This window comes from Rhinoderma darwinii, chromosome 1, assembly GCF_050947455.1.
Source record: "Rhinoderma darwinii isolate aRhiDar2 chromosome 1, aRhiDar2.hap1, whole genome shotgun sequence".
NCBI classification, from domain to species: Eukaryota; Metazoa; Chordata; class Amphibia; order Anura; family Rhinodermatidae; genus Rhinoderma; species Rhinoderma darwinii.
Genome location: NC_134687.1, coordinates 134,034,943 through 134,179,121, shown reverse-complemented (window position 1 = coordinate 134,179,121; position 144,179 = coordinate 134,034,943). Strand labels below are relative to the sequence as shown.

The 144,179-nt window shown below is 43.3% G+C and overlaps 1 protein-coding gene across 1 annotated transcript; it reads left to right on the top strand.

Moving 5' to 3' along the window:
- The first annotated feature begins 31,301 nt into the window (after positions 1-31,301).
- On the top strand, positions 31,302-132,436 carry LOC142702217 (uncharacterized). The gene is made up of 13 exons (XM_075848199.1): positions 31,302-31,384; positions 37,837-37,998; positions 51,340-51,501; positions 74,730-74,783; positions 94,148-94,180; positions 104,826-104,858; positions 105,314-105,367; positions 106,437-106,490; positions 114,449-114,481; positions 117,315-117,347; positions 119,817-119,896; positions 121,409-121,480; positions 131,965-132,436. The coding sequence occupies exons 1-12, from the start codon at positions 31,348-31,350 to the stop codon at positions 121,478-121,480; spliced, it is 807 nt and encodes a 268-aa protein (XP_075704314.1). The 5' UTR covers positions 31,302-31,347; the 3' UTR covers positions 131,965-132,436.
- Positions 132,437-144,179: the final 11,743 nt, after the last annotated feature.

Genomic DNA, 144,179 nt, shown 5'->3' with positions numbered 1-144,179 from the left:
TTCGGACTCTAGGCACCCCTGGGAAAAAAAAAATGTCCTCAGGGCACCCCTACCAAAAACTGTTTTGAAAAAGACAGAAAACGGCTAAAAACAAGCACTACACTCTTAGGGTATGTTCACACAGCGTTTTTTATATGGCAGAAAATTGAGGCAGATTTTGAATTGACAGCATTATTTGACTTTTTCTTTTGCATGTTTTTTAAGCTGTTGAAGCTAATGCAAAAGACGCAGGCAAAAAAGCACTCCAAATGAGCGCGGCAGGTATTTTCTACCTCCTATTAAATAAAATTGGACGTCAGAGATCGAACCCAGCTCGCCACTCACAGTAAAATGACCATCACCCCCCACTCCCAGTAAAATAACAATCAGCACGCCACTCATAGATTTCCCCTGTAGGTAGTGTCGCACAGCCTCCTTGTAGGTAGCGCCGCACAGCCCCCTTGTAGGTAGCGCCGCACAACCCCCATTTAGGTAGTGCCGCACAGCCCCCTTCTACGTAGCGCCGCACAGCCCCCTTGTACGTAGCGCCGCACAGCCCCCTTGTAGGTAGCACCCCCTTCCTGTAGATAGCGCCACTGTAGCTCCTTGAAGGAGTGGAATCCCCCTGTGGCCGGGGATTCCGCTCCTGGATGGAGCGCTTGATGTCTCTGTCCATACATGGACAGTGACATCAGGGGCAACTCTTCAAGTGGAATCCCCGTCCACTCCAGGAGAACACCCTGACGTCTCTGCAAATTCCTTGAGGGGTGTAGTTTCCCTAATGGAGTCACTTTTGGGGATTTTCAACTGTTTTGGTCCCTCAGGATCTTTTGCAAATGTGACATAGCACCCGAAAACCATTGAAGCTAAATTTGAGCTCCAAAAGCCAAATGGCGCTCTTTCCCTTCTGAGCCCTGTCGTGTATCCAAACATCAATTTATTACCACATTTCTACTTTATGCCTTCTAAAAATTGAAAATTTTGTTTGCCAAAAGGTGTCTTTTAGGGGGGTGTTTCCACTGTTTTGGCCCCACAAGACCTCTTCAAACTTGACATGGTGCCTAAAATATATTCTAATAAAAAAGGAGGTGCTCCTTTGTTTCTGAGGAGGGGGCTTCAGTCCAGTAGCACACTAGGGCCACATGTGGGTTATTTCTAAAAACTGCAGACTCTGGGCAACAGATATTGAGTTGCGTTTCTCTGGTAAAACCTTCTGTGTTACAGAAAAAAAATGGATTGAAACATATTTTCTTCCAAAAAAAAAAATGAAATTTGGAAATTTCACCTAAAGCACTATCAAAGTGCTTTAATTCCTGTTAAACACGTAAAAGGGTTAAGAAACTTTCTAAATGCTGTTTTGAATATTTTGAGGGTGTAGTTCTTAAAATGTGGTGATTTATTAGGGGTTTCTAACATATAGGGCCCTCAAAATCACTTCGGAACTGAACTGGTCCCTAAAAAAAAGGCTTTTGAAATATTTTCTTGAAAATATGAGAAATTGCTGCTAAAGTTCTAAGCATTGTAACATCCTAGAAAAATAAGAGGATGTTCAAAAAATGATGCAAACATAAAGTAGACATATGGGATATGTAAACTAGTAACTATTTTGTGTGGTTTTACTATCTGTCTTACAAGCAGATACATTTAAATTTATAAAAATGCTAATCTTTACAGATTTTCTCTACATTTTTGTTTTTTCACAACTAAGCACTGAATGTATTGACCAAATCTTACCTGTAACATAAAGTACAATGTGTCACGAGAAAACGTTCCCCGAATAGCTTTGATAGGTGAAAGCATTTCAAAGTTATTACCACATAAAGTGACACATCATATTTGAAAAATGGGGCCACGGCCTGAACATGCCAACTAGTCGACGTCCTTAAGGGGTTAAACCCTGTTATTAGTTAATATTGTAACTAGTAAGAAAGTATAGAAGGTAAAAATGGTATGCACAAAGTTTATCCATGGTGCACTCGAGTTCCACATTCCTCTAATTCTTCTGTTTAACATTCCTCCGAGGATTATCTGCTGACATCAACCAATTAGCAAGCGCAGAATTAAAAGTTATTGAGCATTTTGTTATCAGTGGAAAGCAACACACTGATGATTTTGATACTCTACGTGAAGACACAGAACAAAAGGTGTGCCCCTAATCTTACTTGAAATGTTAGGGGGATGTATTGGATGGGGAGGATCATAACTGGGATGGATAAGTCTGGAGCAGCTATCGTTACCTATGATGCCGAAAAGGCATTCGACAATGTGTCCTGGTTTTGGCTTTTTCAAGTTCTCCATCGTACGTCTTTGGAGCGACTTCCTGCAGTTTTTAAAAGATATATACGATAGCCCCCAAGGCACAAATAAATATCTTAGGGTTTTTATCAGCATTTTATCAGAGTTGAATAGTGAAGGGAGGGAAAGTGATGTATGGAGAAAAATACAAAGAAACAATAACAAACAAAAAATAGACAGAAAACGCATCAAAACCACATCAAAAGTTAGTGCAGCTTTAAAAAAACAAAAACAAAAAAAAAAAACACTTTACAGTACAGAGGATATGTTCACAGTGAGTTTTTTGCAGGCAGAAAATTCTGCCTCAAAATTCCGTTTGGAATTTTGAGGCAGATTTTGATCTGCCTGCACGCCGTTTGCCGCATTTTTAGCGGCGTTTTACGCTCGTGCCCATTGAGCACCACGGGCAAAAACACCTCGAAAGACACTTTCTCTGCCTCCCATTGATGTCAATGGGAGGTCAGAAACGTAAACGCCCGAAGATAGGGCATGTCGTGGAAAAAACGCCTTTGCCTCCCATTGAAATCAATAGGAGACATTTTCGGACATTTTCTGGCGCGTTTTCCGACGCGGTTTCCGCGTCAAAACTCTGTGTGAGCTGACCCTAACAGCTTTATGCGTTATCTAGGCATTTCCAACATGCATTATTCTGGCTGTTTCTCTACAGAAAAGAACCTGACCCTGTGAACTTACCGTAATTTTGGTCAGCCAAGAGCAGGAGGAGTTGTAGTTTCCAAGCACCATGTCTACGTTTTTATGGAAATGTGGATGTAATGGCGCAAACAAACCAACTAGTGGACTTGTCCCCCCACCCCTGAAAGCCACAATAAAAAAAAGGTTGTTAAAATGGATGTGTAAGGAGAATGATTTCTTCTGGGATCTGTTGACAGATGTGGATTACTGCAGATTGTGTTCAAGTACTCTCTTATTGCAGTGCTGTCTCATCTCTGGGATTACCCCTTTGAGGTTGTCTTCTACTTGTGTCTGCCTTCCGTTTCATGCGGTCGACTGCCAGCAGGATGGAGGATCGAGTCAGCTGCCAGATCTGCAGGAAGTCTCTAAAAGCAGTGTCAGCTGCTGGTATCTCGGACGTATCAGGCATCGGGAGAGGAATTCGTGGGTGTTGGCAATAGACAATGAAAAACGGTGTATTCCTTGTGGACTCGCTGGTGTGATTATTATATGAGAATTCAGCTCACGGAAGCAACTGCACCCAGTCACCATGCTGCTTGGAGATGAAGTTACATAGGTAGTACTCCAAGATCTGATTGATCCTCTCGACCTGACCATTGGACTGAGGATGGTAGGCTGAGGAAAAGTCCAACTTCACACCAAGGAGTCCGCAGAAGGGGCCCTTCTTATAGTCCAGGGTGCTCATGGGCTAATTTTAACATTAACTTCAGGTGCGCGCTCTGGCCCTTTAAGAGCGGGCACGAGCCTACGGGACCCGGCCGAGGTAAGCAAATGTGAGCGCTGTCGTCTCCAGAGGAGGAGACTGGGGCCAGCGCTTGCAGACCCATGGCTGCGGCCATCATGAGGTGAGTGAGCCTGACGGCCCACGGCCATGGACAAGACAATTATGCTGTGGTTTTTATTAGCTATGGATATTATCAGCAGTGAAGTGGCCTGAAATCTTCAGCAAAATGTGCATGTTTTTAACCCCTTTAGGCCACAGCTGATTTTTTACAAATCTGACGTGTTACTTTATGTGGTAATAACTTTGGAATTCTTTTACCTATCAAAGCGACTCTGAGATTGTTTTCTTGTGACACATTGTACTTTATGTTAATGCTAAAATTTGGTTGATACAGTCAGCGATTGTGTGAAAAACAACAAAATTTAGGGATCATTTGCAAAAATGTGCATTTTTCTAAATTGAAATGTATCTGATTGTAAAACAGATCGTAATACCACACGAAATAGTTACTAGTTAACATTTCCCATTCCTGCTTTGTTTGCATAATTTTTTGAACATCCTTTTATTTTTCGAGGGCGTTACAAGGCTTATAAGTTTAGCAGTAATTTAAAATTTTCAAGAATACCTATTTTTTTATCGACCAGTTCAGATCTGAAGTGATTTTGGGGGCCTTAAATATTAGAAACTCCCCATGAATGACCCCATTTAAAAAAATACACCCCTCAAAGTATTCAAAACATCATTTAGAAAGTTTCTTAACCCTGTAGGCGTTTCACAGCAATTAAAGCAATGTAGAGGTGAAATTTACAAATTCATTTGGAATAAAATAAATTTCTGCACCACAGAAGGTTTTGCCATAGAAACGCAACTCAATATTTATTGCCCAGATTCTGCAGTTTGTAGAAATAGCCCACATGAGGCCCTAGTGTAGTAATGGACTGAAACACAGGCCTCAGAAGCAAAGGAGCACCTAGATGATTTTGGAGACTCCTTTTTATTACAATATATTTTAGGCACCATGTCAGGTTTGAAGAGGTATTGTGGTGCCAAAACAATGGAAACCCCCCAAAAGTGACACCATTTTGGAAACTACACCCCTCAAGGAATTTATCTAGAGGTATAGTTAGCATTTTAACCCAACTGGTTTTTTACTGAATTTATTGGAATTTCTGAAAAAATATAGAGATTTTTAATTTGTACAAGAAATAAAGGAGAAAAAGCTCCCCAACATTTGTAAAGCAATTTATCTAGTTTACGGCAATACCCCATATGTGGTCATAAACCGCTGTTTGGACTCACGGCAGGGCTCAGAAAGGAAGGAGTGCCATTTGGAGCACAGATTTTGCTGGAATTGTTTTCGGGTGCCATGTCGCGTTTGCAGAGCTCCTGAGGTAATAGTACAGTGGAAACACCGAAAAAGTGACCCTCATTTTGTAAACTGGACCGCTCAAAGATTTTATCTAGAGATGTGATCACTTTAATGACCCCCTAGTTTTTTTTCTGAACTTAGTGGAAATCTGGCGTGAAAAATAAATTTTTGGATTTCTCACATGCGTCATTTATAGGACAGATTTTTCAGACACAGAGCATGTAAGTGAAGGAAAGTATCTAAACATTTATGGGCTATTTCTTCAGTTTCTTCAGAGTTCAGAAATACCCCCAAAGTGGTCTAAATATGTTATCTGGACACATAGCAGTGCCTGGAAGTGAAGGAGAACCACAATGATTTTGGGGCCATATTTTTACTTGGATGATTTTTGGGCATTGGCCTAAAAATTTGTGCAGATCATACACATTTGTTATAGTATTAGGTATTCATCTAGGGGTATAATGAGAATGTTTAGTTTTGTTATAGGGTTTTTTAAGTGACCAATTTTAAAAATGTGTAAAATACCAGAATGATAAAGGGAGGGGGTGGAGATGAGTGTTTTAAAAGTAGCACATTTTTAACCTAGAGAGGTGTAGTAGATGCGGAAGCAGTCTTTCATGTCCGGGTTTGGAAGAATTTGGGAAACACTACTTGGAGGAGCAGAGGTTTCTCCCACCTCGTCTCCAAGTAAAATTATTTTAATACTTTTTTCTTGGTACTCTAAGTATGTATCCGGGTGGCCAGCTTACCTGTAAATTAAAAATGAATTGTATAGTGCCATTTGCCATTTCATGTACCAGATTTTGCTTTTTCGCATGCCACTATACGTTTTTAAAACATGATCATTCAGATCCACCCCCCCCCATGAATTTATTATATGCCTGTATGCACACAGGCTTCATCATGGATGATGTGAAGCCACGTGTGGGGACAGGGGTGCAGCTGGCATCATGAATAGATGTCAACATGCAGACATCTTTTTTGTCTCTAAATTTGAGACACAGGATCCCATCCTGCAGCAATGCCCTGCTTTTGCCAATTTGCAGGGATTCGCTGATGAGGGTCTTGGGAAGGTACCTCTGATTTTATTGGACCGTCCCACATGCCACTGTCTTTTTGTCTGTTAGACATTTGAACAGGGGTACACTTGTGTACTAGTTGTCCAAGTACAGACAAAAAAAAATCTCCCCTATACACTGGGAGGTGGTGGGGTCAGTCACTGGGAACATGGAGGAGGTGAAGAGAGGCATGGAAGGGGTTAATAGGTGCTTTTTTTTATATACTGAGGGGCAGACCAAACGGCCCAGTCTCTGATCTCTTCTACTTTACTTTAACAAATAAGAGATCAGAGCCTGTTACAGGGAAAAATGCACTGTGATTGGTGGGTCTGGAGAGATCTCCCAATCACAGCAATCGCCGGCAATGGACCATTGCTAATGGTCCATTGCCGGTCACATGGGACATGGTGCAGGTGGGGAGACATTCTAGTTATCGTTGCCTGACAATCCTACAAATACCAAGAACTGTTTTAGATGTAAATACAATGTAATCAGTGGATCTGTACAGATCCACCGATCACATCGATAGCTGGCATTGGACCGCTATGATGGTTCATTTCCGGTGACAGGGGAGTGTCAGCTGTCAGGGAGAGCTGATCTCCCGGTTCCCATTCACTGTCCATTAGGACTGTATTGGCCATTGTCACGAACCGCAGCCTTCCCTTACCTGCAGACGCCCTCTCTGTGGCGGACATCTCCTTCCCCAGAGACGTCAGAGCATCCGGCCATTAATGTAATTAATAAATTATTTCCCAGACCACCCTGGACTAAAAAAGGGCCCTGTCGTTCCACTCCTTGTTGTTGTAGCCTGTTTAGTATTGGAGCCGTGTCGTGCCGCCTGCTGTTATAGTCCACTCCTGGGTATCACCCGCCACGTCTGGCACAACTTGCCATGCCTGCTGGTATACACCCCGTCTGGTGTCATATGCCACTCCTGATACCATACGCCACGTCTGGCGCAACCGGCCACATCTTGCCCCATCTGTGCCAGAGCCCCTGCCACCATCTGGACTATCTCAGGTACCCTTGTGCTACGAACTTATATAGACTTTTGCAGAGACTTTGACTTGGCCAGCTGCCTCTCCCCTACGGGGGAGCGGCCTAGTGTATCCACATACCCCCAGATCGTGACAGTACGCTCAGGCCATGGAACCCGCTGGCAAGCCTAAGACCACTGTTCAGGTGATACAGACGGATATGCGTGACCTACGTGCCTGCCAGGATCAACTCCTGGTGGCTTTAAACTCCTTAATCGCCTAACTGGATCAACTCCCTGCTCCTCCTCCGGATGCTGTAGCTGTTCCACTGCCCGTTACTCCTCCTGTCTGTTCCGAAGCCACAGTTGCGTTGCCTCTCCCTCCTCGCTATGACGGTGACCCTAGAGCCTGTAGAGGGTTCATCAATCAATGTACTATTCAATTAAGAGTGTGAGCTCATCTCTTCCCCTCCGAGGAGGCCAAGGTAGTGTTCATTATCTCCCTCCTTGCTGGCAAGGACTTCACATGGGCGAACCCCATCCTGGAACGACAATGGCCTGAAATCTTGGACCTAGCCATGTTCTTGCAGACTTTCATTGCCGTGTTCGAGGAGCCTGGTCGAACATCCCCTGCAGCGGCCACTCTGATAACCCTCAAGCAAGGAGGGTCCACATTAGGAGAGTATGCCATCTCCTTCCGTATCCTGGCAGCAGAGTTGGCATGCAACAATGAAGCGTAGGTGGACAACTTTTGGCAGGGACAGTCCTCATACATCAAGGACGAACTAGCAGCCCGCGACCTCCCTTCCACCTTGGATGCCCTTATCCTGTTGGCTACCCAGGTCGACTTGAGGATCCAGGAACGTGATGAGGAGGTTCGGCGGGATAGACCCTTTCACAGATTGGTGCCCTCGTTCCAGAGACCACTACTGCCCCCTCCTGTTGCTCTACCTGAAGAAACAATGCAGGTTCTTCATGTAGAGCAACATGTTGTCCGAGCAGGAGAAACAGCGCAGATGCTCTTCAGGTCTGTGTCTGTATTGCGGCCTTAAAGGCCATTTCGTCTGCCAATGTCCAGAAAAGCTTGGAAACTCCAGCCCCTAGGGTTGGTTGGAGAGGCAGCTCTTGGGGAGACGACGCCAAACGTCAAAACCTCTCCAAATTATCTATTCCTGTGACCATCCTCTCGGGAGAGACATCACACTCCTCCTCTGCCTATCTTGATTCCGGGGCAGCTCCAATTTTATCCAGCAGGATTTAGTGGATCGCCTACATCTACCAACAGTTCTTCTAGAGAGACCCCTGGCTGTTGCTTCTGTAAATGGACTACCATTGCCCTATCCTATTGTGTCTATCACTAAACCACTGACGTTACAAATCTGAGTTCTTCACTCGGAACAGATCACCTTCCTCGTCCTGCCTAAAGTCATCAACCTCTGCTGCACACCATCGACTTCAGGTACCTTGCCAGGTACTTTCCCATGCTGTAGGGGGTGATCGCTGCTCGTATTTGGGAGGACTCAGACCGGAGCGGCCGCATGCACCAGGGTGTGCAGTACAAAGATAATCCACTTCCATCTGGCGTCCCCTTCCTCATGTATTGACATCCCTTCACCTAGGATCATTAAAGATTCTCCCAACAATAATTTAGAGCTCATACGCCGCTTTTGCATCATATTTGTGGGACATCTTGCTGCGGCCTAGTGTGGCCTGTGAAGCACCGGTCTAAATTTCACACTGGACCTACACATGTGCTCTATGCAGACTTACACTGTATAAACAAGTTTCAGTAAGATATTAAAAACGTTTTCTACTCAACTGGGACAAACTTGTGATCCTAAACAAGGTGTTTTATACTGATGCAGAGTTTATTGCAATAATTGCTGAAGAAACAGGCTAAAGCAGTCAAAAGTGATAACAGTAACATCACCCTGTCTTTAACTGCTTTTCCATTGAACACGAAGTTGGTGTAACACAGTCAAAGTGACTTCATAAGCAGCGATACATATCTACATTGACGTCACACTTTCTTGCTTTATATTCTTAAATTGACAGGCACCATGACTAAACGCAAAAGTAAAGTCGCTCCCCGGAAACTTACGGAATACTTTGGAAATTCAAACCAACCATTGGATGAGGTCTCTGTGTCAGCCACCTTACCTACACATACAATGGGGCCTATTTCACATTCACAAGAATTATTCCAACGACAGGAGGTTGATCGGACACACTCTGGGGAGCAATCCCTAGACTCAGCAGATGGTAAAGAGGGCCACAATAGAAGGTCTGACCTCTCGCCTACAGCCTCTCCACTTAGTAAAGGCCTGGCTGGGAAAAAAAGTATGCAACTAGACGAGGTCATATTATCTCATGCCGCTGTAAATTCTCAATGTGACCTGAGTCAGTTTCCCTCCTCTGATGCTCCTATTACAGTGGACACTCTCAAAAACATGTGGGTTCTACTGCAAAATGGTATTAACAGCAGTGTGTCTTCTCTAGTCCACAAATTGCAATCCAATGTCAATGCGTTCGGAGATCGTACTGATCACATGGAATATAAAATGGAAGATTTTTCAAAAGCACACAATGAACTTGTGGATGCACATAATGCCTTAGAGGAGGAGGTTTAATGGCTTAAGACCAAAGCAATTGATACTGAAGATTCTTCACGACGAAATAATATTAAAATTAGAGGTATCCCTGAGGAAATACTGCCCTCGGAACTTTCACTGTATCTAAAATGTCTATTCCTCACTATTGTTCCTACCTTATCGGATCTGGACTTGACTATTGATAGGGCCCACCGGGTGCCTATATCCAAAGCGGCCCCAGAGCGAGCACCAAGAGATATCCTAGCTAGGGTCCATTTCTTCCATATAAAAGAGCGCCTTATGTTCGAAACTAGAAAAATTGGTACTTTACCTGCTCCTTTTACTGCAATATCTCTTTTTCCAGACCTCTCAGCGGCCACCCTGCAAGCTCGCAGAGACTTACTCCCAATAACGAAACCACTGAGAGAGCATAATATCAAAGACAAATGGGGATTTCCTACTAAACTCCTTATTCCACAGAATGGTACCTCCTTTACGGCTTCCTCACCTAAGGAAGGCTTGTTACGGCTGCAAAAAGGGAATATCTCCACTACTGGCTCTTCCTCTCGTCAGTAGAATGCTCACCCACCTTTGCCCCTTCCTGCAGAATGACAATCAGTGGGATCCTGTAACCATCCTACCTGAACAACTTCCCTAATTGTTGACAACTGATGTGGTCATCTGTTGATGTAATATATTCTGCTATGTTGGCCTACAATAATTTCTAATGTAATTTTATTGAGCCTTTTCTGATGAGTTCTTTCTTTCCCGCCTGGAGACTTCAGTGCTTAATTGGCACTATGATATTTCATTGTTTATCTTTGTTTATGTTATCTTGTTCTATATTACTGCGCAACTGATTGTATATTATGGCTGCTATTCGTCCTATACTGGATGTGTAAAGGATCTGCCTGACACAGCTTCTGTGTCGACGCCCGTGATTAATCAGTCTGCATCTGCTCCTAGGTCTGATGGAGTGACTCCATCTACTACCACTCAGGCTGGTAGGCTGAGGAGTGGGAGAACCTATCACAGCCTGGCCAGACGGAGCTAGCTCCCGCCCTCTGTCTATTTATACCTTCATTGCCTGCTCTTCCTTGCCTGTGATTCTGTCTGGTTTCCTGGCTCTGCTGTTCCTGCTAGTACTATTGTCCTCTGCTTCAAATTGACCCTGGCTTTACTGACTACTCTCCTGCTCTGCGTTTGGTACCGAGTACACTCCTGGTTTGACTCGGCTCGTTCACTACTCTTGTTGCTCATGGTGTTGCCGTGGGCAACTGCCCCATTTCCCGTAGTTTCTGTGTACCCTTGTCTGTTTGTCTCTCGTGCACTTATTGAGCGTAGGGACCGTCGCCCAGTTGTACGCCGTCGCCTAGGATGGATCATGCAAGTAGGCAGGGACTGAGTGGCGGGTAGATTAGGGCTCACCTGTCTGTCTCCTTACCCCGTCATTACATAATCACAAGCCTATGTACCTTTTCTACCCTGGTTCCTACTACTATGGACCCCCTTGAGACCCTGGCTCAGCAAATGCAGGGTCTCCCCCTACAGGTCCAAGCCCAAGCTCAGAGGTGCAACCAGTGTGATGCTAACCAGGTAGTGCCCTCCACCTCACCTCTTGAACCCCACCTCAAGTTGCCTGACCGGTTCTCAGGGGACCGGAAGAATTTTTCTCCTTTCGGGAGAGTTGTAGGCTCTATTTCCGATTAAGACCCCACTCCTCAGGATCTGAGAGCCAGCGAGTGGGTATAATTATGTCCCGGCTCCAGGGCGGCCCTAAAGAATGGGCCTTTTCCTTGGCTCCTGACGCCCCTGAACTTTCCTCTGTTGACCTTTTTTTTTCTGCTCTCGGGCTTATCTATGACGAGACTGACAAGACTGCCTTTGCCGAGAGTCAGCTGCTGACCTTACGTCAGGGTAAGAGACCCGTTGAGGAGTACTGTTCTGACTTTAGGAAGTGGTGCGTAGCTTCTCGGTGGAATGACCCTGCTTTGAGGTGCCAGTTTAGATTGGGTCTGTCGAACGCCCTGAGAGACCTATTAGTTAGCTATCCCTCTTCTGACTCTCTAGATTAGGTTATGGCTTTAGCGGTACATCTTGACCGACGTCTCAGGGAACGATGACTTGAACGTTTTTGTGCCTTCTCCTCTGGTTTCCCCGTGATGCCTCCCGAGGATTCGTTGCTTCGTTCTTCCACGGGAATCTCGGATGACCCTATGCAACTCGGGGCCTCCGTGTCTCCCCAACAACGTAGAGAGCTCCGCAGGAAGAATGGTCTGTGCTTCTACTGTGGGGATGACAAGCATCAAGTGAAAAACTGTGCAAGGCGTAAAAATAAGCAGCCGGAGAGACTTCCGCGCCTAAGTGACCATCGGGGAGGTCACGTTGGCGCACAGGTATTGCCCTTAAATATAAAACCTAATAAGATCTTGCTTCACTTTCAGGTCTCTTTTGAAGGGAGGTCTGCCACCGGCAGTGCCTTCGTGGATTCAGGGTCTTCTGCTAATATTTTGTCTGTGGAATTTGCTATGTCTCTAGCTATGCCATTGCTTGATTTGCCTAAACCTGTTCCGGTAGTGGGTATCGACTCCACTCCACTTGCTAATGGTTGTTTTACGCAGCATACCCCTGTTTTTGAACTCATTGTTGGCTCCATTCATTTGGAGCAGTGCTCTGTTCTGGTGATGCAGGGATTATCGTCCGATTTGGTTTTAGGCCTTCCCTGGTTGCAGATGCATAATCCCACGTTTAACTGGAATACTGGGGATCTTACCAAATGGGGTAATGAATGCATGACGTCCTGTTTTTCTGTTAATTTTATTTCTCTCCCTGAGGAGGTAAACACTCTACCGGAGTTTATTCAGGACTTCGCTGATGTTTTTTCTAAAAAGGCCTCCGAAGTATTACCTCCTCATAGAGAATACGATTGCGCTATCGATTTGGTACCAGGAGCTAAGCTCCCCAAGGGTAGGATTTTTAATCTCTCTTGTCCCGAACGTGAGGCCATGAGAGAATATATCCAGGAAAGCCTGACCAAGGGTTACATTCGCTCCTCTACTTCTCCGGTAGGTGCTGGCTTCTTCTTCGTAGGGAAGAAGGATGGTGGTCTTAGGCCGTGCATCGATTACCGAAACTTGAATAAGGTCACTGTAAGGAACCAGTATCCCCTTCCTTTGATTCCTGATTTCTTCAATCAGGTTCAGGGGGCCCAATGGTTCTCTAAGTTTGATCTTCGGGGGGCTTATAACCTTATCCGAATCAGAGAAGGGAATGAGTGGAAGACTGCGTTTAACGAATACCTCGTCATGCCCTTTGGGTTGTGTAATGATCCCGCGGTCTTCCAGAATTTCATAAATGAGATTTTAAGAGACTACCTGGGGGTACTTCTTGTAGTGTACCTTGATGACATACTTATGTTTTCCAAGGACTGGTCCTCCCACATTGAGCATGTCAGGAAGGTGCTCCAGGCCCTTCGAGAAAACAAACTCTTTGCTAAATACGAAAAATTAGTGTTTGGGGTGCAGGAGATACAATTTTTGGGTCAAATCCTCACTCCTAATGAATTCCGCATGGACCCTGCCAAGATTCAGGCTGTGGCTGAATGGGTCCAACCTGCCTCCCTGAAGGCGTTACAGTGCTTCCTGGGGTTTGCTAATTATTACAGGAGATTTATTGCTAACTTCTCGGTCATCGCTAAGCCTCTTACGGATCTTACTCGCAAAGGTGCTGATCTCCTCCACTGGCCTCCGGAGGCGGTCCATGCTTTTGAGATCCTTAAGAAGTGCTTTATCTCTGCCCCAGTGCTGATTCAGCCTAACCAAATGGAGCCATTCATCGTGAAGGTTGACACCTCCGAGGTGGGAGTGGGTGCTGTCTTGTCCCAGGGTACCAGGTCCCTCACCCATCTCCGTCCCTGTGCCTACTTCTCCAGGAAGTTCTCGCCCACTGAGAGTAACTATGACGTGGGCAACCGCAAACTCTTAGCCATTAAATGGGCATTTGAAGAGTGGTGCCACTTCTTGGAGGGGGCTAGGCACCAGGTAACTGTCCTTACCGACCACAAGAATCTGGTTTTCCTAGAATCTGCCTGGAGGCTAAACCCGAGACAAGCAAGATGGGCGTTGTTTTTTTACTAGATTTAACTTTGTGGTCACCTATAGGGCTGGGTCTAAAAATGTTAAAGCTGATGCACTGTCGCGTAGCTTCATGGCCAGACCTACTTCGGAGGAAGATCCTGATTGTGTTTTGCCCCCAGGTATAATCATATCCTCTGTTGATTCTGACTTAGTCTCCGAAATTGCAGCTGATCAAGGTTCAGCTCCCGGGAACCTTCCTGAGAACAAGCTGTTTGTTCCCCTGCAATTCCGACTAAGGGTACTCAGGGAAAATCATGACTCTGCATTCTCTGGCCACCCAGGCATCCTGGGTACCAAGCACCTCATTGCTAGAAACTATTGGTGGCCTGGGTTGCCTAAAGACGTTAAGGCCTACGTCGGCGCTTGTGAAATTTGTGCTAGGTCCAAGACTCCCAGGTCCCGAACAGCAGGCTTACTATGTTCTTTGCCCATTCCCCGGAGACCTTGGACCCATATCTCCATGGATTTTATCACCGATCTGCCTCCATCTCAAGGCAAGTCGGTGGTGTGGGTTGCTGTTGACCGCTTTAGTAAGATGTGCCACTTTGTGCCCCTCAAGATACTACCCAATACCAAGACGTTAGCTACCTTGTTTGTCAAACACATCTTGCGTCTCCATGGGGTGCCTGTCAATATTGTTTCTGACAGAGGGGTACAATTTGTTTCATTGTTTTGGAGAGCTTTCTGTAAAAAGTTGGAGATTGATCTGTCCTTCTCCTCGGCCTTCCATCCTGAAACTAATGGCCAAACTGAGAGGACTAATCAGTCTCTAGAACAATATTTAAGTTGTTTTATCTCCGACTGTCAATATGATTGGGTCTCCTTCATTCCCCTCGCCGAATTTTCCCTTAATAACCGTGTCAGTAACAAGTCGGGGGTCTCCCTCTTTTTCTGTAATTTTGGGTTTAATCCACGGTTTTCCTCCGTTTCACCTGGTGGTTCCAACAATCCTGAGGTAGATGTCGTTCATCGGGAACTGTGCACAGTCTGGGCCCAGGTTCAGAAGAACCTAGAGGCGTCCCAGAGCATACAAAAGACTCAGGCAAATAGAAGACGTTCTGCTAACCCCTTGTTTGTGGTAGGGGATCTGGTGTGGCTATCTCCAAAAAATTTACTCCCCGGTATATAGGGCCGTACAAGGTCATTGAGGTCCTTAACCCTGTCTCCTTCCGGCTGGAGTTACCCCCGTCTTTTCAAATACACGACGTGTTTCATGCCTCCCTCCTGAAACGCTGCTCCCCGTCCTTGGCTACCTCGAGGAAACCTCCGGTCCCTGTTCTCACCCCTGAAGGGGTAGAATTCGAGGTGGCCAAGATTGTGGATAGCAGGATAGTCCAGGGCTCCCTCCAGTACCTGGTCCATTGGAGAGGATACGGGCCTGAGGAGAGGACTTGGGTACCCTCCCGGGATGTTCACGCTGGGGTATTGCTCAGGAGGTTCCATCTTCGGTTCCCCAATAAGCCAGGTCCACCTAGGAAGGGTCCAGTGGCCCCTCATAAAAGGGGGGGGGGGTACTGTAAAGGAACTGCCTGACACAGCATCTGTGTCGACGCCCGTGATTAATCAGTCTGCATCTGCTCCTAGGTCTGATAGAGTGACTCCATCTGCTACCACTCAGGCTGGTAGACTGAGGAGTGGGAGAACCTATCACAGCCTGGCCAGACGGAGCTAGCTCCCGCCCTCAGTCTATTTATACCTTCATTGCCTGCTCTTCCTTGCCTGTGATTCTGTCTGGTTTCCTGGCTCTGCTGTTCTTGCTAGTACTATTGACCTCTGCTTCAAATCGACCCTGGCTTTACTGACTACTCTCCTGCTCTGCGTTTGGTACCTCGTACACTCCTGGTTTGACTCGGCTCGTTCACTACTCTTGTTGCTCACGGTGTTGCCGTGGGCAACTGCCCCATTTCCCGTAGCTTCTGTGTACCCTTGTCTGTTTGTCTCTCATGCCCGTATTGAGCGTAGGGACCGTCGCCCAGTTGTACGCCGTCGCCTAGGACGGTCGTGCAAGTAGGCAGGGACTAAGTGGCGGGTAGATTATGGCTCACCTGTCTGTCTCCTTACCCCGTCATTACAGGATGGTTGTTCAATAGTGCTCATAAGATGACTTACAGGTCTTTATGTTTTGTTTTTCAGGCGTTTCCGTGCTGGCATTTCCACTCATCTCCTTGGCATTTTTATTACCCTCCTCATGGTTATCTGTCTATCTTCCATGAATGTTAAGGGACTAAATAGTCCCTTTAAATGCAATTTATTATGGAAAGAAACTAACAACCTTCGTTGTGATATATTATTGATTCAGGAAACACACTTTCACAAAGATAAGACCCCTAAATTCTCCAACAAACATTTTCCCCACATTTATACCTCTTCGTGTTTAGCGAAAAGAAAAGGATTTATGATAGCAATTAAATACTCAGTCGTTTTTAACGTTAAATCACTTCTACAAGACCCGCAAGGTAGATACCTGGGGTTAATCTGTGTGATCAATAACATACTCTACACGTTCTTTAATGTATACTTCCCTAATGGGATTTGCATAGGGTCTCCTGGTTATTGGAGGGTACTTTAATATGATTCCTGGTGCCGCTGTAGACTCCACTTCTAGTGGCAGACAAACGTCTAATTTTTCCTCGACCTTATTGGAGGAAGGCTTGTTTGATGTGTGGAGATTCCAGCATGGGGGAGAGAGGGATTATACTTTTTTCTCTCAACCTCACCTTTCATATTCCAGGCTTCACATATTCTTAGTGGATAATGGAACACTCCTACAATCCCATTAATCGAGTATCAGTAATATCACTTGGTCTGACCATGTCCGTATATCGTTATGTCTATCTGAAAAATTCTCCTCGCCTTCGCCTTCTCAATGGAGGCTAAATGATTATATTCTACATCACCCTGACCACAGAGACTTTTTATGTAATGAGTTATCTAAATTTTTCTCCACTAATTTGAACTCAGTCTCCTGCCCCCACATACTCTGGAACGCTCATAAGGCATTCATGAGAGGACTGTTGATTAAGGCGTGCTCTTTAGTTAAACGTAGAATGGAAAAATATGTTTTTGACTTAAAGAGGCTCTGTCACCAGATTTTGCAACCCCTATCTCCTATTGCAGCAGATCGGCGCTGCAATGTAGATAAGAGTAACGTGTTTTTTTTTTTTAAAACGAGCATGTTTGGCCAAGTTATGACCATTTTTATATTTATGCAAATGAGGCTTTCTAAAGTACAACTGGGCGTGTTTAAAGTAAAAGTACAACTGGGCGTGTATTATGTGCGTACATCTGGGCGTTTTTACTTCTTTTACTAGCTGGGCGTTGTGAATGGGAGTGTATGATGCTGACGAATCAGCATCATCCACTTCTCTTCGTTAACACCCAGCTTCTGGCAGTGCACAGACACAGCGTGTTCTCGAGAGATCACGCTGTGACGTCACTCACTTCCTGCCCCAGGTCCTGCATCGTGTCGGACGAGCGAGGACACATTGGCACCAGAGGCTACATTTGATTCTGCAGCAGCATCGGCGTTTGCAGGTAAGTCGATGTAGCTACTTACCTGCAAACGCTGATGCTGCTGCAGAATCAACTGTAGCCTCTGGTGCCGATGTGTCCTTGCTCGTCCAACACGATGCAGGACCTGGGGAAGTGACGTCACAGCGTGATCTCTCGAGAACACGCTGTGTCTGTGCACTGCCAGAAGCTGGGTGTTAACGAAGAGAAGTGGATGATGCTGATTCGTCAGCATCATACACTCCCATTCACAACGCCCAGCTAGTAAAATAAGTAAAAACGCCCAGATGTACGCACGTAATACACGCCCAGTTGTACTTTTACTTTAAACACGCCCAGTTGTACTTTAGAAAGCCTCATTTGCATAAATATAAAAATGGTCATAACTTGGCCAAAAATGCTCGTTTTAAAAAAAAACGTTACTCTTATCTACATTGCAGCGCCGATCTGCTGCAATAGGAGATAGGGGTTGCAAAATCTGGTGACAGAGCCTCTTTAACAAAACTCCTACGGGAAACAGACTCCAAAAATAAGATTGCCCCCTCTCCCATTTTAGCCTCTGAGCTCCGATCTTTCCGTTAGAAATTACAAACTATATTGGCTTCCCAACATGACATTTTCCTTAAACGTCTACAAATGCAAACCTATGTGCATAACAACAAAGCAGGGGCTCTCTTAGCTAAGAAAATTAAACAGACCTCCTTACGTTCTCGGAGAGCATATCTCTTAGGGTCCACAGTAGGAGAGTTTCATCTCCTTCCATTCCCTGGCAGCAGAGTCGGCATGGAACAATGAAGCGTAGGTGGGGAACTTTTGGCAGGGACAGTCCTCATACATCAAGGATGAACTAGCAGCCCGCGACCTCCCTTCCACCTTGGATGCCCTTATCCTGTTGGCTACCCAGGTCGACTTGAGGATCCAGGAACGTGATGAGGAGGTTCGGCGGGATAGACCCTTTCACAGATTGGTGCCCTCGTTCCAGAGACCAATACTGCCCCCTCCTGTTGCTCTACCTGAAGAAACAATGCAGGTTCTTCATGTAGAGCAACATGTTGTCCGAGCAGGAGAAACAGCGCAGATGCTCTTCAGGTCTGTGTCTGTATTGCGGCCTTAAATGCCATTTCGTCTGCCAATGTCCACAAAAGCTTGGAAACTCCAGCCCTTAGGTTTGGTTGGAGAGGCAGCTCTAGGGGGGGGGGACGACGCCAAACGTCAAAACCTCTCCAAATTATCTATTCCTGTGACCATCCTCTCGGGAGAGACATCACATTCCTCTGCCTATCTTGATTCCGGGGCAGCTGCAAATTTTATCCAGCAGGATTTAGTGGATCGCCTACATCTACCAACAGTTCTTCTAGAGAGACCCCTTGCTGTTGCTTCTGTAAATGGACTACCATTGCCCTATCCTATTGTGTCTATCATTAAACCACTGACGTTACAAATCTGAGTTCTTCACTCGGAACAGATCACCTTCCTCGTCCTGCCTATAGTCATCAACCCGGTCCTGCTGGGCCTGCCTTGGCTTCGTCTACTCACCCCGGTCCTTGACTGGAATTCTGGAGAGGTTCTCCAATGGGTGCCAAGATGCCTTAGCCTCTGCCTGCCACAGGTTTATCCTGTCTTGCCTCCACTGCCTCAGTCACTCTCCAATCTACCATCTCATTATGCTGGTTTTGCAGACGTCTTCAGTAAGAGGGAAACAGAGACTCTTCCTCCTCAACGCATCTACGACTGCACTGTTGACTTACTCCCTGATGCTTTGAGGGCGCGTTTATCCCCTTTCCCTGCCAGAGACCCTTGCCAAGTCCGCCTAGGTTAAGGAGAACCTCGAGAGAGGGTTCATCCGGAAATCTTCCTCCCTGGCCGGAGCCGGAATCTTCTTCGTGAAAAAGAAGGACTGATCTCTTCATCCATGTATTGACCGGGGTCTGAACCAAATTACGGTTAAAAATAAGTATCCTCTGGGGCGGAGCCTGGACGCTGAAGTGAATGGCTGCCAGATCCTACTGCTCCTGCTGTATCACTGGCTCTAAGCGGCACACAGCATAGCTAACACAGTACCTTTAGCTCTCCTGCACACCATCGACTTCAGGTACCTTGCAAGGTACTTTCCCATGCTGTAGGGGGTGATCGCTGCTCGTTTTTTGGAGTTCTCAGACCGAAGTGGCCGCATGCACCAGGGTGTGCAGTACAAAGGTAATCCACTTCCATCTGGCGTCCCCTTCCTCATGTATTGACATCCCTTCACCTAGGATCATTAAAGATTCTCCCAACAACAATTTAGAGCTCATATGCCCGCTTTTGCATCATATTTGTGGGACATCTTGCTGCGGCCTAGTGTGGCCTGTGAAGCACCGGTCTAAATTTCGCTCTGGACCTACACATGTGCTCCATGCAGACTTACACTGTATAAACAAGTTTCAGTAAGATATTAAAAACTTTTTCTACTCAACTGGGACAAACTTGTGCTCCTAAACGAGATGTTTTATACTGATGCAGAGTTTATTGGAATAATTGCTGAACAAACAGGAGGCTAAATGATTATATTCTACATCAGCCTGACCACAGAGACTTTTTACGTAACGAGTTATCTAAACTTTTCTCCACTAATTTGAACTCAGTCTCCTGCCCCCACATACTCTGGAACGCTCATAAGGCATTCATGAGAGGACTGTTGATTAAGGCGTGCTCTTTAGTTAAACGTAAAAGGTAAAAATATGTTTTTGACTTAACAAAACTCCTACGGGAAACAGACTCCAAAAATAAGATTGCCCCCTCTCCCATTTTATCCTGTGACCTCCGATCTTTCCGTTAGAAATTACAAACTATATTGGCCTCCCAACATGACATTTTCCTTAAACGTCTACAAATGCAAACCTATGTGCATAACAACAACGCAGGGGCTCTCTTAGCTAAGAAAATGAAGCAGACCTCCTTATGTTCTCGGATAGCATATCTCTTAGATGTCCGAGGTACTAAAATAATTGATCCTAGGCAGATTGCTAATCAATTTCAATCCTATTACAGTTCCTTATATAATATAGGTCAGGACCCCTCCAAAATACAACCCTCTGAGACTGATATCAATGAATTCCTGGATTTAGTGTCGTTGCCGCAGATAACCTCAACTCACATGCAAACTCTGACAGCACCCTTTACTGTCGCTGAAATTACTAAAGCTATCTTCGCTGAAATTATTTAAGGCAACAAACCCTGATGGTTTCACGAATAATTATAAAAAATACTATGGATCTATTTTAGCCCCACACCCCCTTGAAGTATATAATAAAGCAGCTGATAGTGGTAGCTTCCCTCCGGAAATGTTGGCTGCTACTATAGTTACTATCCCAAAACCTGGGAAGGAACCTACCAACCCGGCTAATTTTCATCCAATTTTCCTCTTGAATTCAGACGTTAAAATATATTCAAAGATCTTGTCTGCTAGACTTTTTCATATTATTCCCCATTTAATTGACCTGGATCAAGTGGGGTTTGTGGCTGGTCGACAGGCCCTAGATGGAACATGTAGGTTCATGAATCTCATCAGGTGGGCGGAGATTTCTCGGGTGCCTTCTTTGCTAATCGCCTTGGATGCGGAGAAGGCATTCAATAGAGTTCACTGGGGATATTTGTCTTGAATTTTGGATAAATTTGCTTCAAAGGGTTTATTAAGTCAGCAATATTAGCCCTATTAGCATTATACTCAAATCCGTCGGCTGGGGTCCTAACCTCGGGATTCCTCTCTGATCCCTTTACAATTAGCAATGGGACTAGACAGGGATGCCATTTGTCCCCAATTATATTTGCTATGGTTATGGAACCGCTAGCAGAATTGATCCGCACTAACCCTGATATAACTGGTATTCAAGTAGGCCTTTTAGTCCACAAAATTGGACTTTATGCGGACGATGTTTTACTGTCAATTTATCAACCTCTGAATTCCTTGCCTGTCATTCATGAATCTATCTCTAAATTTGGTAGGGTTTCCTATTACAAGGTGAACTCTTCGAAATCCCAAGTATTAAATATAGGGGTTAATCCGCGGGATAAAGCAGCACTACTTGATAAATTTCCTTTTAAATGGCAGGATAATCATATTACTTACCTGGGTGTCTCCCTCACAAGCCCAAGCTCAGCTTTATTTACCAAAAATTATTTACCTTTACTCACCAAAGTTACCAAACTATTGGATAGTTTCTCTAAACCCATGATTTCCTGGGCAGGTAAGATAGCCATTGTCAAAATGATAGTTCTCCCTGTTATACTGTATATATTTCGTACTGCAAATACTTACCTCGCAAAACTCCAAAGAATCCTTACAAATTTTATTTGGGCTGGGAGAAAGTCCGAATAAGATTTACTACTATGGTGAGAGCTTGGGCATCCGGGGGTATGATTGTTCCCGATGTGAAGAAATATTATTATTCCACAATTCTCACTCATTTAAAACAATTGTGGATAGATCATAATAAACTTTGATGGGTGGAAATTGAAAAAGAGTGGCCACTGGGTTTCCTCTCATCACTCTCTTGTCACTTGACAAACCCGGGCACAACGTAATACATAAGTGTATCCCTTCAATTGCAGCATCACTCCCTGCCTGGAAATATCTTACAGGGTCTACACCTACATCAGAATGTATACAGTTGACCAAGTTACCACTCCGTTATCTTTGTTCCTATTCCCCTGATCTTAATTTTGATGGTTGGGAGCAGGCGGGGATACATAAAATTGGTTCCCTTTATGATTCCACATCCCTACTCTCATTTCAGACTTTCATGCAACAGCACAATTTACCCAAACAGGATTTTTATAAATATTTGCAAATCCGACATATCCTACAGTCTGTACGATTGGATACCCCGATGTTCCCCTCTAGTGTCTTTACATTCTTTACCAGTATATATTAAAAGATTAAGGGGATTTTTTCATTTTACTCTAATGTTACACACCCTCACACATTAGTAAAACCGGTCTACCTTCAGAAATGGGAAACAGATTTAGCCCTTGATATTTCTCTTCAAGACTGGTATTCTGCAATTCATTGGGTTAAAAAAATCTCCAAAAGGCGCTAGTCATTGGGAAACTGCTCATAAAATTTTACTTAGATGGTATAGAACACCCTCTCAAAATGCTAGAATTAACCCATTATTCTCTCCCTTGTGTTGGAGGGGATGCGGTAAAGTAGGAGCTTACCTACATGTTTGGTGGGATTGCCCATTAGTATTATCCTTTTGGACAGCCACATTTGCTTTTATTGGCAAAGTAACTAATTTCAATGTTTCCTTGTCCCCGGCCCCAGCCCTTTGTTTAATTGGTCTTTGTGAAATTCCACGGGATTTACGTTATGTAGTAGGTCATATAATTTTTGCAGCTAGATTACTCATTGCTCGGACATGAAAATCCCATGTTCCCCTGACGGAAGAAGGTGATTAATCCGGTTAATTTCAACTACACCATGGTAAAAATGGTGGCGATTTGGCTTAATTCTGTAAGCAAATTTACAAGTCAATGGTCCACATGGTTTGACTTTGTGACATAGGGAGCTTCTGTGCCTGCTCTTACCTCAACTTAAATGATTCGCCCTTCGTTTATATATGTAAATCTGTGTAATTAAAATGCGGACCTATTTATTTATGTGATTCTCATGTATAACTATATGAGCCAACATATTATAAGCTCTTGAGAGACCTGTTCCCCCATGTTCTTCTTTTTAGGGCCTTTCACTCTTTGATGTGGGAATCTATCGACCTGACGATTTGTATAATTTTAAGTGCCTGATTATAGGACATACAATCCTTTTTCTCTGTCTAACTACATGTGTAAGCAGCCATGAATGTTATTTTCTTTGTTCCTTATTCTTTGTTTGCATATATTGCATTGTATGCTTTATAATGTTAATTCAGAGTAATACTGCTTTTGTAAGCATGTTGGCTAAACCGAGGTATACATTCTCTGTTTATGTAATAGTAAAAAATTCAATAAAAACAAAATTTAAAAGAAAAAAAATAAGTATCCTCTGCCACTCATCTCAGAACTTTTTGATAGAATTCGTGGGGCCAAGGTATTCACAAAGCTGGATCTACGCGGAGCTTATCATTTGATCTGTATCCGCATAGGAGACTAATGGAAAACCATGTTTAACACCTGTGACTTCCATTAGGAATACCTTGTGATGCTCTTTTGACTGTGTAATGCTCCAGCTGTGTTCCAAGAAATTGTAAATTAATTTTTTTGGGATCTGCTTTATGTCTGTGTGGTGGTCTATCTGGACGACATACTGGTTTACTCACCTGATTTGACAACACATCGGAGGCACGTTCGCCATGTTCTGTTACGAGAATCCCCTTTATGTTAAACTTGAGAAATGTGTGTTCGAGAAACTCTCTGCCCTTCCTGGGCTACATTGTATCTGACCGTGGCCTCAAGATGGACCCAGATAAGGTGAAATCTGTCTTAGATTGGCCACGCGCACAGGGTCTTCGGTCCATACAAAGATTTCTGGGATTCCCGAACTTCTCTTCTCTAACTGCTCCAATCTCAGCTCTCACCAAGAAGGGGGTAAATGCAAAGGTTTGGCCTCCAGAGGCAGAATCGGCATTTACTAAGCTCAAGAGCGCTTTCAACATCTGTTCACCACCCTGATGCCTCTCGACAGTTCTTTCTGGAAGTGGACTCATCTTCCATTGTTGCTAGAGCACTACTATGTCAAAAGAACTCTAAGGGCAAGATGGTGGACTGTGGCTTCTTCTCGAGATTGTTTTCCCCAGTAGAGCGCAACTATTTCATCGGGGATCGGGAGTCGCTGGCAGTCAAATTGGCATTAGAGGAATGGAGACACTTGCTGGAGGGCACGGTTCACCCTATTGTCATTTATACGGACCACAAGAAGCTTACATACTTACAGTCAGCACAACGACTAAATCCTCGCCAAGCTAGGTGGTCGTTGTTCTTCGCCAGGTTTCAATTCTTGCTTCACTTCCGTCCTGCTGATAAGAATGTGAAGGATGGCGCCCTGTCCTGATCATTTGAGACTACTGACTCTGAGGTAATTCCTGTTTTATAGACCCATCTAGGATTATGGTCACTAGCCCATTGCAAATTAGAGACATTCTTCCTGGAAAGACTTTTGTCCGCCTTGCCGACAGGAATAGAATTCTCCACTGGGTACACAGCTCCAAATTGACGGGGAACACAGGTGTTCGAAAGACTCTGGACTTCATAGCCCATCAGTACTGGTGGCCCACACTGCCGAGAGATGTTGCGGACTATAACTCTTCATGTACGAACTGTGCCTCGAACAAGTCTTCCCGCTCCGAATCTACTGGACTGCTCCTACCCCTGCTCTTGATGCCCCTTGGCAGCCCATTGCTATGGAATTTATCATGGATCTTCCTCCTTCAATTGGGTGCACTACGATCTGAGTAGTAGTGGATCGGTTCTCTAAAATGGCATATTTTATTCCACTGACTGGCCTCCCGTCTGCTCTTCGCCTGGCTAATCTATTTATTTTGCACATCTTCCAGCTACACGGACTACCTCTGCATATTGTCTCAGTTCTCTCCTGGAGCCAAGGTCTGGCTTTCCTCAAGGAACATCCGTTTGAAGGTGCTCTCATACAAATTTGCCCCACGTTTCTCGGACCCTTTGAAATCCTACAACAAATAAACCCTGTCTCCTATAGCTCCGGCTGCCTTCTACCCTCAGAATCCCCAACTCCTTTCACGTGTCCCCCCTGAAACCTGTGGTTCTGAACCGCTACAGTAAGACTAGTAATCCTGCAGTGGCTCCCAGCGGTTCATCTGATGTGTTTGAGGCGAAGGAGATCCTGGACTTCAAGAGGGTAGTAGGAAGGACTTTCTATTTGGTGGACTCGAGAGGGTTTGGTCCTGAGGAGAGGTCCTGGGAGACAGAGGAAAGGTCCTGGTAGCCAGAGGAGAACCTTAATGCCCCTACCCTCGTTAAAAAATTCCTCTCTCACTCTGGATTCAAAAAGGGGGGTGTAAGGGGGGGGGGGGTACTGTAATGGCCACAGCCTTCTCTTACCTACAGACTTCCTCTCTGTGGCCGATATCTCCTTTCCCAGAGACGTCAGCGCATCCGGCCGCTATGTCCTGCAATGGCTGCGAGGGAGCGCGCGCGCATGCTGGTTCCCGGCCTTAAAGGGCCAGTGCGCATATGTAATTAATTAATTATTTCCCAGACCACCCTGTTCTATAAAAAGGGCCACACACTTCCACTCCTTGCCTGAGCGTTGTTGTCGTTTTCCCATGTTCGTATTGCAAAAGGTCCCTTAGTGTTTTTCTGCTCCCAGTGTTCCCATGCCCTGCTACCTGTATCCTGTATCCCCTGCTGAGTCTTGTTCCCGAGACTGTTTAGCATTGGAGCCGTGTTGTGCCGCCTGCTGTTATAGACCACTCCTGGGTATCATCCGCCATGTCTGGCGCAACCTGCCACACCTGCTGGTATACACCATGTCTGGTATCATCTGCCACTCCTGATACCATCCGCCACGTCTGGCGCAACCGGCCACATCTAGCCGCATCTGTGCCAGAGCCCCTGCCACCATCTGGACTATCTCAGGTACCCTAGTGCTACGAACTTGTATAGACTTTTGCATAGACTTTGACTTGGCCAACTGCCTTTCCGCTACGGCGGAGCGGCCTAGTGGGTCCACATACCCCCAGATCGTGACAAGGACAGTGAGCTCAAGGAGCGGTTCAGTGACTGTACATCCTGGTGTGGGAAGTAACCTCGTGTGAGTCGTGTGGCTAGGGATTATGCCACAGATTTCAATGTGGATTTTGCCATGGATTTCACTAATTTCAAATTCAGAATATCTGTGACAGATTAGGCATGCTATGGATATGAAAATCTGCAGTATGCCCTTTAAAATCCACACAGTTTTTTTCTTGCAGCATGTGTATGGGCTTTTATTCACATGCATTGAACTGAACTTTAATGGAGGATTTTTTGCAAGGATATTGCAACAAAGGGCTGCAACTAATAAGGGTATGTTTAGACGTACAAAAAAAAAGTTGATGAAAATCACGGAGCTGTTTTCAAGGAAAAACAGCCTCTGATTTCAAGGCGTTTTTTTAAGCTGAAAAGGAAGCTTTTTTTTATTTGAAGCTTCTTTGAGGCGAAAAATACGCCTCATGTGAATAGCACAGTGTGTTTCCCATTGAATTCAATGGGAATCTGTTTCTAGGTGTTTTGCTAGTGTTTTTCCAGGTGTATTTCAAGGCGTTCACGCTCAGAAATACGCCTAAAAAAACTACGTGCGAACACACCCTAAGGGCTTATTCAGACGAATGTATAATACGTCCGTGCCACGCGCGTGATTTTCACGCGCGTCGCACGGACCTATGTTAGTCAATGGGGCCGTTCAGACTGTCAGTGATTTTCACGCAGCGTATGTCCGCTGCGTAAAACTCACGACATGTCCTATATTTGCCCGTTTTTCGCGCATCACGCACCCATTGAAGTTAATGGGTGTGTGAAAACCGCGCACGGCACATGGACGCACTTCCGTGTGCCGCGCATGCTACAGTAGTCAAAATTGTGAATGAAAACAGAAAAGCACCACGTGCACCACAAACATAAAAACACAGTGTCATAATAATCACGCAGCCATGCATCATATGCTCATGACACACTTTTGTGGACCTTTTGGGCGCGCGAAACGCATACGCTCGTGTGAATCCGGCTTAAGGCTACATTCACACGAGCATGACAGATTTACGCGCATAAAAAACACGCGTAAATCTATCCGTGTGCATTTTTGTATCAGTGTGCTTTGCGTGTGGCATGTGTTATTCACGCACTTGCAAGCACTACTTTTTTTATGTAATTGATGTCTGAAACACTGACAGCACACAGATGTGCGTCCACGTGCTGTCCGTGGTTTTCACGCACCCATTGACTTCAGTAGGCGACTAGGTGCGTGAAAACGCACCAATATTGGACATGCAGTGAGTTTCACGCAACGACCACATGCTGCTTGAAAAACAACGCATGTGTGAACGGCTCCATTGAAATCAATGGGTTTGTGTGCTGTGCGTTGTTTAAGCAGACAGAAAAATATATTGTGAGTTTAGTGATTATATCTTCTGTTAGAAAGGAATAAAAGCACAGGAAGTGGTGAGGCTGGAGTGTAAGAAATGGAAATGAGGTTATATTTTCAGAGAATTTAGTAAACCTCGAAAAATGCTTGCATTCACATACAGTGATTAATTTGATTTTATTGCAATTTATCCAATAGCCAAAATGCTAATTCTATTCTAGTAAGAAGGATCAGTATTAATGTGTCGAGCACATCCACATTTGTGTTAATTGCCTTTCACTTTAGGCCCCTCCATTAATAAACTCATACCAAAAATCCTGCCCTTGAAATGGACTGTATGAATATTTTTCATCAAGGATGGAAACCTGGAAAAATAAATAAACTTCATAATATAAAGTACCTTTCATCAGAATTCCTCTTCTGTTCTCTGCCATCGCTTACCCATTGTCCAGTGTGTAACTAGGCTGAAGTGACATTGCACCTACTATAACGTGACGTCATGTGATCATGTAGTCCAATGACTGAAGTGGGACATAACTATGGATGAAAAGTCAATAGGGCTTATCACAATTAGAGGACTCGTTCGCAAAAAGTAGTGTCACAACGGACTGTTTTAATTCCCAAACCATCAACTACAGTATAGTTCCTTCCTTAACCTTCCGACAAAAATTTGCCTATATATTCAGTGGTCTCAAGTTTTAGTATTAGTTTGTTTCAGGACAACATTGAGACTATATCTGTATGGAAAACTGGTAATTGTCTCCAAAAAAGAAATCTTAAAGACTAAATAAAAATAAGCAGATAACTAATATAGAGATAAAAAGATAAATAAAGTCCTTACATATAAAAGCCATAAAGAGTTGCTGGAAACTGAGCAATGACTTTCTATGAAGAGAACAGAAGCTTCTTCTTCGGGGTCCTGAAAAGTACACACAGTGTATCATAAAAATAAAAGGGAGCGGTCCTCGCGTGGTACTCAAAGAAGCTGCTCATCCTGGCATAGGTAGACTCCAGTAGAGCAAATGTAGCCATGTACAATGCCTGTGGCATTGTATGTTGAATGTCATTTTTGGTTACTTTGCCCTAAAACAAATTGTAATTTTAAGTTGGAAGCATTATAACCTGAGGACAATGTAACTTGAGCGATGATTGTATTTTATTCATAATTTGGCCTTTCATCTCATCTTTCATGTGCATAACATCATTCATTAGGATCAGCTGGCTGTCACGGCCATCCTAGAGGCCCATGACAATGTTAGTTGAACTTTACAGAGGTCCTCTGAAAAATTGTCAGATAAGTGGGGTCCTAAGTCCTTCTTTTCAATGCAGATGGGGCTGCACATATGTAGTTCTCTCCAATAGGAATTACAAAAAATTCTATTAATGTTAATGGATTTTATTCCAGTCACAAGCCTCCTTTTCTAAAACATTGGATCTCCCAAGCTAACAAGATAGTGCTCATAGAAGATTTTATTTCTTCCTTAAAGGGCTATTCCAATCTTATAAAGTGATGGCATATAGCTAGACTGTAGGCCATCACTTTATCATCGGCGGGGGTTGGACCTCTGGGATCCCCCCTATCCTGAAAATGACAGGGCCGCAGCACTATTTTAGCGCTACATCCCCTTCACTGTTCTTTCCTGCACAGTGGTGCCCCAGGACATTTGCTGTGCAGGGATAACTTAGTATCCGGGAGCAGCGCTGTGCAGAAAAAATGGAGAAGAGGACGCAGTGCTAAATCAGCACTGCGGCTCCTTCATTCTCAGGATTGGTAGAGGTCGGACCCCCACCGATCATAAATGGCAATAAACCTTTTAAGGATAAACAGAGTAACACTGATTAAGCTTTCTTTGGTCCGCTAAATATTAAAATATGCTACAGTTATATCCTTCCAGGGCAAATACTGGATGTTTACAGGGTTGTTTCCAATTATATTGGTGTCCACTGTCAAGGCAATAAAATGCCCTTGCCATTATTTTTACATATATGGACAGTGACATCAGGATTTCTCTCTAGGAGCAGAATCACCTCAGCCTATGCTCTGCCTGGGGATTCCGCTCCTAGAGGGAGTCCCAATGGCGCTGTCTACAGGGGGTGGTAGGTCTATATACAGGGGGCGGCGCTATCTTCTAGGGGGGGTGGCACTATCTACATGGACACCGTGGCACTATCTACAGGTGACACTGGCGCTCTGTACATGGGAACTATCTACATGGGCATTGTGGAACTATTTAGAAGGGCACTGGCACTTTATATGTGGGCACTGGCACTAGGGGCAGCTAAGGGGACATTATAATGTATGGGGGCAGCTATAGGGGCATTGTACTTTTGGGGCAGCTGTGGGCATTATACTGTATGGTCGCAGCTAAAGGTGCATTATACTGTATAGGGGCAGCTATGGGGTATTATACTGTATGGAGGCATCTGTGTGGGCATTATACTGTATGGGGCATCTGTGTTGGCATTAAACTGCATGGGAGAATCTGTGTGGGCATTATACTGTATGGGGGCATCTGTGTGGGCATTATACTGCATGAGGGCATCTGCGTTGGCTTTATACTGTATGGGTGCATCTATGGGGACATTATACTGTATGGTGGAAACTATGGGGGCATTATACTGTATGGTGGCAGCTATGGGGGCATTATACTGTATGGTGGCAGCTTGAGGGTATTATACTGTGTGAGGGCAGCTATTTGGCATTATACTGTGTGGGAGGCACTTTGGGAGCATGATACTGTGTGGGCTGAACCGGGTGCATATAGGCGGGGATTGGGTGGGATTAGAGGCATGGCTTAAAATTAAAAAAATTGGCATGATGCGATGCGCATGCCGCATCGGTTGTCCCTCTTTGTGATACTTAAAAGTTGGGAGGTTTGCTTCTGTCCAGAAATTTACAGACAATTGGTAACTCTAGTTAACACCTAATATTACTGGTGGATTTGCATGGGGCAGTGGATAGTGCAGGTGTTTTAGTATATAAATCTTTATAAGGGTCGGATTTCTTTTTTTTCTGATATACAGTAGAGCTCCAGATCCCCTGCACACAGTCATAGTTACATGATAATCTGTTTACCAGTAGCCACCACTAGGGAGAGCTCACTGCATAAGGATTTATACTGCTCTTGTTAAATTCAATAATAGATCAGTATGCAGTGAGCTGCCCCTAGTGGCAACAGAAAGAATTTTAATATTTACCGTAACTTTGCTTCTCAGGAACTGTATGTAATAGAAAACCCTCCCTTAGTGCACCCCTGCCAAATGTACAGTCTAATATAAAGGCCCTAATACAAAGAACATTAAAGTATTCCTACTAAATGCAGAACTTGTGGTGGAGAAAAAAAAAATATATAGCTATGTAAAATAAAAAGTATCAATGACAGCATTGTACACATGAATACAACAATAATTGTCATTCTTTGCAGAAAATATCATATTTAGACAGCAGAATAATAAAATATTTAATATTCTGGAGAGCACATGAGATACAGTTAGCAGGAAAATTTAGGCTTTTGTGTGCAACATTCAATAACCTTTATAGATGTTGCAGATTAGGGAACAGTACTTGAGTATGAATATTTTTTATGTTGTATATGATACATGCTTTTTAAGTTATATATGTTACTATGTTGTCACATTTTAATTAGGTCTATCTGTCATTTCATCTATAACCTTATAGTTTTTTGTTTAAATAAAAATACATAGGTACCCAAAAAAGAGCAATGTTTGAAGGTGACGTAGCCATGGCTTTATCTTTCCTGTGGCTAATCTGCACGCTGCTGCTCATCTGCGTACCCGCCTCTGTGGTTGATCAAGACACTACTTGTGATTGGTTGACAAGTTTCAGTTACATGTAAGTAAAAAAAAATAAAACGAAGAGAGCTTTAGGTTTCAGTTTTCAGTAATCAAGTGTCATCTCTTGGTAAAGGACGTTCAGCGGCTTTGTCAAGATGCGACAAATTACATGTATTTCACTTTTGTATTCAGGTACGTATCAGCTTTAATCTTAGAATTGTGCGCTGTGTATATGGTAACTATTAAGTGTAGCATGTGACTATACATTTGATATTAGAAATGTAACTTTTCTTTCTCAAAGATTCATATGGATTCCCAGATAAGATTTTTTTTGTCTTTATGCAAAGGGGGTTATATAGTTATTAAAAAAAACCTGACAAGATTCTGTGAATTTAGTTACAAAGTTAAATACAGAACTCTCTGCACTATAGCAGTAGTAATATACAATAGCAGCAATCCTGTTGTGTAATATGTTTGTCATTTGGGTACGTCTGCAGATCGAATACCCTAATTTTCAATACACAGAACCTAAGGACATAGCTGAAGACTCATGGGCCCCGGTACAAAAAATTTTCTTGGGCCCCCAACTTCTCTTAATGCAGGACGCCCGCAGCCCACCCGTTACTTTCAGCTGCATTGCTGGGTCTCAAGTGACCCATCAATGTAGCACTAGCAGCCAGGGGCATTGCTAGGGTCTTAAACATATGTTTTCCCCCTACAAAATTTATATATATATATATATATATATATATATATATATATATATATATATATATATATACAGTATGTGCATCCGTGAGTGGTTTTCAGGCATCCATAGACTTTAATGGACATGTAGGTGCGTGAAAACTCGCGCATGCGTGAACAGCCCCATTGAGATCAAGATTAGATAGAGCAGCTCAGCAGCCAGTAAAATACGATAGGCTTAGATACCATGGCTCAACAGACAATATCACACATTATACGATTAGCTACAGTGGCTCAGCAGACCGTATCACACATGATTAGATATATCCGCTCAGCAGGCAGTATCACAAATGATAGGCTTAGATACAGGGCCCCAGCAGACTTTCATACCTAATTGGCCTAGATACAGGGACCCAGAAGAGTATCACACATGATAGGCTTAGATACAACGGCTCAGCAGACCATATCAAACATGATACTATTAGATACAGGGCCCCAGCAGACAGTATCAAACATTATAGGATTAGATACAGGGGCCCAGCAGACAATATCACACATGATAGACTAATATACGGGGACCCAGCACATAGAATCACACATAATAGGCTTAGCTACAACAGCTGAGCAGACAGTATCAAACATTATAGGATTAGATACAGCAGCTCAGTAGAGAGTATCACACAGGATTAGTATATCGATTCGGCAGCCAGTATCACACATGATTGGCCTTCATACAGGGCCCCAGCAGACAGTATTACACATGATAGGCTTAGATACAGGGCCCCAGCAGTAAGTATCTTTGTACTTACTCTCTCTGCTCCTGAATCGGGTCCTCTTCATCTTCAAGTGCAGCACTGGATCCTGACCCCATTCAGCGTCACAGCGTTTTGTGTGCCACGTCAGGACCCAGTGCTGCGCCCGAAGAGGACCCAACTCAAGAGTGAGAAAGGCAAGTATATTGTTACTGTCGTTTACTACTCAGGATACAGTTACTGCAGTAACGGAGTCTGTGGACAGACCTGATGTAACGTCCTATAGCAGGGGTGGGGAACCTTTATTCGGCCAATGGCCATTTAGATATTTATAACATCATTCTCGGGCCATACAAAATTATCAACTTAAAAATTAGCCTGCTATACATGGTCAAACATTTATTTAACTCAGCCCTAATGTGATGTCTGGAACTGCTTCTCTTTGGTGAGACGTGTGATGTTAGCCGGTATTGATGATGTTGCTACTGCGTCGGTCAGTCTGGAGTGCAGTCGACTCTTAACAATGGTAAGTTCTGAAAAGAACTGCTCGCAGCAGTAACTTGTTCTGACTTACTTACTTAAAGGGGTTTTCCCATCAGGGACATTTATGACATATCCACTAGATATCAGAAAAAAGGAGATTTTTGAAGCAGCACTAGTCCCGAGTATGGTGCGGTGCACGCTGTCAAGCCAGGCAAACCAACTCCAGCACGATGTATATCCAAAGAAGTAGTAGGACAACAGCACACGTCTTCAAATCATCAAAGTGGTTTTATTGTCAAGACATCCACAAACGACAAGCAACGTTTCGACCCATAGTGAGTGAAGGGTTGACAAAGACCCTTCACTCACTATGGGTCGAAACGTTGCTTGTCGTTTGTGGATGTCTTGACAATAAAACCACTTTGATGATTTGAAGACGTGTGCTGTTGTCCTACTACTTCTTTGGATATCCACTAGATATGTCATAAATGTCAGATAGATGCGTGTCCTAACTCTGGGACCCGCACCTTTCTCTAGAACGGGGCCCCCTAAACCCAGTTCTATTTTTCTCTTTTCACTCTGCGACTTGTAATTAGAAAACGTAACTTCCATAGAAGTGAATGGCAGTTACCATCCAGTGGATATGTCATAAATGTCCCTGATGAGAAAACCCCTTTAAGTAAGTAAGTCAGTACAAGTTACTGCTGCGAGCAGTTCTTTTCAGAACTTACCATTGCAAAGAGTCGACTGCGCTCCAGACTGACCGATTAGTAATGACTGCTTGTGTAAATGAATACTTAGTGAACATGTAAAATTGCAAATGTATAATAACCATAGCAATATGTGTGTATATTACATAGTATAGTTACATAGTTACATAGTTACATAGTTACATAGTTTGTACGGTTGAAAAAAGACACATGTCCATCAAGTTCAACCAAGGGATGGGAAAGGGGAAGTAAAAAATTTCTACACATAGCAGTTAATATTTTTTTGTTCTAGGAAATTATCTAAGCCTTTTTTAAAGCCATCTACTGTCCCTGCTGCGACCAGCTCCTGCGGTAGGCTATTCCATAGATTCACAGTTCTCACAGTAAAGAAGCCTTGTCGCCTCTGCAGGTTGAACCTTTTTTTCTCCAGACGGAGGGAGTGCCCCCTTGTTTTTTGAGGGGGTTTTACATGGAACAGGATTTCACCATATTTTTTGTATGCGCCATTCATATATTTATATAAGTTAATCATGTCCCCCCTTAGTCGTCTTTTCTCAAGGCTAAATAGGTTTAGTTCTTTTAATCTTTCCTCATAACTTAGATTCTCCATGCCCCTTATTAGCTTCGTTGCTCTTCTTTGTATTTTTTCCAACTCCAGGGCATCCTTTCTATGAACTGGAGCCCAGAACTGGACTGCATATTCTAGATGAGGCCTCACTAATGCTTTGTAAAGTGGTAATATTACATCCCTGTCCCGCGAGTCCATGCCTCTTTTTATACACGACAATATTTTGCTGGCCTTTGAAGCAGCTGATTGACACTGCATGCTGAAATTTAGTTTATGATTTACAAGTACACCCAGATCCTTCTCAACAATTGACTCCCCCAGTGTAGCTCCCCTAGGACATATGATGCTTGCAGGTTTTTCGTACCCAGATGCATAACTTTACATTTATCTACATTAAACTTCATTTGCCATATGTGTGTGTGTGTGTGTGTGTGTGTGTGTGTGTGTGTGTGTGTGTGTATATATATATATATTAATTAAAAGTATAACTTACAATAATTAGTAATGACTGCTTGTATAAATTAATACTCAGTAAACATGTATAATAACCATGGCAATATGTGTATACATATGTGTGTGTGTGTGTGTGTGTGTGTGTGTGTGTGTGTGTGTATATGTGTATGTATATATATATATATATATATATATATATATATATATAGTAGAAGTTACAATGATTATTAATGACGGTTTGTATAAAGTAATACTTAGTAAACATGTAAAATTACAAATGTATAATAACCATAGCAATATGTGTGTGTATATATATATATATATATATATATATATATATATATGTGCGTGTGTGTGTATATATATATATATATTTATTTATTTTTTTACACATATGGCAATTTTTCTCCATTTGACAGTTAGTTTTTATCAGTACTGAGGAGGCACAGGGTGTGTTTACACTGACAGGGCAGAGATAAAATGACCCGCAGACTTGCTTTTAATTTCCTTACATTGCTTACTACTATAGTTATGTATGTTTTTTTTAGAAACTATATTATAACATAAGGCATAAAGAATTTCTTACTATAAATTTATGGATATTACAAGTCCCTGTAGGGTGTTTTTTTTTTTTTTTTTTTTTTTTAAATACAGGGGCACAGTGGAAAAAAAAAATACCTATGAATTTATGTTTAAAAATAGGCATCACAATTCTTTACATCAGAGCAAAAATAATAGTATGCATCAAATGACATATTGCTACCAGGGCTCGATGATGCTTAACTAGGACCAATATATGATACTATAAGCAAGGGCGTTCATCAACACCTTAAATGCAGTTTTTCCTAGTATCTACGAAATTAAAGGGTCTGCGTTAATTATTCTTTTGTGAAATTCAGCGAATCTGGCACAACATGAAGCATCTGTTAGACTGGTTTCACATCTGCGCTGCCGCTTTCTGTTGCCCTGCTCTGACTGAGGAGCAGAACAAGGGAAAACCGGAAGTAGTGGCTCAGTTGCATCCAACACCACGGTGGCCGGCAGAACCCTTTGACTTTAATGAGTTCTGTCAGCTTCCCATCGGGTTGTCCGTGGTTTTAACAGAAACAATAATGCAGCGTTCTGCGCCCTTGTCTCCAGTAATCTTGGCCAGATCAGTGACGGAGACCCCTAATGCAGATGTGAACGAGGTCTAAGGATACCAAGTAAAGGTACTTTTACACCAGACAAATTTGGCCGGTGCAACGAGCGCCGATCAACGAGACAACTTGTTAATCGTTTGCTCCATTCACAAGGATCTAGTATGGGGACGAGGGCTCGTTACTCCGATTGCTCATCCCCATACATTTGTATCATGTCAGCAGCTCGTCTCCCTGTTTACACATAGATGTGCTATCGACAACGATAATATTTTACACATTTAAAACAATACAATCAGCAGATGATCGAGCGCTTCCTCGTTCATCTGCTGATCTGTTTACACATCGTTTGCCCGATATTTGGCCGGTGTAAAAGGACCTTTAGGCCTCATTTACACGAGCGTAATATACGCGCGTGCGACGCGCGTGTTTTTCACGCGTGTCGTACGCACCTATATTACTCTATGGGGCAGTGCAGACGATGCGTGAATTTTGCGCAAAGCGAGTGCGTTGCGTAAAACTCACGACATGTTCTAAAATTCTGAGTTTTTCGCGCATCACGCACCCATTGAAGTCAATGGGTGCGTGAAAACCATGAAGGTCGCACGGAAGCACTTCCGTGCGAACTGCGTGATTCGCGCAAGAGCTGTCAAACTGAATGTAAACAGAAAAGCACCACGTGCTTTTCTGTTTACAAACATCTGAACGGAGTGTCTTACACATGAGCGAACCGACCTTTACCGGGTTCGGCCGAACTCGTTTTGACCGAACCCGGCAGGAGACAGTCACTGTGCAGGGTGCTGAAAGAGTTAAACTGTTTCAGCACCCTGGACAGTGACTTCCGATCCCAATATACGTGAACGTGTAAAAAAAAAAAAAAGTTCTGACTTACCGATAACTCCCGGCTTCTTCCTCCAGTCTGACCTCCCGGGATGACAATTCAGTCCAAGTGACAGCTGCAGCCAATCACAAGCCAAGCACAGGCTGCAGCGGTCACATGGACTGCCGCGTCAGCCAGGGAGGTGGGGCCAGATGTCAAGAGAGGCGCGTCACCAAGGACGCGTCACCAAGGACGCGTCACCAAGGCAACGGCCGGGAAGTTCTCGGTAAGTACGAACCTCTTTTTTTTTCAACAGCTTACTCGATATGGTGATCGGAATGCACTGTCGAGGGTGCTGAAAGAGTTACTGCCGATCAGTTAACTCTTTCAGCACCATGGACAGTGACTGACGTCGACTAGCCTCATCTCTATGATGGCGGCTGCGCGAAAATCACGCAGCCGCGCATCATACACGGATGACACACGGAGCTGTCAAGTGCCTTTTGCGCACGCAAAACGCTGCGTTTTTTGCGCGCGCAAAACGCACACGCTCGTGTAAATGAGGCCTTAGAGCCAGTCAATGAAAAACATCTCTCTTGAAAAATCAGTAATTGGACTGCAAGGAGCTCGAATAATCTCCTACCTATGTTTGCCACTGATATATACAGTTGACATTGAACCAAGATATTCAATTGATACGTACTAGCTCTAAATATACTGTATAGAGGTAAATAAAAGTAATTCCAAATATAAAGGCGGGCCTTAGGCTGACATCATTTATGTGACACCCAGTTGTAACTAGATTAGGGTAAATAAAATAAAAAACCTCAAACCCCAGGGACCTTAATTTTTAGATTTTACCTTCTATATGCTTGTATTAGATAAAGTTAAAAAAGTGTCGAACATAAAACCAGGATGAGTTGTGATAACTTATCAGAGGTAAAGTAGATCTTCCACCTAACGGTAATAATGTAGGATTTTAAAATGTGTTGCCTCATTTTCCAATTAACTAGTAGTTTTTGCTTTCTATAGGTCTTCTCCTTCTTGGAATCTCACATATTTTACATGTAGAAGGATCAACGGCAACCAATTCAAACAGTGTCGCAATAACGGATGCAAATGGAATGCACACTTCAACGATGTCTTATGTTCCTACGGCTAAAATGACGATACCGAATACATTACAAAATAGTAGTAAGTAATAGAGGATTAAACTGATTTTACTTTGTTAAAATACTCCGATGGTCTGAGTATTTCTAGATACTGAACACTACCAAAAAAAGTAACGTTAAATGGACCGTTCCATGCATTCCAACAAGTTAAAAAAATCTCTGTACAATAACTAAAGGTCTTCTTCTTCCTAGAAAATAGAAGGTTGGTTCTCACAGCACATACACTAAAGGGTAGATCTAGACTTTTAGGCTGGATTCACACAAGGTCATTACGTCCGTAATTGACGGACGTCTTTCGGCCGCAAGTCCTGGACCGAACACAGTGCAGGGAGCCGGGCTCCTAGCATCATACTTATGTACGATGCTAGGAGTCCCTGCCTCGCTGACGGACAACTGTCCCGTACTGTAATCATGTTTTCAGTACGGGACAGTTGTCCGGCAGCGAGGCAGGGACTCCTAGCATCGTACATAACTAGGATGCTAGGAGCCCGGCTCTCTGCACTGTGTTCAGTTCAGGACTTGCGGCCGAAATACGTCCGTCAATTACGGACGTAATGACCTCGTGTGAATCCAGCCTAAGGGTTCACACATAGCGTAAATACTGCGGATTTACGCTCACACATGTGCATTTACGTTCACACATGCCCATAATACAGTATCATCAGAGGATGAGATTTATAGAAATCTCATCCACACGCAGCGTAAATGCTGGGCCTAAAAAACGTTTGGAAACTCGCCTGTGGTGCGTTTTTTTAATCTGCAGCTTATCAATTGTATTTGTGTAATCGCTGCTTGTTGCAGGTTTTCCCCATTCAATTATATGGGGAGGTAAAACCCGCAACAAATAACACCTATTGCCTTTTTTTCGGCAGAAAAGCAGCGATTCGGCCGCAAAAACTAAACTCGGAAAAAAATAAATCTTATTCTTACCCAGAATTCTGTATTTCTTCGTCCAGGACGGCCTCCTGGGATGACGTTTCATTCCATTTGACCACTGCAGCCAATCACAGACTGCAGTGGTGACATGGAATGAAACGTCATCCCAGGAGGCCGGTCTGCAGGACGGCGGAGGGAGACGTCGCCGTGGCTAAGTAAGTATGAACCTTTTTTGTTTTATGTGCAGTTTTCCGCAGCGGACACTCTGGCTGAAAACCTGCGCCACAATTTGCTTTTTTTTTCAGCCGGAGTTCTCTGTGGCGCACAAGGCCTTTACGCTGTGTGCTTTTAGGCAGCGTATCCGCCTTTAGTGAACATAGCCTTAGGCCCTAGTCACACGAACTTGTGTGCGTATTGCGCACGTAAAAAATGCAGCATTTTTCCTGCGTTGCAGTTCCGTGTGGCTTCCATGTGCAGTGCATATCTGCGTTTTTTACGCGCGTATGTAATCCCTATCTTACGCGTTTTTATGTCAGAAAAACCAACTGAAGGAGGTGTTTTTCTTTTTCTCATAAATTCTTTAGCAACTGTTGCGTGAATCACGGACAGCACACGGATGTGCGTCCGTGTTCTGGCCGTTATGCACAAAAAAACGCACAAGTATAGGACATGCAGTGAGTTTCACGCAGCGGACACATGTGTGACATCTATTTTTTTAACGTGCGTAACACGGACGTGATATACGCTTGTGTGAATAAGACCTTAATGTTAGTGGAATAGAAATGTGCAGCACGTGTAACACCACACTGCAACATTTACAGTCCTTTCTCCACCCATGATCAAATCATTTCACTTATAACTACAGTGCTGTGAAAAAGTATTTGCCCTTTCCCAATTTCTTCTATTTTTGCATATTTCTCACACATAAATGTTTCAGATCACAAAGTGATCACACAAAGTGCAGTTTTTAAATGATGGTTTAATTTTTTGAAGGAAAAAGGCTGTGTGAGTATATATATATATTAATATTCTAACTTGCAACAGTTAGTAATGACTGCTTGTGTAAATGAATACTCAGTAAACATGTAGAATGGCAAATGTATAATAACCATACCAATATGTGTATATATGTGTGTGTATATGTGTATGTGTGTATATATATATATATATATATATATATATAGAGAGAGAGAGAGAGAGAGAGAGAGAGAGAGAGAAAAACATAGAACACAGTAACGGCACCAGGACTTCGAGGTAGATGCAAAGATTGGTGAAGATCACCTGTTACACAATATTGTATCGTGTCCAAGAGACCACATTGGTGTACACCACCAAGTTAATTTAAGTTAGATCAGGAAAAGGAAAGGGGGAAAAAAGCATGTGGTCTGTGAAAAAATTTAATTAATAAATAACTTTTATTGTTTATACATTAAAAGGAACAAATGATTAAAAGGTCCAGTGGTGCAATTTGGTATGTGTGAGTGACCCCTCAGTTCACACACCCTTGGCTATGAATTATATGATAAGGTAGTATATAATATGGCTGTCAGTATGCTCCGTTAGCAGTGCTTGGTAATTAGACTGTAACTGCCACAAATTGCAATGCAGATGAATGAAGCTCTTGAGCTATAAATTATGCCGATCACTCTGTCTTGAATTGAGACTGACTGTGTTACTTAGGTTGTGGTTATGTCTGTTGCACTATGCAGCAATTAGCGCAGCTGGGCCAGTGTTGATATGCCCTGCTGCGTGTTGGGAAGGAAATTTGTGATGTTATTGTAATAAGCGAAGTGAGGCCCCGCAAACCTTACTCCCCTGCGTTAGTGTTGGTGTAACAATGTGAACAGTCACTTAACCGCACCCTCACGCTGGTGTCCCTGCGAATCAGAGCAGCAGCGTGGGGAACGGCCGTGTGTGTAAATAAGAATACTCTCAGCTGTTAGCTAAGAGGCAATGTGAAGGAGTCATTCACGAGAGTGACTCTGCTATTGTAACGGTCGTGAGCAATAGTGGCCGTACTCAGCTGTCAGCCGAGAGGCAGTGTCACATTGACCGCCTGCAAGTTACCTTTGTGCTAAAGCAGAGTATGCCTCAGCACAAACCTGGGCAAAAGCAGAGCGGCAAGGGCTAAGGTCCGGGACCGAACCTCACCCCAAGAACGACTGTATGTGTGCGGCGGGGCTGCTGTCAGTACCCGCAGGTGAATGTGAATCACCACCGGGAGCCGGCACTAAGCCAGACAGAATTCAAACACCCAGCGAATGGTGGAGCCTGGACAGCTAGGGCCAAGTAGTGCACCAGAGGATTTGTTAAAATTGTTGCTAAGCACCCGACGCGCGTTTCGCCAGAATTCTGGCTTCTTCTAGGGGTGACTGGATCTGCTTAATTTTTGTATATCGTTATCGCCGCTGGCGCATGCGCAGTAGGAATGGAACGCATGTTCCGTCTCTGCGCATGCGCAGTGGCGATTTGTTCCTCGATGCGTTCCACCGGACTAAACATCCAGTTTGGACGCCATCATTGGAGCATGCGCAGTAGACACGCGCGAACTCGACATGCTTATATCTCCCTCCCTGTATGAATTGATTACTAAACAGTAAGTTTATTCTTATGTAAATCGAATTGGCCTCTGCTCTGTTTTCCAATTATCCTAATTGCCCTATTTACACTGTTTATGAGTTTTATATTTCACCAAACATGCATTTTATATTGCCTATGTATGTTTTATATTGAAAAAATATGTGCACTCCACAATCGATTTTTTTTATACACTGGGATGTATATGTGTGTATGTTTGATTGGAACTGTACACATGATTACTTTATTGCTGATTAATGTATGCTCCTCCTATTTATACTTGACACTTTGTTCAGCTTTTGATGGCTTGAGAAAGGTTCCTGTTGAACCGAAACGTTGCTGTCACCCCTAGAAGAAGCCAGAATTCTGGCGAAACGCACGTCGGGTGCTTAGCAACAATTTTAACAAATCCTCTGGTGCACTACTTGGCCCTAGCTGTCCAGGCTCCACCATTCGCTCCACGATCCTCTCATGTGCGCTCACGGCTGCTAGCTGCCTGCTGGTTGTCCGTGCTCGTGGCTGCAGTGCGCCCTGCTGTTGCTTCCAATCAGCTGGGTGTTTGAATTCTGTCTGGCTTAGTGCCTGCTCCCAGTGGTGATTCACATTCACCTGCGGGTACTGACAGCAGCCCCGCCGCACACATACAGTGGTTCTCGGGGTGAGGTTCGGTCCCGGACCTTAGCCCTTGCCGCTCTGCTTTTGCCCAGGTTTGTGCTGAGGCATACTCTGCTTTAGCACAAAGGTAACTTGCAGGCGGTCAATGTGACACTGCCTCTCGGCTGACAGCTGAGTACGGCCACTATTGCTCACGACCGTTACAATAGCAGAGTCACTCTCGTGAATGACTCCTTCACATTGCCTCTTAGCTAACAGCTGAGAGTATTCTTATTTACACACACGGCCGTTCCCCACGCTGCTGCTCTGATTCGCAGGGACACCAGCGTGAGGGTGCGGTTAAGTGACTGTTCACATTGTTACACCAACACTAACGCAGGGGAGTAAGGTTTGCGGGGCCTCACCTCGCCTATTACAATAACATCACAAATTTCCTTCCCAACACGCAGCAGGGCATATCAACACTGGCCCAGCTGCGCTAATTGCTGCATAGTGCAACAGACATAACCACAACCTAAGTAACACAGTCAGTCTCAATTCAAGTCAGAGTGATCGGCATAATTTATAGCTCAAGAGCTTCATTCATCTGCATTGCAATTTGTGGCAGTTACAGTCTAATTACCAAGCACTGCTAACGGAGCATACTGACAGCCATATTATATACTACCTTATCATATAATTCATAGCCAAGGGTGTGTGAACTGAGGGGTCACTCACACATACCAAATTGCACCACTGGACCTTTTAATCATTTGTTCCTTTTAATGTATAAACAATAAAAGTTATTTATTAATTAAATTTTTTCACAGACCACATGCTTTTTTCCCCCTTTCCTTTTCCTGATCTAACTTCAAGGTAGATGAAAGCAGGGTGGATTTATTCACCTCAACACAGCAACGTTTTGGTTCAACAGGAACCTTTCTCAAGCCATCAAAAGCTGAACAAAGTGTCAAGTATAAATAGGAGGAGCATACATTAATCAGCAATAAAGTAATCATGTGTACAGTTCCAATCAAACATACACACATATACATCCCAGTGTATCAAAAAAATCGATTGTGGAGTGCACATATTTTTTCAATATAAAACATACATAGGCAATATAAAATGCATGTTTGGTGAAATATAAAACTCATAAACAGTGTAAATAGGGCAATTAGGATAATTGGAAAACAGAGCAGAGGCCAATTCGATTTACATAGTAATAAACTTACTGTTTAGTAATCAATCCATACAGGGAGGGAGATATAAGCATGTCGAGTTCGCAAGTGTCTACTGCGCATGCTCCAATGATGGCGTCCAAACCGGATGTTTAGTCCGGTGGAACGCATCGAGGAACAAATCGCCACTGCGCATGCGCAGAGACGGAACATGCGTTCCATTCCTACTGCGCATGCGCCAGCGGCGATAACGATATACAAAAATTAAGCAGATCCAAGGGGAATCATAATCATAACCGGACATAGTCCAGATAATTCAAAGGACACAACAATGCATCACCCAGGAAATTTATTGGGTTTTGCACTGTGGCGTCCGTAGAGAAAGGCAAGTGTGATTGAAAATGACAATACTGTCAATAAAGCACTGGCTCCCTTTTGGAATGATTAAGTATCGCAACCAGACTCGTCCTAGCTCAGTATAATGTGACTATAGTCACCATTAGAACAAGTAGAGCTACAGTGAAGGAAATAAGTATTTGATCCCTTGCTGATTTTGTAAGTTTGCCCACTGTCAAAGACATGAACAGTCTAGAATTTTTAGGCTAGGTTAATTTTACCAGTGAGAGATAGATTATATATATAAAAAAAAAAAAGAAAATCACATTGTCAAAATTATATATATTTATTTACATTGTGCCCAGAGAAATAAGTATTTGATCCGTTTGGCAAACAAGACTTAATACTTGGTGGCAAAACCCTTGTTGGCAAGCACAGCAGTCAGACGTTTTTTTGTAGTTGATGATGAGGTTTGCACACATGTTAGATGGAATTTTGGCCCACTCCTCTTTGCAGATCATCTGTAAATCATTAAGATTTCGAGGCTGTCACTTGGCAACTCGGGTCTTCAGCTCCCTCCATAAGGTTTCGATGGGATTAAGGTCTAGAGACTGGCTAGGCCACTCCATGACCTTAATGTGCTTCTTTTTGAGCCACTCCTGTGTTGCCTTGGCTGTATGTTTCGGGTCATTGTCGTGCTGGAAGACCCAGCCACGAGCCATTTTTAATGGTGGAGGGAAAGAGGTTGTCACTCAGGATTTGATGGTACATGGCTCCATCCATTCTCCCATTGATGCGGTGAAGTAGTCCTGTGCCCTTAGCAGAGAAACACCCCCAAAACATAATGTTTCCACCTCCATGCTTGACAGTGGGGACGGTGTTCTTTGGGTCATAGGCAGCATTTCTCTTCCTCCAAACACGGCGAGTTGAGTTAATGCCAAAGAGCTCAATTTTAGTCTCATCTGACCACAGCACCTTCTCCCAATCACTCTCAGAATCATCCAGATGTTCATTTGCAAACTTCAGATGGGCCTGTACATGTGCCTTCTTGAGCAGGGGGACCTTGCGGGAACTGCAGGATTTTAATCCATTACGGCGTAATGTGTTACCAATGGTTTTCTTGGTGACTGTGGTCCCAGCTGCCTTGAGATCATTAATAAGTTCCCCCCGTGTAGTTTTCGGCTGAGCTCTCACCTTCCTTAGGATCAAGGATACCCCACGAGGTGAAATTTTGCATGGAGCCCCAGATCGATGTCGATTGACAGTCATTTTGTATGTCTTCCATTTTCTTACTATTGCACCAACTGTTGTCTCCTTCTCACCCAGCGTCTTACTTATGGTTTTGTAGCCCATTCCAGCCTTGTGCAGGTCTATGATCTTGTCCCTGACATCCTTAGAAAGCTCTTTGGTCTTGCCCATGTTGTAGAGGTTGGAGTCAGACTGATTAATTGAGTCTGTGGACAGGAGTCTTTTATACAGGTGACCATTTAAGACAGCTGTCTTTAATGCAGGCACCAAGTTGATTTGGAGCGTGTAACTGGTCTGGAGGAGGCTGAACTCTTAATGGTTGGTAGGGGATCAAATACTTATTTCTCTGTGCACAATGCAAATAAATATATATAATTTTGACTATGTGATTTTCTTTATTTTTTTTTTATATAATCTATCTCTCACTGGTAAAATTAACCTAGCCTAAAAATTCTAGACTGTTCATGTCTTTGATAGTGGGCAAACTTACAAAATCAGCAAGGGATCAAATACTTATTTCCTTCACTGTATAGTGATAGAAGGGAAAATTATCATCTCAAACAGGGATATCAAAAAACTCCCTAGAGAAACCGCATCACGGAAAAAACGCATAATCTGAACATAACAGACATGCGTTAACTATCAATATAAGCTCGCTTTTATTAAAAAGAATATCTCATTTCAATTATACAATCCATATAAAGACACATATGCAAACTGCCTCACTGTATTATAGATTGAATCAATTATTCTTAGGGATCTGTTGATATATACTTCCAATAAAGAGACGTTATAGTCCCAAAGACAGGGCCTCTGCTGCTTTCCAATAACCCACATATTGCTTGACATACAATTGTGTATCTAGAAAATATTGAAAAAAAAAGGAAGAAAAAGATAAAGATTAATACATAATATCTGTGAATATAAAAATAAGCATAAAATATGTATATTCAAAAGAGGTCAAAATAAGACCTCAAGTTATTTATACATACAAGACACAAATTATACCATCAAGGACGTAGACCGGTCACATCCCTATAGTTATTAAAGGAGGCAAGTTACCCACTTCTGTATTAGATATGTGGGCCACAAGAATACTCTATATTTAGCCCCTTAGGAGACATAGTTTCCAATCTAAAGATCCACTCTAGCTCTTTTCTTTTAAGAGCCAAGCCTCTATCACCGTCTCGTCTCAGTTGAGGCACCGAATCAACTGTGATAAACGATGTTTTTTTTCAACAAAGTGTCTTGACACCGGTAAATCCTGTCTCTTAATGTTGATGTTTGATTTGTGATTTCTCATCCTGAGACATACTTCTGTGGTGGTCTCACCAACATAATACAAGCCACAAGGACAGCTCAACAAATAAATAACAAAAGGATGATTGGCACGTAAAAAAAACTTTGATGTTCATTATTTTACCTGTTTGTGGATGGTTAAAAGTGCCACCCTTAATCATATTGTCACATATGTTACATCCTAGACATGGGTAACAACCATGTTTCAGAGGGGCCAGAAACATTTGACTTTTCCGATTTGACCCAATATCGGCCTTGACCACGCTATCTTTGATTGTTCTACCTTTCCTATATGCCATCATAGGCCTCTCTTGAAATTCAGCAACCTTTGGAAAAGCTCTACTCAATATCTTCCAATCTTTCCTCAAAATCTCACCAACTTGTGAGCTTAAAGAGGAAAAGGTGGAGATAAAAGGTAATCGGACATTTTTGTTCTCAACTACCTGTCCACAGACTCAATTAATCAGTCTGACTCTAACCTCTACAACATGGGCAAGACCAAAGAGCTTTCTAAGGATGTCAGGGACAAGATCATAGACCTGCACAAGGTGTGGAATGGGCTACAAAACCATAAGTAAGACGCTGGGTGAGAAGGAGACAACTGTTGGTGCAATAGTAAGAAAATGGAAGACATACAAAATGACTGTCAATCGACATCGATCTTGTGCTCCATGCAAAATCTCACCTCGTGTGGTATCCTTGATCCTGAGGAAGGTGAGAGCTCAGCCGAAAACTACACGGGGGGAACTTGTTAATGATCTCAAGGCAGCTGGGACCACAGTCACCAAGAAAACCATTGGTAACACATTACGCCGTAATGGATTAAAATCCTGCAGTGCCCGCAAGGTCCCCCTGCTCAAGAAGGCACATGTACAGGCCCATCTGAAGTTTGCAAATTAACATCTGGATGATTCTGAGAGTGATTGGGAGAAGGTGCTGTGGTCAGATGAGACTAAAATTGAGCTCTTTGGCATTAACTCAACTCGCCGTGTTTGGAGGAAGAGAAATGCTGCCTATGACCCAAAGAACACCGTCCCCACTGTCAAGCATGGAGGTGGAAACATTATGTTTTGGGGGTGTTTCTCTGCTAAGGGCACATGACTACTTCACCACATCAATGGGAGAATGGATGGAGCCATGTACCGTCAAATCCTGAGTGACAACCTCCTTCCCTCCACCAGGACATTAAAAATGGCTCGTGGCTGGGTCTTCCAGCACGACAATGACCCGAAACATACAGCCAAGGCAACACAGGAGTGGCTCAAAAAGAAGCACATTAAGGTCATGGAGTGGCCTAGCCAGTCTCCAGACCTTAATCCCATCGAAAACTTATGGAGGGAGCTGAAGATCCGAGTTGCCAAGCGACAGCCTCGAAATCTTAATGATTTACAGATGATCTGCAAAGAGGAGTGGGCCAAAATTCCATCTAACATGTGTGCAAACCTCATCATCAATTACATAAAACGTCTGACTGCTGTGCTTGCCAACAAGGGTTTTGCCACCAAGTATTAAGTCTTGTTTGCCAAAGGGATCAAATGCTTATTTCCCTGTGCACAATGCAAATAAATATATATAATTTTGACTATGTGATTTTCAGTTTTTTTTTTAAAATATAATCTATCTCTCACTGGTAAAATTAACCTAGCCTAAAAATTCTAGACTGTTCATGTCTTTGACAGTGGGCAAACGTACAAAATCAGCAAGGGATCAAATACTTATTTCCTTCACTGTACAGAATTTTGACAATGTGATTTTCTGATTTTTTTTTAATATAATCTATCTCTCACTGGTAAAATTAACCTATCCTAAAAATTCAAGACTGTTCATGTCTTTGACAGTGGGCAAACTTACAAAATCAGCAAGGGATCAAATACTTATTTCCTTCACTGTACTTGACACTTTTTTCAGCTTTTGATGGCTTGAGAAAGGTTCCTGTTGAACCGAAACGTTGCTGTGTTGAGGTGAATAAATCCACCCTGCTTTCATCTACCTTGAAGTCCTGGTGCCGTTACTGTGTTCTATGTTTTTCCCTATTTTGAATTGGGGAATTGATTCATCCCCTGGTGACGAGCAGATGGCCTGATTTTGGAAGTACTGGAGTGCTGTGTTCATCTATCTTTGGGCTGTATATATATATATATATATATATATATATATATATATATATATATATATATATATATATATATATATATATATATATATTATAACTTACAATAATTAGTAATGACTGTGTAAATGAATACTTAGTAAATATATAAAATTACAAATGTATAATAACCATAGCAATATGTGTATATGTGTGTGTCTGTGCATGTGCGTGTGCGTATATATATATATATATATTTTTTTTTTACACATATGCCAATTTTTCTCCATTTGACAATTAGTTTTTATCAGTACTGAGGAAGCACAGGGTGTGTTTACACTGACAGGGCAGTTTATAAGTGCCCTATCTCCTACATAATGAGATCGGCGCTGTAATGTAGGTGACAGTAATGCTTTTTATTTAAAAAAACGATCTATTTTTACCACTTTATTAGCGATTTTAGATTTATGCTAATGAGTTGGTTAATGCCCAAGTGGGCGTATTTTTACTATAGAACAAGTGGCCGTTGTACAGTGGAGTGTATGACGCTGACCAATCAGCGTCCTGCACTCCTCTCCATTCATTTAGGCAGCGCATAGGGATCCTTTTAGATCGCTATGTGCTGTCTTATACTAACACATTAACAATACTGAAGTGTTAAGACAGTTAATAGACATTCCACGGGATCTCTATTCAGAATCTGTGCACTTCGTTACTCTGTCTGTGGTAGTTACAGCAGAGGAAGCGTGATCTCGCAAGATCTCGCTGTAAATGACAGGTTACAACGAGACCACGCTTCCTCTGCTGTAACTACCATAGAAACAGTAACGAAGTGCAGAGATTGTGATTAGACATCCCGTGGAATGTCTATTCACTGTCTAAACACTTCAGTATTGTTAATGTGTTAGTATAAGACAGCACATAAGGATCTAGCAGGATCCCTATGCGCTGAGTAAATGAATGGAGAGGAGTTCATGACGCTGATTGGTCAGCGTCATACACTCCTCTGTACAACGCCCACTTGGTCTAAAGTAAAAATACGCCCACTTGGGCATTAAGCAACTCATTAGCATAAATCTAAAATCGCTAATAAAGTGGTAAAAATAGATGTTTTTTTAAAATAAAAAGCATTATTGTCACCTACATTATAGCGCCGATCTCCTTATGTAGGAGATAGGGCACTTCTAATGTGGTGACAGAGCCTCTTTAATTTCCTTACATTACTTACTACTATAGTTATGTATGTTTTTTTTTTAGAAACTATACTATAACAGAAGGCATAAAGAATCTCTTACTATAAATTTATGGATATTACAAGTCCCTGTAGGGTGTTTTTTTTTTTTTTTTTTGTTTTTAATACAGGGGCACAGTGGAAAAAAAATAATACCTATGAATTTATGTTTAAAAAAAGGCATCACAATTCTTTACATCAGAGCAAAAATAATAGTATGCATCAAATGACATATTGCTACCAGGGCTTGATGATGCTCAACTAGGACCTATATATGATACTATAAGCAAGGGCGTTCATCAACACCTTAAATACAGTTTTTCCTAGTATCTACGAAATTAAAGAGTCTGCGTTAATTATTCTTTTGTGAAATTCAGCGAATCTGGCACAACATGAAGCATCTGTTAGACTGGTTTCACATCTGCGCTGCCGCTTTCTGTTGCCCTGCTCTGACTGAGGAGCAGAACAAGGGAAAACCGGAAATAGTGGCTCAGTTGCATCCGACACCACGGTGGCCGGCAGAACCCTTTGACTTTAATGAGTTCTGTCAGCTTCCCATCGGGTTGTCCGTGGTTTTAACAGAAACAATAATGCAGCGTGCTGCGCCCTTGTCTCCAGTAATCTTGGCCAGATCAGTGACGGAGACCCCTAATGCAGATGTGAACGAGGTCTAAGGGTACCAAGTAAAGGTACTTTTACACCAGACAAATTTGGCCGGTGCAACGAGCGCCGATCAACGAGACAGCTTGTTAATCGTTTGCTCCATTCACAAGGATCTAGTATGGGGACGAGGGCTCGTTACTCCGATCGCTCGTCCCCATACATTTGTATCATGTCGGCAGCTCGTCTCCCTGTTTACACAGAGATGTGCTGCCGACAACGATAATATTTGACACATTTAAAACGATACAATCAGCAGATGATCAAGTGCTTCCTCGTTCATCTGCTGATCGCTGCCCTGTTTACACATCGTTTGCCCGATAATTGGCCGGTGTAAAAGGACCTTTAGAGCCAGTCAATGAAAAACATCTCTCTGGAAAAATGAGTAATTGGACTGCAAGGAGCTCGAATAATCTCCTACCTATGTCTGCCACTGATATATACAGTTGACATTGAACCAAGATATCCAATTGATACGTACTACCTCTAAATACACTGTATAGATGTAAATAAAAGTAATTCCAAATGCGGGCCTAAGGCCTCATTCACACAAGCGTGGCGTTTTTGCGCACGCAAAAATGCGGCGTTTTGCGTGCGCAAAAGCTACTTAACAGCTCCGTGGGGCAGCAGCATATGATGCGCGGCTGCGTGCTTTTCGCGCGGCCGCCATCATTATGACACTCCATTTGGATGTTTGTAAACAGAAAAGCACTTGGTGCTTTTCTGTTTTCATTCATCCTTTTGACAGCTGTTGTGCGAATCACGCTGTTCGCACGGAAGTGCTTCCGTGCGACATGCGTGGTTTTCACGCACCCATTGACTTCAATGGGTGCGTGATTCGCGCAAAACGGCCAAAGAACGGACATGTCGTGACTTTTTTTCAGCAAACTCACGCTGAGTAAAAATCACGGACATGTCTGCACGGCCCCATAGACTAATATAGGTCCGTGCAAATCACGCGCGTTGCACGGACGTTTTTTCCGTTCGTCTGAATAAAGCCTTAGGCTGACATCATTTATGTGACACCCAGTTGTAACTAGATTAGGGTAAATAAAATAAAAAACCTCAAAACCCAGGGTCCTTAATTTTTAGATTTTGCCTTCTATATGCTTGTATTAGATAAAGTTAAAAAAGTGTTGAACATAAAACCAGGATGAGTGTTGTGATAACTTATCAGAGGTAAAGTAGATCTTCCACCTAAAGGTAATAATGTAGGATTTTAAAATGTGTTGTGTCATTTTCCAATTAACTAGTAGTTTTTGCTTTCTATAGATCTTGTCGCTCTTGAAGCCACACATATTTTACATGTAGAAGGATCAACGGCAACCAATTCAAACAGTGTCGCAATAACGGATGCAAATGGAATGCACACTTCAACAATGTCTTATGTTTCTACGGCTAAAATGACGATACTGAATACATTACAAGATAGTAGTAAGTAATAGAGGATTAAACTGATTTTACTTTGTTAAAATACTCCGATGGTCTGAGTATTTCTAGATACTGAACACTACCAAAAAAAGTAATGTTAAATGGACCGTTCCATGCATTTCAACAAGTTAAAAAAATCTCTGCACAATAACTAAAGGTCTTCTTCTTCCTAGAAAATAGAAGGTTGGTTCTCACAGCTCATACACTAAGGGTATGTGCACACACACTAATTACGTCCGTATTTGACGGACGTATTTCGGCCGCAAGTACCGGACCGAACACAGTGCAGGGAGCCGGGCTCCTAGCATCATACTTATGTACGATGCTAGGAGTCCCTGCCTCGCTGCAGGACAACTGTCCCGTACTATAATCATGTTTTCAGTACGGGACAGTAGTTCCACGGGGAGGCAGGGACTCCTAGAGTCGTACATAAGTATGATGCTAGGAGCCCGGCTCCCTGCACTGTGTTCGGTCCGGGACTTGCGGCCGAAATACGTCCGTCAATTACGGACGTAATTAGTGTGTGTGCACATACCCTAAAGGGTAGAGGTAGACTTTTAGGGTTCACACATACGGTAAATACTGCGGATTTACGCTCACACATGTGCATTTACATTCACACATGCGCATAATACAGTAGCATCAGAGGATGAGATTAAGAGTATGTTCACACGGCCAAATTTCAGACGTATACGAGGCGTATTATGCCTCGTTTTACGTCTGAAAATACGGCTCCAATACGTCGGCAAACATCTGCCCATTCATTTGAATGGGTTTGCTGACGTACTGTGCAGACGACCTGTTATTTACGCGTCGTCGTTTGACAGCTGTCAAACGACGACGCGTAAAAATACAGCCTCGTCAAAAGAAGTGCAGGACACTTCTTTGGACGTTTTTGGAGCTGTTTTCTCATAGACTCCAATGAAAACAGCTCCAAAAACGGACGTAAAAAACGCCGCGAAAACGGCGCGAAAAACGCAGCGAAAAATGCGAGTTGGTAAAAAAACGTCTGAAAAGCAGGGTCTGTTTTCCCTTGAAAACAGCTCTGGATTTTCAGACGTTTTTGTTGACTACGTGTGAACATACCCTTATAGAAATCTCATCCACACGCTGCGTAAATGCTGGGCAGAAAAAGCTCTTGGAAACTCACCTGCGGTGCATTTTTTTAATCAATCAATTGTATTTGTGTAATCGCTGCTTGTTGCAGGTTTTCCCCATTCAATTATATGGGGAGGTAAAACCCGCAACAAATAGCACCTGTTGACTTTTTTTGCGGCAGAAAAGCAGCGATTCGGCCGCAAAAACTAAACTTAAAAAAAAATTATTATTATTCTTACCGAGAATTCTGTGTTTCTTCATCCAGGACGGCCTCCTGGGATGACGTTTCATCCCATTTGACAACTGCAGCCAATCACAGACTGCAGTGGTCACATGGAATGAAACGTCATCCCAGGAGGCCGGTCTGCAGGACGGCGGAGGGACACGTCACCATGGCTAAGTAAGTATGAACCTTTTTTGTTTTATGTGCAGTTTTCCGCAGCGGACACTCCGGCTGAAAAACTGCGCCACAATTAGCTTTTTGTCAGCCGGAATTCTCTGCAGCGCACAGGGCGTATATGCTGCGTGCTTTTCCACAGCGTATCCGCCCTGAGTGAACATAGCCTTAGGCCCTAGTCACAGCATTTTTCCTACGATGTAGTTCCGTGTGGCATCCATGTACAGTGCACGTCTGCATTTTTTACGCGCGTATGTCATCCGTATCTTACGCGTTTTATACGTCAGCAAAACAAACTGAAGAGGTATTTTTTTTTTTTCATCATTTCTTTAGCAACTGTTGCGTGAATCACGGACAGCACACGGATGTACGTCCGTGTGCTGTCCGTGATTTTCACGCACCCATTGACTTCAATGGTTGCGTGATGCGCAAAAAACGCACAAGTATAGCACATGCAGTGAGTTTCACGCAGCGGACACACGTTTGTCGTCCGTTTTTTTAACGCGTGTAACACGGACGTGAAATATGCTCGTGTGAATAAGACCTTAATGTCAGTGGAATATAAATGTGCAGCACGTGTAACACCACACTGCAAAGTTTTCAGTCCTTTGTCCACCCATGATCAAATAATTTCACTTATATCTACAGTGCTGTGAAAAAGTATTTGCCCCTTCCCAATTTCTTCTATTTTTGCATATTTCTCACACTTAAATGTTTCAGATCACAAACTGATCACACAAAGTGCAGTTTTTAAATGATGCTTTAATTTATTGAAGGAAAAATGCTGTTCAGCCTTACCTGACAAAGAAATTGCCCTCTTAGCTCCTTAATTGACCAGTTAAACAATTTCAGTTGACATTTGGGTTAAATTTCACTAGCCACACCCAGGCTTTACTGCCAAACCTGTTGAATCTAAACCTGTCTGGCAATGTGAAGCGGCTAGAATTTCTCAAAAAGCAGCACATGATGCCACATTTTAAAGAGACTCTGGGACTCCAGCAAACCACAGTGAGAGACATTATCCACAAATAGAGAGAACCTGGAGCAGTGGTGAACTTTCCCAGGATTGGCTGGCCTACCAAAATTTCACCAAAAGCGCATTGACGACTGACTCAGTAATTAAATAGAATTCTTTATTAGTTTTCAAGATATACAATAGAGAATAAAACATGTACAAAATGTCCATATACATGCATATATAATACATTGAGATACACAAGAGAAAATACCCCCCCTACCTGCCCAACCCCCACGGTACCAAACACCATCTCTGCACACCGTAGTGTATTTAATCAAATGGCCGTTCCCTACTTTTCCTTTCAAATTTATGAATTTACTCCCTGTATGTAGACAACAACCTTCCATTACACAGATTTGTTAACGTTACCCTACTTTCAGTTATAATTCACTGTATTAGACGATACATATAATTTGTGCTCCCACAACATAGGAAAATTAATAAATTCACTGAAGTGATATATGAGTAAAATATAACTTTATTTCATAACTCTCTAAAACCAGGGGTACAATCACCACTGTGAAAAGCCCCACCGTGTGTATTAAAAACGTATTAAACAATAACTACCAAGTCCTGATTCAGTTGTGAACCCTCTATGACTGAGTATATTATAAAGATATCAATCTGGAATCAGCATTTGAACATGGGTATAACAGCAGTTTTGACCCTAAAACACACTGGAGCCCGCGATAACCGCACCAGAAACTCCTAATGCTAAGGTATACAACAATGCCACTGTCCCCTATCCTAAGATTCCTAATATAACCCGACCCTACGCGTTTCTATACTTATCATCAGGGGTCTGTAGCTTGGTCACTCTGGCCAGGATGCCAGCGATATTACTTCAACAGCAGATATTCTGCTGTACACCATGGAAGCATGCTCGCATAGATATCAGCGGCATGCTTCACTACGGGACTCTGAGTTACTATAAACACCTAACTCCTCCCCCTGTCCTCGGCAGCGCTCTCCGAACCAGCCAATCACACTCACCCCCCAAATTTGTGACGCCTGTCCATGTGACTCCCGGCTGTCAGCTGACATACCCGGAAGCAACACCGACCGCATCAAAACGAACGCGCAGGAGCAGTGGAAGGCTGTAGGCGCATCGCTTATGCTGCACAAAAACTAACCATGATTGAGGAAGGAGTCTAACGATATTAAGAATTTGGATAAGTATTGCGGATCAGCTCAAGACCGCAACTGGACTACCATTGATAAAGCACCTTCCCTGTAAATACATATTGTATGAATGAATGAATGAATGAACGATGTAATGTCTATCACACTTCGAAATTTTTTGAAACACCTGCTGAAAAGGACCATGCCTGTTAGCCTAAATGGCAAAATGAAAATTGCTGTGTAAAGACCTGGCACAACGGCCATATATCTATCTGCCTTGAAAATCAAGAGGATAACAGACGATAAAAATGCATATTTAAATGAAACAGGCATAATTTGTCTGCTCGTTTAAACCTTCTGGTTGTACACACGCCAATCTATAAATCCATTGGGCTTCTTTACGCAGAATGAGGTTGTCCCAATCACCTCCCCGCTTAGGAGGCCTTATTAGTTCAATTGCCTGAAATTTCAAACATTCTGCTCTGCCTTGATGTTTTGCATGTACATGTTTGGATATAGGAGTGTCTCTCGAATGAACAATATCTCCAACATGCTCTCTGATCCGGCGCCGAAACTGCCGCACCGTTTTGCCCACATAATTCAGTGGACATGGACATGTTATCAAGTAGACCACCCCTGCTGTTTTACAATTGACGAAATCTCGAATATCGTACTCCACCTTCGTGGCAACACTTTTGAATTTATTTCCTCTCTGAATGAAATCACAAGCTTTGCAACTGCCACATCTATGTGTACCCGGTATCTGCCTGTCCAGCCATGTTCCTTTTTGTGTAATGGGGTCAAAACAGCTCTACATGACCCTATCCCTAATGTTTTTACCTCTACGGAACGTGACTGAAGGCCATTGTGTGATCTGATCTACCAAGTCTGCATCAGCACTTAGAATACACCAGTACCTTTTCAAAATTTGCATAATTTCACATTGTTTGGAGTCATAAGTGCCTATGAGTCTCGTGACTCTTTCCTCTTTACGTTTTCTAGGGACAAGAAGACTCTGCCTATCTGCATCCCTCGCTCCCCCATAGGCCTTTCTGATTACCCCCATGGGGAAGCCTCTGTCCTTCAATCTATTTGTGAGGTCCTGCGCCTGTATCTCAAAATCGTCCATCGAGCTACAGTTCCGGCGTACTCTCATGAACTGGCCTCTGGGGATACCGCGTTTGAGGGGATAAGGGTGGCAACTGTTCCATTGGAGGAAGCTATTGGTTGCTGTTTCCTTACGGTGTACTTTAGTACGTATTGTACCTTCCGTTGTTTTAATGATTTTAAGATCTAAAAAAGACAGTTCCTGATTACTGATTTCACATGTGAACCTTAGCCCTAGATCGTTTATATTGAGGGCTGCTACAAAGCTATTGAATTCCTCCACTGTTGAATTCCAAAACAGCAACACGTCATCAATATATCTGATCCAAATCCCTATTGATGAAGTCCACTTGGCAAAACTATCCCCAAAAACAATTGTCTCTTCCCACCAACCAAGAAATAAATTTGCATAGGTGGGAGCAGTAGGACTCCCCATTGCTGTACCACGTAATGGACGCAGCGAAAAGCGCCTGCACTTGCCATTACGTCTGAAATTCCGGAGCTGTTTTCTCCTGAAAACAGCTCCGTGATTTCAGCCGTTACGGACGTGTACGTGTAAGCATACCCTAGAGGTCAATGTACATGATTCCACAATAAAAGACATGAGTCAAAAATTGCATTTATGGTGGAGTTGCAAATCACAAACCACTGCTAATCGAAAAAAAACACAAAGGCTCGCCTTGCATTTGCCAAAAAACATCTAGATGACCCTGGAGACTTCTGGGATAATATTCTGTGGACTGATGAGTCACAGGTGGATCTTTTTGGAAGACATGGGTCTCGTTACATCAGGCGTAAAACTAACGCCGCATTCCACCATGAGAACATCATACCAACAGTTAAACATGGTGTTGGCAGCGTGATGATCGGGGGCTTCTCTGCTTCTGCTGGACCTGAACAACTTGTCATTATAAATTAGATCCCATTTTACCAAAAGTTTCAGATGCAATGAAATCTGAAACTTTTGGGGGTCGCAACGTACGAATTGTCAAAATGGCGAGCGCCGGTTGCCAATTTGCAGATTATAGGGTAAAAAAGGGAAGAGAAAATGTTAAAAAAATAATAGAAAATAAAATAAAAAATGCCATATTCACTACCTCTTCTAGTCTTCCATAGCAACGTAGTTTTGTCCCATGTGAGCTCTGCAGCTAATCACAGGCTGCAGCAGTCAAATGAGACAAAACTACGGCATGGCGTAGTTGTCCCATGTGACCGCTGCAGACTGTGATTGGCTGCAGCAATCACATGGGACAGCTACGTCATCTCAGGGATGCATTGCTACGGAATACCAGGGGAGGTGGTGAGTATGTTTGCTTTTTGTGCTTTTGTTTTGTATAATCGCAATTCCCCCGATTGACAGGACTATTGGCGGACTTGTAATTCGTGGCGAATTAATTCGGGCTGAAACAAATTTCAGGCCTGATTTGGTAGGAACGGCCCCAGAATGAATTTCAGGAAATTTGATTATCATTACTTGTCATAATTGATGGATCCGTTTTTAGCAGGAGGAAAATTCTGCCTCAAAATTCCGTTTGGGAGTTTGAGGCAGATTTTGACCTTCCTGCACGCCGTTTACCGCGATTTTCGCCGCGTTTTTTGCTCGCGCCCATTGAGTGCTACGGGCAAAAAACTCCGCAAAATACGCTTTCTCTGCCTCCCATTGATGTCAATGGGAGGTCAGAGGCGTAACCGCGCGAAGATAGGGCATGTCCCTTCTTTCTCTCACTAGGCGGTTTTACCGCTCGCAGGAGAAAACCGCCTCCACCTTCCATTGAAATCAATGGAAGGCATTTTCGGGCCAGTTTTTGACGAGTTTTGCGGCGCGGTTTCCGGATTCACACGCTAATGTAAAAACTGCTGTAAAATACGGAGCTGATTTCAAGGGAAACCAGCCTCTGATTTTCAAGCACTTTTCGAGGCGTTTATGCCCCTGAAAAACGGCTGAAAACACAGCGTGTGAACAGAAAATCCTGAAGGAAAATGTCCACCATCAATTTGTGACCTAAAGCTCAAGCGCAATTGGATTATCTGGCAGAGCAATGATCCGAAACACACAAGCAACTTCACCTATGAATGACTCAAAATAAATAAAGGTTTTGGAGTGTCAAAGTCCTAACTTGAATTCCATTGAGATCATGTGGCAAGACCTTAAACGGGCAGTTCATGCACGAAATCCCTCCGATGTACCTGAATGAAAAAAATTCTGGAAAGAAGAATGGGCCAAAATTCCTCCACAGAGATGCAAAAGACTCATTGCAAGTTATTGCAAAAGTTTGATTGCAGCGGTTAATGCCAAGGGTGGCACAACCAGTTATTAGGTTTAGGGGGCATTTACTTTTTCACAAAACGTGATAGAGGTTTTTATTGAATCTTTATCCTCAATAAGTTTAATAATCAAACACACACCTTCCTGCTGCAGACATTTTTTGGGATTTTCACTTTTGTTTCCTCCTTCCCACCTTCCAAAAGCCATAACATATATATTTTTTCCTCAATATTGCTGTATGAGTGCTTGTTTTTTTTACAAGGAAAAACCTGATTGTTAAAAATAAAATTTTAGTTTTGTTGCCATATTCTGAGAGCCATAACTTTTTTTCTGTTGATTAAGCGGTATGATGGCTTATTTTTTGCAGGGCGATCTGTAGTTTCTATTGGTAGCATTTTGGGGTACATGAGACTTTTTGATACCTTTTTTTCCATTTTTTGCTGGAGATGAAGTGACCAAAAAACAGCGATTCTGGCAATTTAATTTTTTTACGGCATTCACCGGGCGGATGAAATAAAGATATATTGTCAAAGTTCAGACTTTTACTGACGCGGCGATACCAGTTATGTTAATTTTTTGACATTGTGCTATTGTGCTTAAGGGAAAATGGGAAAAGGGTTTTTTCTTGGAACTTCTCATATACCGTATTTTTCGGACTATAAGACGCACCCATGTTTTAGACAACAGAAAATAGGATTTTTTTTTATATTTTACTACTTTTACAAAGAAAAAACTATTGGTTCAAAAAAAATCATTTGTTCAGTTTCTCCACATTCTGAGAGCCATAACTTATATTTTTCCATTGTTTGAGCGGTGTGAGGACTTAGTTTTTGCAGGACGAGCTGTAGTTTTTATTAGCACCATTTTTTTGGTACATACGATTTTTTTACCACTTTTTATTTAATTCTTTTTAGCGATATAGTGACCAAAAGACAACGATTCTGGGGTTTTAAATTAGTTTTTTTTATGCTGTTCACTGTGTGAGTCAAATAATGCTATATTGTAATCATTTCGGACTTTTACGGACGCAGCATTACCAATTTTTTTATTTTTACATTGTGCTTGGGGGAAAATGGGAAAGGTTTTTTTTTTTTTTTTTTTACTTTTATAATTTTTTTACACTCCTGAAAATGTATCTAATAATTCTTTTTTACACATTTTATTAGTTCCCCTAGGGGACTTGAACCAGCGATCATTAGATCGCTAGTGCAATTGTGAAGGATTTTCCTGACACAGCTTCTATGTTGACGCCCGTGGTTAATCTGCCTGCATCTGTTCCTAGGTCTGCTAGAGTGACTCGATCTGCTACCACTCAGGCTGGTAGGCTGAGGAGTGTGAGAGCCTATCGCAGCCTGGCCAGACGGTTCTAGCTCCCGCCCTTGGTCTACTTATACCTTCATTTGCTGCTTGTCCTTCTCCTGTTTCCTGGCTCTGCTGTTCCTACTGTTACCATTGACTTCTGCTTCATATTGACCCTGGCTTGACTGACTATTCTCCTGCTCTGCATTTGTTACCACGTACACTCCTGGCTTGACTCGGCTCGTCCACTACTCTCTGTTGCTCATGGTGTCACCGTGGGCAACTGCCCCACATCCCTTGCTTTTGTGTACCCTTGTCTTGTTTGTCTTTCGTGCACATATTGAGCGTAGGGACCGTCGCCCAGTTGTACGCCGTCGCCTAGGACGGGCTGTGCAAGTAGGCAGGGACTGAGTGGCGGGTAGATTAGGGCTCACCTGTCTGTCTCCCTATCCTGACATTACAGCAATACACTGCAATACATGGATGAGTTACAGAAACATACTAGTGAATGGCAGTTACGGAAACTGCGTAGCTCAGAGAGTTACGCTGTTTCCATAACTCGACCATGTAACCAGGAAGTGGCCGGAAGACAGTGGAGCCGGGTAAGATAGAACGGGATTTAGGGGGCCCCTTTCTAGAAATAGGTGTGGATCCCAGAGTTGGGACCCGCATCTATCTGACATTTACGACATATCCTATGGATATTACAAACAATCCTATGGATATGTTATCCTATGGATTACTGATATCCTATGGATATGTTATAAATGCCCTTAATGGGAAAACCACTATAAATGCCGCGGTCGCTATTGACTGCGACATTTAACAAGTTTAACGGCCAAGAACAGCTCCATCTCTGTTCCTGGCTGTTAGAGCAGTGTGCCGGCACATCACGGGTCAGGAAGGGGTTAAGTAAGAAGTGGTCGGGAGTCCGGCGCTATAAGATGCAGGGATTTTTTAGCAAGATTTATTCGTGCTAAAAACTGTGTCTTATAGTCCAAAAAATACGGTATATTTTTTTTACATTAAGAAAAACTTTATTACTTTTATTTTTTTTCTTGTCACCCTAGGGGATTTGAACCAGCGATCTTTAGATCGCTTGCATGATATACGGCAATACTAATGTATTGCAGTATATCGTTTTACTGACATCAGGCCCCCAGGATGCCATGCCATGCCAACCATTGGCACACCGTGATTGCGTTGCAGGGGGGCGGTTGCAATGTTACAGGGGGCCGCCCCTCTGTTTCTAACCACTTAAATGCCGCGGTCATTATCGACTGCAGCATTTAACAGGTTAAATGAGCTGGATCGTGCTCGAGCCTATAAAATGCTGGGACAGTATCCCTGCGAATGCCGGCGCGCTGACGTCACGGGATCGCAAGGATCCTGTCTTGGCGCCTCATAAGCTGCAGGGCTGAGGAGCTCCGTTCATCGTGGCAATGGAGCTAGGTGCATGGCCGGTCTTAGATACGTTCGACCAGTGCGGTCGCACAGGGCGCCAGCCGCCACACTGCAAGAGGGGCGCAAGCGGATGTGTGTATCCCCGCTCCATTGCAACTACCAGCGGGTCAGGTGCCACTCACTAACTGCACACAGGGCCAGCCTTAGGCAGTCGCCTTCCCGCCCGGGCGCTTCTTCACTTAGTGGCCGTCGCTACCGCTGTAGCGGCCATAACGGCTGCTAGCGGCGACACAGGGCTTGAGGGCCATGTGGCCGGGGATTCCGCTCCTGGAGCGCTCCTTGAGCTCTCTGTCCAGAGGAAACTCCTGAAGCAGAATCCCCGGTCACAGCGATGCGTGGCCGGGATTCCACTCCAGGAGAAGCCAATGACGTCATGTACACAAACGACAGGAGCTTCTCCAGGAGTGGAATCCCCGGTCACAGCATCGGCAACGCTGTGGACGGGGATTCAGTTTCAGGAGTTTCCCTTGATGTCACTGTACATATATGGACAGAGACATCATGTAGCGCTCCAGGAGTGGAATCCCCGGCCACACAGGGATTCCGTTCACTCAGGGAGCTACAGTGGCGCTATCTATACTGGGAGGGGTTTGCTATCTACAAGGGGGCTGTGGGCTGTGTGGCACTACCTACAAAAAAGGTCAACTGTGCAGGAGCACACAAAGTACCCAGCTTTCCCGAATATCAAATAAATGTGTGGAAATAAACTAAGATATAACTTCTATTTTAACTAGCTAAAAGGATTAATCCTTTTAGCTAGACTAATTAAAAGTTATATCTTAGTTTATTTCCACACATTTATTGAATAGCTGGGAAAGCTAGGTATTTTGTGTGCTCCTGCACAGTTGTCCTTTTTTGAATGTCTATTGCCCGGCAGCTATCAGGGTCATTTCGTAGTCCTTGCACTGCTGTGGGCAGTGTGGCGCTACCTACCAGGGGGCTGTGGGCTGTGTGGCACGACCAACCAGGGTGCTGTGGGGCACTAAAAATCAGGGGGCTGTGGGCTGTGTGGCACTACCAACCAGGGGGCTGTGGTCTGTGTGGCACTACCAACCAGGGGGCTATGGGCTGTGCGGCACTCCCTAGCAGGGGGCTGTGCGGCACTCCCTAGCAGGGGGCTGTGCGGCACTCCCTAGCAGGGGGCTGTGCGGCACTCCCTAGCAGGGGGCTGTGCGGCACTCCCTAGCAGGGGGCTGTGCGGCACTCCCTAGCAGGGGGCTGTGCGGCACTCCCTAGCAGGGGGCTGTGCGGCACTCCCTAGCAGGGGGCTGTGCGGCACTCCCTAGCAGGGGGCTGTGCGGCACTCCCTAGCAGGGGGCTGTGCGGCACTCCCTAGCAGGGGGCTGTGCGGCACTCCCTAGCAGGGGGCTGTGCGGCACTCCCTAGCAGGGGGCTGTGCGGCACTCCCTAGCAGGGGGCTGTGCGGCACTCCCTAGCAGGGGGCTGTGCGGCACTCCCTAGCAGGGGGCTGTGCGGCACTCCCTAGCAGGGGGCTGTGCGGCACTCCCTAGCAGGGGGCTGTGCGGCACTCCCTAGCAGGGGGCTGTGCGGCACTCCATAGCAGGGGGCTGTGCGGCACTCCATAGCAGGGGGCTGTGCGGCACTCCATAGCAGGGGGCTGTGTGGCTCTCTTTACAGGGTGCTGTGTGGCGCACTCTACAGGGGGCTGTGTGGCTCTCTTTACAGGGGGCTGTGTAGCGCTATCTACAAGGGTGCTGTGTGGCGCTACCTACAATGGGGCTGTGTGGCACTATCTACAAGGGGGCTATATGGTGCTACCTACAAGGGGGCTTTCTGGTGCTACCTACAAGGGGGCTGTGTGGTGCTACCAAAAGGGGCTGTGTGGTGCTACCCACAAGGGGGCTGTATGGCGCTACCTACAAGGGGCTGTGTGGCGCTACCTACAAGGGGAATCTGTGAGTGGTGGGCTGATGGTCAGTTTACTGTGAGTGGGGGGCTGCCTTACAAAAAACGTGTGTGAACAGACCCTAAGAGTGTAGTGCTTGTTCTTAGCCGTTTTCTGTCTTTCTCAAAACAATTTTGGTAGGGGTGCCCTGAGGAAATGTTATTTTTCCAGTGCTGCCTCGAGTCCGAAAAGGTTGGGAAACTCTATACTAGGCTACAGGATCATGCCATGGAGCAGCTCAGTTCGTCATGGAGCAGCTCAGTTCGTGATAGAGCAGCTCAGTTCGTCATGGGAACGGGGCCTAGGTGAGTACAATTTTTGTTTTTGTTTGGGGGCACTGTCTACAAGGGGAGGTGGGGGAGTTGTATGGCACGATCTACAAAAAGGAGATGGGGGATTATGGCACTGTCTACAGGAAGGCTATATGGCAAAATCTACAGGGGGCACTATACTGTGTGGGGGCCACAAAGCGGACATTATACTGTGTAGGGGTACTACAGGTGGCATAATAATGTGGGCACAATTAGAGGACAAAATACTGTGTCCTTGAAGAGATGGTAATATATTATTAAATATTATTATTATAATGTATGGCACTAAAGGGGCATTTATAATTTTTTTATGGGGCACTTTTTTTTTAATGATGGGGTGGTGCGCCGAAAGATCATTTCGCACAGGGCGCCATCTATCCTAGGGCCGGCCCTGGCTAGGTGAGTATGTTGTTTTTTTTTGCAATTTGTTTTGGGGGCACCCAGGCACTATATACAGGCTGTGTGGCACGATCTACAAAGGGAGGAGTGTGGCACTATCTACAGAGAGCACAGCGGCACTATCTAAAAAGTGGGCTGTGTGGCACTACCTACAGGTCATCTGTGTGGCATGATTTACAGGAGGCACTATGCTTCTTGTAGATAATGCCAGTGTGTGGCACTATCTACTGGGGGTAGTATGGGGCACCATAAACAAGGGGCAATGAGTGTGGCACTATCTACGCTGGTTTTTATGCTACCAGTAGTGGTCAGCACATATCGCCTAGCAATAGTGATAAGGTGAGACATTACCTGCCTGTATTCAACCAGATAAGCAAAGAGATATACTGGCCACCATAGTAGTTGTCAGTCAAACAACAACAACTTGTCAAAAAAAATTTTGTTTATTTGTATGCAGAAATTCTGGGAAGAAAGCCACTGCCCCACACGACATACCCACCAGATAAGCCACACCGTATGTGTAACTGGATTTTTTTTTTAAATGTTGCCTATTATTCGTTACTGTGCTGTTGCTGACCACGGCTAGTCTGAATGCTCTACCTGTCCACTGCAGCTGCCTGGTAAGAGCAAGATATATTTTCCAATAGGGTTCAGTCAGGGTCTGCTACCTAGATTCCTGATAGTCTGCTTTAGGCAGGTCCCTAGTTCCTTCAGTGTCATCACAGGGTCCGTTCACAACCTCTTGCCGAATCGGGCAGTGGGTGTGCATTTGCTGGACTGGTTACAAAAATTACCATTACAAAAATGAGGATGGTGATCTGAAATATTTTAATTTGACAAATTAGCAACAATAGAAGAAATCAGATGAGGAACAAATACATTTTCACAGCACTGTATGTAAATGAATATTCACAAAATAATACCGCAACACAGATTCCAAATAATACTACCATAAAGAACACCAACATATATGTGCAGCTCCCATTTCAGACTGTGTAAAAGGATAGGGGGCCAGCGGGGGAGGGGGGCGTGTGTGCTTGCAGCATGCAGAGAAGATAAGCTGTGCTCCTCCTCCTGTCCCTGTATGACTGTGGATGACCTCAGAGGGGGGGGGGGGGGTTACATGAACTTTTTCCGTGTGCAGTTTATATTTTTAACAGATTTGTGGATGACTAACAAATATTGCATGGCCTCTGTGTCAGCGTTTTGAGAGCGAAAGCTCTTGTTTATGTAGGCGTATGTAGTATATGAATATTGCACAGTTTGATGTATTATTTTTACATTGTTTTTGTGTGTAAACCTCTGCTTGTATGTTCATTTCTAGGCGCAAATTTGTGTTATAATTATTTTTATTTTTTTTTAATAATGACACAAAGTTATTTGAAGGTGGACATGGCAGCCAACAGCATGTCAAGACAATTGCAATCATTAAGTTGTCTGCTTTCAGAAAATATTTAGGGTCTGGTGGTGCACTAACTTTTGTAGGCGTGTAGGTTCTTTACGGGTTGTTACTTTTTTAACGTTTTCTATCTTAAAACCAGATTTGTAATCTGTTTCATTCTGGTAAATTTTATTGAGATACTGTATGTGCATGAAGACATAGGCATAAGTGGTATGTATGTGCATCTAATTTTCTGCTTGAGTCACACTTTTAGCCACAAATAATAGATTTGCATGGATATTTATGACAAAATTACATGATGGTGCCTGTATGTATAAAGTGTTGAGTGGCAATTTCACAATGTGCCAGGTGTCTACTTTCAAAAAATATATAGGTATGGGGGTTTAGTATAAGGGTATGTTCACACGCAGTGACTAAAAACATCTGAAAATACGTTTTTGGAGCTGTTTTTCAATGGAGTCAATGAAAAACTCCTCCATAAACGTCCCAAGAAAGAACTTGCACTTCTTCTGACGCGCCATCATTTTACACGCCATATTTTGACAACGACGCGTAAAATTAAGCCTCGTGGGAACAGAACACCTATTGAAAGGGCAGATGTTTGTAGGCGTATTAGGGGCATTTTTCAGGCGTAAATCGAGGCGTAAAACGCTTGAATTATGTCTGAAAAAACTGCATGTGAACATACCCTAACTCTTTATTTTGTCATTTAGTTTTTATTTGTGCATGTAAAAAGTGTAAACATTTTCCTGGCTACTAGAGGTGCAAAATGTCCTAAAACTCCTGGCAGCGAAACGTTTAAATATATATTCCACATCGTCAACACAAGATAGAAAATAAAAGTAGAACACTGAAACATATAATATTACAGTCAGGGATAGGCGTACACTCACAATTTCAGTCAGGGACAAGTGTGCACTACTACTATACAAAAATAATTATAACCAATAAGGCCGCCATATAGTGACCATATAATGGTCAGATACCTGATCCACACAGGCGGTCAGCAGAGCATTATCATGCTGCAAGCGAATACAGTATTGACCAGACACAGGCAAAATAAATAAGGCTGGATTCACACGAGCATGTTCGGTCCGTAAAGGACGGAACATATTTCGGCCGCAAGTCCCGGACTGAACACACTGCAGGGAGCCAGGCTCCTAGCATCATAGTTATGTACGACGCTAGGAATCCCTGCCTCGCTGCGGGACAACTGTCCCGTACTGTAATCATGTTTTCAGTACGGGACAGTAGTTCCACGGAGAGTCAGGGGCTCCTAGCATCGTACATAACTATGATGCTAGGAGCCTGGCTCCCTGCAGTGTGTTCGGTCCGGGACATGCAGCCGAAATACGTTCCGTCCTTTACGGACCGAACATGCTCGTGTGAATCCAGCCTAACCCTTAAATCCATAGACACACAGGTAATGTCTTCTCTGATTGAAGTCGTTCTCTTTCCTTATTGACAACTGCAGAATTTGCTGCCTGGACATCTTTGGCCCCTCGCTTCTACAGCCCATTCCCATTCTTTGTCGCAACACAATTTGCGATCGCAGACCCCTAAATTAATTCAGACCCCAGACCAGACTCTTAAATCAATTCAGGCCTCAGACAAGACCCCTACATTACTTCACACCTAAGTCCAGACCTTTAAATCAATTTCAGGCCCATGACCAGACTCCTAAATATCTTCAGATCCCAGACCAGACTCCAAAATAATGTAGACTCCAGATTAGATCCCAAAATTAATTTAGACCCCAGACCAGACCCCTATATTACTTCAGACCCCAGACCAGATCACTAAATTAATTCATACCCCAGCAGAGGCCCATAAAGTACAACAGACCCCAATCCAGAAAACCACAATTTTCAGACCAAATACCAGACCCATACATTAACTTAAAACCCCAAACCACTCCTCAAAATTACTTCAGATCCCAGACCAGACCCCAAAAGTTATTTAGACCCCAGACCATAACCCTTACATTACTTCAGACGAGTAAATTAATTCTGACCCCAGAAGAGGCCCCTATATTGTTTCAGACCCCAGACTTCTAAATCTGTGCAATTATGACATAATAGCTGTTACTTTTGTGATCAAATCTGCTGTCTTAGGGTGTGTTCACATCAGTGTTTGGTTTCCATTGATGGGTTCCGTCAGACATTTCCGTTGGAGGAACCCATCAACGTATGGACATTGATTTCAATGGTAATGCTTCAGTTGTTAATGTTTTCCGTTTGTCATCGTTCTATAAGGTTTCCTTTCTTTTTGGCCAAAACAATAGCGCAGTCGACTGGTCTGCTGGAACCTATCAACGGAATGTGAACAGGCCCATATTCTACAATGTACTTGTGTATTGCAACCTTCTTTTATTGTTTTTCTTTTGTTGTACACGACCATTGTTTATTGTTTTTCTTAGATTTAACGAGTTTAACAAAATGTAACAAAAAGTGACCAAAAAGTCATATGTGCTGTACCCTAAGGCCCCATGCACACTAACGTATTTTTTTCCTCCCGTAAATACTGGCGTAAATACGGGTCCTTTGTCACACGTATTCGACCCGTATTCCACCAGTATTTACGTACGTGTGGCCGTAAATACGGGTCCGTTGTCACCAGTATTCCACCCATATTTATGGACCTGTTTTCTCTGCATTAATCGGCAGCCCCTTCTCTCTATCCAGCACTGATAGTGAGAAGGGGCTGCCGATTAGTGCAGAGAAAATGGGTCCGCAGCGATTGAAAGTAAAAGAAGTTCATACGTACCCCGGCCGTTGTCTTGGTGACGCGTCCCTCTTTTAACATCCAGTCTGACCTCCCTGGATGACGCAGCAGTCCATGTGACCGCTGCAGCCTGTGATTGGCCAGTGATTGGCTGCAGCGGTCACATGGGAGGAAACTACATCCCGGGAGGCCGGACTGGAGGAAGAAGCAGGGAGTTCTGGGTAAGTTAACTTTTAATACTATTAAACTCCAGCAGTAGTCACTGTCCCGGGTGATGAAAGAGTTACTGCCGATCAGTTAACTCTTTCAGCACCCTGGACAGTGACTATCCCCTGACTACGCCTAGCAACGCTCCCGTAATTACACGTAGCCACCTGTAATTACGGGAGCCCCATAGACTTCTATGGGCCTGCCCGTGCCGTAATTACGGCCTGAAATAGGACATGTTCCATATTTTTCAATGGACCGGGCACCTTCCCGTAATCAAACGGGAAGGTACCCATGGCCAATAGATGTCTATGGGCCCGTAATTACGGATAGAATTTGATTTGAGTAAAATCTATTTGCTCATCTATAATCACAATGACTGCTGTGGAAAATAGTAAGGCCTTAGTCACCCAAGTAAGTCAGATTTGTGTTTGCATAAAATGGATTGTTTTTCATCCGTATGAACGTCAGTGAGTCAGTTTTTTACATCTGTATGTCATCCGTTTGTCTCGCCTGAGAATAACGGAAATATTGTAGGTTTAGTCTTATCATGGTTGCTGAAACGCCATTTACTATTGCCTTCACAGTATAGACATATTGTTTTTCTCCATCGTTTAGCAACAGATCCATGAAAAACGGACTGTACATGGATGTCATCCCTGTTCCGTCCTGTTTTCTTACGCACCCATATACTTTAATGGGCGAGTCTGATCCGCAAAAATAGAATAGGGCATGCTGCGAGTTTCTCCTAATGGACAACCGATCCATTGAAAAAACGGATGCGTGAATGGCCCCGTTGACTTGTTTGGGTCAATATGCTGTCTGCTGTAAAAACGAATAGGACACAGATGAGAAATATGTTTGGGTGAATAAGATCAAAGTGTAAAGTTCAGATAATATTCCCCTAATAAGGCTAAACCCAATCCCTTCAAACATATGCCAAGACATTTGCAACTGTTTTTTGTATACCGTTGTATTGTAAAGCGTACTTGACTATGATTTACAACACAGTTGGGGCTCCAGATTCCCATTGTATACTGGTCAATTGTTTGCCAAAAGACATACAATTTTGGCAAATGTTTAGCTATGAAAGTCTATGAAAAAGTGCAACACAGACATGGTGTGAATTGAGCCTAACATCTAGAAGTTAAGAAATCGATAAAGGAGGATTGGGATGTGTTAAATCTAGTCCATAGGAAGGAGTGTGATATCCATTTCAATTTGTTTTTTGATCCATTATCATCAATTTATCTTCATATACATATCCATAATCACTGACTTTTAAATGTTACCCACCAATACATTTTCTTTTATGTGCTGTGTTCTTTTCAATAAATATAAAGCTTTTATTCAGTTGTCCCAAATGGATACAAATTCCAATGGGAAACAGGGACTGTCATATAGAAACCGTGCAGGAAAAGCATTTATAGAAATGTTCAATAGAATTCACACGGACAAATCTCACTATTCTAGCAAACGTTGTGCATCACACTTTTGGCAAATTTACAGTCAGTAAAATAAGTGGTCATGTAGCTATATGTAGGAAAAACCATCCCGATGCAAAAGTGCAAAGACATTTATGGCATATTCATATCCTATGTTTGGCGAGTCTATTTGGGTTTCAGTGCTGGTGAGCGGGCCATAGTTTACTGTATATTGGGAAGTAGTATGTATTTTCAATAAAAGTCGGCAACTGGCCTTTTTAACCAGAGGTTCTTTAGCCTTTATTGAATTGTTATGTACCCATGAGACGAACGCAATTCATAGAGCGTTATGTACAGTTAGGTCCAGAATTATTTGGATAGTGACAAGTTTTGTCATTTTAGCTGTTTACCAAAACATATTGAATATACAATTATATAATCAATATGGGCTTAAAGTGCAGACTCTCAGCTTTAATTTGAGGGTATTCACATCCTAATTTGAGGAAGGGTTTTGGAATTACAGCTCTTTAATACGTACCTGCCTCTTTTTCAAGGAACCAAAAGTAATTCGACAATTATCTCAAAAGCTATTTAATGGGCTATTCCCTCATTAATCCATCATCAATTAAGCAGGTAAAAGGTCTGGAGTTGATTCCAAGTGTGGCATTTGCATTTGGAAGCTGTTGCTGTGAATCCACAAAATGAGGTCAAAGGAGATCTCAATGCAAGTGAAACAGGCTGAAGAAATACATCTGAGAGAAAGCACAACTGTTAGGAGTGGCCAAATTAACAGTTTGATACATTCTAGAAAAAAAAGAGCGCACTGGTTATCTCGTGAACTCCAAAAGGCCTGGACGTCCACGGAAGACAACAGTGGTGGATTATCGCAGAAACCATTCCATGGTGAAGAAAAACCCCTTCACAACGTTTAACCAAGTGAAGAACACTCTCCTGGAAGTAGGTGTATCAGTATCTAAGTCTACCATAAAGAGAAGACTTCATGAGAGCAAATACAGAGGGTTCACCACAAAGTGCAAACCATTAATCAGCCTCAAAAATAGAAAGGCCAGATTAGACTTTGCCAAACAACATGTAAAGAAGCCGGCCCAGTTCTGGAACAGCATTATTTGGACAGATGAAACTAAGATCAACCTGGACCAGAATGATGGGAGGAAGAAAGTATGGAGAAGACTTGGTACGGTTCATGATCCAAAGCACACCACGTCCTCTGTAAAACATGGTGGAGGCAGTTTGATGGCATGGGCATGCATAGCTGCCAAAGACACTGGGTCACTAGTGTTTATTGATAATGTGACTGAAGACAGAAGCAGCCGGATGAATTCGGAAGTGCTCAGGGATATACTTTCTGCTCAGATTCAACCAAATACAGAAAGGTTGATTGGACGTCGCTTCACAGAACAGATGGAAAATATACTGCGAAAGCAACTCAGGAGTTTTTTTTTAATGAAAGAAGTGGAATATTCCGCAATGGCCATGTCAATCACCAGATCTCAACCCGATCGAGCTGCATTTCACTTGCTTAGGACAAAACTTAAGGCAGAAAGACCCACAAGCAAGCAACAACTGAAGACACTGCAGTAAAGTCCTGGCAAAGCATCACAAAGGAGGAAACCCAGTGTTTGGTGATGTCCACGGGTTCCAGACTTCAGGCAGTCATTGCCTGCAAAGGATTCTCTACAAAGTATTAAAAAAAACATTTTATTTTTGGTAATGTTAATTTGTCCAATTACTTTTGAGCCCCAGAAATGAGGAGGCTGTGTAGAAAAATGGTTGCAATTCCTAAACGTTTCACAGGATATTTTTGTTCAACCCCTTGAATTAAACCTGAAAGTCTACACTTCAATTTCATCTCAGTTGTTTCATTTCAAATCCAATGTGGTGGCATCCAGAGCCCAAATCAATAAATTTGGTGTAAAATACTCTAACTATGTCCTCCACTTTGACTGGCATAAAATATGCCAGTCTTAGTAAAAGTTACATACTCAATACATGCATGAGCAGAAAATATCCTGATTCATGGTCTCTAGATCACACTACTATGCCACTCTAAACACTAAAATTGTGCTGACTCTTATACCCCTCTAGCCAAATAGTACTTTAACCTCAGTCTATTAGCTGGTTGGAGAAAATGCTTCATATAAAGATGGTACTGCTATTATTCCCAAACTAAGGCCCCATGCACACGACCGTGCCCGCAATCACGGCCCGCGATTGCGGGCACGGACGGCCGCCAACTGACAGCCGCATTTTCGGGCCGTGCTCCCATACAAAGTATGGGAGCACGGCCCGCAAAATGCAAAAGAACGGACATGTTCCATAATTCCCGGAACATTTCCATGGCACGGACACCCTTCCGTAGTGCTACGGAAAGGTGTCCGCGTTCAATGAAAGTGAATGGGTCAATTTTTGCGGACCGCAATTGCGCTCCGCAAAAACGGAGGTTTTTTACGGTCGTGTGCATGGGGCCTAAGAGTGTAGTTAACAACTTATGACATGCCCAATGTTGTGTTTGTGTTTTGTACAAAGGTCGGCCCTTTTACAAATGTTCTGGAAACTGTCAAAATCAATAAATTGTCAGTCTGAGCCTGTGTACACTATAAGGCCGAATTCAGATGACCGTAGTATACGGTATGTTCGAGAAATGGCCATTAAAACAACGGCCGTCACACAGACGCATGTATTTCAATGGGGCCATCCACACGGCCGTTGTATTAACGGACAGTCTGAAGGGTCTGTGGAGAAATAGGACATGTCCTATTTTCTTCCATTTTCACAGATCCCTCGATAGACTGAAGTCTATGGGGATCTGTGAAAACGGGACCCGCACGGGTGTAACTCGGACGTGAAAAACAGCAGTTTTTCACGTTCGAGTTTGCACTTGTTCGTCTGACTCTGGCCTTAGTCGCATACATATCGTCTACATATTTGCATTGGTTTTGGCTGAAAAGAGTAAATGTCACCACCAAATCCATTCACAAACTTTATTGAAGGCATGCCAAAGACTGGAGTGATAGATACTATACCCCTGATCGATATCTGTTCACAGCAGTGTTCAGTAGCCCTTGTTAGCCCATTCTATATTAGAATTAAAAAAGTTAATGCGTGAAAAATGTTTTGTCCTTTTAGTGGTGTTTGTTCATTTCTTAGAACAGCCAGGACAGGAAATGAAGGTTTAATTGATATTTATGTTGAGAAAACGAAATATTATTTATGTAAAAATTTTATTATAGATATTTTTTTTATTTCTTTTTATAGGACTATCCATAGTTTAAAACAATGCAAAAATATTCCTGTTTTTCACACTTGCCAATGGAGCACAAGCAATAAGCTGACATTTCCTTTTTTTCTGCAGCTTATTTTTCTTCCATGCAGTGCACTGTGACAGGCTCAGCAGAGTCATCTCACATTACCATTAGAGAGCATAGAATTTAATGACGGCTCTATTCTACTGCTGGAAACCTAGACAAGGTTCTGTATGAAGCTCTGCTGACACCCTGGGGGGAGGGGCTGTGTTTCATCTCTTCCTTGAGACAGTATTAATCTATTGGCATTAATCTATTAGCATTAACTTTTATTCATTGCAGCTGTTATAATGCACACACACCCTGCTGTACTGTCTATTCTATACATAAATAAGGTTCCGTATGAAGCTCCCCTGACACATCCTGGTCTCTGGGGGAGGGGCTATACTCTATACAGGGGCATAGCTAAAGGCTCACGTGCCCCAATGCAAAGGTTCTTCTTGGGCCCCCCCCCAAACTTCTCATGGCCGCCGGCCCGCAGCTTTCAGCTGCATCGCTGGGTCTCCTAAGTGACCCAACGATGCAGCACTAGCAGCCAGGGGCGTCACTAAAGTCTTGAAACATCAGGGGAAATAGCCCCAATACAAATACCCCCAAAAAAATGTGCGTGTATGTATATGTGTATATAGGAGACAGCATATCTATAGCACTACGACATTATAGCTATGGATAGGATTAGGTACAGTGGCTTATCAGAAAGTATCATACATGATAGGATTAGACATAAGGCCCAGCAGATAGTATCACACATGATGGGATTAGATACAGTAGCTCAGCAGACAGTATCACACAGTATAGGATTAGATACAGTGGCTCAGCAGACAGTATCACACATGATTGGATTAGATACAGTGGCTCAGCAGATAGTATCACACATGATTGGATTAGATACAGTAGCTCAGCAGACAGTATCACATATGATGGGATTAGATACAGTAGCTCAGCAGAAGAGTATCACACATGATAGGATTAGATATAGGACTCAGCTCGCTAACATTGCGGCTCCAGCGCTGGACCCAGGAAATGTAAGAATAATAATTGTTTTGCTTTTTTATGTCTTACTAATTATTTTTGTGTGTTTTTTTACAAGTTCAGTTGTTGGACTACTTTAGATTCGAGGACTACTTCAATGACTGAGTTTTTTTTATTCTCAATAAAATGGATAACGGGGATTGTGTGGGATTTTTATTTCAATGAAATATTTTTCCTATGTCTTTTTTCTAAACTTTATTACTACCAGCTTAGTAATGGCCGCTAGCTTATTGACAACGTCCATTACTAAGGCGAGGCTTAATGTTAGACATGAAGAGGCTAACACTAACCCATCAGGCTGGTATTAGGCTGGGAAAGGCCAAAAACAGTGGCCCTTCCCACACTGGTAATTCTAGCCTGCTGCTGCTGTGTTGTATCTGGCTGGTTCTAAAAATGGGGGAGCCCCACATCGTCCTTTCCAATTTTTTTTATTTTTACTTTTTTTTTAAATGACGTGGGGTCTTCTCCATTTTTCATAACCAACCAGATACAACATAGCAGCAGCCTAGCGTTTTGCAGCAGCTTCTTAAAACTCTCCTGACTAAGCTATGGAAATATAGGAATAATTCTCTAATCACTAGTTCCAAAAGCAGGTATTGTCCACTTTGATTATTTATTATTTTTATGTGCTTTTTTCATGTATTGGACAAAATAAATATTTTTTTTAATTAATGACTATATCTGTTTTTTAATTAGTAACATTTTTTTTGTGACTATTTTGTTTATTTTCAGGACCAACAGGGAAACAACATATCCCAACGACTGCATCAATAACTGAGAAAGATAGTAAGTGCAAAGTTTAGATAATGTGCTAAGGCTAAACTCGATCACTCTAAACATATGTCAAGATGTATGCCTATGCAATTTTATACCTTTTGGTATACTTTTTTTTGTAAAGTTATATTTAAAAGCACAGTTGACTACAATTTACAATACAGTTAGGGCTCTGTGGGATTCTATTATATACTGATCAAATGTTTGCTAAAGGAATGCAATTTTGTCATATGTTCGGCTATTAAGACAAACTCACACAATGGCTTAACTTACACAATGTCTGAGATATTGTATGAGTTGAGCCTAACATCTGCAAGTTTAAAAGCTCACACAAAAGGAAGAGATTGTATTAAAGACCCTTTAAAAAAAATCCCTTTCAAAGGTTAAGGCCCCATGCACACGAACGTGCTTTTGCGGCCGCAATTCCCCCGAAAATGCACGGGAGAATTGCGGCCCCATTCATTTCTATGGGGCCATGCACACGACCGTAGTTTTTACGGTCCATGCATGGCCCGGGAGCCCGCACCGCAGAAAGAACGGACATGTTTTATTACGGCCTTGTTCTGCGGGTCGGGCTCATTGAAAATAATGGCCGCGGCCATGTTCATGGCCCGCGATTTGCGGGCGGCTCGCGGCTTACAGTCCACAGCCAGCCGACCCGGAAATCACGGCCGTGCACATGGCTACGGTCGTGTGCATGAGGCCTTCCATAGCCTTTAAAGGCAGTCCACAGGAAAAGAGAAGCATGGGCCCCCATAAAAAACAAATAGATTCCTGATCTTTTTTTATCATTCCCCTGTGCATTTCAATTTGTTTTTTAAACCATTATTATCAGTTTATTTTCATATTTCATATTATCAGTTTTATTTTAAAGGGGTTGTCCACTAATTACAATACAATTTACAATACAGTTAGGGCTCTGTGGGATTCCATTATATACTGATCAAATGTTTGCTAAAGGAATGCAATTTTGTCATATGTTCGGCTATTAATCCCTTAGTGACCACCAATACGCCTTTTTACGTCGGTCACTAATGGGCTTTAGGCTAGGCTGACGCCTTTTCACGTCAGCCTAGTCTAAGTCCTGCACGGGTCTCCCGTGCAGGCAGGAGCCGGGGCTCTGCTGTCTGATGACAGCTGAGCTCCTTCTCCAACGCCCGCGATCGAAGTTTACTTCGATCGCGGCCGTTTAACCCGTTAAATGCCGCCGTCAATAGCGACCGCGGCATTTAACTTTGTTTACAGAGGGAGTGAGCTCCCTCTGTCACCCATCGGCGGCCCGCGAATGCAATCGCGGGTCTCCGATGGGGTGTCATGGCAGCCGGGGGCCTGATAAAAGCCCCCAGGTCTGCCCTGGACATGTGCATGTTAGGACGCGCCGGAGGCACGTCCTAACAGATTGCCTGTCAGATTTACACTGACAGACAATAATGCTCTGGTATACGAGCGGAATCAAAGTGATCTTTGATTCCAGCTGTTGCAGTGAGGTGTCGGCTGCGTAACACAGTTGTCATCCGCTGTGTATGGCGCGAGCTCAGCCCATGAGCTCGCGCTATACTTCCCATACATACCTAACCCTTATCACATACAGTTACGTGCATGGGCGTAACTAGGAAAGACTGGGCCCCATAGCAAACTTTTGACTGGGGCCCCCCCTCCCCTGGGTGTCACGCAACCCCCCCTTGTAGATAGTGCCTTTTTTACAGTCCCCCCTGTAGATAACGCCATACAGCCCCCTCTGTAGATAGCGCCATACAGCCCCCTCTGTAGAGAACACCATACAGCCCCCTTTGTAGATATCTACAGAGGGGGCTGTATGGCGTTATCTACAGAGGGGGCTGTATGGCGCTATCTACAGAGGGGGATGTATGGCATTATCTACAGAGGGGGCTGTATGGCGTTATCTACAGAGGGGGCTGTATGGCGTTATCTACAGGGGGGGCTGTATGGAGTTATCTACAGAGGGGGCTGTATGGCGTTATCTACAGGGGGGCTGTAAAAAAGGCACTATCTACAAGGGGGGGTTGTGTGACACCCAGGGGAGGGGGGGCCCCAGTCAAAAGTTTGCTATGGGGCCCAGTCTTTCCTAGTTACGCCCATGCACGTAACTGTATGTGATAAGGGTTAGGTATGTATGGGAAGTATAGAGCGAGGTCACGGGCTGAGCTCGCGCCATACACAGCGGATGACAACTGTGTTACGCAGCCGACACCTCACTGCAACAGCTGGAATCAAAGATCACTTTGATTCCGCCCGTTTAACACCTTAAATGCCGCGGTCAATTGCAACCGCGGCATTTAAAGTGTTAGAATCAGGGTGCGCCCCCTGAAACAAGCCATCGCATAGGCTGTTAACAACGGTTGTTATAGCAGCCTGGGTACAGGTCTGCCATCTTTGTACTCCTTTGAAGCTCTGCCTCCAACAGGGTTTCAAAGGAGACTATCAGTATCACTATATACTGCAATACATTAGTATTGCAGTATATCATGCAGTGGATGATCATTGCAGTGGATCGCTGCTTCAAGTCCCCTAGGGGGGACTAATAAAAAAAGTAAAAAACAGTTAAATAAAGGTTTTTTTTATGTTCCAAAAAAAAAAAGAAAGTAATAAAATAATAAAGTATTAAACGTTCAAAAAACCCCCCTTTTCAAAAATTTTTCCTAAATCAATGTTAAAAAAAATAAAAGTTAACATAACTAGTATCGCCGCGTCCTTAAAAGTCCGAACTATCACAATATAGCGTAGTTTAACCCACTGGGTGAATGCCGTAAAAACAAATATATAAAACATGCAAATTGCTGGTTTTTGGTCACCATAGCGCTCCAAAAAAGTGATCAAAAAGTCGCATATACCCCAAAATGGTATGGGTGAAAACTACAGCTCGCCCTGCAAAATTTAAGCCATGACATCGCTAAATTGATGGAAAAATTAAAAAGTTATGGCTCTCAGAACATGGCGACACAAAACATTTTTTTAATTTAGCAAATAGTTTTTTTTTTTTTAAATATTTTTTAAAACATAAAACAAACACATACCTCCCAACTTTTGAATTCGGAAAAGAGGGACAATTTTAAGCCACACCCCTAACCACGCCCAATATCCCGCATAAACACATCAAATCACGGCCAGATCCTTCTGCAAATAACAAGAGCATATTCTCACTCCAGATCTCTAGACTGTATGGATATCACCAATATTATGGATCAGGATCTTTGTGTTACTTTTCCTAACTTGGGTATAACATTTGCTCATCACGGCAGCAGCAGCTGCAGGACAAACCAAAATACTGAGAACAATGAAAGTCAAGAGGGAGACCCTCTGGTTGATGACTTTTCAATTGACAGGTAGCAGAGTTACATGATGGGGATTTTTTTTTATGCTCCCAGTTGTGTAACTCTGCTACCAGTCAATGGAAAAATCATACACCAGAGCCCCCCTGTAGATTGCTCCACACACAGGCCCCCTGTAGATAGCTCCACACACACAGCCCCCTGTAGATAGCTCCACACACAGCCCCCCAGTAGATAGCTCCACACACACAGCCCCCTGTAGATAGCTCCACACACAGCCCCCCAGTAGATAGCTTCACACACAGCCCCCCTGTAGATAGCTCTAGACACAGCCCCCTGTAGATAGCTCAACACACAGCCCCCTGTAGATAGTGCCACACACAGCACCCCCTGTAGATAGCTGCAGACACAGCCCCCCTGTAGATAGCTCCACACACAGCCCCCCCTGTAGATAGTTCCACACACAGTCCCCCTGTAGATAGCTCCACACACAGCCCCCCTGTAGGTAGCGCAACACAACCCCCTTATACTTTGTGCCACATTTCCTGCCAGAACGGAGAGCGGTAGAGGTAGCAGACCCTACTGCTGCCACTCTCCGCTCTGTTTTGATGTCACTCACCATCAGAAGAAGGCAGGAGTCTTGCAGCGGCGTTCTCACTGGTGTCGATGCCGGCCCGGTAGTGGACCAGTCCAGTCACCTGACCTGTCACCTGACCGGTGAGGTCAGGTGACTGGACTGGTCCACTCCCGTGCCGACATCGATCCCAGTGAGAACACCGCCGCAAGACTCCGGCCTTCTTCTGATCGCTGCTGCAGTCGTCTGGCATGCAGGGCGCCTGTGAGCAGTGATCAGCTGTTTTGATACAGCTGCAGCGCCCAGCGGGACATTTTGCAGACCGCCCGGGACGGCGGAACAGCGGTGAGAAGCCGGGACTGTCCCGCCTGATCCGGGACGGTTGGGAGCTATGCAAACATATAAACAAAACATATACATTTGGTATCGCTGTAATCGTATCAACCTGTAGAATAAGGTGAATATGTAGTTTTAAACGCCTGGTGGATGCTGTAAAAACATAACCCACCAAAATATGGCGTAATCGCTGTTTTTTGCCCATTTCACCCCATACATTTTTTTCCAGCTTCCCAGTACATTCTGCAGTACAATAAATGGTGCCATGAAAAACTACAACTTGTGCAGCAGAAAACAAGCCCTCATATAGATATATAGACTGAATTTTTTTCTACAGCTTTTGGAAGTTTGGGAGGAAAAAACAAAAGTGAATATCCGAAAAATGGCTGAGGAGGGAAGGGGTTAAATCAGCTGCATGCCTATTATGTTGCAGAATCGTAACATATTTCATCCTTTACAATGTAAGGGGAGAGTTTACACAGAGTTTTTTGACTAATTTTTTGACGAGGAAACCGCGCTGCAAAACGTGCCAAAAATAGGCCGAAAATGCCACCCATTTCAATCGCAGGAAAAAGAAGGGACATGCCCTATCTTCGGGCGTTTACACCTCTGACCTCCCATTGACATCAATGGGAGTCAGAGAAAGCGTATTTAGTGGAATTTTATTTGAGCCGCAGGTGTTTTATTGAGCGGAATTTTGAGGCAGATTTTCCTCCTCCAAAAAACTCTGTGTGAACCCAGCCTAAAGGGTTAATTTGCTGTAAATGCCCAACAAATTCTGTAACACACACATTGAGGAATTTGTTGCACAAAATCCGCATCAAGGGGGCGTGGCCAGCTATGGGAGAGTGAGGATGTGTTTCTCAGAGCTCCTCCACCGGCTTACCTGCATCGGCTCTCATCTGGCATCTTCAATGGGGAAGGCATCCAAGAAGCCCAAGGCGGCATGCTCTTTACGTCCTGCATCCCCACAAGGGGACATCGGGGCGTTTTTCGGGAGACAGACCCCTCTGCAGCCCCGGGCTGTCCTCCGGTCGGATGCATGTGGGCAAGATGGTCGACTGCCGTCCCCACCTAGGTTGCTCCAGGGCTCTGAGGATGAATTGCCTGCGCTGGCAGACATCTCCCTGGTCTGTAGGGAGGGAAAGCAGGGGCAGGCGAGCACCTCACTCCGTGCTGGGGCCGCTGATGACACTGAGGCCGCAGATGAAGCTGGGCTCCGGGCGGCCCGGCCAGCCGTTCTCCAAGATGGCCGCCAGAATCTCGTCGCGGCCTCTCACGGGCCTACCGCAGTACTCCGGACGTCCTTTCCTCCGGGGTAGCCTGCAGTGCGGGGACCCCCTTGAATAGCCCTGCAGTCGCTGGGCCTGACTCGGGAGCCGCCGCTCCTCTTCCAGCCTCGTGTGAGGCGTTTCAAGATGGCCGCCGGCACTTCTCCTCAGGGCCGCAGCACCCGGAAATAAGTGCTAGGCCCTCTCTGCTGGATGCATCCCTGCCGACCTGGCCTCCACTGCATGCGGTCTCCACGCTGTCACCAGCGACCTGCCTGCTGCCTGCACCTGGACCGGACTCTTCCAGGTGGGGGGATTCTGGATCCGCTAACACAGCCCAACAGGACCTGCCTGGATATGCTGCTGCTCCTTCCCAGGAGGCCTCATCCCAGCTCCACATGAACTGTGAGTACGGAGGCCATAGACCTCCCGGCCCTGTGCCCACTGTTGCGACCTCAGGTTCCCAGGTCCGGGTCTCCCCGCAGAAGCATCAGAGCCCCATGCCCCTAGGAATTGACCCCTCGTGGCCCTCAGGCTCCTTGTGGGGTGACCCCCTTCCTGGCCGACTGACCACCTAGCTCTTGTTGCCCCAGAGGTCCCCCCCATGCCAGCGGCTTCTGTGATCCCCCCATGAGCCACGTCAAGACCTTTTATCCTCCAGTCTCTCGGTTCTGGATTCTGGATTAAGTCATCCAGACTCTTCATTGGTACCTGTATGTGAAAACCGCCCGGCCACTCTCTTGGATATTCGTCAGATGGTTCAACTGTTACCCACCAGAGCTGATATGTCTTCCTTTGCTAGGCAGATTGTGGATGAATGTAAAGCGGAGTTCACCCAGTTCCGTGCTGAACTTTCTTCACTCTCCACAAGAGTTGATACTCTCGCTCAGGATCGTGTTACTGATTCTGCCACGCTGGCATCTATGCAATCCACCCTGCAACAACATTCGGCTCATCTGTTTACGCTGCAACAACATATGGATGATATTGAGAATCGTAATCGGAGGAACAATCTTCGGGTTCGGGGCCTGCCTGAATCTATCCCTGCAACGGACCTGTTCTCTACTCTGCCATAATCTTCAATAACTTACTGGGTCGTCCGCCAAATACGCACATTGAGATTGATCGTGCTCATAGAGCCCTACGCCCACTGAATCTGGATGATCAGCGGCCCAGAGATGTCATTTGTCGGATTCATTTCTACGCCATTAAAGAATCGATTCTGCAAAAAAACAGACAACAATCTGTCATCTTCCATCACGGTACACAGATTCGTATCTTGCCGACCTGTCCAGACACACCTTGGCACAATGCTCAGCACTCAAACCTCTTCTGGAGGTATTACGTAACCGAGGCATCATCTATAGATGGGGCTACCCCTTTGCCCTCATGGTTAGACAAGAAGGTCATATCTACACGTTGAGAGCTCCGAGTGACCTGCCTGCCTTTCTGAGGGATCTAGGCCATCCTCCCATCGCTATCCATGAATGGCCCTCGCTGCTATCATCTGCTGACAGAGGTTCCTACACTGGACGCCCTCCTGCTTCGCACCCGCCGCAGGATGGGGGTCTCCCTCCGAGGGGCCCCAGAAGACGGTCTGGTCGTGGACGCGACAGAGAGCCTACGCTTCCTAGAGATCCTGCCCATTCAGCCTGATAGTTTGGGTCGTGCGCGGTTCTGATTATACATTCTGGGACTTCCCTGGTTACCTGTCAGTGATTTGCTAGGTTTTGGAAGTCATCTCTTGTTTACAATATATTGTAGGATGTCGCAATGGTTCTATGCCTTGGGTTTTGTTTTTCCTGTGGTATTAACATGCCTTTCCCTCTATTATACATGTTTATAATAATAGCCGTTTATTGTTATATTTCAGTCATCATACACTGGGGAGCACAAGTTGCTTTTCTGCGTAGCTGTCACCTTCCCCGTCTAGGTACGGGACCACCGAGGCGTGCAATTGACGCTTTTGGGTCCTTCACGATTTTTTGTTTAGTTTGTGTGGCAGTCTCCATTTTGCTGCCTTTTTTGTTGATGCTTTTGTTTTTCTTTAACTGGTTGCCGACACAGGATGAGTATGCTCGTCCTGAGCGGCGAGCACTTCGTGCATTAGGACGAGCATACTCGTCCTGTGTGACAGCCGTCCCTGCACGCGTCTGTGCGTGTGATCGAGAGCGGGGCAACGGCTGTAATACACAGCCACGGCCCCGCTCTGACAGCGGAGAGGAGAGAAACATCTTCTCTCCACTGTTAACCCTTTGAACGCTGCGATGACAGCTGATCGCGCCGTTCAAGGAGAGGGGACTGCACATTGATCGCGTCACAGAAAATAACTGTGACGCGATCAAAGCCCACAACTCATATGGCCAGACAGCCCAGGGTCCAGTGAAGGACCCCAGGGCTGTCTGAACATATTTCCTGTTGTTAGGGCATACTGAGGTATGCCCTAACAACTGCCTGTGTACAATCAGTAACAGGCTAATGTACTGGCATATAGATCTATGCCAGTACATTACAGTTACAAAATAAAAATCAAAATGATAAATCCCTTTATGGGATTAAAAAAAAAAGTTAAATGAATGTAAAAAAATAATAATGGGAAATAAATAAATAAAAAGTAAATAAAATACACAGAAACACACATTTTTTATAATAAATAAACTTTTTAAAATATAAGTCCCAAAACATGAAATAATATAGACATATTTGGTATCGCCACAACCGTAACAACCTGTACAACAAATGTATACCATTATTTATTATGATCGGTGTATGGTGTAAAAAAAAAAATATTAAAACTGCTGCGCAACTGCTTTTTTTCTGCATTTTAATCTAATTAAAAATTTATAGAAATTAAACGATAATGTATTTGTACCAAAAAATGGTACGTACATAAAGTACAACCCGTCCCGCAAAAAACTAAGTCTCATACAACTACGTTGTACAAAAAATAAAAGCGTTATGAGCGTCGGGATGCAAAGAGGGAAATGTAACAAAAATTGCTCTGTCCGCAAGGCTAAAATTGGCCGTGTCCTTAAGGGGTTAATGCTGTGATTTCTCTCCCTAGCCTGCCTATTCCTTTTCTTCTCCTTGTGGCGATCCTGGATTCCTGCTTTTCCTGTTCCTTTTGGAGCGTCTCAGAGAGCGGTGCTGCATGCGTTTATGGCTGACCTCACAGTTGCCTCCTTCAATGCGAAGGGGTTGAAAACGCCTGATAAGAGAGCGCAAATCCTGCACCACATGTATAAGCGCAGGGTACAGATTGTATGTTTCCAGGAAACACACTTTAAAGAAGGTCATTCCCCTATTATTAGACATAAAACTTACACACACTGGCATTTTAGTAATAATCCCCTTGCCCGATCTTGTGGAGTGGCCATAGCACTTCATAAATCCCTCACTTTACAAACACCCTTCTGATAGAGATTATAGTTTTTACTCTCATCCGCATGGCACCTACAGTCGCCTGGACTACATCCTAATTCAACACCATGCCCTCACATGGGCCGATTCCACGTCCATTGGCAACATATTATGATCTGATCATGCCCCAGTGTATTGTACCCTCCACCTGCCTTTCCTCACTAAAGGTCCTTTGTCCTGGAAGCTTAATGAGTCCCTGCTCCTTGATGGGGTTTGCAGTGCGGAACTGTTGAAAACAGTGGAGCACTTCACATCCGATCACGCTCATGATACCACATCTCCGATGATGCAGTGGGAGGCCCTTAAATGTGTACTCCGAGGGGTCCTTATAAAACATGGAGCACGCCTCAAAAGGGAAAGGGCCCATTCCTTGAAACTTGCTCTTCAAAAAATTAGTTCCCTGGAACTGGCTCACAAGCGTGCGCTTTCTCTGCCGCTCTTACGGGAGCTACAAAGTGCCCGACAAGATGCCCGTCGTTTGTTGGACTCGGCTCAACAGCGGGCCCTCCACGTGTGTCGGAGCAAGTTTTACGAATTTGGCAACAAAAGCGGACGCATGTTGGCAAGAGCTTTAAAGGCTAGATTGGCACAATCCCATATACCCAGTATTAAATCTTCCTCTGGCCAAGTGGTTCATACGACCCCTGAGATTGCAGACTGTTTTCACGCCTTCTATTCTAACCTCTATAACCTTAGGTCTTCCACGGACTCCTCACCCCCGGATCGGGCCTCTTTGCCCTCTCCTTTCACGCCTTTATCCAGGGAAGTGTCGGAGGAGTTGGAGGCGGAATTTATCTTTCCAGAGGTCCTTGCTGTCATAAGGGACCTCCCAGGGGGAAAGAGTCCCGGGCCGGATGGATATACGGCCAAATTTTATAAATCATTGACTGACGGTCTAGTGCCCTTTCCTCTCCGGGCCTTTAATTCGATATCACCTGACGTCTTGTTCCCCCCCGGCTCCACCCTGGCCCATGTGACGATTATCCCTAAGCCGGGTAAAGACCCCCAGCTCTGTCCCAGTTATCGCCCCATCTCCTTGCTCAATGTCGACCTAAAAATTTATGCCAAGTTGTTAGCTAACAGGCTGAATAAACATCTCCCTGCATTAGTTCACCCGGATCAGGTGGGGTTTGTGCCGGGTCGGGAGGCGAGAGATAACACTCTTAAAACTTTTGATATTGTCCACCATGCCCAGACTCATCACATCCCCCTCATGATCCTGTCCCTAGATGCCGAAAAGGCGTTTGATAGGATATCCTGGCCTACCCTCCACCAAACTCTTCAACATATAGGATTGGGACCTTCCCTTGTGAGTAAAATAATGGCCCTCTATCATTCTCCGTCCGCCCAACTAAAAGTAAATGGCTCCCTTTCTGCTCCATTTGTTATTTATAATGGTACCAGGCAGGGGTGCCCTCTATCCCCTTTGCTATATGTCCTCGTTATGGAACATCTTATAGCCTCCATTCGGAACAGCTCGGATATTAAGGGCGTTGTCATTGGTGGGACTGAATATAAGTGTTCTGCCTTTGCTGATGACCTATTGGTTTATCTCACGGACCCGCATATCTCGCTTCCCTCATTGATGTCCGAGCTGTCCCGCTTTGGAGTTTGGTCAAATTTTAAGATCAATTTCTCCAAGTCGGAGGCGCTGAATGTAACCCTACCATCCTCGACACTATCGCTCCTCAAACATAATTTCCCCTTCTCCTGGCCTGCTAGGGGTATTACATATTTGGGTATGCGCATTAGCTGTGATCTCTCCCAACTGTTCCCCAATAACTTTATCCCTTTATTAGCCAAGTTTCACACAGACCTGGCCTCCTGGAATAAAAAGGAATTCTCTTGGTTTGGCCGTATTAATATCGTTAAAATGTCACTTCTCCCCAGACTGTTGTACCTCCTGCAGACTATCCCTATCTCCATCCCATCCTCTTATTGGCTACGTATCCAACAATGCTTCAGCTCCTTCATATGGCCAGTGGGACGTCCCCGCTTGAGTAGGATGATTCTTACTCGCTCCAGGGGTGCTGGTGGGGTTGGTCTGCCGGATTGTCGCCTTTACTATTTAGCGTCCACTCATGCGCGGGTCCTGGACTTCTTCCACAATCATGACTCTAAACTCTGGGTCCATTTAGCCCAACAGTTGTGCACTCGTACCCTTTCAACTTTGACTTGGACCCTGCCTGGGAATAGACCGACTTCCACCTCTTTTGTCATTTACCATACCCTCTTGGCACTGCGGGCCTCTGGGAAGTCGGGCTCACTAGCTGACCCATTGGGTCCTTTGACTCCCGTCACTGACAACCCCGCCTTTCCGGCTGGGGAGGCGCGTCTCTCCTTCCTGGGTAGGTCTTCCACCAACCCCAAGTATTTCTCTCAGGTTCTCTCTGATGTATCCCTGCTCCCATTGGCCACGATCTGCCCAGCTGATACTCCGTCGCCCCGTCATATATTTGCATACTCCCAATTACAGCATTTTTTAAGTGTCACTAAGCGTAGTGCTCATCTTCACCGGCCGCTTACTGATTTTGAGCAATTGTGCGTTACCACTCGGTTCCCGGAGCACGCCATCTCCACACTATAAACTTCTCCTATCCCAGCGATCCCCTCATCTCCCATCCTTCTGTAGGGCATGGGAGACAGAATTGGGCGCGACCTTTTCTGATGCTCAATGGAGACGGTGTTTCACCCTGTCCCAGAAGGCATCCATAGCCGTCAGAGCCCAGGAAACCAGCTACAAAATTATTTCTAGGTGGTATAGAGTTCCTGCAGCCCTGCACAGATGGTACCAGTCGGTCCCTGATGAGTGTTGGCGATGCGGGGCGTCGGGGGCCTCCATGTCGCACATTTGGTGGAGTTGCTCTAGTTTGCAAAGTTTTTGGGAGGCGGTTTTTAAAATTATAGTGGAAGTGACTGGGGTTTCGTTCCCTAACTCCCCTGAGGCGGTCCTTTTATTTATGTTTCCTATGCCGCTTACCATTTACAAAGGTTCCTTAATTAGACATTTACTCCAAGCTGCCAAATCCGTTATCCCTCGTAAGTGGAAAACAGCGGTTCCTCCGCTGCTGGATGAGTGGTTCCAGGAGGTCGCTTTGATACAGCGAATTGAACACCTTCTGGCTCATTCCATGGCCTCTTCTAGATGGTACAAGGATACTTGGTCTCAATCAGTCGCGTAGCTATAGGGGTCGCAGCGGTCGCAACTGCGACCGGGCCCCGTAGCTAGGGGGGCCCGCAGGCCCCCCTCACCACACTAGCGCTGCAATGATTGCTCTACATTGCTGGGTCCCTGCTGTGGTACAAAAGAGACCCAGCAAAGTAGCTTAAAGCATTGGTGGCAGCTCAGCTGTCAGAGAGTCATTGCACGGAGGGGGAACAAGACGGTGGAAAATGAATGATAAATGAATCCACTCATTTTACGAGACCCAGCCCCGCCCACTGTACTGTCCACCCAATCAGCTCACTTCTTGCTGTTTCCCTCTTCCTCGTGACCTGTTCAGAGGGAAAGGAATGGCTACAGCAAGAAGATGGTGTGCGTGTCTGCTGCTCCCCTGCAGTACGAGCTGCTCTCTGACCCCACAGCAGATGTAAGTAGCAACTAGTAATCCAGCTCTTAACCCCTTCACTGTGTGTACGTATGTCTGTCATGCTGAGCAGTCACACCTCAGGGCTGACAGTTTAGCATAACAGACAAAGTATCTATCTCTCTATCTATCTATCTATCTATCTATTTATCTCATATCTACACTGGCGTAGCTATAGGGGTCGCAATTGCGACCGGGCCCCGAAGCCAGGGGGGCCCACAGCCCCCCGCACCACATCAATAAAAAGTTACTATAGTAACTCGGGCCGCGGGCCCCTGATACTATAGTAACAGACTGACCTTACCTTCCTGTTTCCGGATCGCAGCGGAGGTCCTGACGTCACAGCGCTATGTACCGCGCACAACATCGAGAGGACAGAACTTCCGCCGCGGCTGAAGAGGAAGGTAAGATTAGTTGCCCTGACTGGCGGGGTCCGACTCCCGGGACCCGCCAATAAACTGTTTTGAAGGGGCCGCAGCACTCGTACGAGAGCTGCTCCCCTTCATTCCGGTCACATTGTGAATCAGTGTCGGCGATTCACAGTGTGAGCAGGTAGTGAAATGAAGAGGAAGCAGCTCTCGTACGAGTGCTGCGGCCCCTTCAAAAGCTGATTGGCGGGTCCTGGGAGTCGGACCCCGCCAGTCAGGGCAACTAATCTTACCTTCCTCTTCAGCCGCGGCGGAAGTTCTGTCCTCTCGATGTTGTGCGCGGCGCATAGCGCTGTGACGTCAGGACCTCCGCTGCGATCCGGAAACCAGGAAAGTCCCGGGAGTCGGACCCAGACACATCAGCTATTCATGGCCTATCCTGAGGAAAGGCCATCAATGTTTAGGGACTGGACAACCCCTTTAAGCCTACGATGTAGCAGGCTTAGAGGGCCCATGAGACAGGATCACAGATTGTGTGATCCTGTTTGCTGGGCCCTGTATCTAAGACAATCACATGGTAGGCTTAGATACATGGCCCATGTGTGATCCTGTCTGTGGGACCCTGTATCTAAGCCTACCACACTGTCGGTTTAGATACAGGGCCCCAGCACACAGTAATCTTATACTGTATAAGATTACTGTCTGCCTACGTTGTGGTAGGCTTAGATACAGGGTCCCACAGACAGTATCACACATGGGCCCTGTATCTAAGCCTAACACACGTGTTACTAATCATTTTTTGTGTGTTTTCTTACAGGTTCGGTCGTTGGACTACGGCGGATTCCAGGACTACTTAGATGACGGATTTTTTTTTTGTTATCAATAAAATGGTTAATGAGGGTTGTGTGTTTTTTTTTTTATTTCAATAAAATATTTTTTCTATGTCTTTGTGTTTTTTTTTAAACTATATTACTACCGCCTTAGTAATGGCCGCCGGCTGATTGACAGCATCCATTGCTAAGGCGGGGCTTAGTGTTAGCCGGTGCAGAGGCTAGCACTAACCCCCTTTATTACCCCGGTACCCACCGCCACCAGGGGTGCTGGGAAGAGCCGGGTACGATCCAGTACTTGACCATCTGTAGTGATGGTCGGCCACTGGGGTGGCCGCAGGCTGGTATTATCAGGAGGGGAAAGGCCAAAAACAGTGGCCCTTCCTACCCTGGTGATGCTGCCTGCTGCAGCTTTATTGTATCTGGCTGGTTATGAAAAATGGGGGGGACCCCACGTCATTTAAAAAAAATAAAAAAAATAAAAAAAAATTGGAAAGAACGATGTGGGGTCCCCCCAATTTTCATAACCAGCCAGATACAACACAGCAGCAGCAGGCAGCATTACCAGGGTGGGAAGGGCCACTGTTTTTGGCCTTCCCCAGCCTAATACTACCAGCCTGCGGCCGCCCCGGTGCCTGCCTGTCACTACAGATGGACGGGTACTGGTTCGTACCCGGCTCTTCCCAGTACCCCTGGTGGGTACCGGGGTAATAATGGGGGTTAGTGTAGCCTCTGCACCGGCTAACATTAAGCCTCGCCTTAGTAATGGAGGTTGTCAATCAGCCAGCGGCCATTACTAAGGCGGTGATAATAACGTTTAAAAAGATACAAGCACATAGAAAAAATATTTCATTGAGATAAAAAAACACAACCCTCATTAACCATTTTATTGAGAATAAAAAAAACGCCGTCATTGAAGTCCTCGAATCCGAAGTCCAACAACCGAACCTGTAAAAAAAACACAAACACCCAAAAATAATCAGTAACACATAAAGAAGCAAAATTATTATTCTTACCTATCCTGGGTCCAGCGCTAGAGCCGCAATGTCAGCGAGCTGGGCCCTGTTTTTAATCCAATCATGTGTGATACTGTCTGCTGAGCTGTGTATCTAATCCAATCATGTGTGATACTGTCTGCTGGACCCTGTATCTAATCCTATCATGTGTGATACTGTCTGCTGGGCCCTATATCTAATCCGATCATGTGTGATACTGTCTGCTGAGCCACTGTATCTAATCCTATCATGTGTGATACTGCCTTCTGAGCCACTGTATCTAATCCTATCATGTGTGGTACTGTCTGCTGAGCCACTGTATCTAATCCTATCATGTGTGATACTGTCTGCTGGGCCACTGTATCTAATCCTATCATGTGTGATACTGTCTGCTCAGCCACTGTATCTAATCCTATCATGTGTGATACTGTCTGCCCAGCCACTGTATCTAATCCTATCATGTGTGATACTGTCTGCTGAGCCACTGTATCTAATACTATCCATAGTTTATAGGGTCGTAGTGCTATAGATATGCTATGCTGTCTCCTATACACACTTTTTTTGAGGCGGACACACATGTATTGGGGCTTTTTCCCTGACATTTTAAGCCCTGAGGGTATGTTCACACGACAGCGTCCGTTACGGCTGAAATTACGGTGCTGTTTTCAGGAGAAAACAGCACCGTAATTTCAGCCGTAATGGCATGTGCAGGCGTCTTTTGCTGCGTCCATTACGAACGTAATTGGAGCTTTTTTTCTATGGAGTCAATGGAAAACGGCTCCATTTACGTCTGAAGAAGTGACAGGCACTTCTTTGACGCGGGTGTTTTTTTTACGCGCCGCCTTTTGACAGCGGCGCGTAAAAAAAAATGACCGTCGGCACAGAACATCGTAAGACCCATTCAAATGAATGGGCAGATGTTTGCCAACGCTTTTGAGCCGCATTTTCGGACGTAATTCAATGCTAAAACGCCCGAATAACGTCCGTAAATAGGGTGTGTGAACCCAGCCTTAGTGACGCCGCGGCTGCTAGTGCTGCATTGTTGGGTCACTTAGGAGACCCAGGGATGCAGCTGAAAGCTGCGGACCGTCGGCCATGAGAAGTTTGCGGGGGGGGGGCCCAGTAAGAATTTTTGCATCGGGGCCCATGAGCCTCTAGCTACGCCCCTGATCTCAATGGCTAATGTTTCTCTCTTCTCCCACCTATCACAATGCAGTGGCCTGAGAAACACATCATTTCCCAGGAGATTTCATCACTGTAGGGACTACAGGCCGGTGCATTAGGGTTTGTTCGCTCTACCACCATCTCTGACAGGCGCATGGCTGCTTCTTCTCATTTTATCTAGGATGTTCAGGTGCTGGAATCCAGGTTCGCCACAACCTCCCTTTCTTTTCCTTGCCCGTGTTTGTTTTCCATTCTTTTTCTTTCTCCTCTCATTGTGTCTATTGTGAGTGGTCTTTGCTTGCTGCGACTGTGCATACATGTACTTATCATTGCATTTTAGGAGGTCTGGGGGGCGGGATTGGTGTATTTTCGTTTATTTTTGTCTCAATGCTCATTTCCTTTAAGCTTCCTCAGACTGCTGTGATTGTATTATGCGCATGACAAGGCTTGTGATGTTCACTCTCCTGTTTGGGCTGTGCCCTTCTTGTCATGTTTTTTTTTATTATGGGGACACATCATTCCCGATTGTGTGTGCATTTCTTTGTATTAAAATCAATAAAAAAAATGTGAATATGAAAAAAAAAATCCGCATCAAAACCGCAGGTAATTCCGCAGGTAAAATCTGCAGGTAAAAGGTGCGGTTTTTACATTTTGATGCGGAAATTATTACTATTATTTTTTAAACTAGTCAGAAACAATTCGCAAGCGGAAACGCAAGATAAATTGTCATGTAGCCTATTTTCAAATACGCACCGCAGGTAAATTTTTGTGCAGCAAATGCGACATGTAGATGAGACTTCTTGATCTCATTTACTTTGCTGTCACTGTATTACACTGCGGATTTGCCGCACGAAAATACCCGCAACAAATTTGCACGTAATAAGTATCGTGTGCATTTGGCCTAACAGAATTTTTTTTAACTCACCCTCGTGAGTTCACATTCACACATGTTCGATTTGATACGGATTACGATGACATGCCGATAATTCTGCATCCCATGCATTGAGGTTTCCGCAACCCAGTTCACATGCTGGGAAAAATTTTCCACGCGTATTTTTGTCCGCACCATGAAAAGAAATCCACCACAGCAATAAGTAACATGCGACTTATATTACGTGGAAAAGCCCATCATAAGCAACTTTGAATGACAATGGGACTTAGGCCTTGTTCACACAGTTTTTTGCAGGCAGAAAAATCTGCCTCGAAATTCCTTCAGGCTTTCTCTGCCTCCCATTGATGTCAATGGTAGGTCAGAGACGGAAATGCCCGAAGAAAGGGCATGTCACTTCTTTATCTCACAAGCGTTTTTTTCTGTCATGTCTATTCACAATCCTGACACTTCTGTAGCGCCTCTGTGATATTTACAGCAAGGCAAGCGTCATCTCGCGAGATCACGATGTAACCTGTCATTTAAAACGAGATTACGCTTGCCTTGCTGTAAATCTCACAGAGACGCTACAGAAGTGTCAGGATTGTGAATAGACATCACGTCCTGGCTGGAGGTAATGTATATTCATTGTCAGGACACTGCAGTAACGTTATAGTGTGTTTATGTGGCTGCACATAGTGATATAGCTATATCGCTATGTGCTGTGTAAATAAATGGGGAGAAGTGTATGACGCTGATTGGTCGCTGATTGGTCAGCGTCATACACTCCTCTGTACAACGGCCACTTGGTCAAAAAGTAAAACACGCCCAGTTGTCCATTAAGAAACTCATTAGCATAAAGCTAAATTAGGTCATAACTCTGTCAAAAATGATCGTTTTTCTAAATAAGAAACACTGCTGTAATCTAGATTACAGCGCCGATCACATCATGTACAAGATAGGCCACTTATAATGTGGTGACAGAGCCTCTTTAATGACAGCTCCATTCTACTGCTGAACACCTAGATAAGGCAGAGATAGGAACACTATACATTATGCACTCAGATAAGGTTCTGTATGAAGCGCCGCTGACACTCTGGGGGAGGGGCTGTACTTCATCTCTTCCTTGACTCTCTATGAATCTGTTGCCATTTTTCTGACCGTTAACGCGCATTGGTTGCAGCTGCTATAATGCACACACACCCTGCTGTACTGTCTATTCAGATAATACGGGAAGGATGTGTGTGCCTTTAATATAGAAGTAAATACATTTAATTAATTCAACTAAATTTAAATACATGATACATTCCCATTTAAGGCATGAATAGTATCTCATACTATTCTCATCGAAGCCATATCTTTATTACTAATGAGGGGTACGTTGTTGCATATTTTGCATGAGTGTAATTAGTATGTGTCTCAAAAGCATACGGAAAACAGTGTAAAAGGGGTTCTTACGGTTTTTCTTAGAGGGGGGGGGGTTTCTTTAGCCCTCTTATTTATGAAGAATAAGAAAGCTTTTCATTTACATGTTTTTTTTATTTTTTTGTTTTTTTAAATATCAAGTAATACATTGTACAGACTAGAATGGGGGAGGGGGATTCAGACTTGCTCAGCGCTGCGATTTTTACATGAAACTGCATTCATATCAGTGGGCACTGTAGTGGGAAATGACGGTGCTTTTTTAACCATTTAATGAAATAATTTTTTTGCTGCAGAGTCTGCAAAGAAAAATAGCAGCATTCTCAACCAAATTGTATATACAAGACCAAGTTCTCCTCTAGTTAACCTAACCTCATAGAGCTAAACAGACCGATGACACAGCATGCAATAGGGTTCCGTATTGCGCACTTCACTTCTGGCTGAAAGCTCACGCTCGTTTACATGAGGCCGCAATTCAAAATTGAACTTCAATATGAATGTGAAAATCCCTTAAGTAAAATTAAATTATGATTTGTGTAACCAATTAGTAATAATTTATTTTAGGCAAAGTGTGCATAGAAAAATAGAGGAATGCTTCCCCAAATGCATAATAGAACTAAACAGACCGATAATACGGAGTGCAATGTGGCCCCGTATTGTGCACTCTGTTACTGACTAAAAAGCACATGCTCATGTACATGAGGCCGTAATGCAAAATATAGCTTTATATGTAAATTAACTTGTTTGAATTCAAATATAAATGTGAAAAAAGCCTAGGCCTTGTTCAGACAAGCGTGACCGTATTTCATGCATTTTAGTTCCATGCGGCATCAGTGTGGATTCCGTGTGGCATGAGTGTGCTTTCCGTGTGGCATCAGTTTTTCACATCCGTGGTTCTGCACTGTTTTTTTGTTATTTTTTCAGCGTTTCTTTAGCAACTGAAGCGTGAAACACGGACAGCACACGGATGTCGCCGCGTGCTGTCAGTGTTTTTCAAGCATTTATATTCATCAATGGCAACGTGGTTCGCAAAGACGGATAAAAATAGGACATGAAGTGAGTTTCACGCAATGGACACATGCTGCGTGAAAAAACACGCATGTGTGAATAGCCCCACTGATTTGCATGGATCAGTGTGCTGTCCGTTATTTCAACGGACAGCACACGAATGTAAAATACGTTCGTCTGAATAAAGACTAAAGTAAATGAAACTATGATTTGTGTAACCGATTCATTTCTAATTATTTATAGAACATAATGTGGATCCTTACGTGAAAACTACAGGTAAGTCTCACCTTCTGTAATAAATGATTGTCTTTTATAAAAATACAATGCAATATACTCAGTAAGTCTTACAATATAGCAAAGAAAAAAGATATTATCCTTTTGAATAACCCAAAAGAAATGCAATAATTATTGCACGGTGCCGTCCAATATAATTGTAGCAAAAAAGAAAAATGAAAAACAGATGGACCAACCAGCACACTTTGGGCAGAAAGTAAATACAAAATAATTATTTTTATTAATTATTTTGTATTTGCTTTCTGCCCAAAGTGTGCTGGTTGGTCCATCTGTTTTTCGTTTTTCTTTTTTGCAAGTCTTACAATATACTAAGTAGTCTTGTCTTTAGGGCATATAAAATAGTCTCTCCCATTACTATTGGAAATGTGTTTTTTTAAACCCATGTAATGAACACATTTTTTTTATGCACAGTCTGCATAGAAAAATAGCAGCATGCTCCTCCAAATGGGATATCAAAGAGCAAGTTCACCCCTAGAAGCACTGATTTTAACTCACCTCAGAACTAAACAGACTGGTAATATAGTATGCAATGCGTTTCCATATTGCCCACTCTATTACTTGATGAAAAGCACACGTTGATGTACATGTAGCCATAATGCAAAATAAAAATGTACTTGTTTGAATTCAAATATAAATTTACAAATCCCTTAAAGGCTATTTAAGCCTTTGAAATCGCATTATTTTTTTTTTATATAAAAATGTCTATCAGTGTGTTTTGTGCAGCTTTCTAAATACTTTATACTTTATTAAAAATGAATAATTTTTACTTTTTGAGAATACAGCTGCTTTGTATCCCGTATACAGAGCAGCTGTATCTAGCGCTGAAACCTGTATCTGTCAGGTCAGCGGGACTGACAGATTCAGTGTCAGCGGGTCCTGCTTGTCTCTTATAATATGTGCACACGACCTCTTTTCAGACGTAATCGAGGAGTTTCACGCCTCAAATTACGCCTGAAAAGACGGCTCCAATACGTCGGCAAACATCTGCCCTTTTCTTCCAATGGGTCTTACGATGTTCTGTGCAGACGAGCTGTCATTTTACGCGTCGCTGGTAAAAGACGTCACGTAAAATTACGGCCGCGTCAAAGAAGTGCAGGACACTTCTTGGGACGTAATTGGAGCCATTTTTCATTGACTCCAATGAAAACCAGCTCCAATTACGTCCGTAAAAGACGCCGCGAATAACGCATGCACTTGTAAAAATGTCTGAAATTCAGGTGCTGTTTTCTCCAGAAAACAGCTCCGTAATTTCAGACGTATTTGGCGTTGTCGTGTGAACATACCCTTAGAGCTCAGAAGGGAAGGAACGCTATTTCGCATTTGGAGCTCAAATTTAGCTGGAATGGTTTTGCGGAGGCCATGTTGCATTTGTAAAGCCCCTGAGGGGCCAAAACAGTAGAACTCCCCCAAAAGTGACCCCATTTGGGAAACTACACCCCTCAAGGAATCTATCTAGGAGTAGTTGCTAAATTTATTGGAGTTAAGTTGTGAAAATAAAAATCCACATTTTTTTTCCACTAAATTGTAGATTTTTATTTTATTTTCACAAGGGATAAAGGAGAAAAAGCACCACAACATTTGTAAAGCAATTTCTCCCGATTACGGTAATTCCCTAATGTGGTCATAAGCTGCTGTTTGGCCACATGGCAGGGCTCAGAAATGCTGGAGCGAAATTAGGCATGCAGATTTTGCTGGATTGGTGTAGCATCCATGGCCGCGGGCCGTCGGGTCCACTCACCTCCTGACGCCTGCAGCCATGGATCTGTGTCCCGTAGGGTGTGTGTGCAGGCTCGAGCCCGCTCTTAAAGGGCCAGCGCGTGCACTTGTAGGAAATCATCATCATGAACACAGACGAATGGAAGACGGCATTTAACACCCGGGACGGGCACTACATATACCTAGTAATGCCCTTCTGTGTAACGCTCCTGCAGTGTTTCAGGAATTCGTTAATGATATCTTCCGAGATCTCCTCTATATCTGTGTTGTTGTTTATCTCGATGATATTTAGATTTTCTCCCCAGATCTGACGACTCATCGGAGGCATGTCCGTCAGGTCTTACTACGATTAAGGGAGAATCGGTTATACGCCAAGCTGGAGAAGTGCATCTTTGAGAGTAGTTCCCTGCCCTTCCTGGGCTACATCATATCGGATCAAGGTCTCAAGATGGATCCTGAGAAAGTGAGAGCTGTCCTGGAGTGGCCACCTCCTCAAGGTCTGAGGTCCATACAGCGTTTTCTGGGATTCGCCAATTTCTACCGGCAGTTTATCCCGAACTTCTCATCACTGACATCTCCTGTTTCTACCCTTACCAAGAAGGGTGTGAACGCCAAGGTTTGGACCCCAGAGGCAGAGTCCGCATTTATTAGTCTCAAAAAAGCCTTCACTTCAGCCTCGATCCTCCATCATCCTGACGTATCTCTTCAGTTCTCATTGGAGGTGGACGCTTCCTCTGTTGGTGCAGGTGCACTTCTGTTCCAGAGGAGCTCCAAAGGAAAGGCAGTAGTATGTGGCTACTACTCAAGACTTTTTTCTTCTGCTGAGTGCAATTACTCTATTGGAGATCGGGAGCTACTGGCCATCAAACTGGCTCTGGAGGAGCGGAGACATCTTCTGGAGGGCGCAGCTCACCCCATCCTGATCTACACCGACCACAAGAACCTTACTTACCTTCAGTTTGCTCAACAACTAAATCCCCGTCAAGCCAGGTGGTTGCTGTTCTTCACCCATTTCCAATTTGTGCTCCACTACCGTCCCGCTGACAAGAATGTGAGGGACGATGCCCTGTACAGATCGTTTGAGACGGAGAACACGGTGGAGTCCCTTCAAACTATCACAGACCCATCCTGCATTGTCACTGCTAATCCTCTGCAGGTTAGAGACATCCCTCCAGGGAGGACTTTTGTTCGATTGGCAGACAGGAGAAGAATTCTCCGCTGGGGACACAGTTTTAAACTGGCTGGACATGCTGGTGTCCGTAAAACCCGAGACCTGATTGCTCGTCACTTCTGGTGGCCCACGCTACCTAAAGATGTTCTTGACTTTGTCTCTTCTTGCACGGTGTGTGCTCACTCCAAGCCTGCCGGCCTGCTTCAACCTCTGCTTGTACCCAATGCCCCCTGGCAGCACATTGCGATAGACTTTGTCACAGACCTTCCCCTCTCAGCAGGATGCAACACTGTCTGGGTGGTGGTGGACCGGTTCTCTAAGATGGCACATTTTATCCCGGTGACCGGCCTACCTTCTGCTCTTCATTCTACACATCTTTCGCTTGCATGGCTTGCTTCTTCACATTATGTCCGACCGGGAGCTTCAGTTTACCTCAAAGTTCTGGAGAGCCCTCTGTAAACTCCTGGATGTGAGATTGGACTTTTCCTCAGCTTATCACCCTCAGTCCAATGGGCAAGTCGAGAGGATCAAGAATTATCTCCACCACTTCATCTCTTCACAGCACGATAAATGGGTACACCTTCTTCCGTGGGCCGAGTTCACGTACAACAACCACACAAGTGAGTCCACCACTTCCACTCCATTTCACATTGTGTACAGTCAACATCCTAAAGTCCCTCTTCCAGTGTCGACTACATCTCAGGTACCTGCTGCCTACTCTGCATTTGGGGACTTTCTGCAGATCTGGCAACAGACCCGGTCCTCTATTTTTCTGGCAGTCAATCGCATGAAACGAAAGGCGGATACAAAGAGAAGTATCAGTATCTTCCGGGTACCAAAGTCTGGCTATCCTCACGGAACATTCGTTTGAAGGTGCCTTCATACAAGTTTGCTCCCAAGTTCCTCGGTCCTTTTGAGATTCTGCAACAGATTAACCCTGTCTCCTATAAGCAGCGGCTGCCTCCTACCCTCAGAATCCCAAACTCCTTTAATGTGACCCTCCTGAAACCAGTGATCCTGAACTGCTACAGACTTCCAGTTACACAGTTGCTCCCAGCGGTTCTTCTGATGTATTCGAGGTGAGGGAGATCCTGGACTGCAAGAGCTTAGGAGGAATGACTTTCTATTTTGTGGACTGGAGAGGGTTTGGTCCTGAGGAGAGGTCCTGGAAGCCGGAGGAGAACGTCGATGCCCCTGCTCTCGTTAAGAAGTTCCTCTCTCGCTCTAGTCCCAAGAAGAGGGGGCATAAGAGGGGGAATACTGTAGCATCCATGGCCGTGGGACGTCGGGTTCACTCACCTCCTGACGCCTGCAGCCATGGATCTGTGAGCGCTGGTCCCCATCTACTTCCCAGGAGATGCCAGCACTCACTTCCGCTCCAGTCCGCTGAGTCCCGTAGGGTGAGCGCGCACGCTCGTGCCCGATCTTAAAGGGCCAGCGTGTGCACATGTAGGAAATCATCATCATGAACACACATGATTTCCTGGACTATAAGATGGCCCCAGCCTGACTGATCCTTGCCTGAGCATTGTTAGTTATTCCCAAGTCTGTCTTGCAAATGGTCCCTTAGTATTTCCCGTTCCAGTTGTTACCCGTGCCTTGTTACCTGTTCCTGTATCCTGAGTTGTGTTCTTGCTCTTGTGCCTACTAGTTGGAGTCGTGTCTACTGCACCTGTGTCATCTGCCACGTCCAGAGGGATTCGCCACGTCTCCCGCAACCTGCGGCATATGTGTCATCCGCCACGTCTAGTGTTACCTGCTGCCCCCATCTCCATCAGTGCCAGAGCTGCAGCCACTGTTTGGACTATCCAGGTACCCTCGTGAGGGACTTTGTATTGCTGGGGTTCCCCGTTGTTTGGCCAGCTGCCTCCCCGCTACGGCGGTACGGCCTAGTGGTTCCACTAACCCACAAACAGTGACAATTGGCTTTTGGGTGCCATGTCGTATTAGGTACCAGAGTACAGTGGAAGTGATCCCATTTTGGAAACTACACCCCTCAAGACATTTAACATTTGCCTGGACATATGACAAGGTTCAAAAGTGAGGAGCAACATGCGCATGTGAGGCCTATTTTGGTGATTTTCACAACATTGGTCCACAATTGCAGGGCTCTGAGGTCAAATAGTAAAACAAACCCCCAAGTAGTGACCCCTATTTTGGAAACTACATCCCTCAGGGCATTTTAAGGGGTGTAGTGAGTAATTTGATCCCACATGTTTTTGTTATTAGAAAACCAGAGGATGGTGCAAAGTAAAAATTGCAATTTTCCACTGATATGCCATTTTAGTGCACATTATATTGTGACTGGACACACGGTGGGGTTCAGAAGTAAGGGAGCGCCATTTGACTTTTGGAGCGTGGATTTTGTTTGGTATTCATTTTGTTTGGGGTATTACTGGTATTTCAGTTTATAATGTGGTGGCATAGGTGGTGCCCGATCTTATCCGCTTTTGGAACACACTCTGCATCGCCATATTCTGAGAGGCAGAAATTTTTTAATTTTTTTTGCCAACGGAGCTGTGTGAGGGCTTTTTTTTTGCGGAACCATTTGTAGTTTATATTGGTACCATTTTCGGGTAGATGCGATTTTTTTATCACTTTTTATTACATTTTTTGGCAAGCAAGGTGAACAAAAGTCAGACAAAGTTTTTTAATCTTTTTTTTTTTTTTACAGTGTTCACCGTTGGCTATAAATGATAATTTTACTGTATTCTGCAGGTCGATACGATTACGGCAAAACCATATGTATATGTTTTTTTTATATTTTGCAGTGTTTACACAATAAAATCACTTTTTTTTTTGTCACCATATTCTGAGAGCCATAACTTTCTTATTTTTGCGTCGACAAGGGCTTGTTTTTTGTGGCATTTTGATCACTTTTTATTCTATGCTTTGGGGGGGGGGGGGGTGACTAAAAAATAGCAATTCCGGCATTGTTTTTTTTTTTCTCCGGCGTTCACTGTGCGGGAAAAATAACATTATGGTGGTTATACCATATATGTGTATCTTTTGAACGTTTACATTTTTTTCGTTTCACTGTAGACATTCAGATACTCATACTCTTAACTCAAGAGGTTAAAAATAATTGTGTTCATTGATTTACTCTTAAAAAGCCATAGTCCCAACTAATATATTAACAACAACAACAACAAAAAAAAAGGAGGGGGGATTTCATACACTTGGTATAAGTTTGAAATACTGGAGGATTTTTTTGGGGACAGCCTCTTTATTTATATCAGCTTTGCGGTCTTTCAGGTTGCTTTGTCACATTCTCCCTGCTCTGTTTCTGCCTGTATTGTGTTTTTCTCTGGCAGTGAGCTACAGGTGGACTACACCATATCAGACCTGTCCCTTCCTCCTTACTGGTACTTAATCAGACCCATTTTAATTTTTTCCATATAATAAAGGACAAAAAAGGCAGTTTATATTTTTTTTAACTTAGAACCTTTATTTTTACATTTTTGTGCAACATTTTTATAACTTTTTTAACTTTTTTTTTTCTTTCCCACTAGGGGACTTGGAGGCCTGCACCTCTGATCTGCATTCTACGTGACGGACATGGTACGTGGCAGACCAGGAGGCCACGGTTGGCCTCCGGTTGCTATAGAAACGATCGGCAACCCTGCGATCATATCGCGGCGATGCCGATTGGCTAGAAACCACTAAGATGCTGCAATCGGTTTTGATCAAAGCATCTAAGGGGTTAATGGCAGGGATCAGAGCTAGCTCCATTCACTGCTGTTACAGCAGGGTGTCAGCTGTAACATACAGCTGACATCCGCCGGCTGATTGCGCATGCTCCGCTTCTGAGCCCGCCACCATCTTTAATTTGCGGCCGGAAGCCTTTTAGGCCCCACCTCCGGGTGGGGCCTAGCAGGCCTCCGTAATTGTCAGACAGGAGTCCATAGTTAAGGGGTTAATGAGCTCTCTATTTTACTGCTGCAAACCTAGAAAAGGCAGAATAGCAACACTCTGCATTATGCATACAGAAAAGGTTCTGTATGAAACTCCCCTGACACTTACTTGTCTCTGGTAGAGGAGCTGTACTCTATCTCTTCCTTGACTCTATTGTATGAATCTATTGCCATTTTTCTGACCACTAACTCCCATTCATTGCAGCTGTTATAATGAACACACACCCTGCTGTACTGTCTATTTAGATAATAAAGGAAGGATGTGTGTGCCTTCAATATAGCAGCCCCCAGGAAACAGTTTCAATTAAAAAAATAACGAAAAAAACATTATTATTCTTCTATTTAATTAATGAAAATAAAATTAAAACACATGATACATTCCCTTCAAGGCATTAATAGTGTCTCATACTATTATAGAGGTATACGTTGATGCATATTTTGCATGAGTGCATTTGGAATTTGTGTCAAAAGGATATGGAAAACAGTGTTAAAAAGGGTTCATATGTTCTCCCCCCCACCCCCCCCCCCCCCTATGTTAGCTCTTTCTTTTTCTTTTTTCTTAAACTTCTTATTGAACATTTTTCCAAACAATTAAGTTTGTGGGGAAAACAGAAGGAAAGAAGGGAGGGGGAACAATGTACTACAATCAGCAGTCCAGAGGATCAGTTAGATTTCTAGTTAGCACAAATTACACATCATCAAGAAATTGACGTAACTGGCCAAGCAGGATAAATAGATTTGGGGGGGGGGGCGGGGAAGGGAGAGTGTTTAGCTCTCTTATTAATGAAAAATAAAAGCTTTTCATTTTCGATTCATTTTTTTTCACATTTTTAAATATCAATACATTGTATAGAGGAGAATGGGTAGGGGCATTTACGAAATTTTGCACAGGGCGTACAGTTCAGTGGGCACTGAAAAAGGGGAAGGGTGGACTTTTTTTTTAAACACAGAATTAAATATTCTTTCTATGTCTGAAAAGAAAAATAACAGCTTACTCCACCAAATTTCATATAATAGACCAAATTCTTCCGTAGTTTACCTCACTTCATAGAACTAAACAGACTGGTAATATGGTGTGCAAGACGGTTCCGTATTGCCCACTCTACACCGTGTTCCAAATTATTATGCACATTGGATTTAAGTGTCATAAACATTGAATTATTAGTTTTTCAATTAAATTCATGGATGGTATTGTGTCTTAGGGCTCTTTGGATCATTGTAATCAATCTCAGACACCTGTGATAATTAGTTTTCCAGGTGTGCCCAATCAAAGGAAAAATACTTAAGAAGGGCGTTCCACATTATTAAGCAGGCCACAGGTTTCAAGCAATATGGGAAAGAAAAAGGATCTCTCTGCTGCCGAAAAGCGTAAAATAGTGCAATACCTTGGACAAGGTATGAAAACATTGGATATTTCAAGAAAACTTAAGCGTGATCATCGTACTGTGAAAAGATTTGTGGCTGATTCAGAGCACAGACGGGTTCCTTCAGATAAAGGCATAATGAGGAAGGTTTCTGCCAGACAAATTAATAGGATTAGGAGAGGATTAGTAGAGCAGCTGCTAAAATGCCATTGCAAAGCAGCAAACAGGTATTTGAAGCCGCTGGTGCCTCTGGAGTCCCGCGAACCTCAAGGTGTAGGATCCTCCAGGGGTTTGCAAGTGTGCATAAAGCTATTATTCGGCCACCCCTAAACAATGCTCACAAGCAGAAACGGTTGCAGTGGGCTCAGAAATGCATGAAGACTAATTTTCAAAACGTGTGGTTTATTGATGAGTGCCGTGCAACCCTGGATGGTCCAGATGGATGGAGTAATGAATTGTTGGTGAATGGCCACCATGTCTCAACAAGGCAGCGACGTCAACAAGGAGGTGACAGAGTCATGTTTTGGGCTGGAATCATGGGGAGAGAGCTGGTAGGCCCCTTTAGGGTCCCTGACGGTGTGAAAATGACGTCTACAAAGTACGTAGAGTTTATGACTGACCACTTTCTTCCGTGGTACAAAAAGAAGAACCGTGGCTTCTGTAGCAAAATTATCTTCATGCATGACAATGCACCATCTCATGCTGCAAAGAATACCTCTGTGTCATTGGCTGCTATGGGCATAAAAGGAGAGAAACTCATGGTGTGGCCCCCATGTTCCCCTGACCTCAACCCTATTGAGAACCTTTGGAGCATCCTCAAGCAAAATATCTATGAGGGTGGGAGGCAGTTCACATCAAAACAGAAGCTCTGGGAGGCTATTCTGACATCCTGCAAAGATATTCAAGCATAAACTGTCCAAATACTCACAAATTCAATGGATGCAAGAATTGTGAAGGTGATATCAAAGAAGGGGTTCTATGTTAACATGTAACTTGGCCTGTTAAGTTTTTTTTATTGAAAGAGCTTTTGATTTCTGTAAATATGACCACCTGATGCTGCAAATTCAACAAATTACCATTTTAGTTCTCTTTACAACCTTTAAAATGTTTTGATCTCTGTTGTGCATAATAATTAGAAACAGTGCATTTTGAGTTTTTTACTTCTAAAAAAAATCTGTTATCATTAGGAGATTTGTTCAATAAAATTTGCATTATACTCCAACGATTGATGGCTTGAAGATTATACTGACTGTCATTTGCATCGACTATTTAGGAAAATCAGCGAAAAATAACATTTGCATAATAATTTGGAATGCAAACGCAAACGTTTTTGTACATGAGGCCATAATTTAAAATGTAGTTTTACATGTAATGTTTAAATTCAATATGAATGTGAAAATCCCTTAAAGAGAACCTTTCACCTGCCCATACATATGCAGCTGAGTGCACCATGTAATGGGGAGGGCTGCACAAATCCTGTGGCACTTTAATTTTCTTTCCTATACTCCGTTATTTAGATATCAGTGCCGCTATATTTGGTGCCCGATATTTAAATAACACCCTAAACTGTCAATGGGGCGTGTAATTGGCATGGGGGCATGTTACTATCACTGTGACACTGTCCATTGAGTTACGGACAGTGCCACAGCAAGAGCTGGAGAGAGGAGATCGTGGGCGCATGCGCAGCTCCACCGCCACCACTTGACAGAAGAGGAGAAGAACAATGTGAATTCTTCTTCTTCTACTCAGTTGCGACGGGAGTATTGTCAGCAGCAGCATAGGAAGAGATCACACAGTCTTGTCGTCCTTGTCTGGCGAGAGCGTGCACGTGCATGCGCAAATAGCTCCGACGCCGCTGCTGATGATTCCTACCATCACCACGGAGTAGAAGAAGAAGAAGAATTCACATTATTCTTCTCCTCTTCTATTCAGTGGAGGGGGCGGAGCCGAGCGTGCGGGAACACGCTTTCATCCCTCCAGCTCTTGCTGCGATACTGTCCGTAGCTGATTGGATAGAGTCGCAGTGATAGTAACAAGCCCCCTTGCCAATTACACGCCCCATTGACAGGATTATTTAAATATCGGGCGTCAAATATAACGGCACCGATATCTAAATAACGGAGAAGGATAGGAAGAAAATTTAAAGTGCTCCAGGATTTGTGCAGCCCTCCCCATTACATGCTGCACTCAGCTGCACATGCATAAGCAGATGAAACGTTCTCTTTAAGTAAAATGAAAAATTCAGTTCAGTGGGCACTGAAGGGGGGACTTTTTAACATATGTAATGTAATGATCAATTTTTTTATGCAGTCTGCTTAGAAAAATAGGCCATAATGCTAAACGTAAGTTTACATGTAAATGTACTTGATCACATTCAAGTATGAATGTGAAATTACTTTAAACAAAATTTTAAAAAAACTATGAATTGTGTAACCAATTAGTTTCTTTTTTATTATTTATAGAACATAATGTTGATTTGTATGTGAAAACCACAGGTAAGTCTCACCTTCTATAATAAATTATAGTATTTATACTCCGCATTGTACTCTTTTAGTTGTTAGGGCATATAAATAACAGAAGGGAAAGTCTCTAGACTCCTCTCTTCTCATCCTACTACCAGTCCTAGTGACCCTATCCCCTCAAACCTCATCCAGTCCCTCTCCCCGGCTGTCACCAGGCGACGTGATTGCGGGGTGCCGATGGTTTCAATGGCAGACTAAAGGAGGCTGGGATTAACATTGGGATTAACTGGGATTAAATATTGAAGTACATTGAATAAGTGATCGAACAATTGTTAGTAATTGAAATGTGATAAATTGATAATGATGTTTTGTAAATTAAAAAAAAGCAAAGTTTTTTTACAATTGGTTTGTCTTTGTTTCAATGTGATTCATTGCTGTATTTTTAACCTTGTATCAAAATATTTTGTGACTATTTTATTTATCTGCAGAACCAACAGTAAAATTTATTTTTAAAATGACTACATCAACAACTGCGGAAAAAAGTAAGTGCAAAGTTCAGATAATGTGCTCATCCGACCAAACATATGCCATGCATGTGCAACAGTACACCTTGTAGTATATATATTTTTAAATATACAGTTGTATTGAAAGAGTAGTTGACTCCAATGCACAATACAGTTGGGGCACCAGAATCATCACATACCGGTCAATCCTTTGCCAAAAAAGGCACAATTTTGGCATATGTTTGAATATTAAAGCCATTGAGAAAGTGCAATACAGACATGGTGTGAATTAAGCCTAATAGATGTAAGTAAAAAAAAGTCCATACAGGAGGAAGAGGATGTATTACAGCTAGTCCAAAGGAAAAGAGGAGCACGTGCCCATAAAAAAACAGTTAGATTCCAGTGCTTTTTTAAGGTTTCATATATAACCACTTAGGTTCCATGGTCAATAGCGACCGCGGCATCTAAGCCATTAGAAAGAGGGGTTTATGCCCCCTCCATTGTCTTTTCGCCCCCGCCCCCCTTCCTGCAACATGATCGCAGGGTGCCGATAGTTTTCATGGCAGCCTGGGGCCTTAATGGAGGCAGGGCTTAATAGGAGTTGGCAAATAGCACAATACACTGCAATACATAAGTATTTCAGTAATTTGAACAAGTGATCGAACAATTACAATAACATGTTTAAGTCCCCTAGTGGGACTACAATTTTTTAAAACAATAGCAAGCTCGATAACAGCTTGATCCGGCGTGTCAGAGACACGCAGGACCCGCTGACACTGAATCCGTCAGTGCTGCTGACCTGACGGATACAGGTTTCAGTGCTAGATACAGCAGCTCTGTATATAGAATACAAAGCAGCTGTATCTCAAAAAGTAAAAAATGTTTAGAATAAAAAGTAATTAGAAAGATGCACCAAACATACTGATTGATTTTTTTTTTTTTTAAAACAACGATATTAAAAGGTGTACAAAGTCTTTAACTCTCACACAATGACACATTAAAAGGCTTTTTTTTTATTACAAATCTTTTGTTTTTGTTTCAATGTGAGTCATTGGTGTATTTTTAACCTTGTATCAAAATATTGTGTGACTGTTTTGTTTGTCTTCAGGATCAACAGGAAGACAAAAGATTTCAATGACTACATCAACAACCGCGGAAAATAGTAAGTGTAAAGTTTAGATAATGTGCTCTTAATAAGGCTGAACCTGATCTCGCCAAACATATGCCCAGACATATGAAACTGTATGCCTATGCAAGTGTATACTGTGGTAAATGTTTTTTGAAAAAAATTACAAAATGACAGCAGCCCACACATATATGTAACGTGCCTTTTAAAAAGTTTGGCACAAATCACTGCATCTCCTCCTCTTCGACTGTCAAGGAATACGCCAGTCTTAGTAAATGTGGGCCAATAACTACTTACACATATATGCAAACTATCTACATATAAGCACACATACATATACACAACATTGTATGCACACAAGAACAGACGTACATACACACGTTCACTAACTACAGATGTACATGCACTCACTACATAGAAATACAGACATTTAGAAAAAAAAACGAAGTCTCCCTGTTCTGCTACGCTATTCTGGACAGTAGAATTGGTGCTGACATTAAGGCCAGGTTCACAAGTAGCGTAAATAATGCGGATTTTACGCAACGCATTTTTTGCTGAAAAATCCACTTCATATTACAGCAGCAGCAAATTGGATGAGATTTAAACAGATCTCATCCACACGCTGCGTAAAAAACCCACTGAAAAACGTTCATAAATTGACCTGCGTTGCAGTTTGTCAATGCTGCTCTTCTGTTGCAGGCTTTTCCCATTGAATTCAATAGTGAGACAAAACTCGCAAAACAAATATTAGATGTTGCGATTTTTGCTGCGAAAAACTTGCAATTCCGCTGCAAAGATCGCAACTCAGAGAAAAAAAAAAAGATTATACTTACCCAGAAATCTCTGCTCCTGTGTCCAGCCCGACGCATTGCCGTTGCTATGGGTAAGTATAGCCTTTTTTACGTGCTGTTTTCTGAAGCGGATATTTCACCCGAAAAACTGCACCACAATTTTGTGCGGTTTTTCGGCCAGAATTCCCTGCGGGTATCAGGGCGGATATGCTATGTACTTTTGCGCAGTGTATCCGCCCTGTGTGAACTTACCCTTATACCCCTCTAGGCAAATAGTACTTTAACCTCTCTCTGTTAGCTAGTTAGAGAAAATGCTTCATATAAAGATAGAACTTTCAATTTCCAAACTAAGCATTTCCTATTTAAAGTGCAGTTAATGGTATTGTCCGTTTTTATCAAATTAATGTTATTTTTTGTATAATTAAAAGAGATACAAATTTCCAATATCTTTTCTGTATTAATTTCCCCTTGGTTTTCAAGATCTCTGCTTGTTGCTGTTTAGTAGGAACATTCATTGTGTACTTTAAAGTGAATAAAATTCTATCCTGGTCATGTGATGGACACACAGGTCATGGGATCGTCAGAAGACACAGCTCTGATACACATACTGTAACTGTAATGAGCCGCGCACCTTCTTTATATACACAACATTTGAACTTAATTGATACACCAGTTACTACGTAATAAACTTTACTCCTTTGGTTAGAAATGTATTTTGCAAAGTATGCACCATTAGAAACATTGAAAGATACATGTACAACATAATAACACACTTTGTGTCACTTTTATGATAAAAAAGCACAAAGATCATTACGATCATTCAGGCCAAGTGGTCGTAGTGCTTCTGTTTAAAGAATAATTTCAGCCTGTTTTTGGAGCAGCACCTTATGTCTATAACCCCCAGAAATGGGTTGTTTTACATGAAGAATACCTGCACTTTGCATGCTCCGAGGATTGTTATCATACTTTTCCTGCATGTGTTGTATCAATCTTGGGCAGCCTTCTCCCATAGTCAGAGACCGTACATGTTCTCCAAACCTCTGGATGTGTACATCTTCTAAAAGACACTTCTGGTTTCCTTAAAGGGAATGTGTCGCTAGAACATTTTTTTTTTTTTTTAGTTAAACAGTTAGTGTATAAATTATTAAACATTGTTCTAATTTTTTTTGCCAGGAGAAAGGAGGGGATTGAACGTTCAAACCTCCTACACTGTGTGTCGCCATTTTCTGAGTGAATACACAGTGTAGTAGGCTTGCATACAGTGCTAATCACACAGTAAAACACGAACAAACACAGACATAACTTACCTGCTCCTGCCGCCGCTGCAACCTCCAGTCCTTCCGCTCCGTCTGCTCCCTCCGCTCCTAGTGCTTGCATCAGAACACATGTCCGGAAGCCGTGACCGGAAGTAGTAATCTTACTGTCCGGCCGCGGCTTCCGGTCCACAAGAAAATGGCGCGGGACGTCGTACGGCCGAAGACCTTCCATTTGGACTGCGTGGGAGCGGCGCATGCGCCGTTGCCACACAGACGGCGTACAGCATAGTGAATGGAATGGGTCCCGTTCGCATTCACTACGGGGCTGTATGTGCCGTATTCCATGTCTGTATGTGTCGTTAATCGACACATACAGAGATGAAAAAAAAAATGGCAGCCCCCATAGACAAGAAAAAGTTCAAAAATAAAAAAAAAGTAAAACACAAACACACAAATAAATTAATTTTTTTTAAATAAATCACTAAAAGCAAATTCCTTTAATGTAGTTTCTGAAAGTAGTGGATAGTTTTCAGTAATGTGCCAATTTTTTCCTAATACCATATAAAATTGCTCATGGGGCTATGTTGAGTTAAAAATTCTAAAAAAATTCTATGCAACACTGCACCCCTAGATGAATTCCTTCATCTGTAGTTTCAAAAATTGGGTCTTTGTGGGGAGTTTCTCATGTTTTGGCACCTCAAGGCTTCTAAAAACCTATAATGCTGCCTAGAAAACATCCTTATAAAAAGGAGGCCCCAAAATCCACAAGGTGCTCTGCTTTACCTCCACTTTGCTTTCATTTCTGTGAAAGGCCTGAATAATAGTAAGGATATGCTGGGGGTTGATGTTTCAGCCATTATCTCACTTCAGATTATACAGTAACTACAGTATTGATCAGTCATAGGGAGAATAAACATTAAGGCTATGTTCACACAGGGTATTTTGCCGAGTTTTTTGACGCGGAAACCGCGTCGCAAAACTCGGCAGAAACGGCCCGAGAACGCCTCCCATTGATTTCAATGGGAGGCGTCGGCGTCTTTTTCCCGCGAGCAGTAAAACTGCCTCGCGGGAAAAAGAAGCGACATGCCCTATCTTCGGGCGCTTCCGCCTCCGACCTCCCATTGACTTCAATGGGAGGCAGGAGAAAGCGTATATCTCGCTGTTTTGTGCCCGCGGCGCTCAATGGCCGCGGGCGAAAAACGGCGCGATAATTGCCGCGAAAATCGGCGTGCAGGGAGAGGAATATCTGCCTCAAAGTTCCAAACGGAATTTTGAGGCAGATATTCCTCCCCCAAAATACTCCGTGTGAACATAGCCTTACATTCAGAGACTAGAAAGATACTGGCACCACTGAATAATCAGAAAAATGGGGTGCTACAAATGTGCATAGAAACATACATTATCCGAATACATAGAGAAACACATTATTAATGTGCACACCCAATATAGTAAAGAGTTAATTTTTTATTTTTTCGATACAAAAGCAAACAAAAACATCTAGAACCAGACAAGGAACTGGTCCATGTACAATATGTCACCAGACCAACTGCAGAATTTACCCATGATTAGGATTATAGAGTATAAAAGGGTAAACATTTACATTGAGTAACTCGCAAGTGACTTCTTCTCTGATTGGAGTTGTTCTCTTTTCTTTTGTTCTCCAGCTGCTCAGATGTCTTCAGCACTTTGCTTTTCCAACACATACACATCCCTATACTAGCACAAAAACCTCATAGGGCCATACAGTGTGCCCCTAAATTTATAATATCACCATACACAGTGGCGGATTAAGTAAACCATGGGCCCTGGGCTTTTCCACAAGCTTGGGCCCCCTTCTCCACCACCGCCCTGTCACGTCATGTCTATATTAAACACCACCTTTCTGTGTGAGCATTGACAAATGAGTGCTACGATTCCCCTTGTCAAAGGGCTGTGTCCCTACACACTGACAGTCTCCAACCATCGCTGACAGTATCACACTGTGTAGGGACACATCCTCCTGACAAGGGGAATGGTAACATGCATTTGTCTATTAGTCCTGGGTACACAAAGACTTTATGTGGAATACAAGGATTTCCGATAACAGACATGTCAGGAGAGGTGACAGATAAATGCAATGACTCACAGGAGATGTCTTCACTGATGGGTCGTTCTCTTTTCTTCTCCATCTGACACAGACCGTTATGGCGACTTCTCCTGATGACTGCAGAGTTTCCTGATGAGAAACCTTTTCCCCTTGATTCTGTAGCCATTTTCAGCGTCTATAGCAACATAAAAATTCAGAAATAAACACCATAAATTGTCTTATACCCCAGACCCCTAAGCAAATTAAGACCCAGGCCCATACATTAACTCAAACCAATAAATTCAGTCCCCAAGAGGTAACTAAACTTTTAAAAAACATTTGGCGTGTCATAGTGAGAGTGATATGTCAGAAGTTTTGATTGATGGGGGTCCCAGCATTGAGACCACCACCGATCACTAAAAAAAAGCAGCAGGAGTGCTCGGGTGAGCGCTGTTCCACTTAATTTCTGACTGTCTTTTCTCGGCGCGGTGTACGGACTCATAGACTTTCTGTTGTGCCCATACACCGCATGCTCGGCTATCAGAGGAAAGACGATCAGAAACAAAGTGGCAAAGCACTCACCTGAGCGCTTCTGCCACTTTGTTTCAGCGATTGGTGGGGTCTCAGTGCCCGGACTCCCACCGATTAGAACATTTGACATGTCACTATGACATGTAATTTTTTTTAAAAAGTTTAGTTAGTTACCCTTTAAGCAGTCAGACACCCCTCCCCAGTGCATCTGACTGACTGCTGAGTGCCCTATGGGAGGGTCTAAGTGTCTGACACTTAGGGCGGATTTACACGAGCGTGTGCGTTTTGCGTATGCAAAAAATGCGGCGTTTTGCGCGCGCAAAAGGCACTTAACAGCTCCGTGTGTCATCACCATATGATGCGCGGCTGCGTGCCTTTCGCGCAGCCACCATCATTATGACACTCTGTATGTTTGTAGCACCTGTTGCTTTTCTCTTTGCAATCATAGTTATACTGCTGTTGAGCAAATCACGCACGTCCCAAGGGAGGTGCCTCCGTGTGGCATGTGTGATTTTCACGCACCCATTGACTTCAATGGGTGCGTGATGCGCAAAAAACGCAGAAATATAGGACATGTCGTCAGTCTTACGCAGCGGACTCACGCTGAGCAAAAATCACTGACAGTCTGCACTGCCCCATATACTTGCATAGGTCCGTGCGACGCGCGTGAAAAGCACGCGCGTTGCACAGACGTATTACACGTTAGTGTAAATCTGCCCTTATGGCTCTTGGGGGGGAAGCAGTTATTCCCCTATAGAACCCTGAACAGTCAATCAAACGCTCTGCCCCCCCCCCCCTGCAGTATAATAACTACTGAGGGCTCCATGGGGGAGATTATACTGCAGGGGGGGGTTCTGAGCATCTGACTTACAGCAGAGGGCTCTATGGGTGGGAAATTATTTTGCACACAAAAAATGTGAGATTAAACACCCTATATACAATTCACACTAACACCGCACACTATATATTCAAACCACACACTATATAGACTTACATTATAGACACTATAAACACAGCACACACTATATACACAGCACACACTATATACACTATATACACAGCACACACTATATACACAGCACACACTATATAGACTTACATTATGACACACACACACACACACACACACACACACACACACACACACACACACACACACACACACTATATAGACTTACATTATAGACACTATATACACAGCACACACTATATAGACTTACATTAACTAACACACACACACACACACACACACACACACACACTTACTTACCAGTCTCTTCCTCTGCGGTGCTTGTCTCTGGCAGCCTCCAGGACCTTAATCATGTGACTGTGACGTCATCACAGGTCCTTCACCCTCTAGTTTCAGTTTTGCCGTTATCAGGCAGCTGCTGGAGGTTTAGACAGGAGGGACAGTGTACAGCTACACAGAGGAGCAGACTGTCAGGGAGACTCCAGCACCTGCCCATCACAATCTCTAACAGTCTGCTCTCTACAGCTGATGTGCTGTGCCCCTGTTCCCTGGCCGCAATTGACTCCCCCTGCACATTCCCCCCCGCCTCTTCATCAGCACGTGGGACCGATGATCACTAGAATGGGGCAGCAGCAGCCCTGGAGAGTTTTGTTTCACTTGTGTGCGGTGTGGGAAGCTATGGGCCCCCTGCAAGCCTTGGGCCCCGGGCGACCGCCCGAAACGCCCATATGGGGATCCGCCACTGACCATACACCATATAGCGTCTCATTATAATAGCACCATACACTATGCCTCTGAATATACCTCCACACACTGTTTCTTTGAATATAATTATATATAGAGAGAGTGCAACACATTCGGCACATGGAATATAATCGTATAACACACTGCGCCGAGCACCGCACACAGTGCCCCATAAAATTAGTGTATGGTGCTATTATATTCAGGGCCGCAGTGTGTTGCACTATGCCTCTGAATTTGCCACTACACACTGTGCCCCCGAATATAATAGTGTCCTACATTCTGCACCGAGAATACAATCATATCAAACACTGTACCCGCAGAAAATAAGGCACCACACACAGTGCACAATAAAATTAGCACAGGTTGTGCCCCTGAAAACAGTACCAAAGGCTGTGCCCCATAAAAAAAAGCACCATACAAAGTCCAGCCTGTAGATAGTGTCACACTCAGGGCTTCTGTAGATAGTGTCACACTCAGGGCTTCTGCAGAGAGTGCCACACACAGTACCCATGTAGGGAGTGCCATCTATAGTGCCCTTTATAAAGTGTCACACGCAGTTCCACTGTAGATAGTGTCACACAGTGTCCCCTGTGGATAAGGTCACACACGGGCCCTGTACAGACTGTCACACACAGAGCCTCCTGTACATGGTGTCACACACTGTGCCCGTTTATAGTGTCACGCACTGTGCCCCTGTTTATAGTGTCACGCACTGTGCCCCTGTAGATAGTATCACACAGTGCTCATTGTAGTTAATGCCACACACACAGTGCCAGTGTAGATACTGTCACACAGTGCCACCTTTTTATAGTGTCACACACAGTGCTTCCTGTAGATAGTGCCCCACATAGTGCCCGCTGTATGCTGTTGCACGTAGAATATCTCACACACAGTTCCTCAATAGATAGTGCCACACACACAGTGCCCCATGTAGATAGTTCCACATGCAGTTCCCCCTGTTGACAGTGCCTCATTCTGTGACCCCTGTAGAGAGTGCCACATAATGTGCCCCCTATAGAGTGCCACACACAGTGTTACCTGGGAATAGTGTCATACACAGTGCACCCTGTAGATAGTGCAATCTGTAGATAGTGCCACACACAGTGACCTCAGCAGATGATATCCCCTGTAGATTGTATCACACACACTGCCCACTGTAGATCGTGTCCCCTGTAGTATCACAATGTCCCCTGTAGATAGTGCTACACACAGTGAACTTTGTATACAGTGCTTCACACAGAGCCCCCTGTAGATAGTATCACACACAGTGTCCCCTATATAGTGCCACATACAGTGCCCCAAGTAGATAATGCTCCCTGCAGATAGTATCACATAGTGCCCTCTGCAGATAGTGCCACACCCAATGCCCCCTGTTGATAGAATCACACACACAGTGCCCACTGTAGATAGATTTACACACAGTGTCCCAGGTAGATAGTGCCATACACAGGGAATTGATAATTCCCTTGCTCCTGCCAATGCTAATTAGACTATTCAATTGTATCTGTGTCCTATTGATGTAGATACAATTAGTAGCTGTAGTAGTTGTACATGTAAAATATATTTGATACATTTGAATGTTAATGAAAATGTGATTTGTGAAACCAATTAGTTTATGTTTTTCTAATTATTTATAGAACATACTGTTGATTCTTACTTGAGCACCACAGGTAAGTCTCGCCTTCTGTAATAAATGATTGTCTGTTATAAAATACCATGCAATATACTTGGCATTGTTGTCTTTTAGTCTTAAGGGCAAATAAAATAATATCACCATTGGCTAATGGCAACACAGAAAACATTAATCTGCGTTTCAGTTCTGATGAGTTTACTATGTATCAGTAAATGTATTTTAAAAGGAACTCAGTATCTGACCAACATATACAAAAAAAGTTAAAAAGACTTATTAGGCAAATGTAACAGAGTTAAAATATACATGTCCTATGTGACATATGCATGCAATATGCTGTATATCATTTAAGGTGCCTTTGCGCAGAGCAACTTTTTAAACCACGGACAATCGATTCATGGTTTAAAAAGACTTTCCAGAGAACTGTCATCGTCTGGTTCTCTAGCTCTCTAGAGAGCCGTATGCTAGGCAGAAATGTATTTTGTAAACCTAAATGTTGCTACAAGCAGCATTTACTGAATCTATTTTGTTACTTGCCTAATATGGATTTACCCCACATAGTGCCCACTAGTTATGGCTGCCAGTCTGTCTGTTAAGTAGACCTATCAGCAGTGTCAGACTGCGGTGCCAAGGACCCACCAGTGGAATTGATTCTGGGGGCCCAGCCTAGAGCTTCATATATATATTACGCTATGTTCACATCTGCAATGCATATCTGGTTAAAAAGTGCAAAAAAAAAAAATGATTGCAAAACCCTTTTGTTTTTTTTCAATGTCACCATTTGAGCGTTACATATAATTTACTGTTTACATTTGTTAAAAAATTTGGGGGGGGGGGATGATAAAACATTTTTTAACTCCGTTATTATTTTTGTATTTTTTTTCTTTTTACCGTATGCATTGTGCCGTATAAGTAAAACTATAACTTTTTTTCTACAGGTTATTATGGTTGTGGCGATACCAAATATGTCTAGTTTATTTCAAATTTTACTACCTTTGCACTTATAGGTGTAACTAGAGTCCTAAGGGCCCTAGGGCAAATTTTGCAACTGGGCCCCCATCCTCCCCCACTTTTTCTGCTGGCATTCCTATTCTTAAAGAGAACATAGCTAAAATATAATTTTCTATGTATGGTATTATACCTCTAAATTATAAAATCATAAAGTTACCAAATAATACCACTATATATATAAAAAAATATCACCATACTGAACAAAACCCAATATGCCAAGGCAAATATTACCAATGATACCACTATACAAGAGACCAATAATACCGCCATACTGTTGCTGAATAATACCTCCACACCATGGGCACATATTACAACTACTTAGTGACTAAATAAAACATATTGTAACTGAACAATACAACCACACCATGATCCCATATAGTGTCTGAATGTTACTGCCACAATGTTACTGAATAATACTCCCACACTATGACCACATAATACCCCCACAAATTTACTGAATAATACCACAATCCTTTTACTGAATAAAAACCACTATACAAAGACAAATATAAGGGCCTGTTCACATATGCTCAGATAGGGCATCTGTTGCAGATACGTCCGTAAATACCAAAAACAATTGAGCAGCATGCTGCGCTATTGCTTCCGGTAAAACCACGGATACCCGACAGAACCAATAAAAATCAGAGGTTTCCGTCGGGTGCCCATGGACCAGCACTTCCGGTATTTTCATTATTCTGCTACTCTGATGGAGCAGAACAACAGAAGGACCATTGCAGATGTGAACCTGCCCTCACCAATATAGAGTGACCATATAATTATAAATACCAGCTCTATACAAGTCCATTGCAGACCATATAGGTGAATACACTATAATTATATCAAGCAGTAATATAAAAAATAGACAGCACTCTGATCTCGGTGTACAAAGATAAATATAGGGATTTTAAATCCGCTCGTAAAAAATAGACAACACTCGTGTTTTGGCTCAAAACGTAAGTGTTGTCTATTTTTTATATTTCTGCTGGATGTTAATTTTGGGGTCAGTTAGATGGAGCCCCTACCAGACTTGCACTACGCATACTATTTGACTTTGGCATTGGATACTGTCCTTATTTCTACTTTGTACATTATATCAATTATATCAAGTGACTCACAGGTGATGGCTTCTCTGATTGGTATCTTTTACTTTCCTTCTCTTCCTCATTCGGCTCAGACCTCCATGATAACTTCTTGCAGCCACGACTCACCACCTATTCCCAACCTATACACAAACTCGCCATCCATAGTGCCCCAGATGGTAATAATGCCTATTTTGGTGCTCCATACATTATAGTGCCACACACAGTGCCTCCTGTAGATAGTGCCATGTGTAGATATTGTCACACACAGTACCCTCTCTAGATAGTATCTCCCGTAGTGTCCCACACAATGCCCCCTGTAGATAGTCTCACACACAGTATTCCCTATGTGGTGGCAAATACAGTTCCTTCTGTAGATAATGCCCCTGTAGATAATGTCACACAGTGCCCAGTGTAGATAGTGCCACACTCCGTGCCCCTTGCAGATAGCACCATGCACAGTGCCTCCTGTAAACGATAGTGCCACACACAGTGCCCCCTATGGAGTGCCACACACAGTGCCCCCTGTAGATAGTGCCACAAACTGTTAAAAATTAGAGTGCAGGGGGGACCAGCGGCAGCCTCATGGCACTGTATTCAGCGGCCCAGAATATGGTTTCATATTGTGCACTCTATTACCGGCCGAAAAGTACACGTTTGTGTACATGAGGCCATAAATGTAGCTGTTGTAGCTGTACATGTAAATAAATGTGATCAATTTTAATGTTAAGGAAACTATGATTTGTGAAACCAATTAGTTTATTGTTTTCTAATTATTTATAGAAAATAATGTTGATTCTTACGTGAACACCACAGGTAAGTCTTACCTTCTGTAATAAATGATTATCTTTTATAAAATACAATACAATACAATTTACTGGACATTTTAGTCTTTTAGTCTTTAGGGCAAAAAAAAAAATATCTACCATTGGCTAGTGGCAACACAGAAAACATCAATCTGAGTTTCATTTCTGACAAGTTTACTGCATATCAGAAGAAATGTATTCTCAATGGTAGTCTTTATCTGACCAACATATACAAAAAAAGTTCTTAGATTATTCATGACTTTTAGACAAATGTAACACAGGGTTAAAATATACATTCTATACATAAAATGTGCATACAATTATACAGTATGTAATTTAAGGTGCCTTTACACATAGCAAGTTTTTTAACTACTGACCACCGATCATTGAGTTCAATGAAGAACGGCTCAAATGCCCTGCACTTCTTTGCCGAGGCAGTCAATTTACGCGACGTCGTTTGACAGCTGTCAAACGACGACGCGTAAATTACAGGTCGTCTGCACAATACGTCGGCAAACCCATTCAAATGAATGGGCAGATGTTTGCCGACGTATTGTAGCCCTATTTTCAGGCGTAAAACGAGGCATAATACGCCTCGTTTACGCCTGAAAATAGGTCGTGTGAACCCAGCCTTAGAGGGTATATAAACCTTTATAGGCAATTTTTTTTTTCCATAAATCAATGTTTTATTTTAAACACGTTTTGAATTGGTTTTAGTAAAAAAAAATTACTTTTTGAGATACGGCATCTATGAATACTGGATATACAGAAGCTGTATGTTACCGTTAAAGCCAAATCCGTCAGGTCATCGGGACTGACGTCTTCGGTGAGCGCTGGTCCTGCGTGTCTCTGACACGCAGGATGCAGGTATTATCTATCACATCTAAGTCAATGAACTTAGATGTGATCGCTAATAGCTGGATAATAGGTGCTCTGCAGACCATATAAGTGAATACAGTACAGATATATTAAGTGACTCACAGGTGAATTGTTAACTTTCCTTTTCTTCATCATCCGGCCCGCCATGATGACTTCTTCCAGCCACGACTCCCCACCTTTTCCTAACCTTCTACACAAACGCACCATCCATAGTTCCCCAGACGATAATAATGCCCATTTTAGTGCCCCACACGGCAATAGTATCGCTTTAATGCTCCAAACAGTAAGGGTATGTTCACACGGCCAAATTTCAGACGTATACGAGGCGTATTTTGCCTCGTTTTACGTCTGGAAATACGTCTCAAATACGTCGTCAAACATCTGCCCATTACTTTCTATGGGTATAACGCTGTATTGTCCACACGACGCGTAATTTTACGCGTCGTACGGCAATTACGACACGTAAAATTACGCCTCGTAAAAAGAAGTGCAGGACACTTCTTTGGACGTTTTTGGAGCTGTTTTCTCATAGACTCCAATGAAAACAGCTCCAAAAACGGACGTAAAAAACGCAGCGAAAACGGCGTGAAAACGCCGCGAAAAATGCGAGTTGGTAAAAAAACGTCTGAAAAGCAGGGTCTGTTTTCCCTTGAAAACAGCTCTGGATTTTCAGACGTTTTTGTTGACTACGTGTGAACATACCCTAAGTGTCACAAAACGGTAAAAGTAACACCTCTATGCCCGAACAGTAATAGTAGTAATGTCATCCTCTGTGCTGCCATATAGTAGTTAGACCCCTCATATATTAGGCCCCCATACAGTTCTTAGGTATCCCATACAGTAATTAGACCTTTATAAAGTATTTAGGCCTATACAATAGTTAGACACACCCATATAGTAGTTAGGCACCCCCATATAGTAGTTAGATCCCCATACAGTAGTTTGGTCCCCCATATAGATGTTAGGCCCTCATACAGTAGTTAGGCCTCCAAACAGTAGTTAGGCCCTCATATGGAAGTAAGCCCCCCATACAGAAGTTTAGCCTTCCATCACAGCACCATACATGTACTCCAATATAGTAGTTAGACCACCATACAGTAGTTTAGTCTTCCATTACAGCATCGTACATGTACTCTAATATAGTAGTTAGGCCCGAATATATTAGTTAGCCTCCCATTTAGAAGTTAGGCAGCTATATAGAAGTTAGGTCCCCACATAGAAGTTAGGCCACCATACAGTAGTTAGGCCCCCATACAGTAGTTAGGTCTTCTATTACAGCGCCGTACATGTAATGTGGAGTATGGGAAAGACTCACCCACTGCACTGTACATATGACCTTCAGTGATTATTCACAGCATAATGGAGTTTTAAAAAATTAGTAACATAGTAATCCGAAGGCATTCAATTTGTTAAAGAAAGAAAGTCAAAAAGATAAAACATAAAAGTTTGATGAGGTTACTGTCCTATAAAAGTTCCAGAAAAACTTTTTGTAGCAGAAAGTGCTGAAACAAATAAAAGCAGTTCAGAGGCCCCAGAAATCTTATTATATAAACAATTCAAAAGTGTATTGACTTTAATTACTTGTCATTTTACTTTGCAGGTATCATAATTGGATGTGTTGTGGTGGTTCTTATTTTATTTATCATCTTACCTTTCATAGTCCTACTGAGAAAGAAAAAAGTAAGTGTAAATGGCATAAATCCAAGCAGAACATTTTAAAGACCGTAAATCCTCCTTAAAGGGGTTATCTTGTGAATCATTTACATACCAAAAGTCCTTTCATGCTGTTAGTAGCTGTCCCCCTTGCTGCTGTTGCTCATCTGTGCTGCTGGGGTAGGGGATCTGAGCAGAATCAGACTCCTTCCCCCTCTGGTAGCTGACAATATAGTCCCTTCCTACTTCCCATGCAGAAGTCGTCTTCTCAGCTATACTTCCATGCTACTGCAGAGGCTATGCTTCTTCCCTAAGGCCCTGTTCACACAGAGGTTTTTTTTTACTAGTTTTTTGGCGCGGAAACCGCTCCGCAAAACTCGTCAAAAACTGCCCGAAAATGCCTCCCACTGATTTCAATGGGAGGCGGACAAGTTTTTTTACCGCGAGCGGATAAACCGTGTCGCGGTAAATAGAAGAGACATGACCTATCTTCAATCAGTCAGAAAGGGTAAAAAAAACGCCTAGACGAGTGTTTTGACGAGTTTTTGTGAAACCACTGTGCAAAAAACGTCTGGAGCAGTTTTTGCAGGAGGAATTTTCCTCCTGCAAAAAACTCTGTGAACACAGCCTAACAAGCAGGGAAGAAAGCTATTTATAGTGACTGGTCTAATAAATGCCGATCCCAGTTGTGTGACCCGCACCTATATCAAGAATGGGGGTCGACCAACCCCGTTTCACCTGTTAAGGTGGCCGCTCACCTGGCAAAAGGGGGGTCGGGTAACTCGTTTCTTGATATAAGTGAAGGTCCCAGAGCTTGGACCGGCCTCTATCAGACATTTATAGCATATCCTGTGGCTATGCCATAAATGTCTAAGTTGGGAGTACACCTTTAAATAAACATTTTTTTAAATATAATAACCCCTTTTAAGGATTCGTATTACATATACATTATCTACTAAAATGGCACAACTTTTTTGATGAATTAATGCTAAAAAATAATTTATATGCCTCTAAATAGAAATCAAAGGTATACACGTGTCTATGGGTGCCGTAGTACAACACCATACAACTCAAACTTTGTATTATTAATGCAGCGATGGTATCTCCTTTCTTCCATCCCTATATTAGGGGATGACAGGTTTGTGCATTTTCTATAACAATTTCTGCTGGGTATTCTTACTCAGACATAGGGTATGTAATTAATGCCAAACATACCATAGAGGAAGCCCATGCGACTGAGATTGGGCCAATGGAAGGGTTCTCAGCTAAAGTTAGCCAAATCTTTCTTCACCAGGGTCAGTGTATACTACTGGGATGACAGAGCAAAGTTTTATAGATCCACTTACTCTCAAATGTGTATTTAAAATGCCATACCTTCCAAATATATCAGGTTTCACAGGTTAGTCCCCAATTGAATTGCAACTTGTAAAAAGGCCAAGATTCAGGGAAGCTGGATGGAGTTGGTGAATTTATTATAAGGATGTAATAATGTGTATACAATATTTTTTTATCACATTTTTTCTTTTTCTTTCTTTCCAGAGTTATTCCTTTGAACTCACAAACAAATCTGCAGATGATGCAGAGATTCCACTGAACAATGTTAAGGCATAAGTAAGACATCATTGAACACGGTTATGCATTGTTGACTAGATTTATTTTATTTTTTAAATCATTTTGAAGAATACAGGAGTAAAAGTAGTTTCTTTTGTTTTTTTAAAACGACCTAAAATACACAATTACCTGCTGTTAATATTATTCTTTGTGTACCCTTGGATTCAATTTTTGGTTTACATACGATCCATTGGGATCACTATTTATACCGTTTCATTAGTTCAGAACTTCTCTGTTTGCATTAAAAAGACTAAGGCCCCATGCACACGACCGTAAAAAATCTCCGTAATTGCGGACCGTAGTACGGTCCGCAATTACAGACCCATTCAGTTCTATTAGCTGCAGATGCCTTTCCGTTCCACTAGAACTGTACGGCAAAAGATAGAACATGTCCTATCTTTTGTATTTTACGGGCCGTGCTCCCATACTTTGTATGCAGGCTGCGGCTGGCGGTGCCGGCCGTGCCCGCAGCCGTGGGCCGTGATTACGGGTACAGCCGTGTGCATGAGGCCTAAAAAATATTTGTTGTTACCACTGACGTGGAAACATACCTAAACATCTTGTAGCTGGAAAAACCATACAAACCTAATACCGTAAAACCCCTCCAAAAGACGAACTATGTGAGAACACCTTTTTCAAGATCCTTAGGGTGGAGTCACATGTGGAGTACTTGCTTTGTATTTCCACAGCGTAAGTATACACTGCTGAAAACTTTACAATATATGCCAATGGGAAATATATTCCACGACGCAAGAACTTGTGAAATCTGTACGAGTTGCAGAATATTTTACCAATAGGTATACATTAAATTTTCCTCAGCGTATGTTTACACTGCGGAAATACAGAGCAAGTACACCACGTGACTGCACCTAAAATCTAGACCAGATTTTTCTATGAGGGTCTTTCATTTAACTTATATCTTATATACACTATATGGACAAAAGTATTGGGACACCTACAGGAGCTTTTATGACATCCTATTCTAAATTCATAGGCATTAATATGGAGCTGGTCCGATCTCTTTCCACTAAAACAGCTTCCACTCTTCTGGAAAGGCTTTTCACAAGATTTTGGAGTGTATCTGTAGGAATTTTTGCTTATTCACACAGAAGAGTATTTGTGAGATCAGACACCGATATTGGATAAGAGGGCTTACCTTGCAATCTCAGTTCTAGTTCATTACAAAGGCGTTGGATGGGGTTGAGGTCAGGGCTCTGTGCGGCCAGTCAAGTTCTTCCACACCAAACTCACCCAACCATGCCTTTATGGACCGTGATTTGTGCACTGGGGCACAGTCATGCTGGAACAGAAAAGAGCCTTCGCCAAACCGTTCCCACAAAGTTGGAAGCATACAATTGTCCAAAATGTCTTGGTGTGCTACAGTAATTAGATTTCACTTCACTAGAACTAAGGGGAATAGGCCAACCCAAGAAAAACAACCCCATAGCATTATCCCTCCTCCACCAAACTTTACAGTTGGCACAATGCAGTCAGGCAATAACGTTCTCCTGGCATTCACCAAACCCAGACTTGTCCATCAGACTGCCAGATAAATAAGCGCGATTCGTCACTCCACAGAATGTGTTTCCACTGCTCCAGAGTCCAGTGGCCGTGGGCTTAACACCACTCCATCCGATGCTTGGCATTGTGTTTGGTGATGTAAGACTTGCATGCAGTTGTTTGGTCATGGAAACCCATGCCATGAAGCTCCTGGCCCACAGTTTTTGTGCTGATGGCAAGAGATGGAAGTCAGCAGAGCGTTGGTGACTGTTATGCACTATGCGCCTCAGCACTTGGTGACCCTGCTCTGTAACTTTACGTGGTCTGCAACTTCGTTGCTGTGGCTCCTAAACACTTACACTTTGCAATAATACCACTCACAGTTGATCATGGAATATCTAGAAGGGAAATAATTTCACGAACTGACTTGCTGCAATGGTGGCATCCTAATACAGTACTGCACTCTAATTCACTGAGCTCTTTAGAGCGACCCAGTGTTTCACATATGTAGACTGCATGGCTAGGTGCTTTATTTTATACATCTGTGGCAATGGGACTGAATGAAAAACCTGAATTCAATAATTAAGAGGTGTATCACAATTCTTTTGTCCTTATAGTGTATGTTAGTCGTTTTCTTTGATAGGACCACCCTTCCGGAAGACTATTTTTACTGCAATTTTAAATGGCCATCTCAACAGTGCCCCCAAAGTGCCCCCCACATTATATAATGCCCCCATACTGCCTCCTAAAAATAGTTAAATAGTCACCTAGTCCCGTTCCCATGACAAGTGGAGAAGATTCCTCTGCCGGTCTTCCCCCTGTCTGTGTTTTAAAAAAAAAAATAATACTCACCTATCCTTGTTCCCACAGCGAGTAGAGGAGATCCCTCTGCTCCTCCGGTCTATGATATGTGTGGCTCAGCACAGACAGGCGCGATGACACTGCATCGAGCCTGTCTGCGCCAAGCCACTCACAGCAAGCATCACATAGTGAATGGTGGAGCAGAGAGCTGGCGGCATCCTGCTCCACCATAGTTTTCAACAGTATCTGCATCCTGAGCATACAGTTGAAAATGGTGTTGCTGCCTGGGGGCCCAGTGCAAGTGCACCATTTGCCCTATGGTTAAAGCAGCCCCAGCATGGGGTCACAAAATGTAGTCATTTACTGCAGTCACTAAGGTATGATTTTCTGCTGAATAAGCATATTTCTTATCTAGAACACACACATGCCATACATGAGCTGCTGTGAAAATACTGCAATGTTCTATTTTCACTCTTTTTGAAGTTTTAAACTTTTTGCTGAAGCATGGTGCCTTCAATAATACAAAACAATCGTCCAATTTCCTTGCTTAACTCAGATTACAAACTACTGACTAATGTCCTTGCGGAACGTAAAGTTAAAATGTATCCCTTTTATGATATATGATGATGAGAGGGCTTTATGCCCAGAAGGCGGCGGCTGATAAAATACGTTGATTTTACTGGGACATGCAGGTACATCCTGATAATAGTTACGATTGTGCGGGGGTTTCACTCAACGCTGTCAAAGCGTTTGAGTGGAACTTTCTACAAGCAGTACTGACCAGTCTGGTTTTGGGGAAAGTTTTAGAAGCTGGGTCGAGCTGTTATAATGCAGGGCTAAGGCAAGGAGTAATATTAATGGTATGGCCCTGGGGTCCTTCACTTTAACATGGTACATACAGTAGGCTAGATATTGCAAGATTTAGGTAAGGATACAGGTAGGAAAAGACTATTCTTTTTGCTGACGATATGCTTATACTGATGCGAAATGTTGAGAATTCTAGTCCTAGAATATTTGAAGTTGTTCAGCAAATTGGTAAATACTCCGGTGTTAAAGTAAACTGGCAAAAGTCTAGTCTTCTCCCTCTGCATCACTAGTAGTCATTTCAATCGATACTCCGATCCAATTTAAATATTTATGGATTATGATATCTCACAATTTGGATGATTATGTTGAGCTAAAAACTTTTTCTTTTTCTCTTTACAACGCCCACTTGGTCAAAAGTAAAAACACGCCCAGTTGGGCATTAAGAAAGTAATTAGCATAAAGCTAAAATAGGTCATAACTTGGGGAAAATAGATAGTTTTTCTAAATAAAAAACACTGCTGTCACCTACATTACAGCGCCTATCACATTATGGAGGCGATAGGGCACTTATAATGTGGTGAAAGAGCCTCTTTAAAGGACTGCAATTTGAACCATTTTGGTGTACGACACTTTTGTTATATATTTCAAAATTTTTGAATTGTGGCATGAACGTGCAAGTAATAAAGTATAGGGAGTATAGGAAAGATACGAGTTAAACAATACCCCAAGATAATAGGCATGCTGGTACAATATACTCAGATGGATACATCAGGTTGTGGTAAGTTGGAAACACAGAGAGCTCAGTTTTTTAAAGATTAGTTTCAAATAGAGAGGACATGATGTTAGAAACAGCTGACAGAAGGTGTTTTCTATTATAGCGGGTAGGTAGATAACCAAGAGGCAGGTTAGAGTAGAGCATACTGAGTAAGAGTTTGTGGTAGAGTGTAGAGTGTGGAAAAGATTGTAAAAAGTCGAGAAGAGAGTTAGTAGATAGCGGATTAGGTGAAAGTAGACATAAGCTTTTCAGGAGTTTAGAGATGAAGAGGGGATTGGAGATAGATTAATAGTTAGCAGCGCCAGACAGGTCGAGAGTTCTTTTTTATAACGGTCTCCTCTCAGCCTGCCCATTGCCCCAAGCATCATGTTCACAACTAGTTACAATAGAATCCAGTACTGTTCAGACGCACTTACAGGCAGAATGCAAAACAATTAAAGGGGATCTGTCACCTCTCCTGACGTGTGTGTTAAAAAATACTTGTATTATCCATGAAATAACAATTCTGAAGCATCTTTTATGAGAACTCTGCTTTGCCTCTGTTACTCCTCATAAAAATGTATGAATAAATTGACAATCTGGTGTTACCATTCCCCTTGTCAAAGGGCTGTGTCCCTACACACTGACACCATCCAATCATCGCTGACAGTATTGTAGCACTACTGATCGATTTTAACTATCGAGTGATAGCTGCAGTCTTCAAGATTGCATGCAACTCAATGTATGGCTTTGTACTCCATCTGTAGCTCTATAGTTAAAATCCGTTAGTTGCATCACAAAAAGTCTCCACGTAGGCCAAGCCATATTTGTACATTTCCAGGAGAAATAAGAGAGGAATGTTACAACTCAGAGTTTTAAGTAAAGATGCTCCAGAATTGTTAACTCATGGGGAATACTATTATTTACTATAACAGACATGTCAGGAGAGATTACAGGTTCACTATAAATCTGTCTTCTGCAGACATCCCCAGCCCCTGTGGTAACACAAATAAATTCAGACCCCAGACCAGACTCCTAAATACAAACAGACCCCCTAAAATAATACACACCCCAGACCAAATTCCTTAATAATTGCAGAGCCCAGACCACACCTTAAAGTTAGACCAGATATATAAATTTACCATTCTCATTCCCGGCTCTTCTTCAGCTCCAGCCGCTGACGCTCACTGGATCCTAACACCGACAGCGTTAGGATGTTGTGTGCGGCACCGTACACTACGTCCTGGGGCTAGATGCTGCCATGACCCAGTGAGCAGCGGCGCCCAGAGCTGAAGAGGAGCTTGGAAGCGAGGATGGTAAGTGTAACGAACACACAGATGGAGGTTGAAATTGTTTACTAAGCTCAAGAGAGAAAATCTTACAAGGAGCCACTGCATTCAATCTGCTCCGTAGAAGCTATGGTGTGGCACGCTTTCCAAGGGCGGTCCTCTGACTCTAAAAAGGGAGGGTGCAGCTTTGGTGTAACAGAGTGCAGCCTATGGGTGAGCTCACTGATGAGGAAGGATGGGGCCTAGTAGCTGTCCAAGTTGCTTTCAGCCTTTCCCTCTCTGGTCACATTTCTTCTGCTTGTTTGCCTACTTTCCATACTTTCCTCTTTTTCCTTTCAGTCCGATCTCTCCTTTCTATGTGTCTTAAAATATAGCACTGCCTTCTCCTTTTGGTCACGCCCCCTGCTCTCGTTTTCTGGGCCCGCTGACATCCCTCGGCACAGGCTGACCGCTCCCTGTAATGTCCACAGAGGAAAGTGATCAGCTGTTCGGCGTCTCGTGCCTCCAGTCTGTCCCTCGGGCAAAGGTGAGTTTTTCTCCCCTGCCATTTCAGGAGAGTCCTCTCGCTGCCTACAGTATAATTGGCTTTTAGCCATTGAATAGATTTAACAGATAATGGCCGATTAAGGACTGAAAAGAAATTGTCCCCATAAATACACCCATCCAACCTACTCTGACCTACTTTGCTGGGTAAGACAGATTACCAGTCCAGGCTTGCTTAAAACTCCTCTCTGCCTGTTCTCAGGTCTGGGGGCATAAGAAAAGTGGGTTTCATGGGTTGAAACGTTGCAAGTGTTTTTATGCTTGGTGAATAAATCAAATACACTTCTTTGAATTATCTTGAGTGCTGCAGTTCCTTTCTTTGATTGCATATTGATTGTCTCCCTTGGACCTGGGATTCTTTACTGCGTGCACCACCCATGTTTGGGGTCCTTCTCCTTTCCCACAAATTTTTTATTTATGGCTGTGCTGCTGTTTTCTTGAATATCTGCAGCGACACTTTGACACAGACAAAATGGCTTCTGCATGAGTGCCTCCCCGATACTACTTGTGTACTAGATGGGGATTACACTATTTTAAGCCCATGGGGTAGTAAGAACATTAAGCTTAAAGCCTTTTTTTTTTGGTCAAAAGGACATTTTCGTACAATTAAAAACAAAGTATTCCATCATCTGTACTATTTTGGATACAACTATTATGGCAAAAAAAATAGGGCAAAAAAACTATAAAGTCACTGCATATTACACAAAAATATATTTTATTAGAAGTAAATACACTACATCTACAAATTATAAGCGGCCACAAAATAGCCCCCACAAAACCACCAAATCCCCTCAACATGCGTTGCTAATACAAGAGCATAAATTAATCAAAATGTTGTATCAAACCGTTCGTATGTATATAGCGTAGTTGCCAAGGAGGGGAAAAGGGAACTGGATGCCCCAAGCGTATCACCACTGTGTGGCTTCCTCAGGGATACTATTTTGTAGCCGCTTATCAGGGTGGCAAACCCCCAAGAGATTGTTAGCATATTTGTGCTACAGTATTTTAAATGGTTTTAATATTTGTATATGTGGTGTATTTACTTCTAATAAAACATATTTTTGTGTAATATACAGCGACTTTAAAGTTTTTTGCTCTATACAAACCCATTTATCTTTGTTTTGCTTTCTGAAGTTTTTCAGGGTATGTGGCATCATTGGTGTGGTGCCTGCCGGGGGTAGTATTATGAGAAAAGAAGCTATAAAGTAAAAATATATTTTGACTCAATGGAGAAAGAACTATATATAGATTGGAAGAAGTGGTTTTCCAAATTTTTATATCTACTCCCCTTTTTTTTTCCTTTAGTGTTTTTACCCTGTTTCTTCTTCCTTTTCCTCTACTGTATTCCTCTTCTTTTCAATGGGGATGGGGTGGGGGTGGCTTTGTTCTTTATGCAAGAATTGCATTTATTGGTGTATATACTGATTGAATAGTTTTTTAAATAAGACCTGTCACTAGGTCAAATAATACAAACTGCTTATCTGACCTGAATCCTACCCCTGTTCCTGAGATATGGTTCCCCGTTGTATTGGCACCCTATATGCTAATTCAATGTAGTTAGCCAATAGGGAGTAAACTATACTAATTTTCCCACGGTGCAGCCAGATACACATGTAGCGGGGTCCACAAATAAACACTGACATCACTTGAAGTTCTTTCTAATGCGTTTACTTAAATGTTTATGGTACAACAAATATAACTTCAACTTCCTGTGTCACTGGATATATGCAACAAGGCTTAGATGCTATAGGTGCAGACGAACTTCCGGCTTTACGGTTGGGGGGGGTCTCATGAGGGTCTTTCTCCTAGTGGTGGCGCCTCAACCTCCCTATAAACCTGGTACGGCAGGTAACAAGGCCACCTCCGCGGGTCATGGTGGGGCTACCCACTACCCATCGCGGACTCCCCAAGACTGGAGGCTATGCCCCGTCACCCTTGGCTGCGGTGGGAGGTTGATATTTGGTTCGCTCTGCGCCTTCGGGGGTCAACGTGGGAGCTACCCACTACCCTGCGAAATGACCACTATAAGGGGAATGCGGTATTCACTGTTGGTCCGTTGCTGGTGTCTGGGGATTCGTTCTTGTTTCACGTGTCTCTGTTCCTTTGACACGCCACTTTCCTTTAACACAGCCTTCAATAGCAAGTCACTGCTTTAATTCAACATATGCCACACTTGCAAGCGATCTTCTGGTGGGGGGCGACTCAGCAGACAACACAGGGTTAACACTACTTCCAGGCTGTTCCAAGCCCTAACTTCACTTCCCAGTGTTAACTTATCTTCTGCTCTGGGCCTCACACAGGCACCAGTCCAATCACAGCCCTCTCTCCTTCGCTTCAGATCACACTAATCTTTGTGGCTATTAATAGAACACACAGTCCTCCGAAGTATATCTCAGCAGTATAAGACCTCACACAGACCGCCATTAACAGTGTGGGCACCAGGTTACACAGGGCACTTATCTGAGGTGCTGGCCAGCTCCATGGCTCCTCTCCCTGTTGCAGTTCAGCCTTTTCCTATTGGCACCTTCTCTGGGGTGGCTTTATATCTCTCACCAATCCTCTGCTACAGTGCTAATCCCCACTCCTCCTGGTCCTGGCTCCTCTCAGCTCCTCCCCCGAGCTTCCTCTCTCCACTCGTGTGTGTTTTTCCATAGCACACCCAGTCCTGCACTACCTGTCCAACAGCTCTATATCTTAAGCCACTGGTCCTGCAGTGACACTTAGTGGCTGCTAATAACATGGCAGGCATATACTAAATAACACAGAATGAAAGTACCAACCAACATGAAAGATGAACATGGAAGACAGTTCAATTTAAACAGGGCAGTATCACCCCCTTACACACAGCCTCTGATGCTGTCCATTCAGTGCCAGGCAGCTTTAGACCCACTACGAAGTCTTTACCCAGGGTGGCCTCGCAGGATAAGGTTGTTCTGGAGAGATCCTGTTGGGCCTGGCCGGTCTGAATTAGCCTCAAGCTCATTGGATAGCGTCAGAAGCTGTGAAACTTGCTGCACCTCGGGAGAACCAGTGTAATTAGCATATAGGGCACCAACACAACGAAAGGCAATATCTCACGAAATGTGGGCCCAGGTACAAAAGAAAAATAAAGATGGTATCATGGGGACAGACGAATTCAGGATAGATAAATAGTTTGCCTAGTAATATATGACCTAGTGACAGGTCCTCTAAGTATGGTGTAACTGTAAACTATACATGTAAGCAATTCTTGCTAAATAAATAAAAAAAAAACACACACCAAGCAGTTACATAACATATTGCAGCAGTTTTCATTTGGGGATTTGTGATATTACACACTGCAATTATTACAGGAGATCACAGTAGGTGCAATATTAGATCTTATCACCGCTAATATCGAACTATTGGGGTTGCATGGAGATGGTGTTGTAGGTATTCACGATGTCATGGTTGAAAAATCATGGAACATAATACATATGCATTTTTATATGCCCTGCATGAAGGATAATGGAGCTTGAATCAGCATGTACATATGCGATTTCATGTACCTCCCCGCCCAGTGGGTTACAATTAGGGGTAATAACATGCGATATTGCAAAAGGGTATACAAGCAGTGCAACAGTATAATATTTTAGTGTAGCATGCCACATATGCACCATCAAGGTACTTACTGTGGAATATTACCAATGGCGCTTTTTAATGGTGGAAATTTATGTGCCACTTACAAGTCATGTCCCTTTTTCACGACACTTCCAGAAAAGCCTGAATGCATACAATTATGCCAGAAAACTGGTGTAATTGTATGGATATATATGTCCCACTGTGTTTCTGGGGGAAATGTAAGGCACGTTCATAAAAATACTCTTTAATACTCTCTAATAATTTGGAATAGATCTGGACGAGAAAATGAAAGTTGAGAATGTCCTCAGCAAGACCTAAATAAGTTAAAAAAAATAAATACGAAACTTATTATAGGATAAAAAGAAAAACAGCAAAAAAAAAAAATGCAAATATGGCTTAAAGCCACTAACAGTAAAATGGTTAATTATATGTTAACTCTTAGAGGTCTTGACCATAAAGAATGCCTGTTGTGATATATATATATATATATATATATATATATACACATAGATTATTTTATTTTTTTTGCATAAACTTGTAGTACATTTGAATATATTCGTATTTTTAATAGATCATCTTAGGGGAAAATGTTATCTTCCTTCCCTTCTAGTAGCCTAAAGTTCCCCTTTTCATGCTTGCAGGCTAAATGGATAAATGTTCAGAAACTTTTTAAGGCAGGGAAGAGAAGATCAAGGGGAAGGAGGCTGATGCTGCCATCTCTCTGCCTCAACCTTGTGTGAGTGAGGGGCTGGTGCGGTGAGACGGTAGAGGGGGAGTAGTTGATCGGTCAGAGCACACAGCACAGCGCTGAAAACACACCAGGAAAAGACTGCCTACTCAGCATAATCATAGAAAATAAATGACCATTACAGAAATCCAGTAGAGGGGAGGAAAATATCCAAAATATGCAGTTTACACACAACATTTATGGCTGCATCACATTTTATACAAATCTAAAACTACCAAAGGAGTTAAAGGGGTATCCGGTCACGTGAAATTGATGGCGTGTCCTCTGGATACCCCATCAATTACTAATTGGTGGGGGGCCGATTCTCGGCACACCCGCAGATCTGCTGTTAGAACATTCCTCCGTTAAGCACTGCTTTCCCTTCATTGTGTTAAGGGAAATAATAGGGAATTATGTTGTTACTAATTTAAAATCACTAAACTCTACCTCTGTTTTTCCTTAGGTCATTTTATAGAAATGTATGGACTGACAATAATGAAAATGAACATCGTAAAATCAACAGTATGATCAGAAAATGAACGTTATATATAATAAGTCTATAAACTGCTATTTTAGTGCAACATAAGAGGCTCGTTGTTTATCATAGCAAATGAGGAAAGCAATATAGCACAAAATAGACAAAGAGATTGTCAGAATTGTGTTGTATATATAATTTACTATAAAGTGCTATATTGGTAAAACAGAATGTTATCTGTAGTGCTGTCTGTCCGTGTTATGAATACAAATTTAATATAATGCAAATAGTCTGAACGGGAGCCCAACGCAGATGTGAACAGAGCCTTAGCAAGTTTATTAACCTACATATTATTTTTTGTCAATTTGACACATAGAGAATTCAGTAGTTGTAATTTGGCATCTTTTTTTACGTCTTTGGCTTTATCTCCAGACTAACAAATTGTAACAGTAATTGAAGGTTTTTTAAAAAAAATTTGTGCAAATGAGGAAAAAAAATACAGCCCTAACATTGGAAAAAAAAAGTCCCCAAGTAATATCAAGAGAAGTGACCATGATTCTATTCAAGACACATAATTCAAACTTCTAGCATGGCCAGGGCCTTTGCTAGGATTTGGCCATCAGGATTGCAAAAGTCACTGCTTGCATGTTGCCTTGCCCTGTTCAGGCATTACATAGAAGGATGTGATCTTTCAGGAGCTAAATAGATAAATTCCAAATTGAGAGCAGGATGTTAGAGGTGTACAGGCCTGAGGCACAGGAAAAGGCACAGGAGATGCTGCATACTGTGTCAAGTGCAGCAGCATTCATGTCACGGGCAATGTTCAAACTCAAGTTCACTGCAGAGATTGACAAAGAGGGCTGGCTGTCAATTGACTTACATCATCTACAGGAAGAAGCCCCCGAGTAGATTCATTGAAAACAGCAGACTACATGGACACAAAGATTTGTGGCTGTCACTTCTACATTCTTGTATAATGAAAAGTGAAACCATTGTCTAATATATTTTCTTCAAAAAAATGTAAGATCTCGGCTTGTAGTCATTAAAATATCTGTCCTGGTCATGTGATGGACACACAGGTGCTCGGCTTGTTATAACGAATCAGCTCGGAGAAATGTGCTGCAATTGTAACCAGCCAAGCACCTGTGTGATCACGTGACCAGAACAGATTTTTAACCCCTGGAAGTAAACCAGGAAGTTTACTGAATAACTGCAAAGATACTGAATAATTGATAAAGAAAATATATTGGTAAATTGTATAGGGCCACTTGAAAGCCATGGCCTTTCCACTCCTTTTTCTAACACAAAATAAAAATATTGTTTCTAATAATGACGCAATTTTTTTTTTTCAATGCCACTACACTATTAAACTAGGGCAATTGAATTGGGAAATCTTCCCAGTATAATTTTTATTTTATTTTTTAATTTGGGGAGAAGAGAGAAGCCTCATACTATTATATAGTACATGTTCAAAGTTACAATATCCTGTAAAAGGAGATTTTTCCTACTTAGAAACATCCTGCAATCATAAAATATTTATATCACCTACAAGTTTTGATGTTATAACATGGACTCCAAAAAATGAAAGCTGAATTCTATTTGGTTGCTTTGAGCAACTACTTCATTGTATCCAGTGTTTTTATTTTATACATACATGAGGCCCACAGTCTTATCCAATTCAACTAAAAAAGGACCTATCTGCTTTCCTTACATGTCTGTTTTAGTAATTACTTGTATTTCTCCCTAAAAATACTATTTTGGTTAATCTTTCGCAAAACTCTACATTGTGCCGTTACTCTGTTATTTCTACTGGAAATGTTTGAAGAAATTTAGAACTGGGCGTTACTATTCATCTTGTCAATAGGGTAACTTCCTACACACTCGACATGGTCAGCACTGATCGGACAGTGTCAGATAGTGTAGAGACATGCCCGTAACACTCGGGTACTTGGTAACACCCAATTGTTAACTTACTCCTACATCTCCAAGATTAATAACAGAGGAAACCGCACAACACAGCTTTCTATGAAAAGATGATCTAGAATTGTTTATTTATGAGAATGCAAGTATTTACTGTAAATTACATATCAGGAGAGTTACAGGTACTCTTATATTAACAGTTTCATCACTGCACGCTTTGAACCTCATCCTATGTGCTTTTCATTAGACGTTGTATAATTTCTTGTTCTCATGCTTTCTAGTTGAAAGAACTTAAAATACTCCTTTGTAGCATATAAAGGCAGTGTATTGTATGGCAGAAAGTACTTCCTGTGACCACTAGAGTACAGTTAAAGGCTATGTAAAATTTGAGAATGTGTATTTTTCTATAAAACAACGAATTAGAGGATTTTCGACAACTTTTTAATTGGTCTCCATTAAAAAAAAAATACTTTTTGAGATACAGCTTCTATGTAACTCAAATTCGTCAGGTCAGGGGGACTGTCTGCTTTGGTGACAGCAGGTCCTTCGTGTCTCTGACACACAGGATCTACCTGTTATCGATCATATCTAAGTTCATGACTTAGATGTGATAGATTACAGGTAGATCCTGCGTGCCAGAGACACGCAGGACCTGCTGCCACTGAAGCCGTCAGTCCCCATCTTCTGACGGATTTGGGTTTGAGCGCAAAATGCAGCCTATTTGTATACATAGAAGCTGTATCTCAAAAAGTAATTTGTTTTTTTTACATAAAAACTTGTCTGAAATTCTCTAATACGTTGTTTTATGCACACACACACACACACACACACACACACACACACACACACACACACACACACACACACACACACACACACACACACACACACACACGTGTGTCCAAAGATTTACATAGCCTTTAACTACATATTTTGAAACAATGGTCGGCCAGGCAAGGTGTTTCTGAGCAATCTAGACAAACAGGGCTGTAGAATACAAAACAGAAGGGAGGCAGGCTAACATGACTCCTGATGTCCTTGCTCACATGGTCCATGTAGACTTTCATAAATTCAGCTGAAAGATTTATTAAAGCAGACCTCATGTTATCGTTAAATGCTGAGCATGAAGATGTGCTTTACTTAAAACTAAATGAAATTCTATGCTGATTTGAGTCCGGGAATCCACCTTATCTATGCGCTATTAGCTACCCCTGTCTACAAGCCTCTGATTGAGAGAGAGAGATAGGGACAAAGCTGTTAAGCAGAGGCATGTTGGTAGGGGAAGCTGCTAGCTCATGAATAAGCTTAATTCCCAAACTCAAAACGTTGACATTTGGATATTTGGAATATTTTTCATCTAATTTGTATACATTTGCCTGCATCTGTTCATGCTCAGCATCAGGAATCAGTTGACAGGTCCACTATTGGCTATCTCGTCAGTAAAAGCATTGTCCAAAGTTGTCAATCACTGCGGAACTTGGAAGTGTATTTGGAAAAAAAACTGTTTTATGCTTAGTTTTAGGCTTAGTTTACAACTGCATTGGGACTCCGTTCATGGGTTCCATTGGACGTTTCCGTCAGGGGAACCCATGAACGGAACCCTGACTGAAACAAACGGAAACCATAGGTTTCCGTTTGGATCATCATTGATTTCAATGGTGACGGATCCAGTGCAAATGGTTTCAGTTTGTCACTGTTGGTTAAGGGTTCCAACGTTTTGACGGAATGAATAGCGCAGTCGACTACGGTATGGATTCTGTCGAAACGAAGGAACCTGTAAACAACGGTGACAAAAGGAAACCACTTGCACCGGATCCGTCACCATTGAAATCAATGGTTATGCAAACGGAAACCTATGGTTTCGTTTGTTTCAGTCTGGATTCCGTTCTTGAGTTCCCCTGACGCAAAGGTCCAACGGAACCCATGAACGGAGCCCTGTCGCAGATGTGAACGATGCCTTAGAAAACAATAACCAGTAGTATTGTTTATTTGTAAACTCGTTTCTTCATTTCTTAAAGGATTGAAACATTTATTTGTAAACTGACTTATTTTTCTGAATGCCTAGTTGAACATTTTATGTATTGCTTACTTTAAATGCCTGTATTTTTATTGACATTTTATATTTTTACTGCTTGTAATTATTTTTAAACCAAAGATGGGATTGCTTAGTTTTTGCAAGATTTATAACTTAATAAATGAAACTAAAAGATATGCAGTCAGTAATAAAGTTTTTTTTATCAATTATAGAAGAACTGACAATGAAAGATGATTAATATTCACCCTACTAATAGTTTTTACTATGCCTAGATATTCTTTTGGTGGCTCCCCTCCGGCCTGGCTTTCTGTCTCTCCTTTACAATTTTGTCCTCATCCATGCATGGAAACCTTCATGCATGGGCATCCACAGAAATCACAAGACACCATAACACAAGTCAGAAAGCCTACTACAGTATCAAAAGTGTAGCTATTGCAGATGTAGGGGGTAGCAGCCACCCTGGTGTCTAAGGAGGCCCAAAACTATTCTGTCACAAATGAAGACATATAGAGATAGCACATAGTAGGTGTTGGCCCTGTTACATGTTACACCACAAGACTCTGAATAGTATAAGTACCTCCCTATCACACCTACCTACAGCACTATGACAAGACAATGCGAAGGTTGGCTTGTTTATTTGTATAACAAGTTTCTTCTCTGTGATATAATAAATAAATACAAAATATTTTTAGCAGGGAACAAACATTTAAAAAAACCTAATACAAACTGGTGTTGGGTAAAAAAAAAATCGGCTATTGCAACTGGAGTTTTCAACAGATGGATCCTGCATGTCATTCAGCTTTGCCCAAAGTGGTTATAAACATGAAAACTAGCATCATGTGGTAGAAAAAAAAAAATCTATTTTTAGCCATGTAGGTAACTAGTCCTTTCAAATTGTTACTATAGCCAATAAGGAATGAAGGGGCAGTATCCTTTGGAAGAATCTTGCAATCGTGATGCAATGCTGCTACAGTGAAGGAAATAAGTATTTGATCCCTTGCTGATTTTGTAAGTTTGCCCACTGTCAAAGACATGAACAGTCTAGAATTTTTAGGCTAGGTTAATTTTACCAGTGAGAGATAGATTATATTTTAAAAAAAAAACAGAAAATCACATTGTCAAAATTATATATATTTATTTGCATTGTGCACAGAGAAATAAGTATTTGATCCCTTTGGCAAACAAGACTTAATACTTGGTGGCAAAACCCTTGTTGGCAAGCACAGCAGTCAGACATTTTTAGTAGTTGATGATGAGGTTTGCACACATGTTAGATGGAATTTTGGCCCACTACTCTTTGCAGATCATCTGTAAATCATTAAGATTTCGAGGCTGTCGCTTGGCAACTCGGATCTTCAGCTCCCTCCATAAATTTTCGATGGGATTAAGGTCTGGAGACTGGCTAGGCCACTCCATGACCTTAATGTGCTTCTTTTTGAGCCACTCCTTTGTTGCCTTGGCAGTATGTTTCAGGTAATTGTCGTGCTGGAAGACCCAGCCACGAGCCATTTTTAATGTCCTGGTGGAGGGAAGGAGGTTGTCACTCAGGATTTGACGGTACATGGCTCCATCCATTCTCCCATTGATGCGGTGAAGTAGTCCTGTGCCCTTAGCAGAGAAACACCCCCAAAACATAATGTTTCCACCTCCATGCTTGACAGTGGGGATGGTGTTCTTTGGGTCATAGGCAGCATTTCTCTTCCTCCAAAAACGGCGAGTTGAGTTAATGCCAAAGAGCTAAATTTTAGTCTCATCTGACCACAGCACCTTCTCCCAATCACTCTCAGAATCATCCAGATGTTCATTTGCAAACTTCAGACGGGCCTGTACATTTTCCTTGAGCAGGGGGACCTTGCGGGCACTGCATGATTTTAATCCATTACGGCGTAATGTGTTACCAATGGTTTTCTTGGTGACTGTGGTCCCAGCTGCCTTGAGATCATTAACAAGTTCCCTCCGTGTAGTTTTCGGATGAGCTCTCACCTTCCCCAGGATCAAGGATACCCCACGAGGTGAGATTTTGCATGGAGCCCCAGATCGATGTCGATTGACAGTCATTTTGTATGTCTTCCATTTTCTTACTATTGCACCAACAGTTGTCTCCTTCTCACCCAGCGCCTTACTTATGGTTTTGTAGCCCATTCCAGCCTTGTGCAGGTCTATGATCTTGTCCCTGACATCCTTAGAAAGCTCTTTGGTCTTGCCCATGTTGTAGAGGTTAGAGTCAGACTGATTAATTGAGTCTGTGGACAGGAGTCTTTTATACAGGTGACCATGTAAGACAGCTGTCTTTAATGCAGGCACCAAGTTGATTTGGAGCGTGTAACTGGTCTGGAGGAGGCTGAACTCTTAACGGTTGGTAGGGGATCAAATACTTATTTCTCTGTGCACAATGCAAATAAATATATATCATTTTGACTATGTGATTTTCTTATTTTTTTTATATATAATCTATCTCTCACTGGTAAAATTAACCTAGCCTAAAAATTCTAGACTATACTTATTTCCTCCACTGTATATTGGTAATCCAAACTCACAACACAGCACGTGAAGAAAAATAATGTTTTCTCTATTCACTTTTGTGGTGGTACATTTTGGATATTGACCAACATACGTATGTCTTAAATCTCACCTATAGGAATATATGATACACATATAGTGTGTGCATCAGAGGCATAGCTAGCAGGGGGCAGGAGGGCAGTGGCCCTGGACCCGCTGAGATGATGGGTATAAATATATATATATATATATATATATATAGGTCAGTCAGTGTGTTTTGTGCAAATTTATAATTAGTTTTATTAAAAATTATTTTTACTTTTTGAGATACAGCTGCTCTGTATTCTGTATACAGAGCAGCTGTATCGTGCACTAAGACCTGAATCCGTCAGATCCGCGGGACCAGGGCCAACCTTAGGATAGATGGCACCCCCCGTGCAAAATTATCTTTCGGCGCCCCACCCCATCATAACAAAATGCCCCAGAAAAAAGTATAATGCCCCCCACAGTATAATGCCCTATATAGTGCCCCCACACAGTGGTGGATCATCATTAGGGTGGTTCGGGCGGCCGCCCGTGGCCCAAGGCTCCCAGGGGGCCCATGGCCACCCGAACCCCCTCATGCCCGGTGGCGTCGCTAGCACCGGAGGGAGCCCTGGTGCCAGGACCGCACCTGTCATGAGGCGAGGTGAGCTTCGCTCCTACTTAGCAGCCGTGGTCTGTGCTGCGATCTCTCCCTGTGCTGCTTTAGAAGCTCCCCCTCCAGCCCCCCTTCCCTGCTCTACACACCTCTCCTCCTGCTGCTAGCAGTCGGGACATGGGGGAGGGGAGACTGTCGGCGGGCTCTGTGTCGTGCTGTGAGCAGTAGAAGAGCTGCAGTGAAGGCTCCTACCACATCAACCTGCTGAACGCCCTTCACAAATATCCTACATAAAAGGTAAGTGCATGTGTGTTTACAATGTGTGCTTTATATGTGTATAATGTGCATATTCATGTGTGTTTACAATGTGTACTTTATATGTGTATAATGTGTTTACAATGTGTACTTTATATGTGTATAATGTGTTTACAATGTGTACTTTATATGTGTATAATGTGTTTACAATGTGTACTTTATGTGTATAATGTGTTTACAATGTGTACTTTATGTGTATTGCTGCGTTTTTCTAAATGTTGGGAGATGGTGACGTCTCCTCTGAAAAAACGCAGCAATTCTGTCCACTTTCTGTAGCAGGAATTGACATGCTGCAGTACGAGAAATACGCACCGCAGGACAAAATGTCTGGTCGGAAATTTTACGCAGCGTCTGGATGAGATTTGGTAAATCTCACTCACTTTGCTGCTACCATATTCTGCGTATTTTCCGGGCGGAAAATACGCAGCAAATCCGTTAAGTGTGGACAAGCCCTAATACAGTAGCAGCAGAGTAGATTAGATGTGAACAATTCTCATCCACACGCTGCGTAAATGATAAGTGGGGAAAAAAAAGCTCAGAAATTGATTATTCCGCAGCATGTCAATTGTATTTGCATAAACGCTGCTCATTTGTTTTGGGTTTTCCCCATTTAATTCAATAGGGAGGTAAAACCCGCAACAAATAACAGTTGTTATGTAAAAACGCAATTTAGAAAAAAAAAAAATCTTATACTAGCCCAGAATTCTGTTTCTTGGTCTGGGCTGGCCTCCTGGGATGACGTTTCACCCCATGTGACCGCTGCAGCCAATCACAGACTGCAGCAGTCATATTGGATAAAATGACATCCCAGGGCTGCACTGTAGCGACGCTGTGTAGCATTATATACAAGGGGGGGGGGGCGCTGTGTGGCACTATATATAAGGAAGGGAGCGCTGTGTGGCACTATATATAAGGAAGGGAGAGCTGTGTGGCTCTATCTATAGGGGGCTGTGTGGTGCTATCTATAGGGGGCTGTGTGGCTCTATCTATAGGGGGCTGTGTGATGCTATCTATAGGGGGCTGTGTGACGCTCTCTGCAGAGTGGTGTGTTTGTGGCGCTCTCTACAGGTGTGTGTGTGTGGCACTATCTACAGGTGTGTGTGTGTCACTGTCTACATGGGGGGGTTGGCGCTATCTACAGGGGGCACTGTGTATGTGGTGCTTTACTTTACAGTGTGTGACACAATTATATTCAGGGGCACAGTGCATGGTGATATTATATTTAATGGCTGCAGAAATGGGTCATGGCCAGGAGAAGTCGTCATGAGCTCTGGACCGGATGGAGAAGAAAAGAGGAAAAAAAACTACTAGCATCTGAGACGTTGTCACCTGTGAGTCACTGGATTTGTAGAGAATCTGTCCCCTCTCCTGACAAGTTTATTATAGGAAATCCTTGTATTCCACATAACGTCTTTGTGCAGTCCAGCACTGATAGAAAAATTGATGTTACCAATCCCCTTGTCAGGAGGATGTGTCCCTACACAGTGTGATACTGTCAGTATGTAGGGACACAGCCCTGTGAAAGGGGAATCGTAACACCCATTTGTTAATGCTTGTGCAAAAAGGTAGTGTTAGCAATAGTTACGGCGCGGCAGGGTGGCGGTGGTGAAGGGGGACCCAAGTTTGGGTAACAGCCCAGGGCCCATGGTCTTCTTAATCCACCACTGCCCCCACACTGTATAATGTCCCTAGTAAAATTATACTCACCTACGTTCCCACGACGAACTAAGCTGCTCAACCATTTCGGACTCGAGGCACCCCTGGAAAAAAAAATTTCCTCAGGGCATCCCTACCAAGAATTGTTCAGAGAAAGACAGAAAACTGCTAAAAACAAGCGCTACACTGTTAGAGTATGTTCAAACAGCATTTTTTGTAAGGCAGAAAAAAAATCTACGTCAAAATTCCTTCAGGAATTGAGGCAGATTTTGAATTGACAGCGTTATTTTAAGTTTTTTTTGCATTTTTTTTTTAAAGCCACTGAAGCTAATGCAATAGACGCAGGCAATAAAGCACTCCAAATGAGCGCCACAGGTATTTTCTGTCTCCTATTAATTTCAATTGGAGGTCAGAGGTAGAAACCACTTAAAGACCATCAGCCCCCCACTCACAGTAAAATGACCATCAGCTCACCACTCACAGATGCCCCCTGTAGGTAGTGCCACACAGCCCCTTTGTAGGTAGTGCCACACAGCCTCTTGTAGGTAGTGCCACACAGACCTATTGAAGGTAGTGCCACACAGCCCAATTGTAGGTGGTGGAAGGAATAAAAAAGAGAAAGAACGGGTACTTTCCAGGCGCTTGTAGGTAGTGCCACACAGTCCCCTTGTAGGTAGTGCCACAAAGCCCCCTTGCAGGTAATGCCACACTGCCCCCTTGCAGGTAATGCCACACTGCCCCCTTGCAGGTAATGCCACACTGCCCCCTTGTAGGTAATGCCACACAGCCCCCTTGCAGATAATGCCACACAGCCCCCTTGTAGGTAGCGCCACACAGCACCCTTGCAGATAATACCACACAGACCCCTTGTAGGTAGTGCCACACAGCCCCCTTGTAGGTAGTGTCACAAAGCCCCCTTGTAGGTAGTGCCACAAAGCCCCCTTGTAGGTAATGCCACACAGCCCCCTAGTAGGTAGTGCCACACAGCCCCCTTGTAGGTAGTGCCACACAGCCCCCTTGTAGGTAGTGCCACACAGCCCCCCTGTAGGTAGTGCCACACAGCGCCCCTGTAGGTAGTGCCACACAGCCCCCTTGTAGGTAGTGCCACACAGCCCTCTTGTAGGTATTGCCACACATCCCTCTTGTAGGTATTGCCACACATCCCTCTTGTAGGTATTGCCACACATCCCCATTGTAGGTAGTGCCACACAGCCCCCTTGTAGGTAGTGTCACACAGCCCCATTGTAAGTAGTGCCACACAGCCCCCTGTAGGTAGTGCCACACAACCCCCTTGTAGATAGCACCCCACCCTTCCTGTAGATAGCACCACTGTAGCTCCCTGGAGGAGCGCAATCACCCTATGGCTGTTGGAGTTTCCGCTCCTCGACGAAGCGCTTGATGTATGTATGATGTATGTATGATGCATATATGGACAGAGACATCAGGGGCAACTCCTGAAGCGGAATCCCCGTCCATTTCAGAAGAAGCCCCTGACGTCTCTGTCCATTTATGGACAGTTACGTCAGGGGCTTCTCCTGGTGTGGAATATCTGGTCACAGCATCGGGGATTCCACTCCAGGAGAAGCCCCTGACGTCTCTGTTCATTTATGGCAACGCCATGGACTGGGATTCCGCTTCATATATGGACAGAGACATCAGGCGCTCCCTCCAGGAGCAGAATTCCCGGCCACACGGGTGGCGGTGGTAGATAGCAGAGAAGGGAGATACCTCTCTGCTCTGCTATAGTGTTCAATAGTTTCTCCGTCCTAAGGACGGGGATACAGATGTAGCCATCTTTAACTTTATTCTGATAACTTGCTGCAGTGTGATATCACAAAACAAAAGCCATTGAAAAGTCTTTGAAAAAGTCAAGATAAGAGATCTAGCCATTGTTAATTTAATGTGTTAAAAGTCAAGGTAAAGACGGCTACATCTGTACTATTGAATGTGGCGTCACTACCGCTGTAGCAGCCAGAGGCTGCTAGCGGCGCCACCGGCCATGGGGTGGGCGTCCCGACAGGCAGCATGGGCGCCATCATGCTCGGTGGGGCCACTAGCAGCGATACCACTGAGAGAAGAAGAGCTCGGGCAGAAAGGCAGCTGCAGTGCTGAGTCGCCGGGCCCGGGCGCTTCTCAAACACAAGCTGGGGAAGGGAGCCAGCTCAGCGCCCTCTTCCTCCTGCTGGAGTGATGTGCCCTGCGCAATGGCACAGGTCGCACACCCCTAAGGCCTGCCCTGTGCGGGACTGATGGGTTACAGTGTCAGCAGGTCCTGCGTGATCCACCTGTGATCGATCACATCTATGTTATGAACTTAGATGTGATGGATAACAGGTGGATCTTGTGTGTCAGGGACATGCAGGACCTGGTAACACTAAACTCGTCAGTCCTGTGGATTCAGGTCTTAGCGCATAATACAGCTGCTCTGTATACAGAATACAGAGCAGTTGTATCTCAAAAAGTAAAAATAATTTTTAATAAAAACTAGTTATAAAGTTGCACAAAACACACTGATAGACCTTTTTATTTTTTATTCATTTTTTTAAATCACTTTCAAAGGTTTACATAGCCGTTAAGTGTCATAATTACTAAAATCTCAATAATTGGAAAATGTATCGTGCATGTTTGCATTATGAATGGGAACAAAATGCGTATGTGCCTTATGCGCTCCAATGTATTATATTGAATTTGTCATCATACTTTTCCTTGCTAAGTGTATGCAGAGTATAATAACATTTCTCAAATATCTTAAATTATTTCTGGCTATTATTTATGGTCCTCAAATTCTTGAGATGATTGCTAAGCTATTTCAGTGTTGTTCTGAGTCGCACACACAAATTGGGCACCTGTTCCTACAAATGTTCAGCTTTGGGAATAGTTTTAATGAGAAGCATTTGAACTAATCCATTACAGAGGTGTGCAGTAAAGTCCAATTTCCTGTGAACAGCTGCATTCTACTACTTACCATCCACTGTAAAGTTGCTAGGTAGCAGCTGTGTGTAGTTTGCCAGAAAGTCTCCAAAAGTGGCAAGTATTGTATGTGTCATTATCAATAGGAATAGAAAAAGGCTTAAATATAATATAAACTAATATATATTTTAAATGATCCCTTAAATATATTCATCGTAGTAAGTGTGT

Coding starts and splice junctions, on each gene's coding strand:
- LOC142702217 (XM_075848199.1), top strand. CDS start 31,348: ATGCGACAAATTACATGTATTTCACTTTTGTATTCAG. Junction 74,784..94,147: donor ATCAATAACTGAGAAAGATA/GTAAGTGCAAAG, acceptor AATTATTTATAG/AACATAATGTGGATCCTTAC. Junction 94,181..104,825: donor TCCTTACGTGAAAACTACAG/GTAAGTCTCACC, acceptor TATTATTTATAG/AACATAATGTTGATTTGTAT.